Source organism: Taudactylus pleione, unplaced genomic scaffold (genome assembly GCF_031769625.1).
Source record: "Taudactylus pleione unplaced genomic scaffold, aTauple2 ptg000609l, whole genome shotgun sequence".
Taxonomy (NCBI): Eukaryota; Metazoa; Chordata; class Amphibia; order Anura; family Myobatrachidae; genus Taudactylus; species Taudactylus pleione.
In genome coordinates this window covers 10,539,558-10,683,736 of record NW_028285011.1, presented here as the reverse complement: position 1 = coordinate 10,683,736, position 144,179 = coordinate 10,539,558, and positions in this window count along the sequence as shown.

Here is a 144,179-nt window from a genome sequence, read left to right as displayed (position 1 = left end):
TGTGAGCAAAACATGGGACTGGAATTTGCCCAGATGTAATGCCCGCACAATATTGGTGGCGTTGTCAGATATCACAAATCCCCAGGAGAGTCTAAGTGGGGTAAGCCACTGGGCGATGATTTCCCCAAGTTTCTCTAAGAGGTTGTCGGTGGTGTGCCTCTTACTGAAACCTGTGATACACAGCATAGCCTGCCTTGGAACGAGCTGGCGTTTCTGAAATGCTGCTACTGGTGACGCTGCTGTTGTTGCTGCGTAAGGTGATACATCTACCCAGTGGGCTGTCACAGTCATATAGTCCTTAGTCTGCCCTGTTCCACTTGTCCACATGTTCGTGGTTAAGTGGACATTGGGTACAAACGCATTTTTCAGGACACTGAGGACACTTTTTCTGATGTTTCTGTACAGTCTCGTGATCGCCTGCCTAGTGAAGTGGAATCTAGATGGGATTTGGAACCGGGGACACACTACCTCCATCAATTGTCTAAATCCCACTGTACTAATGGCGGATACCGGACGCACGTCTAACACCAACATAGCAGTCAAGGCCTCAGTTATACGTTTTGCTTCAGGATGACTGCTGTCGTACTTCATCCTCCTCGCTAAGGACTGCTGGAGGGTCAATTGTTTAGTAAAAGTACTGGAGTTCCTACTTCCTTTCTGGGATGATGAACGACTCCCAGCAGCAGCAACAGCAGCAGTAGGCGTAGCAATGCAGGATCCTCCGGAGGAATCCCGGATAGAAGAGTCAGTCATGCCAGAGACATGGCCTGCAGGACTACTTCCGATCCTGACTAAGGAGGAAATTGATGAGGAGGGAGTTGACGGTGTGGTTTGCAGGCACTTGGATACAACAGGACAACGGGATTTAGGTGTCCCTGTACTGCTTACAATCTTAGCCAAAGTTTGTGAACTTGACAGTAACTTTTTATGAACGCGCTGCAGGTGCCGTATAAGGGAGGATGTTCCTAGGTGGTTAACGTCCCTACCCCTACTTAATTCACCTTTACATATGTTACATATGGCAAGACAGTTGTCCGGATTTGGATAGAAATATTGCCAGACCAAAGAGGTGGAATGTTTGGTCTTCTGCCCAGGCATGACCGTGATGGGCTTTTTCATCCCACGGACAACAACTGTCTCCCCCGGAGCCTGATTTAAACAAACCACATCACCATCAGAATCCTCCTCGCCAACTTCCTCCTCAGTGCCAGCTACACCAGTATCCTCATCCTGTTGTACTTCAACAGTTACATCTTCAATTTGCATATCAGCAAGTGGACTGTGGGTGCTCCTTTCAGCACTTGCAGGGGGCGTGCAAATGGTGGAAAGAGCCACCTCTTCCCGTCCAGTGCTGGGAAGGTCAGGCATCACAACCGCCACCACACTTGGACTCTCCTTGGGGATTTGTGATATCTTCTTAGAATGCACAGTTCTTCGCTGTGCTTTTGCCAGCTTAACTCGTTTAATTTTTTTAGCGGGAGGAGGGCTTCCATCGTCATGTGAAGCTGAACCAGCAGTCATGAACAGAGGGAAAGACCTTAGCCGTTCCTTGCCACTCCGTGTCATAAATGGCATATTGGCAAGTTTACGTTTCTCTTCAGATGATTTAAATGTTTTTTTAAGGTCATTTTCCTGAACTTTGTCATTTGGGATTGTATGTGCCCTCTACTGTGACATTGGGCATCGGCCTTCGCAGACGACGTTGATGGCATGTTATCGTCTATGTCATGACTAGTGGCAGCAGCTTCAGCACTAGGAGGAAGTGGTTCTTGATCTTTCCCTATTTTATTTTTATCGGAGAAATTTTGGTACTCCATTTATGTTATATTGATTTGATATATACGTGCGGCTAAGGCGCACACAAACACAGAAAATATTTTTTTTATTTTTGCTGGAGACTAGTGCACTTTGTGGGTTACACCACCCTTTAAGAAATGAGCCAGCCAGCTCTTTACTTATGGGACACAGGCGCACGCTTGGCGCTGCTCCTTTGTTGATGCACATGCAGCCACAGTGCACACAATTCACAAACACAGAAAATATTTTTTATTTTGTTTGGAGTGCACTTTGGGGGTTACAGCACCCATTAACGGTCAAGCCAGGCGGCCCTTTACTTATGACACAGGCACACGCTTGGCACTACTTTGTTGATGCACGTGCGGCTACTGTGCACACAATTCACAAACACAGAAAAAAAATTTTTTTTTGCACTTGGGGGGAGCACCCCTGATGGACAGAGCACCCCCTAGACAACACTACAGCACCCCTTTAGGACTGGGACACCGCACAGGACTTTGGACTGGACACAGTCCCTATGGACTTTGGAGGAGTGGACACAGCCCCTATGGACAACAGCAGAACAGCGCAGCACAGCACAGTACAACACTACACTACACTGCACTACACTACACTACACTACACTACACAGCCCAGCCAACCATAACTCCCACCCTTCCTCTTCACTGTCCACAGCCGAGTGAGAAAATGGCGCCGACGCTGGTACTTTATATAGGATCCAAAACCCGCGAGACCCGGAAGGCGGGATGATGACGTTTTGCCTCGATTTCAGATCAGAGTCAGGCGGGAAAAGTCGAGCCTGACTCGGATCGGCCTCGGATTGGGAGGGCTTGGGGGGGTTCGAATTTCAAAAATCCGAACCCGCTCACCCCTAATATATATATATATATAAATATATATATATACACACAAACACTTACATGTATCTATATTACAATATAGTGTGTGCTTGTGCTGAGGTTTGAGGAAAAGTAAGTACTTTTCTTTAGAAAGAAACATTTGTCAAAGTCTGAGAGATAAAACAAAATACCATGGTTTCTATTGCCCTTAATACATCCCCTTCACCCGTGCACCTACTGTGCGTAGTCACTAGTCACTGACCCTAGCCATGTTCTATTTTCTCTTACCCTTTGAGACTTCATATGTACAACAATGCTGAGCGACAATATAACTGTACAACATTGTCTAGCACAAACCATGCAGAAACTCGATGGCTTCTGTGCAGAGCCAAGGCTGTCAAGAAAGGATTTTTCTTTCTAGGTGGTCAGCACAAAAGATAAGTTTTAGCAAACATCATTGTGTACTGTACATATCTGACCTGACAATCAATGTAGTAGAAATCTAAGCTGTTATACTGTAGCTAGGATGTGAGAGACAATTGATAAAATACATTTTCTTAAGTTTTTTCTATTTAACAAAAGCTAATATTTGTAGATTGTGCCATTGTAAAAACTTTTTTTTAATCAACACCATTCAAAATGATTAAATACATAGATAAATGGACACTGTTTTCAATACTCAAGATACATGTACAGCATATATATATATATATATATATATATATATGTGTGTGTGTGTGTGTGTGTATATATGTATATGCTTCAATACTAAGGGCCAAATGTAATAGGGTGAGAGTTTAGAACATGGAAGAGTTTAGCGGTAAACTTTCATATTGGTCGAGTTTTATCTTCTAAATGGAAAAACATCTGAATGAGATTTTAAATCCGGAGAGTTTTTTTGGGTCTGCAAAACAAGATTGCTCTGTTGCTTTGTTCTCAGACTCTATTACATTGGTTGAGTTTAAAAAGTGTGAGAAAACTCTCATATTTTCTAAACTGTCACCCTATTACATTTGACCCTAAGGGCCATATTCAATTAGAGGCAAAAAGTCAGAGCTCAGACTTTTCGCCATCATCGGAGGTTTCTGCAGGGATAAAGTATAAAGGTTCCGGCGAAAACAAGACCTGATGGAAAGGAAAGTATGGAAAAGTCCTGTCAATTTTCGGGAAATCACCCTGGCACCCCACTAAAGATGGTCTGACATTGGGGATCACTATGGGTTCCCTCGATTTGGCCTGCTGAAGGTAATTGGGGTTTTAAAATAGCCGCAGCAGGTGCATAAATGCGCCTGTGAAGAAGGAGTGAAGAATAGCACTTAGTTATATTTCCCCCCAAAAAAGCTATGTCCATCAAATTTCGGGTACATGAAAATGGGTGCAAGCATATTTTTAAATCCCTAAAGTGATTTTTGAAAAGTCTTCAAAAATGCACCTGCCACTACCAGCTGTAGTCTAAAAAACACCTGCCGCATACTTGGGAACCCCCCTGGGTTCGAGTTTAGAAGTTTGCCCGCCAATTTTTTTTTTAAACCCAAAACGAAAGTACCTTTTGTGGGGAGTCCTAAGGAACTTTTTAAAAAAATGTTTACACAGCTTACTTTAAGGGGACATTACAAAAGGCTGCAGGCTATTTTTTTTATTCTGCACCAAAAACCACAATTCTGCACTTTTTTTTGCCACCTAAACAGTGGTGAAAACTTATCTCCATTTTTTTTACTGCGAAAAGTCTTTGCAATTGAATATGGGGATAAGTGAAACAGGCGAAAATGATGTCATCTGGGATAAATTAACCCATTTTTTGCAGGCTAATTGTCCCTGAATGTAAATTTAACAAGCACTTATTAAGTTATTGTATATGAAAAAAACAGTTGAACATACAATTCACCCATGCACTCAAGGAAATGCATACACACATACATAGATATACAGTACACACAAATATGTATATATGATACACACATACTGTATATTATACACACACACTCAAGACCTGCTTTATTAGATTATAATTGTCAGCTGAGAGCAATTCTTCCCCTATACTCATAAGACCATCTTTCCCATGTATGTTTTGGGAAAGTTCACTTCTGCTAATCACAGAGGTGGCATTACTTGGTGGTACCATCTATAATTGTTAGATACTAAGGGGGAGTAACTTCCCACCCAACTTAAATGGGAAGATGATTTCTCACTGACATCATCTGAGGATACATGGCCAATCATATTCCACACTTGATTTAAGGTGTCCTGATGTATAAAATCATGTAGAAATGTTCTATAAATTGATGAATAGACTGTACCTTACCCCAGAACAGGCAGTTTAAAATGTGGCCCTCCATATCTAAATGTTGTTGGATAAATAGTAGACAGGTGGTGGGGAGGGGAAATATCATTTATTTTGGGAGTGTCTGCTCCTTCGACCTATATGGGTGGTAGTATTCGCCTTGATTGAAAAAGTCACCGGTAATGACGGTCCCTCCTGAACCATTGGAGGACCTGTTTCATTACCATCCTGGGGATATGCCATCTGCTGATAGTTATATAATAGGACATATACTTGTGGCTATCAAAGCTGCTATTGCGCAGCTTTGGAAAACTGCTTCTGTGCCTTTCTTATCTACTATACAGAAGATGATTTATTCAATTGAGATCAGGTCACTGTTGAGGTTATTGGAATACACTGAACTTATTTTCATGTACATGGAACCAGCTTGAGATGACGTGCTTTGTGATATGATATGTTTTCCTGCTTGAGGAAAACATTAGAAGGTGGGTAGACTGTGGCCATAAAGAGATGCACATGGTCAGCAACAATACTCAGGCTATTGCATTTTAAATGATGTCCAGTTGGTATTAATGGGTGTACTGTGTGTCAAGAGAGCAAGACAAGACCCTTGACCCTACCATTTTTAAGTTGCAGTAGAAATCAAGATTTGTCAAGCCATCTGATGTTTTGCCAGTATTCAACTATGGAGTTTTGTGGCGCCTGCACTCACCTGAGTTCACTGTTTTAGCTGACAGGAAAAAAAAGATGACTGTACCCATAAAATTTGTCTTAAAGGTAAACATGTAAATGAAAGGTAGTGGAGTAGATGTACTAAGCTCTGGAAAGTGATAAATTGGAGAGTGATAAACTACCAACCAATCAGCTCTTAACTGTCATTTTTCTAACACAGTACGTAATATATTTATTACTAGTAATTTATATAATGCACACATTTTCCACAGTCCCTGTCTCAGTGGAGCTTACAATCTATATTCCCTATTACATGCACACACACATACACACTGCTTAATTTTGTTGGGAGCCAATTAACCTACCAGTATATTTTGGGAGTGTGGGATGAAACCAGAGTACCTGGAAAAAACAGTAAGCGCAGGTAGAATATACAAACTCCACACAGTTAGGGCTATAGTGGGAATCGAACCCACAGCCTCAGTGCTCTGAGGCAGTAATGCTAACCATTACACCATCTGTGCTGCTTTACATGACAGTTAGGGGCTGAGTAGCTAGTAGTTTATCACTTTCTGAGTAGCTAGTAGTTTATCACTTTCAAATTAATCGCTTTCCAGAGCTTCCAGTACATTCCCCCCAGGGTGTCAAAGAAAATGGCAGAAAACTTTACCAAATGAATCAGTTGGCTATGATTTTAGAATGCATAATAGCATTTAATAACATAAACACTATACCAATCAACAAATGATAAATAAATAAATGACACACAAAAAATCAGATATTTAAAATACACTTTTGTGATAGATAGAAGGTAGAGATAGATAGATAGATAGATAGATAGATAGATAGATAGATAGATAAATAGATAGAATATAGTCAGCATCCTAGCGGATTGAATACTGGCACTCAGAATACCTGCGTCGGAGTTCCAAGAGCTGTCGGATTCCCGGCTCCAGAATCCCGACCGCTGGCATCCTGATGGTAAGTATTAGGGTTAGGAGGAAGATTAGCTTTAGGGTTAGGGGTTAGGGTTAGGTACTAGGGGTGGAGGTTTTAAGGATAAACTGCTGGGGAAGGTTAGGGCTAGGCTGTGGGAGGGGAGAGTTAGGGTTAGGCTACAGGAGAGGTGTGTTAAGGTTAGGGGGATAATTAGGGTTAGGTTACATACCTTCAAGCATCAGGATTCTGACTGTTGGGATGCTGCTGTTGGTATTCTAACCAGCGGCATCCTGACTACTGTGATCCCATACCCAACCCAGATAGATAGATAGATAGATAGATAGATAGATAGATAAAGATAGCTCTCCACAGAATTTTTAGTAGTGCTTCCTGTAATCACAACTACTGTACATGAAAATTAATCCCAAAATGAATCACTGTCAGCTAGTATGGGTTAATTATTAATAACTGATCTCCTCATACAAAAAAAAATATTTGTACCCATTGCAGTGCAACATGGTTTGTGGTGTATTCAAGGAATTCATGAATCAAATTGTGGTGGAATCATTCACCTTAGTGTATGTGCTTCTATTTTGGAATTCATTTGAATGAAAAAATACTAACTGTGATTATAAAATTCAACTCATTTAACCCATGAATAACAACAGAAAAGATTTCAACACGAATAATAAAAATAAAGTGGAGCAATGAACAGAGAGGAAGGGGCTCTTTTTTTGGCATACTACTGTATAGTTGTTAGAAAATATCATAAACAAGACAATTTTAATTACTGCACTTTATGGGGCTTAACTGTAAGCGTTTATTAATACAAAATAAATGTTCATTACAAATTTCCGTAAAAATGATAAAATATCATGTAAGAAATGAATAATTTGCATGGATCATTAATTCCTCTATTTTCATGTAATTGAATTTGTCAGTAGTACCCTGTCTAACTGAAAACCAGTCATAACTACTAAATTAAATAATAATTAAAGAAACAAGTATTCAAAGAGTGGCTTAGAAGCTAAGGTACCATTTAACTAACACATAGCAATTTAATGCAAATTGGAATCCTTATACATGCAGTTCTGAAAATTGTGCATCCTGTGGTTCATATATGTTTTATTTAACAAACATGTTAAGTATTTCACAGTAGGCTCGCTCATTGTGCACAGTAAACCTAAATAAGCTTCAAATGAAACAGGTGAAAGTAATATTCTGACTAACATTACAAAGGATAGTATTATATATTAGCTGAACAATTGATTTGTTAAATATTTACATCAATTTAAATAATATATGTTTAGTACAAAGCTTTATGAAAGGTGAATATAATAAAATATATTTTATGCTTTTTTTAGATGCTTTATAGAAGTACAGTATATTTTGTATTTGAAGGTTAAATCCATCTTTCATAAACATTTACTAACAGATTCTTCAAGGTTTATCTTTTACCAAAGTCCACTACCGACCTCATTCAGTGTCCAAGTGTCAGTTGCAGAGAAATACTTGTAACACTGTCTTTGGGTGGTAATTGGTGGATAGGTATTGCTCTGCGCTGCCTATACCACCACCGCATGTATAGTGGAGCACAGCGCCACACACCACTAGGGTGTATGCTCCAATTCTACCTGTCGCACTACAACGCCCAGTATACCCAATCGCTCCAGACTGCATCTAATAATCAGTTATATTGTACATGCTTCATCCCTTTGTCTAAAGTGACCTGTATGCATGCCTGGTTAATAAACCTAGGAATTGGTTAAGCTGTTTCAAGTGTGTACTAGTCACCACCAGCTGCTTTGCAAGGGCACTTCACCTGTCCAGCACACACCACCAGTACCTCCAGAGCCCCAACTCTGCTAAGTTATGGACCCACTGTTCTAGTCCTGGTCCAATCAGCAATTAATAATCAGATGCTCTTTGCTTTGATGTACAGGAGGCTTGTCACCTAGCAACAGCTGGTGGGACATGCATGTATCCCAGAGAACTGAACTGCAGCACTTTTTTTGCCCAATGGGTATACGTGGACATATACTTCAGATTTCTCCTCAGCATGGATAATGGAGGAAAGAGTTTTAGTCCTGCAACTGATTCACTGATGTCCATCTTGAGTGCAGTAGAAAGAGTTAAGATTAAAGAGGAAAAATACTCAAATTAATATTTCTTTATCATTAATAAAGGACAGAAGATATGCTGTCTGTAATGCCTCTGACAGTGCATCATACTCATCTCATGTCTCCTCCCTGGGGAGATGTACTAAGTCTAAGAGGGATAAAGTGGAGAGAGATAAAGTACCAACTAATCAGCTCCTGTCACTTTGCAGGCTGTGTTTGAAAAATTACATTTATGAGCTGATTGTTTGGTACTTTGGTGTCTATTTACTAAGCCTTGGATGGAAATAAAGTGAACAGAGATAAAGTACTAGCCAATCAGCTCCTAACTGCCATGACACAGACTGTATTTGAAAAATGACAGTTAGGAGCTGGTTGGTTGGTACTTTATCTCAGTTCACTTTATCTCCATCCAAGGCTTAGTAAATAGTCCCCTGTTATATCTTTCTCCACTTTATCTCTCTTGAAGGCTTAGGATGGTGTTTTAAGGAAAAGTATCATACCTCCAATAAACTTTGTTTGAGGGTCAATAATTCCCATTTGTAAATACATTTCAGAAAATATAGTGCAGCATAGCTCCCATTCCAGACATAGGTCACACAGACTTTTGTGTCCTTCTTTGAGGAAGAACCTTTGTCTTGTACCTTGGCTAACACCCAGACAGTAGATTAGGAGTCTGATGCCATCCCTATCTTTAGCCTCTTGTGAACATTGTAAAACGACACATATAAATTAAACAGAGTGATCTTAAAACACAAACAACCATCTTCCAGGTTAAAATCAGACTTGAAGGACTATGGACCATGAGTCTAAATTATTTTACTTGCCTTAAAATCAGGTCTCCTCTAATAAAAGAGGATCAGGTAATGTTGCACTATTATTTGACATGCCTGAATATGGCTCCAGCAACTAACATAACCCTAGTAATATTAATGTGCAAAAATGTAAATACAAAAACTGATTAGCTTCTCTACATATTCAGTTTAAATCAGTAGATCTTTTTTACCCTGGAGAAAGCAAAGAGAGTATGTAAATTGGGTTGCTGAATTTCCAGAGCATCCCTTATGACCTCCAAGATGGCACACATAATATGGCAAGAACCATTCTTAATCTGACATGCCCTGAAAATGGTGCTATATTTTTAATAGCATCTGATTGATTTTCCATCCTCATACAATATTATGTCGAAAGATAAGTCATTAAATGTTTGCAGATAATGTAGAAAAAAGTTAATTTATCTACTGTATGTTGTCTGCATTGTCCTAGAAATGCACCAAAACAGCCACTTTGTAAGCACAGAAAAGATTATTAGGAATGTTTGCTTTCTTAGGTTTGTGCTTTTTTAATGTAGAGATCAGTTAGTGTCAACAGATTTCTGATAGTTGTACATTACTATGGTTCTTTCCTGTTTTCTATCGTAACATACAGGAAACTAGTGGATATTCTTTATATATGTATATGAAAGTAAGCTTAAAAATGTAAAAATTTAAGTTCAAAACAAAAAGCATGTGCAACACATGTACTGCCATCCCAAATAAACTTTTCTTCTATATAGCAGTCATATAGCACCAAGATTACTACTGTACAAAGTCACTATCCCACACAAGTAGGGATTAAAATTATCCATATATAAATTTGCATGATTCAGGGCAAACTGGGTGCCCATAACTGCACCCATTCATCTTTAAAATGTTATCAAAAAGAAAACAAACAATTATATGTCAATATAAAATGAATTCAATACACAACAAATTTTGGTACTTCTTTGTAAGGTTCCTATCTCATGTCAGATGATCTGTGATTGCTCTGATTCTATTAGTACAGTTTGAGTATACAGTATTTGTGTACAATGCTTGCCCATCCATAGTTATTAAAGCATACCTTTCTTAGTACTTAAAGTCTTTAAGCAAATTGAGTAAATGTGTAGAATTATGATATAGAACTTCAGAGAGGTCACACAAAGTTGTAATTAATAATCATCTAAATATGCAATTAAATCTGATCCAGAGATAATAGGTCACCCTGATGGAGGAATAACTTTAGGTAAGTGGTAATATATTGGAGAGACAAGAAAGAGATTGTAAAGGAATCTTCCCTGACTCGTTAATTATCTGCATAATCTAGTAGTCTTTTACACTGTTGTAAGCAAATTTGTCTTGAACTTGCAATCAGTTCAGTATAGAAAATAACATCAGCGAGTTGTCTTAAAGTATCTTGCTGTAGTTATTGATATCTTGAATTACTGAAATTTTCCTTATCTTCTGTCTTGATGATGATGGAAATAGTGGGTCTTAATTTTCATATGTTGCTATATATAGATATTTTTTTGAGTAAATGTGTAGAATTATGATATAGAACTTCAGAGAGGTCACACAAAGTTGTAATTAATAATCATCTAAATATGCAATTAAATCTGATCCAGAGATAATAGGTCACCCTGATGGAGGAATAACTTTAGGTAAGTGGTAATATATTGGAGAGACAAGAAAGAGATTGTAAAGGAATCTTCCCTGACTCATTAATTATCTGCATAATCTAGTAGTCTTTTACACTGTTGTAAGCAAATTTGTCTTGAACTTGCAATCAGTTCAGTATAGAAAATAACATCAGCGAGTTGTCTTAAAGTATCTTGCTGTAGTTATTGATATCTTGAATTACTGAAATTTTCCTTATCTTCTGTCTTGATGATGATGGAAATAGTGGGTCTTAATTTTCATATGTTGCTATATATAGATATTTTTTTGACTGCACAATTGTGATACATTGTGACTTTGTAAAAGCTTTCCCTGTTTGATTATTTGTACTTTAATGGGAAAACTGTGACATAATCCTATAATGGGAAAAACTGTGAGTTAATATTTTTGTTGATATCACAATTCGATATTAGGTCATAATTGGCTCAATATGACTACAGATACTTGGTCATGATCATCTAATGCAGTTTGGAGGATCATCCCAATATTCAATAAACTGTCCCTTTATAAAAGCACACTACCTCCCAGTTGAGTTGATCATGGAGGGGAGTGCACTGCGCATTAAGCAGGAGCCCAACAAACACACTCTGGGCACTTTGGCATAATTTGAATTGGGGCATTGTCGCATTATGTTAACTGGGGACTCTGCAATGTGACATAATGTTAACAGGAGGCATTTTAATTTACCATAATGTGAACTGGGGTACTGAAATATTGCATATTGTGTACTGGAAGTACATTATTTAAAAATGTTTAAGTTATATTAGTTCTTTTCTGTAGTAGCTAATAATGTATTTTCATTGTTTACAGAATGGGAATGTGTCTCTGTTAGTTTTGACACATGAATGTAGATCGTATTCGCAACCTATTTGAAGTTGAACATGACTGATCTACAGAAGTGTCCTCATACACCTAAAATCTATACGCCACATGGTGCAACTAAGATGGTCCGAGAGGTGTAGTATACCTTATTTTTCTTTAAATATTGCATCTTATTTGCATTACAGATGTTGCAAAATAACACTCATGGGGGGAGATGTATTAACCGCTGAAGCGGCATCAGCGCACGTTATGTGTGCTGATACCGCTTCTCCCCCATGTATGATTGGGGGTCTGGGTGGTAAATGACAGGGGCACTATGCACCCCTGTCATTATCGACACTGCTATCTACAAGATAGCAGCGCCGATAGCCTGGGCTATGTATGAACGGTCAGTTCGCCTGACCTTTCTGCCTGCTGTAGCTGTCACTATCGACAGCTACAGCCTTAGCGATGCCCTATCCCAACAGCAGGGACAGCGCTGTCCCTGCTGCGAGGGCTTCCAGCTCCAGGGCAATACTTGCGAGATCAGTGGTGCGGGCCAGGACTGAGACACAGTGCATCAGGGGCAGTACAGACGGTGTAATGGTTAGCATTACAGCCTCACAGCACTGAGGTCATGGGTTCAATACCCACCACGGCCCTACCTGTGTGGAGTTTGTATATTCTCCCTGTGCTCGCGTGGGTTTCCTCCGGGTGCTCCGGTTTCCTCCCACACTCCAAAAATATACTGGTAGGTTAATTGGCTCCCAACAAAAATTACCCCTAGTGTGTATGTGTGTGTGCGCGCATGTGATAGGGAACATACTGTAGATTGTAAGCTCCACTGGAGCAGGGACAGATGTGAATGGCCAAATATTCTCTGTAAAGTGCTGCGGAATATGTGTGCACTATATAAATAACTGGTATTAATAGCATTAATACATGCAATAGACACATGCACGACAGGCACATTTAGTAAAAAACTAGAAGAACAGTGATTCCATTAATATAAAGTAATTAGTGACATATCACTATTATATAGAAGGAAACTGGTGAAATCTATATCATACTTTTAAAGAAGGGGTTCTTTTGTGACAAGAAAATTGAATCACAGATTTCTATGATTCTGTATAGATGTACACTGTATTATTGTTTTATGACCAGGAAAAGTTACCTCTATCGCTAGGTGAAATCAAATCCCCTTACTAGCATATGTAGGAAAAGTTAAATACATTTTGCTATAGGACCTCACTTCTACAGCCTTCCACATCACATGACATTTTTTTTAGTTTGTTTCTTCTACCGTCCTGCACTCAGTGATACTAGACTCAATTTGTTTAAGCGTCACTGTGTTAGCCTATCTATATATTTTGATATAAACTTTTACACATTTATACCATCCCACCACTGATACATTTCAGATTAGGGGTCTATGTACTAAGCAGTGATAAGAGCCAGAGTGAAAAGTGATAAGTCTGTGATAAGGTGCTAGCCAGTCAGCTATCAACTGTCATTTTTCAAACACAGCCTGTGAGATGGCAGTTGGGAGCTGATTGGCTGGCACCTTATCACTTTCACTCTGTCTCTTATCACTGCTTAGTACATAGACCCGTAAGTAGATGTTCTATATTTTTACATTTTCTGTCGAAATCATTTAGTTGAGGTTCTGAACTGATGGTAATGTGATGTTTGTTTAAAGAATTTAAACCACTTATTTTAGCATCTTGGACAACAAATGCAAAAAGGAACAGAGAGCTCACAATTGCAAGTAATAATCCCCTAGTGTTGATTGAGCCTTGTATATATATATATATATATATATATATATATATATTCTAGGGAGACGATGAAAGGAGCGCACATTGTAGAATCAAATCAATCTTTATATAAATAAATGCATAAAATCACATACATCTCAGTTAAAACAACAGCGTGTAACATCACCGGATGACCACAGAATCTCGTCACTTGTGGAACTGTTATGCGTCAATACCGAGTCCTTAAACGGAGAATCATCTGCTTATAGCTGACTCTCTCATGGATATCCAGACACACCACATTTCAAAGCTCCTGCCTTGGTGATAGCTCACTTAGAGTGAGTGATGAATACAGCAAGTGTCCAACTGGTGCTGCCCCAAACAAGTTTCATCACTCAGGACTTCGTCTGGATGTGGACTTAGTGTGCAGCACACAACTTATCATATATATATATATATATATATATATTACTGTATATTTACTAAAGTTCCGCACTCACGTCACAATGTAATTGGAACTGTTTGGGTGCTCCTAAATGGAAAAGTTCAAGAATACATAAATCAAGTAGATACATCAATGATGATATCACAGGATGGCATTCGCCAGACTTGACGCAGTAAAGCTTCATATATCTTTAATATCTTGTCTTGTCATACATGGTCGCAGATACAATGTGTCAATGTTTCGGACCTCTAATTGGTCCTTTCTCAAGAATTGCGATCCAGACACGTACACAAAATCACAGCATCAGCAGTAGAGCAACAACAGCAACAGTATACTGTATACACCCCACCAGGCCCCAGTATATATGCTCACCCATTGCACATAATCTCTTGCATTAATAGAATCAGCTGCAAAAACTGGTGAAACAATCCACCTATGTACTGATATGGTATCAATAATAAAGATCCACTTCAATGGGCCAAAAAGCCCCACTTACCTACATTATGTCCACTTGTTAGCTGCGTGTGTGCCAGAGCCACGGCACCACCGGCGCCTCTTGATGACATCACGCGTCTTAGCTTGTGTGACTATTCCCCTCATCGTTGCCTGTAACGCAAGCCTGGGGGCGATGGGAAGAGACCATATACAGTTTATATGATAATTAAATTGGTAAGACTAGCAGATGTAAAATGGGGCCACCAAAAAAACTATCACAGAAACAAAAAATGAACTACAAGTGCTCTGTTAACTGATTAAATAAAAATAAGTAGATATCTAAAGGATAGAAAGATACATATATAAAAAATTTGAATAAATACATTGTGAATCGCTATACACAAGAACACTTTAAAAATTTAATCTCACTTTATCAAGAAAATAAAATCCATGATATACAACTTGAATTTTTAGATCGCTATTATCACTGAAAAGTCAAAATAATCATTATTATTCGCTTAAATAACATTTACTCATTATTTGAAGTGATACAATTTTTTATGTATTAATATTGATATGCAGAGTCATAATTTATATTTTGTTCTTTTTTGTTTTAATAAACTGATACTGAAATTGTAATATGTATTTGTGTATAGCAATTCACAGGGTGTTTATTCACATTTTTATCCTTGTAGTAATATATCGAATTATTTAATTGTTTGACAGAACACTGTATAGTTTATTTTTTTTCTATAAGGACTAGAAATGGGTGAATACATTGCAACAACCCATTGCTTTGACTACTGTACACTTGAGTACTCCCTGCATTTTTTTTATAAAGCTGTGTATACAATACTAAAGCATTACCTGCCTCTTTTGTACACATTATGCACACCATCTACAGCACACTGACTTCCATAAAACACAATTGTTTACTTCCATTGTTTAATTCCCTTGTTATTAGTGCCATTTCCTGTCTAGGAGTTCAATTTAATTAAGAATGAGCGAGGCAAATTGATGTTGCAATGGCGTGGAAACACCAGCCTCATATTACCCCAAACTCACCTTGGAGTTGCAGATTTTAGTACACAACCTTAAGAGACAGCAAACAAAATTTCAGTGAGTTCAGAAATACGTAAGTAACATATACAGCTGAACTTTATCATGCTGCACACCTGCTCCTGGCTAATTGAATTGACCCTTAAGTGGAAAATTGTCATATTTGCTGCCTCTAATAGGGAGTCAAACCTTAAGCTTACACAAATTATTCAGCAGTACATGCAGCAAGAAAATGAATTATGTCCAAAAAAATGGGTTAGTAAGAGATGTAGTCATAATGTTGACATTTACAATGTTGACAATAATAATGTCGATACCACAGTGTCAACAGTTATGATGCTGACATTGTTAAAATGTCGATATTGGACATGTCCCCAACTAAAGAATGTCGACATGTGAAGTGTCAACATTCTGCACAGACCAACAGAGAGTTAGGCTGCAGGAGGTGGAGGTTAGGCACTAGGGGGAGGTTAGGGTTAGGCATGGGAGGAGAGTTAGGATTAGTAATATGTGTGAAGTCACTGCCAGACCCAGAAGACACAGCTGGTGCTGCCAGACCCACTGTACCAGGTAAGTCACCACTAGACCACTAGCAATGTGTTGTCGACATTCCAATCGTGCCAAGCATGTTGACTTTTCCCAGTGGGCCTTTGGACTCTCAACAGGCTATGCTTGTTCTATATTAGTAACTAATAATAATAATGACACCCAGAGGATGTATGGTGTCGTATTAATTGATATTTATATAATAATAAAAATATCTATAATATTCAGTGGCTTGTGGCGGACATTCCGTGACACCCAGATGAAGTTCCTGCCTTTACTCCTTCTCCCTGGTGTCCATTCATCCCACAGCCATGATCAAACCTCTTTATTAGAGGGCAATCACTAGTATGGTCTTTGTATTGTATGGGGGTCTGTTTTATATGGGGGTCACTGTGATGGTCTCTAAATTAAAGGATGGTCACTGAAATGCTTTCTGTATTTTATGGTAACCCCTCAGATGCACTGTATTCTATTGTAGCCACTAGGATGGTTCTGTATTGTATATCTGTCAACAATATGCTTTCTGGATTTTATATATGTCTGTCATGCTCTCTGTATTGTCTATCAGTCTAAGGGATTGGTAATTAGAATGCTCTCATTGCTGTATGTCAGACACTTGGATGTTCTGTTTATTGCAAACTATGGAATGCTCATATAATAATCTGGAATGCTCTCTGTATTCTATATCATTCTTTGGTATTCTCCCTGTAAAGTATATAGGTCTCTAAAATGCCTACCATTGTTGTGACTCTGTCTAGCATTGTGTATTGCATCTACCTTGTCTACCACCAATGGGGTTAAAGATAATGGTGTGTAACCCTACCTAATAATTTGTGTTGGTCCCCACCACAGTTGATTTGATCTCACTTGCATCATGCCACTTTACATTTTTTTTACAGGGCCACTTTAAGTTCCCAATCCGCCCCTGCTGTAGTGAATGTTATCCCAAAATGTAAGTGTATTGAGCTGCACTCTATAATGATGCAGCCAACAGCATGTCAAAAATAAATACTCTGGGGTTATCATGCTACAGTATAAATCAATTTCATGAAGCAGTTTAACAAATCATTTCAGAATTAATGATCTGGTATAGCACTGCATTCTCCTGTATTTATATATGGTAACAAACTCATTGGAATAGCTACAGTACACCTTTTACACTGAAAAAAAATATGGATAATATTAACTAGCTGTCCTTTCAAAAAGCAAACTACTTCCTTCAAGATGTAACTGATTCATTAGATGGTAGTAATAAAGGAGGTTGATGATTAATCGTATGGTTAACAATATAGGTTAATCAGAATTTATCCAGAGACTGTTCATTGTACCCTCTTTTACCTATTTATGTATTACATGTTTTTAAGAAAGTAGATAATTCTATTTTTTTTCAACTATTATGCAATTTTCATCACTGTCAACCCAGCACAGTACTGCCTACTATAAGAGAAATCTCCTACATTCTGTTCCTTTAGCAGCACCCAGTCTAAGATTTATGTCAGTGTAAAACACTCATTTATCACTTTCACACATATGAATAGACATTTCATACATGCAGTTTAAAATAAGTGCTTTCATTTTTAGAGTTTAATTATTTCATAAAATAAAGTTCCCAGTTCTCAGAGTTGCAGCGTATGGACTGAATAAATAGGAAATTGATTAGGATCAGACAGACATTCATTATAAAGTGAAACAATGCCTGGGACAATATTTTTGCATGCAGTTCATGCTATTTGCTTATTAAAAGAAAACCAGTGAAAACATTAAATGTAGGTAGAAAGTTGTGATAGTCTTATGCAAAAAAAATAAAAAAATCCAAAAATGAAAATAAATCTATGGATTTAGGTTCATTAAAGGAGAGAAAGGGTTATTGGCAATTATCCATTTCACAACATGGAAATCTAAATTGACTGTGTAAATACAGAATGCAGTGTTGGGTTGTAAGGTTTTGATTGGAATGTTGCCAAAGATGTAATGTATTTAGCTGGGAAAAATGCCTAAAAGTTAATTGAGAGGAAAACACTAATATAAAGATCCTTCCTCCATCACTTCCTCTAATAAAATCTTGCAATAGCTTTACATATGTCACCGACAATGAGAAAAGTACATGCATGCACATCTGCATACTGTATGCCTTCAGAAATCAATATTGCTAGACGTTATTTTTATCTTTATGCTGAAAATGTGACCATTGTTATATTCAGCATGACTATTGGTGCTGTTTTAGCCACTTAAAAACATTGTTGTTGGGAACTGAATAGCAATTTAAAAGTCAGCAAGATGACAGGTCAAGCTCGCTGAGAGAAAAATTGCATTTCATAATAAGATATTGAAGTTATTTGAATGGCAATTATCACCTATTGTAATTTATATATAATATATTGCGCACTTTCATGGACACATAAAGGCATAATGTTCCAGTGATAATTGTTAGCATCATAAAACATGTAAATATTTAACAAGTATTCTAAAATTATTGTATAAGTACTGTACATGAAAAAAAACAATTGGACAAACAAATTCATGAGGAAACGATATGTAAATGGTCACACACACACATTATATATATATATATATATATATATATATATATACACACAATTATTTATACTCAGACATACAGGCACACACACATATCTAATTTATTTTATTTTATTTACAACATCTGTTTGGGACATATGAATGAAATGTTATAATTTTACTGAACCCACCAAGAAAACCAGTATCTTAAATTCCTGCGACTTACCCTTTTTAATGAATTGAGTTAATGAATCTTATTAAGTGGTAGGAATTGGTGAACAGCTGCACCAAAGCAGGTAATACAGCTCAGAATTAATTGGTAGCAGGTATTGGAGGGCTGTATTACTTTAATTGGTGAGGGTTTTTCTAAATGGAATGGGTAAAGTATAATGGACAAATTGTGCTATACAATAGCACTTAGGCTGGGATTGTATGCATTTGTTAATCTGTTGAGGAATGAGGCAATTCTGAACAATTTTCTCAGTGAAATCAACTCCAGAAAGCTTGTCCCTTTTGTTCTCCCTTGGGAAAATGCAAGATTGAAACAGAAAATACCTTTACCAAGGCAATCATATGCCACGTGTGGAAAGCGGATACAGCTGTAAAGTATGAAAGGGGGATCTTTGTAGGATAATAAGGACTGGAGAAAAGAGATAAAGCTTGGGATAAGAGCCGGCTTGTCACCGCATCCAAAAGCGAAATAAAGTGATGACATTTACAGAGACAGATGAGACCGTAAATAGAACTCAGGACAATTTGATGTGGGATACTTGATATTTAAAAGAAAGGGCTTTGATAATTAAAAGTAGAGTTGCATTAAACTGTTATGCATGTCATTAAGTGACAGAAGGGAACTGGGGCCTTTAAAAAAGTTAATGATGCAAGTGGATTAGTTCTGAAGTTTTTCCCCAAAAAAGTTTTATGTAATGTCCAGAATAATTAATATAATAATACATAGTCCTTTTTTAGACTTAATACTCAATGTTTAGAATATATGGTAGTTCTACTGCATTTAGTTATACAGAACTTATTTTAAATATTTTATATTTTATATTTTATATTCCTCTTTGCAATAACCCATTTTTATATAATGATGTTTTTTTCCCCACTGAACTTTTCTTAGTATTAAAATCATACATAATGCAATATGCTTCTTTTTGTTTTGCTGACTATTCACAAGTCACAGTTGTTCATATAACTGTTCCGTAAACGGATAGATGTTGTTAAATGTCACTGGGGTTAATAGTGTTATTGCAGCTGATCTTTTACTGGTATATTTTACTCTTGTATATTTCGTTACAAGTGGGAAAACTGGAAGGATTGTGTGTCCTCCAGGGTCCATGTAGGCCCTGTGGTAGGAGGAGACAAACAAAACGAAGTATAAAGACAGTCTTGAGCAGGCTTTCCCATGATCCCCAGGTGGTTTCATTTATTACTTAATGTTGAAAATGAGACCGATTCAGCTTTATTCTCTTGCTGTAAGAGCTGAATTATCTTACTTTTTGTATTGTCTGCTGCTAAAGCTAAGAGGACAAAACTGTAACCTATTTCAGGAATTCTTTGTTAGAAAAGTGATTTGTTCCTTCAGCTTTTTCTACTTTCTAGAGGAAAGGGAGAATATTGTACTTTAAAATCATCAAAATGACTTTCAAAATGATGCTATATCCATAATGTTGAAAATAAAATGTAATTAAAAAACTTTTTGTGAGGAAAAAAACCTAATTATAGCATATTAACTAATACACTCAAACACAGCAAACTACTTTTCACTGGTAACAATGGCGTGAATTGGGATGATATAATAAGGCTATCAATAAACATACAGTATATGTTCTCAACATACTTACTGTATAAACTTTTTCCTATTTAACCATAATCCATCATGGTTCTCCAGAAAACAAAGAGGAACATGTATTAAAGCTTGGGGCAAGATAAACTAGAAAGAGATAAAGTACCAACCAATTGGCTTCTAATACCTCTTTTCCACCAAAAACCTGGGTCCGACTTGGGTTTTCAGACATGGTTCCAACCTAGGGCAGACACCATTTACACAGCACCATCAATCTGGGTTATTCTCAGGTCAGCCCAATGAACCTGCTAAACTTGTGAGGTCATAAAAAGTGGAAGATGACTGCTACACAACCACCAATCAGCTAACTTTAGGCATGACCCAGGTCGGATAACCCGGGTTGCGCCGTTTACACTGCACCATTACCCAGGTCCATCCTGGGTCCAACCCTGGTAGCTACCTGGGTTGGATTGCCGGGTAATTTGACCCGGGCTATTTTTCAGGGACCCTTTTACGCTGAGCTGCGACCTGGGTAGACCCAGCAATAACCCAGGTTTTTGCTCTGGTGTAAAAGGGGTATTATGGCACTTTACAGGCTTCTTTTGAATAATGACAGAAGCTGATTGGTTGGTACTTAATTTCTCTCCAAGGTTTGATACATCTCCCCCACAATCTGTAAAATGACAGGAGCTGATTGGTAAGTACTTTATATCTATCCAGTTTATTTTCTCCCCAAGCTTTAATAAATCTCCATCTAAGTACCACCAACCTTGTACAGCTCTGAGTTATAATACTGCTTTCAAGATATGTTACTGTATTTCTAATAATAAATGAAAATATAATTTATACCATGAATTAAATGTAATCCAGCTATGTAAAAGTTTAATACTTTGCAACAGAATTAATAAACTTGAATTAAACCTCCAACAATTTATCTGTGTGTATTAAAGGATTGTTCATACTGTTCATTTGCTTTGTATTTGCTTAAGGTGATTAAAATTCAATTAAAATCAATAGATTTTTCATTTGAAATGTTTAAATGTCTGCACCAGCACTGAATTTTTAGTTTGTAGCTAATTGTTGAATGAACCCTATATAAGAAGGAAACTTATTTTTATTTTGCTTCACTTATAGTAAAAGCGAATGTGCTATTGTTGTTGAGATATTTCTTTAAAATATTATTCACAAAGTAAAGTATTATTAGAGTTGTGTCACCATTTTTGGTGTTATTATAGCTTAGTTAATGCTGTTGGTTTTATTTAGAAACTACCAGTGTTTACTTGTATTGTTCACATTCAGATTATAATTGAAGCAAACACATAGAGGTTCGGTTGTTCCATGCTACAGTACCTCAATCTGACACACTGTAGCACTGCAAATATAGCAAATTAACTTATTGAGATGTTTACTTACCCCAGTAAACAGTACAGAGACATATAAATATTATGGTGATATATACACCAGTGATAGAGTGGATTAGGTTCCTGACCTCCCACCATAATTTTATCAACTTGTGACAATGGCCACATGCAGGGCCGTTTCTATGGGCTAGAGCTCCCAGTGCGAACAGTCAAAATGTGCTCCCCCCTCAAACAAGCTTAGGATAGTAACTTTGTCTATGCCCTGGAAAGGGGGCATGGTCTTACAATAAGGGGTGTGGTCTCAAATGAAAAAACTACCTTATGAATAAATTACGTTAACATAGGCATAGGATTAGGGACTGCAAAACATATTAAAATTTCCAAGGCACACCATCAGTTCCCCCCCCCCACAGGAAATAAAAACACATTGCTCCCCACAGAAGAAATGACATTGCTCCCTACAGAAAAAAAAGCACATTGCTTCCCCCCAGTGGAAATAACATTGCTTCCCCACATAGATAAATAACATTGCTCCCACAGATATAAATAACATTGCTTCTCACAGAGATAAATAACATTGTTCCCCACAGAGATAAATAACATTGCTTCTCACAGAGATAAATAACATTGCTCCCCACAGAGATAAATAACATTGCTCACCACAGAGATAAATAACTTTGTTCCCCACAGAAAAAAGCACATTGCTACTTCTATGTCCCCAGCCAGCCCCTCTTCTGTGTCCCCAGACAGCCAGACAGCCCCCTTTTTTGTGTCCCCAGACCAGCGGGCTTGCAGGCAGCCACCCTGTCCTGGTCCACTCAGTATGGCTCCAGCACTGTACAGTGGGTTTGTAAGCCTCGCAATCGCAAGTTTGCATCCCCTGTGTGATTGCACGGCTTGCCCGCCACTAGAAACAGCCCTGGCTACATGTATGGGCAAAGGTACCAGTGTAGGTAAACTGCCGCCAACATAGCTTTGAGAAAGCTAGCGAGAAACATGTATACTGGATGTGCTCCCAAGCCACCTGTGGAGTGGCATCTTCATTATTTGATATATAAATTATGCATTTTCATACTGTTACCAACTGTATATACAATTCTTTATGCAGGTTTTTGCACATCTCCCAGTGCTCAGTGCTGGCTCCTTATACTGTATCTAGAGAAGAAAAAGGAAAGGGAAGAGATGACCAAACATAGGTCAAGAATATTAAAGATGTGTTTAAATAATTGCCACTTAAGATAAGTTGTGCAGCTATTACTGGAGTACTGGTGCAATGAACCACATTAACTGGCCATATCTTATTGGCTGATTGTAGTTTGACGTACCTAGTTGATAACACTTATAACATTGGCATTACAGCTATATTATTTGTTATCTGGTATACCCAGCAGTGCCCGGATTGAAGACTGGACCCTGAAGTACACCTGCAACCTTTATTTATTTACATTGTACTCACCTATAAACCCATTCCATTGATCCTAAAAAGGACCCCACTGTTTGCTAACATGCATGCAAACAGTGGTGTAATTACCTTGTGTGCAAGAGGTTCTGCTATTTTGGTGCCCGAGCTGCTTCTGGCCTGCCACTCCACCTTCGCTCAGTCAGATGCACAAGATGTGCTAGTCCAGTCAGGGCTTCAGAGGAGGGCCCAGGTGTCAGCCTTGTTGATTTGGTGCCATCCCAATAGCTGATTACTGCTGGCGCACCAGCAGGCAGACATGGAGAGACAATATTGCTTGTCACAAGGCAATCAGAGCTCTTGGAACGGCAGCCAATTAGCAGTGGCGGCCTGTCTGTGTGCTCCATTTGGCTCTTGACTGGTGCCAGATTCGCTAGCTCTGTCTGTCCATGTCTGACACTGCCTGCTGGTGTGCCAGCTGTAGTGAGCTGGTGGTCCAGCACCAAATCCACACCTGCTGGCTGCTGATGGCACACAGGGAGAGGTAAGAGGCTGCTGGAGGGACACGGATAGGTGAGTTGCTGGGGGAGCATATAGTGTAAGAGGAATTACTGTGTGGCATAATGTTATAAGGGGCATTACTGTGTGGCATAATGTGTAAGGTGCACTATTATTGTGTGGAATAATGTGTTATATGGGGCACTACTACTATGTGACATAATCTGTAAAGGCATTACTGTGTGATATAATGTGTAAGGGGGCATTACTGTGTAGTGTAAGGGGCCATACTGTGTGGCATAATGTATAAGGGGCACTACTACAGCATGGCATAATGTGTATAAGGGGTTAGTACCTGAATGGCATAACCTGAATGGGCTCTGAGTGGCATAACATGAATGGGTTCTGTGTGGGGGCAAATGTATGTTCTTTTTACCTCTGAGGGACCCTTTTAAGATCTTGCTATGTGGCCCACAAAGTTCATGTTACACTCTTGCATGCAAACACAGAGGGCTGACTAATATATATGGTCACTTTTAAAAGGACTATCTCTGGATTTAATATGTTCTTGCATGAGTCATAAAGTTTGACACTTGCTAATGCATTGAGGTTAAAAGGATATTCTTGTCACTTTCACACAGGTTTTTGGCAGACTGCTTATTTCCACTAGAGCCAGCCCGGGAACATGTGTAACTTAAGAATGTCCCCATTTTTTGGAATTGTGTGACAGTGTATGGCCCTGACAGAGTTCAAACCTAGGCAAAAACGTAATCCTGGTCAAACTACATGCTTTCTCGCTTATTATATAGATATCAGTTGTGATTTTTTTTTTATTATTATTATTTCATTTTATATTGATTATTCTTGAGGTTTTGACATCTCTATTATAATGCTAATGTACAGCTAGACTATTCAGCTATATATTCTTTTATAGAGGATAATATTTTGGTTGCTAAAATGTTTATCATATTGTTAATATGATTCAATGAGTATGGCTATTTTAAAAAAATGACAGGAATAAGGAAAGTTTTGCAAATCAATTTTTTAAAGAAATGATTGTGAAAATGTCATTCTTCAGTGCTGTGTTACTTTGCTGATGGAGGCTCACCAGTGTTCACCATATAAACTCCCTCTACCTGTTAAGCCAAAAGAAAAAAGTAGCATAAACTCAAATCCATTAAAATAGATCAATTTCAGCCTCAGTATCAGAAGTCTACATAAAGAGGAACTGGCCTCACAGCCACATCATACACATACACATGAAGCTTTGACACATACATTGACAAAAGCTAATTCTGTAGAAAATGAATACTACAAAATATGTTTTTTTATCACAGCCCTATAAAAACACAATATAAACTGACCACATTAAAGCCACAATACAAAAATAGTGTCCTCATACACTGTAGTCACACAAAATGTCCCTTCTTGGCATACCAGGTCCAGTGCACTTTGCTGGAATGTCTGTCTTAGTTGCAATAATATGCATCAAAGCTGCTTCTTTAGACTTAATAGCACACAGGTTTTACCTCATTACGGAGACTGAAAAATATCTAAATTTTCTGAGAATTAGATTTCTAAGCTTTTAAGCTCTCACAGGCAGGGCCCTCCTTTCTCATGTTTCTCACAAGCACTATCCTTGCTTTCATTGCTCCATGTCTCTTGTCTCATAGTTATTTTCATGGACTCTGACTATGGGTGCTTGCCCTTCATTGGACACAGTCTCATTAAAAGTTTAGGCACCATGGGGGAGGAGTTAGGGTTAGGCACTAAGGGGGGAGGGTTAGCTTTAGGAACTAACAGGGAGAATTAGGGTGCAGGGGGGAGGGTTAGGGTTAGGATACAGGAAAAGAGGGTTAGGGTTAGGTGGTGATAGGGGGAGGGTTAGTATACTTTGTGACTGCTGTCTGTTTTTTGACAGCCGGCATCCCGACTGCCAGTCTCCCATACCCAACCCATGTATATATCAATTGTTTTATTTTATTGTTACACTATTTTATTTTAATGTACTGACCCATGTGTCTGTTAATAAATTATGCAAAGTGTTTGATTGCTTTTTTTGTTTAGTAAATTATTTAGTACTAATTTTGCTTTCTTCTTCTTCTTCTTCTTCTTCTTCTTCTTCTTATTATTATTATTATTATTATTATTATTATTATTATTATCAACACAAAACAAATGCCCACATTTTTGTTCTCATTCTCAACCAATATGAATATCGGTACATTATAAGAAAATAACAAATCTCCACTTTTTACTTTCTTATAAAAATACATACAGTAGATCATCAATCCATCTGGAGGACCCATTCTATCAGGTATAGAACTATATATCCCATCACACAAATAGATCATACTATATTGACACCTTCCTAATAACATATCTCTAGAAATTAACATAATACCTCAGAGATACAACTCATGAACTGAACATCCTAAAAGATCACACAATACACATGTATACAGTACCCTCAGTATAATGGATGTAAGTTCACTGTACACAAGCATCTTAGACCACGAGGGGAAACTAATGATAAGGAAACCATTAGAACAAGACATAAACATTGACAGAGTTCAAATAGACTTTATTTTAACAATTATGAAATACATTCTCATACATAGCAAATCATCCAGGACAAATTCTACCTACAAATACATAATACTACAGTGGGAACTAATATGAACCCACCTATGCCAATTACTATTTGAAGATATGCAAAGAAAATCTCACATATAGAGACAACTCATACATGCAACTCTTAATACCCTGGAAGAGATACATTGATGATATATTGTTTACTTGAGAGTAATACAAACTTAACAAATTCATGAAACACATAACTAAAACATCCTACACCTAAACTTCACAGATTAAACTTTTTTAGGCCTAAAGCTATACATTGAAAACTCAAACATACATTCTAAAACTTGCTACATATCTGTGGACAGCAACAATAACATCATCTAGAGCCATTGCATCAAAAACACATTCGCTAAGCAACAGACCTTTTAACCCATACAGACTCATATGAACATAAATATGAACTGCACTGACAAAACCAAACCCAAATATAACAAATAAAATAAAACAAATAGGACACAATTTTTCTGCATCACCTAGACAAAATTGATGGATCTACACTCAGCATAAAAGCAAAACCCACACATACCACCAAACCACCCAAAGATGAAAACATACAGTATGCTTTATCACACAATATAACAAGACATCCTCAAATTAAATAAAATACTAGAAAAATTCTGGAACATTGAAAATGTTGAATACTTAGACCATTTACTCCTGGCAGCCCACAATTTGTACTCAAATTGACAAAAATAAAAGAATTATTAGTTATTAATAAAAGTATCACCTTCAAATTCACCAAGGTAATTTAATTAGTCCCCTGCCCTTACAACCTCCAAGATATGAACTGTACAGCCCATATTTTAGATTTTTCATAGAACATATGAAACATATACAAAAGAACAAATGAAGACAGATACTGGTAAATCACTTTAAAAACCACACAAAACAGCAAAATAGAAAAATTCAACTTAGTAGGAAAACACAGACTCACCACCCCTTAAAGTAAAGGAGAAATAAAGTACAATAAGTGATCTCCAGGCTAGAAACTAAATAGATTTGAAAACTTGAAACACTGAACTCAAATGGCTTTAACCAACTAAAACATATCTTGCACAAAGTTTCTTAATATACCCAAGAATAACACATTCACCTAGTCAACATGAATCTTAGCACACAGACATATAGTATACAATAACACATCTGCAGTATAGAATATGGTATATGTTAAACCCCAACTATGTATTATCCCCCTTTCTACATTAATCTCCACCTATATTGCCTTTCTAACTTTGTACATATACCTTTTATGTATTTATATAGATCGGCGACCATTTTCCATCCAACCATCAATTCTAGCTCATTTCCACAAAGTACCAACTATCCACAAATTGATTCTCACATCTCCCTCAATACACTCACCCAAGCCCACTTTATTTCCATTTATCACAATCCTTTCAATCTAGTATTAATTTCAGCAATAAGCTTGTCTCTACTCACATTCATTAAACACTACAATGGCCTAGTAGTTTCATCCCAGATTAACCATCCAATTATTCCATATTCCTAGTTATCATTACCTTTTTTCCATATTTTGCTTTTGTTTAATTTCCTCATTTCCTCTCCAATAACATTTCATTTTCTAACTCATATGAATGCACAAATACATGCATACCCCTAACAAATACAACAGACAGTCTCACATTGTGCTCAGGATTGTCCCAACAGTAAAAGAGTCCTGATGTTGTGCTATGGTCACTGTTCCTCTTGGTTCCAATGATGTAATTCATAGAAATAAATACAAAAAGAAAAAACACAATACTATAATAACTTTTACAATAAAGTTTCACATGTGAGTCTTTTTAGAAGAGGGGTGGGTGACTAGATCGTATTCTGAGGTAGAATTATTCCACGGTCCTGTTGAAGGCACCCCACATGTGATGAATTGGTAACACAGTAGTGTTTTCTCACATGAATGCTTACGTGTAAATAAGTGCTGGTAAACTCATAAAGGTATCTTTGATATTGGTCCCTCTGTCAGAAATGGTTTCCAATAAGTGAGTATTTTTCTATCTGAGTGTATATGTGAAGAATCAAAACATGTACCAGAGTGTAGTTAAATGTAACTCAACATTTATTATTAAAAGACAGGGCTATAAACAACTGTACTGTATGTCATAGATGGTATAAAATTCACTGGAGAAGATGGAACCCGGGCATCATTAAACAGTGAATATGGTAGAGTGGGTAAACATCCACTTATGAGAATAAGACACTCCAATCAACGCGTTTAGATGCTGTACAGTGTCTTTATCAAGATGAATGTCACAAAATCAAAATTCTCTACAGCATGTTTTGACCAAATTGTATGCAAACAATAAACATTTTTTATATCTTTTATTATTTCACATTATTGTTATTCACTTTTTTATTTATTAATTATAAATATTATTTCTTCCTCTACCATTTTTTGCCATTTATATATTTTTGTTATTATTCACTTCATTTTATTGTATTTATTTTTCTGTTATTCTTCTTTTCTTCATTCCATATTATATTTCACTCTGGCTCTTGCTTTCCAGAATTAATTTCTATTATCTGCCATTTATTATTCACTACTGCATTATACAGAACATACTCTAGCTATCCATCACTACTTACCCAACACCTCTTAACTCTAATTTGTAACCACTAACTGGCTTGTAAACCCACTATAAGCTATTTTCAAACTCCACTATTCCTTTCAATCTTACTCTTACCCATTGGTCACATGATCACATCTAATTTTAAATTGGGGACATGTTATATTTACCCTTGCACAGAATGTCCACTTCAAAAGGAGTCTCACACTGGGATTTTCACACCTATACAATAGGAATGGCTTCTAACACATTTCCACAAGCCTGCTTTGCCCTGGAATAATTTGTGTGACTACATCATCAAATGAAAAGTTAGCTTATTTAGATACTCCTTATTCAAAATCTACATTTTGTACAAGAGAGAAGCAACTGGACATAGCAATAGCCAAATTAAATTAGACTGCTCATGAATCCCATTATAACTTCTGGATCACACACAGAGTTGAGAAAACAGAAAAATAAAAACTGCTTGATCTTCTCTCATCATCATATGCAATTCATGCTCTCTCATCGATGACCCAATGTATTTTTACACCTCCAGTTTTATGCTTTCTCCTCCTCCTGAGCGCTTAACGTTCTATCCAGGAGCGTGGAGGGCAGGCAGGACCTTTCGCAGGCATTCTTGGTGTGCTGTGCACCACTGCAGGAGGTCTCCACCTGCAGACCTCTGGAGCCAGGAAGTGTGTGGCCAGTGACCCTGGAGGCTTCCACCCTGTGCGGAGGCACCAGCTGCACCACCCTCCCTATGGCCATGGTATCCCCCCAGGCTCTTGCAGCAAACCTGGATCTTTCTGCAGTAATGGGGGCCTGTGAAGATCCTTGTTCTCTTGTCCATTACTATAACAGAGATGTGTCAGCCACAATGTTTCAACAGCAATGGATGTTATCGCCCCTGTGCATATATGACCCCACATACCACACCATCAAGCCCCTTGGTTTGACAATAGTGTTAGTGAACTCAAGAAAAGGGGACATAGACTTGAAAGATGTTGGAGGAAGACTAAGACTAAACATATTGGAGAATATCAATCAACAATCACCCGTAAGAAAATAGAGTTCCTTTCAATTGAGATCAAGGCAGCAAACAATAGGCCAGCTCAGCTTTTCTGTACAGTGGAAATGCTTTGCAAACCAGCATGCCTGCAGCTTGATTAAACCCTCTCCCAGTCAAGAGGCAATGAGTTTGCAAAATTATTTGCAGATAAAGTATCCTCCATCTGGGCTGGAATCTCCACAGTGCCATCAAAGGATTGCCAAACTACCAAGCCTGACAAGGTAAGCCACCTGTCTCCCTGGAACAGCTTTGACATAATGGATGTAAAAGACATTGCCAAAATTATCAGAATGTTGCGACCCACCACCTGTGATCTGGAACCTGCCTCAACCAAGTTTCTCATAGGGTGTATGGACATGACTGGCTCTATAATTGCAAATATAGTTCAATGCTCTTTGCAAACAGGCATTTTTCCAGAACCACTAAAGGGAGCAATTGTTAGACCACTTATTAAAAAAACCTAATTTAGACCCTGACTGCATGACCAACTATAGACCAGTATCAAACCTTCCTTTTCTAGGAAAGGTCATTGAGAAAGTAGTGGCAATGCAACTGGAAACTCGCCTGTCTACCCATGATATTTATGATCTGTTCCAGTCAGGATTCAGGAGAAGACATAGCACTGAAACAGCTCTAGTACGTGTGCTTAATGATTTTCTGATGGCAAGATACAGAGGTGATTGTTCAGTCTTAATCCTTCTGGATCTCTCAGCAGCATTTGATACTGTGGACCACGGGATTCTAATTGAGCACCTGAAAAATTTCTGTTGACTGGTTCATCTCATTTCTGACCGGCAGGTCACAAAGAGTTTCTTCTGGAGTAAACTTTTCATCACCAGTGCCACTTCCATGTGGTGTCCCAGAGGGTTCTATACTATCTCCCATAATTTTTGCAGTGTACATGCTACCATTGGGTGAAATAATCAGACATCATGGCCTGGTCTACCACTGCTATGCAGATGATACACAACTGTACCTGTCCTTTGCTCCAGGTACAAAGGACCCCATAACAACCCTAAATGGCTGCCTAGCTGAGCTTCAGGAGTGGATGAGTGCCAGTTGGCTGCAACTGAACCCTGATAAAATAGAGGTCCTTATTATAGGTCACAAGTAAGGGCTACAGCATAGCCAACCAACAGGACTTATGCTTGGGGGATCAGCATTACAAAACACTGAACATGTGTGGAATCTTGGTGTTGTCCTGGATAGTGGCTTGACTCATAAACATCAGCCACAATCAAATCCTCATTCTTTCATCTGAGGAACATTGCCAGAATCAAGCACTTAATTCCCTCAGAAGATCTGCCTAAAGTCATACATGCATTTATATCATCATGCCTAGACTACTGCAATGCCCTCTACCTTGGACTCCCAGGAAAAGAATTCCACTGCTTGCAGATGGTACAAAACACAGCTGCCAGGCTATTAACCAACCAGCCCCATTCCAACCACATAACACCCATTCTCTACTCCCGTCACTGGCTGCCTATCTGATGGCAAATTGTTTTCAAGTTTGGCTTACTAACTTACAAAGCCCTACATGACCATGGTCCCAGGTATCTAAAGCAGCTTCTGATTCCTTATCATCCCACTCAATTATCCGTTGACAAAGGATTATTAACAGTTCCTAGAATCTCCCAGAATTCATCTGGGGGTCGAGCTTTCATTTTTTTTTGGCTCCAACCTTAAGGAACTCACTTCCCCACACAGTTTGAGAGGCCTCCACTCTAGAATCCTTCAAAAATAGACTCAAGACTTACCTCTTCACCCAAGCATTTCACTAATGTCCCTTGTTTAAGCTTATTTTGTATTTTGTACTGAAAAGGCAAATGTAAAGCACTTTGAGTCCTTTAGGAGAAGAGCGCTATATAAGTAAAATTACTATATATATATATATATATATATATATATATATATATATGTACATCACATATTATACCACTACCATTCATATCAAATTATATTCCCACTTTTGCATCTCTATTATATCCTTTGTAGTGACCAAATTTCCATTCCACATAATTTCACTATTATAAATACTGTATGCACTGTTTTCTAATCCTTCTAAATCTCTACATTTATCCTTCCTGTCCTTATCTCTAAATATATGCACACATCAGCACCTTTTACAAATAAGCACATTAATTAAATATAATACTTCTCTGAATAGTTTGATGACTAGGGTCCCACACTTCCTATTAGAACAGAGTTTCCCAAACTACTCCATTACAGCACAGGTTTTAAGGATAACCATGGTTGGTTAAATATAATTGACTCAGGTGCTAATTAGGTCACCTTTTCTCAAGTATGAATATCAAAACCTGAACTGTAATGGTGGAGTTTGGGAACCTCTGCCTTAGAATGATGAATTGATCTTTGATCAAGTGCCTTTTCAAACTGATCTTCACCTTGATCTCAATAACCAATCTTATGGCATTGCACGCCAAAGCATCAACGACCAAATCAGCAAAGTCACCAACTCGCAAACAGACAATACGAAGCAAACGATAGGTCACAAATGCACTAAAGATTATCCCAACATATATTACATATGTTGTTCACATACATATCATCTGTACACACCCACCAATGCACTACAGATATATCACCCATTCAGTGGAATGGGCAATATATCTATCAGTGTTGGGAAAATAATAACTAAACAATAATTTATTATGGCAAATTCTGGTGCAAACTAGTGTCAGCCCAATCATGTAGGAAAATGGATACCTTTATATGCATTTCCCATATAGCTCTCAACTGAGTCTTTGGTATGCTGACCCATATTATTAGTGGTGGTGAGGATCTATTCTTCAAATAGGCTATCATCCCCACCTTTCTATTTATGTACACAAAGGGAGAAATTTACATTGGAATAATTTACAGTACTTCACATTGGTCCCTGGTCTCTATTTTTTTTCTTTCATGCATTGAATGTCATGCGGGAATAACTGTGATCGAGTGGACGAGAAGTAACAAAAACTTTGTATGAAGACATCTGAAATAAGTATCAAGATCAGGACTATATATATTTTTTTTTGGGTGTTGTTTTATTTCATTGAGTGTATCTATCGTAATGTTTTATCGCCTTTGATCCTTTTCTTCATTTTATTGCATACAGTTGTTCTACTCCTGATAGGGCAGGTTTCACAGAACATGATTGGGCTGACACTAGTTTGTGCCAGAATTTGCCATAATTAATTATTGTTTTAGTTATTATTTTTCAAAATATTGAGCTGATTTCAGGCTGCATAATGTTTAAACATCTACAAAATGAGACAAGAATTTGTTAAGGAGGCATTTAAATTAGATTGCTGTGTAGGAATCGAAAGAAACATCAGACAATTATCTGAAGCAGCTACAGGTATGAACAAATTATGTTCACTCCTATTGAAAGAAAATTCTCTATTGTGGGAGATAGCCACCCTAGAGAAATATTTAGCAGATGAATTCATACCAAAAGGGTTAAAAATTGAAAAATCAGCAACATTCCAAGATTCAAGCAATCTTTTAAAAAAGAATGGAGCAAGATTCTAGATACTTGCTCATTCTCCCTCATCCATTTAATATTAAGAAAGGGGAGATAAGATGAGGGACATAAATGGAAAGATTGAGGTGATGCAGACATTAGTGCAACCCTTTGGACAACTACCCAAATTCATTATTCTTGATAAGAAATTAGAATTAAGAATTAATAAATTTACAAAAGTTTTAATTAAGGAAAAACAAAAAAAATTATAGAGAGACCATGAGTTCTATAAAAATGGTGAGAAAACCCATACTAAAGAGAGGAAAAATAAAAAAAGAGACAAGGAGAGTAAAATTTTGAATCAGTCACCAAGAGAAAAGAAGACTACAAAGACTAAGAAAAGAGTAAACTTCAGCAAAGATGACATAGAAGATTTTCTAGAGGGTAAACGATAAGACAAGAATGCGCAGATTAACAAAAATGTAGATATTCAGAATCTCAAAAATCACCATTCCACTTGCTCATTAGAAAAGAAGATCAAAGATGTACATACCCTAGAAGATCTTTTAGAAATGACTAAAAGAATCAATAGATGGAATAGATGACCACCAGTCAACACATACAATAGCTATCAACCTTTCAATGACTATAGTTTTAATCAAAGACCTTTTTAGGACAAATGAATTATTACAGAAACACATGCTACTAAATACTAACAAAAGGGGGAAAAGAGGTGTATGTAAGAAAAAGAAGCCTAAGAAAAAGAATAACACATTGGACACTACATCAAGTAACATTGAAAGAAGAAGTGAGGTAAATATGTTTAATCTACATTCTAGTACTCATTCGAAAGATGAAGAAACAGTCCTCCAAAAAGGTTTGAATTTTGCTCCTACTTCACAAATTGAATCATTCAAAACCCATATAGATGAACATAAATTCTCAAGAAAGTTAACTTTAAAAAATATTTTTCCCAGAATAAAAGTGATATACCTATAACGGATAATGAGGATAACAATACAGCATGATTTAGAAAAAAAAATCAAAAATTTTTCCAGCTCACATGAGGGGTTGTATGATCAAAAATTTTACCAAAGCAGAAATAGAGGATATAGGTAAAATAAACTCCAAAAACAAGGAATACATGAAAGGAAAAAACAGATTTAATATCACCAAGAATGAAAAGGGAGCAATTAAATCCTTCAAAAATTATAATAAGATAATCATCATACCCTGTGATAAGGGGGTGGTGGTATCATGATTCAAGATAAAACCAATTATATTAAGGAAATATCTTCCCAATTGAACAAGGATGGTATGTACCAAAAACAAAGATGTCATACAGCACGAATTAAAGGTAACTATTTTCAATTTCTCAATAAATACCTTGATAAAGGTATTATAACCAAAAAGAGTTTGAATTTTAAATGTTCAAAATCCCAAAAACCCTCTATTTACACACTGCCAAAAATACATAAGAACCCTACAGCCCCCACAGGATGGCCCATCATTTTGGGTTCAGGTGGCCTGACCACTAATCTTAGAATTTTTTTTTCTTCAGCCACTGGTAGTTAAAGGCAAATCCTATTTAAAGAATACAACAGACACAATCAATAAATTGGAGTATATACAATGGAAAAAAAACACATTTTTGGTCACAGCGTATGTCCCCTCCTTATATACTATCATAAACCATCAGGATGGACTGGATGCAGTAATGTAGCACCATGAGAAAACAGATATGTCAGCAGAGAAGATTGATTTCATCTTGGAAGGCATCCAACTTATTCTTGATAATAACTACTTCTTCTTTGAAGGTGACTACTACATCCAAAAGATAGGAACTGCCTTGAGCACCACGTTTGCACTTAGCTATGCCAACTTATTCATGTCCTGTTGGGAACACGATTCAGTGTGGGACATCAGGCAAGCGAGTGCGAATTTGGTGTCATGGCGTAGATTTATAGACAACATTATTTTTATCTGGAGTGGCTCTTGACAAGATTTAGATCGATTCTTTGACAGTCTCAATTCTACTCATTTAAATATACACCTCACCTTTATTATCAACCAGAACGAAGTCAACTTTTTGGACCTTACCTTATATATAAACGAGAATACCATTCACACAAGGGGTTATACAAAACCCATGGATTCCAATAGTTTTATCCCTTTTGATAGCCAACACCACCCTAATTGGTTAAGGGGAATTCCCAAAGGACAATTCCTCAGGTTAAAAAAGAACTGTAATGAAGAGGCACATTATAAAGAACAAATGCAAGCCATGTGGAAGAAATTTTTAAATAAAAGATATACTAAAGAAATCAGAAAAGGCAGAACAAGAAGTGAATTAAATCGATAGAACAGAGGTTCTCAAAGTAAATTGTAAAAAAAAGCAATACAAACATATTTGATTGGGCCTTATATCAGGCTTTGGGTCCAACTATAAAGACCAGGAAAAAATTATTAGAAACCACTGGCACCTTCTCCTTAGGGATTTGGTTTTGAGAGATATTATACCTAATAAACCATGGTTCATATATAGAAGGGGCACCAAGTTAAAAAATAATCTAGTGTGAAGCTCTTTACTTTATGAATCTTTTAACCAAGTGAGGACCAAGGAGTTTCATCGCTGTGGGACTTGCACAGTATGTAGAACAATTACGACCAAAGAATCAAAATTTATGGGATTCACAGTATGACATTAAGGATTTTATTACGTGTCATACAACAAACGTAATATATCGGAAGAGCCCTCAAGACACGTATAGCAGAGCATATATGTAACATCAAAAAGGGCCTTCCAACACATACACTTTCTGATCACTTTCGGAACATACATAATTGTTCTACTGCAAGCATTGTAAAAAATTGTTTAGGTATCCAGCAGATTAAATCCAACTGGAGAGACCGTGATGTCGAAGCAAATTTGGCGAGATGTGAAATGCAATGGATTTTTAAACTAAGAAACCTGATCCTGGAAGGTTTAAATTCAGAATGTGAATTAAAATGGTTTTTAAATTAATATCCTCTTCAGTTTTTTACCGATATTAGTTTTATATTTATATTCTTCTTTTTAACAAAAGAGTGTGTTTTAAATCCATTTTCATACATATAATTTAATTATTGTACATATATATCCATATACAGTGCATCCGGAAAGTATTCACAACGTGTCACTTTTTCCACATTTTGTTATGTTACAGCTTTATTCCAAAATGGAATAAATTAATTTTTGTCCTCAAAATTCTACATACAACACCCCATAATGACAACGTGTAAAAAGTTTTTTTGCAATTTTTGCAAATTTTATTAAAAAAACACTAAGAAATCACATGTACATAAGTATTCATGGCCTTTGCCATGAAGCTCAAAATTGAGCTCAGGTGCACCCTGTTTCCACTGATCATCCTTGAGATGTTCCTAAAGCTTAACTGGAGTCCACCTGTGGTAAATTCAGTTGATTGGACAAGATTTTGAAAGGCATACACCTGTTTATATAAGGTCCCACACTTGACAGTGCATGTCAGAGCACAAACCGAGCATGAAGTCCAAGTAATTTGTCTGTAGACATCCGGGACAGGATTGTCCAGAGGCACAAATGTTGGGAAAAATACAGAAAAATATCTGCTGCTTTGAATGTCCCAATGAGCACAGTGGCCTCCATCATCCATAAATGGAAGAAGTACGGAATCACCAGGACTCTTCCTAGAGTTGGCCGGCCATCTAAACTGTGCAATCAGGGGAGAAAGGCCCTAGTCAGGGAGGTGATCAAGGACCCTATAGTCACTCTGTCAGAGATACACCATTCCTCTGTGGAGAGAGGAGAACCTTCCAGAAGGACAACCATCTCTGCTGCAATCCACCAATCAGGCCTGTATGGTAGAGTGGCCAGATGGAAGCCACTCCTTAGTAAAAAGCACATAGCAGCCCGCCTGAAGTTTGCCAAAATGCACCTGAAGGACTCTCAGACCATGATGAGACAAAGATTGAACTCTTTGGAGTGAATGCCAGGCATTATGTTTGGAGGAAACCAGGCACTGCTCATCACCAGGCCAATACCTTCCCTACAGTGAAGCATGGTAGTGGCAGCATCATGCTGTGGGGATTTTTTTCAGTTGCAGGAACTTGGAGACTAGTCAGGATAGAGGGAAAGATGAATGTAGCAATGCACAGAGACATCCTGGATGAAAACCTGCTCCACAGTGCTCTCGACCTCAGACTGGGGTGACGGTTCATCTTTCAGCAGGACAATGACCCTAATCACACAGCCAAGATATCAAAGGAGTGGCTTCAGGACAACTCTGTGAATGTCCATGAGTGACCCAGCCAGAGCCCAGACTTGAATCCAATTGAACATCTCTGGAGAGATCTGAAAATGGCTGTGCACCGACTCTACCCATCCAACCTGATGGAGCTTGAGTGGTGCTGCAAAGAGGAATGGGCGAAACTGCCCAAAGATAGGTGTGCCAAGCTTGTGGCATCATATTCAAAAAGACTTGAGGCTGTAATTGCTTCCAAAGGTGCATCAACATAGTGTTGAGTAAAGATTGTTAATACTTATGTACATGTGATTTCTTAGTTTGTTTTTTATTAAATTTGCAAAAATCGCAAAAAAAACTTTTTACACCTTGTCATTATGGGGTATTGTGTATAGAATTTTGAGGCCAAAAATGAATTAATTCCATTTTGGAATAAGGCTGTAACATAACAAAATGTGGAAAAAGTGACACGTTGTGAATACTTTGTCTTTGGTATATGAGTAACCTAATTATTTTTATTTTTACTGATCAATTATTTTATTATTGTTTTAAAAGTCTGCATCATTACCAACTGAATATTTCCTGTTGCTGGAACACAAATATAAGGCTAAAAACTTCCGGTCCGCGGCATATAATGTCTCTCCCCAGTACTTATTTATCCCCTACCTGGGTGTATCAGTTGGAATGCCCACTTCCAGTCTGCAATATTCAATGTCCTCCCCCACCATTTAGTGCCAGAATAGTGGCCCCTGGCACATTTAGCATTCCCTGACCCTTTCATTTGTCCGCCCACTGCTTTTTTCATCTCTGACAGACCGGGGAGTTCTGTGGAACCCAGAACTGCAAGCCCTCGGGACCACCATGAGGCTTGGAACGTGTTTTGTGTTTTGGTTTTGGATCTGGATCTTTCTTCATGTTTTGGATCTGGATTGGTTTGCCAAAACCACCCTTCCGTGTTTTGGGTTCTGGGTTTTGTGTTTTGGATCTGTATTTTTTTGAAAAAAAGCAAAAAAACAGCTTAAATCACAGAATTTGTGGGTTTTTCTGCTCCTATGCAATTATTAACCTCAATAACCTTCATTTCCACTCATTTCCAGTCTATTCTGAACACCTCACACCTCACAATATTGTTTTTATGGCCAAAAGATTGCACCAAGGTAGCTGGATGACTATGCTAAGTGACATGAGTGGGCGGCACAAACACGTGGCCCATCTAGGAGTGACACTGCAGTGGCAGACAGGATGGCAGTTTGAAAAACTAGGCCCCAAACAGTACATACTGCAAAGAAAAAAAAAAGGTGCAAGATGGAATTGTCCCTCCCACCCACCCTAATGTTGTATAAATAGGACATGCACACTTTAACAAACCAATCATTTCAGCGCCAGGGTCTGCCAGATGACTGTGGCTGAAATGATTGGTTCATTTGGGCCCCCACAAAACAAGCTGGCAATTAATTTGTCCCTGCACAAACTGGCTCTGCGGAGGCAAGATGTCGTCCTCATCCTCCTCATCCACCGATTCCTTGGATAAAACAGGAAAAAGGGATTTAGGTGTCCTTGGACTGCTTACGGTCTTAGCCAAAGTTTCTGAACTTGACAGTAACTTTTTATGAACACGCTGCAGGTGCCGTATAAGGGAGGATGTTCCTAGGTGGTTAACATCCCTACCCCTACTTATTTCACCTTTACACATGGTACATATGGCAAGACAGTTGTTGTCCGGATTTGGATAGAAATATTGCCAGACCAAAGAGGTGGAATGTTTGGTCTTCTGCCCAGGCATGACCGTGATGGGCTTTTTCATCCCACGGACAACAACTGTCTCCCCCGGAGCCTGATTTAAACAAACCACATCACCATCAGAATCCTCCTCGCCAACTTCCTCCTCAGTGCCAGCTACACTAGTATCCTCATCCTGTTGTACTTCAACAGTGACATCTTCAATTTGCATATCAGCAAGTGGACTGTGGGTGCTCCTTTCAGCACTTGCAGGGGGCGTGCAAATGGTGGAAAGAGCCACCTCTTCCCGTCCAGTGCTGGGAAGGTCAGGCATCACAACCGCCACCACACTTGGACTCTCCTTGGGGATTTGTGATATCTTCTTAGAACGCACAGTTCTTCGCTGTGTTTTTGCCAGCTTAACTCATTTGATTTTTTTAGCGGGAGGAGGGCTTCCATCGTCATGTGAAGCTGAACCACTAGTCATGAACATAGGGAAAGACCTTAGCTGTTCCTTGCCACTCCGTGTCGTAAATGGCATATTGGCAAGTTTACGTTTCTCTTCAGATGATTTAAATGTTTTTTTCAAGGTCATTTTCCTGAACTTTGTCATTTGGGATTGTATGTGCCCTCTACTATGACATTGGGCATCGGCCATGGCAGACGACGTTGATGGCATGTTATCGTCTATGTCATGACTAGTGGCAGCAGCTTCAGCACTAGGAGGAAGTGGTTCTTGATCTTTCCCTATTTTATTTTTATCGGAGAAAGTTTGGTCCTCCATTTATGTTATATTGATATATACGTGTGGCAAAGGCGCACACAAACACAGAAAATATTTTTTTTATTTTTGCTGGAGAGTAGTGCACTTTGTGGGTTACACCACCCTTTAAGAAATGAGCCAGCCAGCTCTTTACTTATGGGACACAGGCGCACGCTTGGCGCTGCTCCTTTGTTGATGCACATGCAGCCACAGTGCACACAATTCACAAACACAGAAAATATTTTTTTATTTTGTTTGGAGTGCCCTTTGCGGGTTACAGCACCCTTTAACGGACAAGCCAGCCAGCCTTCTACTTATGGGACACAGGCGCACGCTTGGCGCTGCTCCTTCGTTGATGCACGTGCAGCCACAGTGCACACAATTCACAAACAGAGAAAAAATTATTTTATTTTGTTTGGAGTGCCCTTTGGGGGTTACAGCACCCTGTAGCGGTCAATCCAGCTGGCCCTTTATTTATGGGACACAGGCGCACGCTTGGCACTACTTTGTTGATGCACGTGCGGCTACTGCGCACACAATTCACAAACACAGAAAATATTTTTTATTTTGTTTGGAGTGTACTTTGGGGGTTACAGCACCCTTTAATGGACAAGCCAGCCAGCCCTTTACTTATGACACAGGCGCACGCTTGGCACTACTTTGTTGATGCACGTGCGGCTACAGCGCACACAATTCACAAACACAAAAAAATATATTTTTTTATTTTGTTTGGAGTGCCCTTTGGGGGTTACAGCACCCTTTAACGGACAAGCCAGCCGGCCTTCTACTTATGGGACACAGGCGCACGCTTGGCGCTGCTCCTTCGTTGATGCACGTGCAGCCACAGTGCACACAATTCACAAACACAGAAAATATTTTTTTATTTTGTTTGGAGTGCCCTTTGCGGGTTACAGCACCCTTTAACGGACAAGCCAGCCAGCCTTCTACTTATGGGACACAGGCGCACGCTTGGCGCTGCTCCTTCGTTGATGCACGTGCAGCCACAGTGCACACAATTCACAAACAGAGAAAAAATTATTTTATTTTGTTTGGAGTGCCCTTTGGGGGTTACAGCACCCTGTAGCGGTCAATCCAGCTGGCCCTTTATTTATGGGACACAGGCGCACGCTTGGCACTACTTTGTTGATGCACGTGCGGCTACTGCGCACACAATTCACAAACACAGAAAATATTTTTTATTTTGTTTGGAGTGTACTTTGGGGGTTACAGCACCCTTTAATGGACAAGCCAGCCAGCCCTTTACTTATGACACAGGCGCACGCTTGGCACTACTTTGTTGATGCACGTGCGGCTACAGCGCACACAATTCACAAACACAAAAAAATATATTTTTTTATTTTGTTTGGAGTGCCCTTTGGGGGTTACAGCACCCTTTAACGGACAAGCCAGCCGGCCTTCTACTTATGGGACACAGGCGCACGCTTGGCGCTGCTCCTTCGTTGATGCACGTGCAGCCACAGTGCACACAATTCACAAACACAGAAAAATAAATTTTATTTTGTTTAGAGTGCCCTTTGGGGGTTACAGCACCCTTTAGCGGTCAATCCAGCCGGCCCTTTATTTATGGGACACAGGCGCATGCTTGGCACTACTTTGTTGATGCATGTACGGCTACAGCGCACACAATTCACAAACACAAAAAAATATATTTTTTTATTTTGTTTGGAGTGCACTTTGGGGGTTACAGCACCCTTTAACGGACAAGCCAGCCGGCCTTTTACTTATGGGACACAGGCGCACGCTTGGCGCTGCTCCTTTGTTGATGCATGTGCAGCCACAGTGCACACAATTCACAAACACAGAAAAAAAAATTTTTTTAGCACTTGGGGGGAGCACCCCTGATGGACAGAGCACCCCCTTGACAACATTACAGCACCCCTTTAGGACTGGGACACTGCACAGGACTTTGGAGTGGACACAGCCCCTATGGACAACTGACTGCGCAACACAGTCCAGCCAGCCCCTATGGACTTTGAAGTAGTGGACACAGCCCCTATGGACAACAGCAGCACAGCACTGCACAGCACAGCACAACACTGCACTACACTACACTACAACACTACACTACACTACACAGCCCAGCCAGCCCTAACTCCCACCCTCCCTCTTCACTGTCCACAACAGAGTGAGAAAATGGTGCCGACGTGGGTACCTTATATAGGACCCAAAACCCGCGAGACCCGGAAGGCGGGATGATGACGTTTTGCCTCGATTTCAGATCCGAATCAGGAGGGAAAAGTCGAGCCTGACTCGGATCGGCCTCAGATCGGGGGAGCTCGGGGGGGTTCGGATTTCAGAAATCCGAACCCACTCTCCTCTAGTTGTTTAGTGTTTGGAGTTGGACTTGGATTTGGATTTGGAGTCGTGGTCTTGGGCGTCGAGTTCCGAGTGTTTACAGCAAAAAAAATTTTTGGCTTTCGTTAGGTATGCAAGAATTTATGAATTTTTTAAAAAAATATTATGTTATATATTGGAAATGTTTCGGATTATTAATATACTTTCTTTCAATTTTACATGTTAAATTTTTTTAAATTAAAAAATGTTAATACGTGTTTACTTTTTTTTCATTTAGTTGTTTGAAAATTGTCTTTGGTTTTTTTGGATATGGAAACTTTGGGTGTCTACATCTGTGTGGTAAGTGTTTTTTGATATCCTTATAAACTTGTATTTATCTACATTTGTGAAGGTTATTTTAGTGGTCACGCTGTGCAGTGTTGTGCTTAAAAACCTGTCTTATTTGCCAAGTTTTTAATTTTTTAGTTTTTAAACATAAATTTTGGCGTACTATTTTGCGATCTTATGTTTGTGGTTTTGCCATTAAGGTTAAATGTGGCGTACTATTTTGCGATCTTATGTTTGTGGTATTGGTGTTAAGGTTAAATGTGGTGTACTATTTTGCAATCTTATGTTTGTGGTTTTGGCGTTAAGGTTAAATGTGGCGTACTATTTTGTGATCTTATGTTTGTGGTTTTGGCATTAAGGTTAAATGTGGCGTACAGTTTGCCAAGGTCAATGTTAAGCAAACAGTAAATTTTTTGGAAAATTTTTGGTTTTAAAAAACATCATCTGGGTAGTGCATGCATTCTGGTTCATTTTGCCTTAGTCTGTAATTTTTTGTCAGCTTTTGAGTGTTTTTTTCTTCTCACTAACAAATTCGTAGGTTTACTACAAGACGTCACTGCCAAACCCTGTAAGATTCACCTTTTTATGCTGAAAAGATAAGTATTTTTTAACGTTCGCAACAATCTAAATCTTAACTTCATTGCTTAACATTTCAGAATGATGTTGGCCGAATTATTTTGGCGATGGTCACTGACCCCGACCAACCGGGTCATCCTCCTAGGCATAGGCCTCGTAGGCGTGCAAGGCTCCAGATATTTCGAACACGTGTCACCCTTTTTGGAATGCCTGATGATGAGGTGTTAAGGCTTTACCGCCTACCACCAAAAATTATCCTAGATAGTCTTTCATTAATAGAGAGTGATCTTGAAAGGCAAATTACCAATCCAACAGCAATACCATCACTAACACAGTTTATGTCGGTGTTACATTTTTGTGCCTCAGGATCCTTCCAGACCACAGTTGGAATAGTGGCAGGAATTTCACAGTCCTCCTTTTCCCGGATCCTGAGGGGCGTTATGGATGCATTATTTAAGCACCTCCATCATTTTATTAATATGCCATTGGATATGGGTTCCCTTAATGTAGTGAAGCAAAATCTTTTCGAAATTGCAGGCTTCCCACACATCATAGGGGTTGTGGATGGCACTCACATACCACTTCAGCCTCCAGCAGTGCAGGAGGTTATATTTAGGAACCAAAAACATTTTCATTCAATGAATGTAATGGTGGAATGTGATGCCTCCCTCCAGATCCTGTCCCTGAATGCCAAGTTCCCAGGAAGTGCACATGATTCTTTTGTCATCCGACAATGAGGGCGTTGGCAGAAATTAAACAACCTACAAGCTGGTGATGCGTTGCTTCTGGGTATGTGGGACCCTTAATGTCTTGACTTTCCCTTTTTTTTATATGTTTTTTTTAACATTTTATGTTTTTACATTTGCAGGAGACAGTGGTTACCCTTGCATGCCCTGGCTGCTCACTCCTTATTTGGTCCCTACACCAGGGCCACAAAGTCAATTTAATTCCGCACTTACTGCCACCAGGCAGGTGGTGGAGCACTGTATCGGCCTTTTAAAAGGCCAATTTAGATGCCTCCACTGCTCTGGTGGCGACCTAATGTATTTGCCGGCTATGGTTTCCAAAATTGTTGTACCTGGACAAATGTGTTTTTAACCTGATTTTGGACATGTTGGCATGCACCATCTTTAACCAGTTCTTGATTTTGTGTTTTTAAAATTTGAGTGTATATTTTTTGTTTTTGGTGATAATGTGTATTAAAAATTTTTGAGTTTAGTTTGTTTTTTTATTTAAAAAGAAAAAACACCAAAAGCCTTTAACAAATGGACAGTACCTTTGAAATTTTTAACCCGGTGTTTAGTTTTTTTTTAGTTTTGTATTTTTGACTTTTTCACCTAACATTTAACAACATGTTTGCATAGTTTGGCCAACCTTTTTTTCTCTTTATTTTCCTATTTTGGGAGTTGCATTTTTAAAATTTGGAAAAAACAATAACTACATAAGGGTATTCTAGCGAACCATTATGGAGTCAATTTTTGGGAAACCACTCAGATTGTATGCAATGTAATTTTTTTTATTTTAAATTCAAATTTTAGTTTGGAACATTGGGCCTGATTCAGGGCCGGATTCAGAGCCGCTTGTAAGCGGCCACTCATTCATTCTGAGCGATGTTTGCCCAACTGCGCATGCGTACGGATCATAATACGCATGCGCAAACCAGACAGTGCGGCCGAAAATCGTTTGTTCGCTAAATAGCGAATGCCTGCTATTTTGAGTGACAGGAGGAGGCGTATGTGGGTGGTAACAGGGGAAGGTGCTTGAAAACGGGGAGTGGAGATCCGAACGCAGGCGTGCTTACGGTCAAAACGGGCATTTTATGGGTGTGCATAATTAATACAACAGCGTCATTGACCACGTCACTGGGTTATTTTATAGTCAGAACTGCTCGCAAGATTGTGGTAGGAAAAACCAACCACAAGAATAGCGTGCAGTTCATACGCTGGTCGATGTACTCGATTAATCTAATAAATATTGGACATGACGTAGGATGCGAGCGGCCAGGGGGCGTAGTTATCCAAAAAATTACCGCAAGTTTTGTTCGCTCGTTCAGACATAGAGGCGTGAACAGACCGCAAAGAGCGAATGGTTCATTTGAATAGCCACCCCTTTTTTCTGAACGAACGACCGCAAATAGCGTCCGGCTCTGAATGAGGTCCATTGCTTGCATTTTCATAAGCAAAATCCTAAAAAAAAAAAACATTTTATAAAAATAACACATGCAAACACATTGATTGACCTTGGTAGCTAATGTTTGAGTCAATAAATTAGAATTTTTGCATATAACACATTTTAATTACAAAAACAAACATAAAAAACATATTAATGGTGCAATAAAACAACAAGATGGTCCATGGCCACAAGCAGCTACACCAAATGGCCCCTCATATTTAATATTTGGGCCAAAATCTACTTATCCCGCATCCTTGGGTCTGTTGAAAGAGAAATCTATGTATTAATATCTATTTTTTTATTTAAAAAAAAAAAAAACGACAGTATGATTTACCATGAAAATTATTTAACATACCATGCTAATTTTTTGGCAAAAATATAGTGATTACATGAACTTGCTTAAATTACCAATTGGCCCAAAAAAACAACTATAAAATACAAGACCATGAGAATAATGGGTTGAACAATCACTTTGGCATCTGAAATAATCCTTACACACTTTGTATTTTAATTTTATACAACAATTTAAAAAAAAAAAACATGAAACTTGTATTTGACTCTGGCATATGTGGTAATGCAAAAATTTATTTGGTAAAGAAGAATGTAGAAAATCGCCAAATATTTATTTTTCCAAAAAAAAAAAAAATGTACAACCCAAAAACAAACAAAACAAAAAATGGAAGACATTGTAAGGTAAAAAATTGCCCCTAAACTTTAAATTAAATAAAAAATGTAAAAAAAGGATGATTTAACATAAAATAATTATTAAAAATGTACAAATTTGGAATGGCCTTAGATTGTATTCAGGGATACCACAGTATATGCATATACGGCACTTTTTCTCAAATTATTTGCACACATGTAAAACAAATTACCTGCAGCTTCAAGGCCAGGTTGGCCCAGATCCTCATCCTCCGATGAAGTGGGCCAGTGGACGGCAGAATAAGGTTGGGTAATTTCAGGTGGGGATAAAGGGGAGAGAGTAGAATAAAGAGTGGGTGGATCAGGGGAGGGTGTGGGAATGTGGATGGGTAGGACAGGGGAGGGAGGGGTTATTTGGAATTGGGGAGCAGGAGAGGGAGGAGAAATAGGGATGTCCAGGTCAGGGGAGGGTGGAGAAATTTGGGAGGAGTGGGCAGGGGAGGAGATGGTGGGAGTTGGGGAGAGGGGTCGGGCAGGCCTCCGACTCCATCTCTGTATCTGCTCCTGACCTAAATGATGTATAGTTTGGAATATTAGCAAATATGTATTCCCAAAAACATTTCAAATGTAAAACATTAACCCAAAAGACAATCAAAAAATAAACAACATTAACAAGGTCTCATTTAGCCAAATAAAAATGCATACTGCACACATGCACACGCATTAATGCAAATTTACATTAGCAAAAACAAAAATTAAAAACAGATTGACATAGATATATAAACATTCAAAAATCCACTTACGCCGATGGATCCACATCCGAAGATGCGCAAGCAGGTGTGGGGACTGGCGCCATAAATCCGACCACCGGCGCTCCAATTGGCCGATGGTCCTCCGATAGCCCATTGTCCGCAGCCTGCGCCGCACCTCCGCGTACGCCCGACGCTTGACCATGTTAGTGACGGGGGGCGGCCTGTCTGTTATACGGTGATCAATTATGTCTGTGAGCACTAGCAGTTCACGCCATGTAAAAGCACTGGCTCTCATGATGGCAATGTTTTTTTTTTACACAAATCAGTTTTATTACAGGGACCCCTAAATTTTTGATTGGCTAATGTACTGTACTTTCATAAATAACATGAACAATTCTATTGGTTAATGTGTGAGTCATGTGAACAACCCATAAAAATATATTGTGACTTAGGATTGGCTTGCTGCATTTTGATGCATTAGCAACAATCCTGAAAAAACAAATAAAACATTTTCTATATTATAAATCTAAATAAAACCAACAAAAAAACGCACAAACAGTGTTTGGATTTAAAATAAACAACAAGTTTGCCGTTAAAAGCGGACGAAAACTACGGACCAAAATGAACACAAAACAAACAATAAAGTTTATTGACATTCAAAAAAGAAACAAGATTGAAAACATTAGACCAACAATTAAGTAAATGAAGGTAATGATTGGCACCAATCGATTCACGGATGTTTGCCGAACGAGAAACAAGGCAATCGACAAATGACAGGATTACTTCCGGTAGTACTTGTGCAAGTGAACGCTTCAACAAAAAACAAGTAGAGCGCTCGCTATTTCGGACGCTCGTTAGCTAGAGGAGGGGTTGGGGAAAAATGGGGCAGAAAACTCGCTACGAGCGACCACACGTGCGAGCGTTTGGTTTGACATTTGGACGGACGTACCTACAGCGGGCGAACACTTTTTTGCATCCGGCTCTGAATCAGGCCCTGAGCTTCACAAACACCTTAGACTTCATTGAACTCCTCTAGTCTTGGCTTTTGCTTTGATTGACCTTGCTTTACACTGCTGAATTAATGATGTTGCTTTCTTATCTTGCTTCATTTGACTTTATTAACTGTTATTTAAAAAGTGCTGTCACTATTCAACAGTCACCTAAGCTTGTGTGATAGGGGCAAGAAAAATAATCAGTTAAAAACAACCTCTTTGGGGTAAATTATATTATACACTTATGTTGAATTTAAAGTTGTAATAATATTAAAGATTAAACACCCATTTGGTTTTAAAATGAATGCCTATTTAAATCCAGCATCAGAAACTGACCTCTGGTCTGTGTAAAAACCATTAAAATCTGCATCAAAGAAAATGGTAAATGCGGAGGGCTATAATCAGCAGTATGGAGTCAGTATTGAATAACACTAGTTTAATAAAATTCAAAACACAACTACTGTATTGGAAATAAAAAATACATTGGGCCTGATTCAGACCCACTCGCGAGCGGCTGTCCGATAGCCCTTATAGCTATCTAATACCCTCACTGTCCCTTGCCCACTATGTACATTATATGCCCCCATAGCTATCTAATACCCTCACTGTCCCTGACCACTATGTACATAATATGCCCTTATAGCTATCTAATACCCTCACTGTCCCTGCCCACTATGTACATTATATGCCCCCATAGTTATCTAATACCCTCACTGTCCCTGCCCACTATGTACATAATATGCCCTTATAGCTATCTAATACCCTCACTGTCCCTGCCCACTATGTACATTATATGCCCCCATAGCTATCTAATACCCTCACTGTCCCTGCCCACTATGTACATAATATGCCCTTATAGCTATCTAATACCCTCACTGTCCCCTGCCCACTATGTACATTATATGTCCCCATAGCTATCTAATACCCTCACTGTCCCTGCCCACTACGTACATAATATGCCCTCTTAGCTATCTAATACCCTCACTGTCCCCTGCCCACTATGTACATTATATGTCATCATAGCTATCTAATACCCTCACTGTCCCCTGCCCACTATGTACATAATATGCCCTCATAGCTATATAATACCCTCACTGTCCCCTGCCCAATATTTACATTATATGCCCTCATAGCTATCTGATACCCTCACTGTCCCCTGCCCAATATTTACATTTTATGCCCTCATAGCTATCTGATACCCTCACTATCCCCTGCCCAATATTTGCATTATATGCCCTCATAGTGAACTAATACCCTAAATGTCCACTGCCCACTATCTACATTATATGTCCTCATTGCTATCTGATACCCTCACTGTCCCCGGCCCACTATTTACATTATATGCCCTCATAGCGATCATCGGGAATCTGCAATCAGCAGTACACTTTCATGCACTGCTAAATCAGGCCCTATGTGCAGTGTGACAACAAACAAAATACGCTATGCAGGCTGTTGTCATACACACTCTGCAACAGCACTAGAGGAGCTGATTCTATATAGCATGCAAAAGTGCATGCAGCAGCGTCTATTGGCAATCGCCAATCTGCGAGTTCATGCAAGTGTTAACTTCTTCCCTTGTGTACATTCATTCGGAGACATCCACTTTTAGGGATATATATATATAAAGTGCAGGTTTTTAGAAGTGGAGATGTTGCCAATAGCAACCAATCAGATTCTCCTTACCATTTATCTAGGACCTTATAGAAGATAAAAGCTAGACTCTGATTGATAGTTATAGCAACATTTCCATTTCTAAAAACACACATTTTAGTAAATATACCCCTTAGTATCCATGCATGCTGTAATAGCAATTGGTGCATCCTTAGATGCCACTATTCGCACTCAATCAATCAAATTAGCACAAGCACTATGGCAGCTGCAGTTTGTCCATCTGACCATGGCCTCCTATGCTTGTGGGTGTGCGGTGTGGAATACAGCCACTTGCACTGACATACTGGTGACGCTCTTATAACATGCCCACACAATGGACCATTTTTGCGTGCACTACTAGCTAGGAATGGCCATCACTTTTCTGAGACATTTCTGATACAGTCTGTCTTAATCGCAGTAGCAGCTTTGTGGGTACACTCTTTGTAATGAATACATCGTATTGGTTTTCAATAATTTTTATGTATGTGCAATTGCAAATAATCGCTTAACTATATGAATATCGGCATCGCAAGTGGATTGCTTGCAGCTGTGAGTCAGACCCAAAATGTCTATGTGGACATGAGCAATGGTTATAATTTTATTTCGTACAGAAAGAAGTTAGAGTAGATAACATTTACACCTTTATGAAGCTTTACTCCCCCTGAATATGAAACACATTTTAGATCTATATGTTTGAAATGCTCTAAAATGTTCTATAAATAATATTCAAAACATACTACTACTTAAATATTTTCTTCCATAAATTCCAATATAGTAAGCAGATATTTCCCACATATTCTGATGATTGACAAGCTTGACATATGGAATAGTTCACATATCCCCTGGTGAATGACAGATGGAGAATGGAAGCTGAATAAAGTTACCTAGAGAGTTGTGGGTGATTACATATGCAGTGGGTTTTATCAAAAGGATTCTAGATCTAATACTGTATTAACCATCTCTGACAATTAGTGACTGTATTTTTTTCTATTTTTTATCTGCTGATTGGTGCACACAAACCCTCCAATTTATATAATGGTTAATTTTACTACAGATGTCATTCTGGTTGGCTATTCTGAGAATTCTTCAAAACAATTTTAGAATGAATTGTGACAAAGGAAGTGACAAATAATCAGTTCTAAGCTTTTGAAACAGTTGTTCCAATAAAAAAATCTAATAATGCTTTTCTTGACAACATCAAAAGTGGATAATCAATTCATATATATTTATTGAATTTTATTTATGTTCAATATTCTAATACTTTTTGTAAAACTTGTCTTTATAAAACTGATTTTGCTACTATTGTTAATTTGACATTTATATACTGTATTGCATAGTTAATTTTAAGTTCTGTTGAAGCCAAAGTATTGCATTGGTTATTACTGTATGTCGTATAATGAACTGTAATTATTAATTTTACTTTCACTCTTAATAAACTCTGTTTTGTAGATTTTATATACTGAAGTTCAGTAGGAAAACGTGTCAACACATACTTGAAATATAAGAAGAATACAGGCGTTAGTTTATTCATCCCAATCATCACAAAGTATAACACTCAAATCATCATAAAGAATAACATTTGAAAATTCTGTTTGGCCTGATGAACATTTTCCCATCTCACTCTCTAAAATCTATACATATCCTGTATATAGATCTTTACATATATATATAAAAACTATGCATAAACTGTATATAGATCATTATATATAAGTCCCAAGCAAGAAGCACTCCACAAAATAGTAAGCAGTAAATTAGTGCTGGTGCCCTCCCAACATGACCCCAACAACAGCGGATCTGTACCAATATTACCCTCCAAAGGAGGCACTCAGAGCTTAAATAAATCTACTTCAAACAAGTGAGGTGACAAATGTTTCAATATTCTGTAAACATTTTCATCAGGGTCAGTGGATTTTTTATGCTCTGAGTGCTGCCTTTGGAGGGTAATATATTAGAGATGTGCGCCGACCCCTGTGTTTCAGTTTTGGTTGTAATTCGTTGTAGGGTTTTGGCTTTAGATCTGTATATTTTTAAAAAAATTTATAAAAACATTGATTCATTGATTAATTAATTATAATTGATTGATTAAAAAAATTAAATGTAAGGCCATAAAAGATTAAATTGTGAGTTGCCAAAGATTCCTCACAAGGGTTGAAAGAGAAGCCAAGAAAATTACTAGCTGCACTGAAGAGCAGCAAACTCCAAATCAATCTATCTTATACTAACAAATATTAGGTGGCTGATCTGCTGGCCATATTCCCCCCTAATTGGGAAATGCACCCCTGTACTGTAGTATATTTATGGTGTGCACCAGAGAGTCTAAGTTTGAGGTATAATGCAAATAAAAAAAAATGATTTTGATAAAAGTAAAACAAATAAAACAAAAAACTGCAACACACTGTGCATATATTAAGGTGGTTGCCCTTGATATACTGACCATTACTGACTGTTATATGTCACAGACACAGTGTCACGGGCTGAAGTTTTTATCACAAAAAAAATATACAATTTTCACTCGTGGACACACTTAGGCCAGGTATGCACTAGACAATATGTTGTCCAATCCTACAATATGTCATCCATATCGGGCACATCATCTAGTGTGTACCCTCAATGTCACAGACGATACACCCACCCGCGCGTCATCAGTGACATCTGCGTGCAGGTCCAATGGGCGACATCGTTAGTGAGGGCCATGCTGCTGAATGTAGCATGGCCCCCACCATCGCTACTGGCATTGGCAAGTGAGTATGCACTTGATGATGCCGGCACCCCGCCATGCCCCTTATATTATGAGGTCGGGGCATGTGTACCAGCCTTTAGACTCTCCCCAAGAATTTGTGATGCTTCTGAACACAAAGTTTGTTCTACTGCCTTAGTGTTTTTTTAAACACTGATTTTCCGGTTTTCATTTTTTTGATACCTCGTCTACATTCTGAGTGAGAAGGGCTTGCATCGTCATGAGAGGCAGAACAACATGCCTCACTGACTGCAGTTGCAGAACCACCACTCATAAATAAATTCCAAAGCATGAGCCTTTCCTTGCCATGGCATGTGGTGAATGGCATGTTGAGAATTTTATTTTTTCTGCACCAAACTTTCTCTTTATTAGAGGTGTTTTTTTCTTTACCACCGTAAAATATAGATTTTTTTATTTCAGATACCCTGACGCTTTAGTAGATGATGTTGAAGGACTAGTTTTGGATTCATCATGATTGGTGGCAGCAGCTGCAGCGCTAGTATTTGGTTGCTGTTCCTGCTCTTCTCTCAACTGATCGTTATCAATATCGACGAATACACAGACATAGTTCAAACAATAGGACATATTTTTTTCTACTTTGTTTTACATTGCAGCTCAGCTCACACTGCGTGTAGACATAAAGTTTTTATAGGTATGTGAACAAAGGCAGTGAAGGGACAGCGTACAGATGTTGTACAAACAATAGAAAATAATATATATTTTTAATTTATCCTACTAAGTTTTAATTTGCAGCTCAGCTTACATTGCATACAGTCACAGTGCTTTTATGTACGTGACCAAACACAAATATAGTGTGGGAGACGTGAGGAAACAAATGCGACAGACAAATATAATGGCATAGGATATCGCACGAAAATGACTGAAAAATAGGAGAGAGGGTACATTGGACACAGGGACTGGAGTGGACACAGCACAGCAGCAGCCACTGGAGGTGGAGACGATGGACACTGCACAGAAGCAACTGGACACATTAGTACAACACAGACTGGATTCAGTGTGAAATGGCACCCGAATAACTGCAGGAGGGACTTATATAGAATCCAAAACCTGCAAGAATCCGATGCCAGGATAATGACATTTTGCATCGATTTGGAATCCGAGCAAGGATCATTTACAGGCAAATAAGCACTCATTTATTATTAATAATAGTTATTTATTTAGTGCGCACATATTATGCAGTGCTTTACAGAGAATATTTGGCCAATCACACCTGTCTCTGCCACAGTGGATCTTACAATCTATGGGCCTTATTTAGCATGGATTGTTATTGTGATTGCAGCTGCGATTAAGCACACAGTTCTGCTGCAAAAATATGCTAATGTTTGCAACTGCACAGCCAGCACAGAGACATCCACTACCACTTTCTCACATCCGTAATACCTTGCAGTCCTGTGTATACATCGGTAACATCGAGTAACATCGAACCCTCATGCAGAGTTACAGCAAGTCTGACCTGTCTCAGAAATTGCAAGTCTCATCGCACGCAGTGTGTACTCAAGCTGCGTATGATGTCGCAGTGACTAATTTGTGCACACCAATGTAACTGCATTCAAACGGACAGGCACGCCTGTGTTTCTCCAACCACTCCGACGTCACCACTCACAAACGTGAATTTCTATGTGCGTGCGTGATCCCAGTGCAATCACAACGCTAACCTGTGCACGCACACTGCAGTGAATACACATGAGCAGTATGCACCATCGGACAATCTGCGTACGTGGTTCCAATTGCTATCAATGATGAATCAGGCCCTATATTTCCTATCACATATACACACACTAGGGTTATTTTTTTTTTCAAAATCCATCTAACCTACTGTAACAGAATGTTTTTGGATTGTGGGAGGAAACCAGAGCACCCAGAGGAAATCCAAAAAAACATGGGGAGAACATTCAAACTCTAAACAGTTAGGGCCTTGGTGGGGATCAAACGCAAGACTCTAGTGCTGTGAGGCAGTAATGCTAACCACTAAGCCAACCATGCTGCTCATATAAGTCTTGGTATTATGAAACAGTGCTAACATCGAGAATTGTAATTTTGAAGGAAGCTGACAGATGTTGTTCTAGAATAACTTTCTTTGAAAGGCTACTAATTCAGTGTTCACTATGTACAGAAATAAAATGAGCTTTACAATATTGTGTTATTATTATTCTAAATTCCCTCTTAAACATTAATTTTCTGTTAGACCTTGGATCAAAGAAAACTGCAGCTTTGTTTTCATATCAGGAGGTAGCCTTTCAGTAGCGCTGCTATGTATTTATTGTGTGGATTAATATGTATTAATCTGATACCACCCTCTTCATAATGTCTCTGTTGGAAAACTGATCAGTAGAAACATTGGAGCCACTTAAAGTCCATCAAGGAATATTTAATGTTCCGAGACACAGTGCATCAAGGGTAGAGTAACTCCTGATGATTGAGTCACCCACAGCATAGAGCCATAATGAGCAGATACAAATGACTATGGACCTCATTCAGACCCGCTCGCAAGTGCTGAGCGCTCACAAGCGGGTCGATGTTTAGGCCCTGCGCACGCGCAGCGGCCACACTGTGCGTGCGCAAGCCCCAGAGCGAGAGAGAAATTCTCTCACTCCGGAGCTCACTACAAAAGGAGTGGCTGTTGATGTTGATCGACAGCTTGCCCCATTTTGTAGGCGTGGTGGGGGGTGGTTTCACAAATGGAGGCGTTCCTTAAGTGAATGCCTGCCGTTTTGTGGGCGGCCACAGTGACATCAGCAGTGATGTCAGTGGGGAGCTTCCTGCTCGATCAGATCCCTGGGGCTTGCGGTTGCCGAGACCCAACCTCAGGGTCTCGTCACAAGCCCCAATGGTCGTGATGGTATTGACCATCAAGACCATCAACCTGGTCGGTCGCTAAAGCTGTGGGTGGTAACCCACAGTTCAGCTAGCGACCAGGAGGCCGCACTTCAAAGTACAAGCGGCCGCCCACATTCAGAATGAGCACTCGCATTTTGCGAGTGCCTCTGAATGAGGGCCTATATTCTTAGCATAGTACGATACATATTGTATTGTTTTTACAATGTGCACGTCTTTAAAAAATTTCGAGAAAATTGGAAAAAAACATTGATAATGCATATACTGCTATAATCTGCAGCAGTGGATCATCTTGGTGGCAGGTCCCGGCCGTATTAGGTGACTGGGACACTGCATCATGCCTTGATCCCAGTTCCAGCTCTTGCAGGTAGCTGGAACTCTGTCTGTGTCTGCATGCAGCTTATTGCTGCATTCCTGCCTGTCAGTTGTGTGCAGAGATCAGCTGCATACTATCCTGTGATTATGGAGGCTCTCTGCAGAGATTGCGCTAATTGGTTCCTGCTACTGATAAATTTCAGCGAGCCCTACACTTCCTGCCAGTGATATTGTCTGACCAGAGTTTGTGTTGATCCTGTGCTGAGAAGCTTGAGTTTTAGCCAGTCTTACCCCATTCTGCAGTTCTTTCATGCTGAGATTATCTCTCCTGTGTCCTGTGCCTGTCTGTGTATTCAGAAGTCCCCTGTGATTCATCTGCTGTGAGTCCATCTGCTCACGTCCTAGCTGTTGGGACTTCCCAGAGCTGTGACTTCTGCAGCCATGGCCTACCTCTCCACTGCCCACAGCATTTCCAAACTGCAGTCCATTCTAGCCATGTAAGCCTGTGTCCAGCCAATTCAAGCCTGCATTCAGCAGCGAGGTTCTCTACCTTGCTGCCTCCAGTCTGTGTTCCAGCAACTCCTATGTTCACTTGTCTTCTCGGTCAGTGGCTTGTCATACCTCGGCCCTCAAAGCTGCACCATATTGTTCCTATCGCACTTCAGCCCTCAAGGCCGCACCTCGACCCTCAAGGCCGCTCCTTGTTGTTTCTGCCGCACCTCGGTCCTCAAGGTCACTCCTTGTTGTTCCTGTTGCACCTTGGCCCTCAAAGCGCAATGTGTTGTTCCCATTGCCCCTCGGCCGTCAATGCCTCACCACATTGTTCCTATTGCACCTTGGCCCACAAGGCCGCACCTTGAACCTAGTCTATTACTTCAACCAGTGGCCCAGACACATTATAGTGCATTTCCTGTATGTCCTGTTGTAGCCTGTATCGCAGCCCTGCTGCATCGGTTGTCTTGCTTGTCTAGTCCTTGTTTGTAAATCCTGCAGTATCACAGTCCAGGTCCCTCCTGCTACGCAGCTTGTATTCATTGTCTAGCTGCTTCTTGCCTGACAACCTAGCTGCACCATAGTCCCAAGATGTACCTGAGACCTTCATCGGAATGGGATTGAAATGCCGACAGCGTGAGCCCGACAGCAGGAAATCCCGACAGCGGCAGGTAAGTGATCTAACCCTCCCCTCTCCACCCTAACCCTCCCTTAGGGGTGCCTAACCCTAAACTCCTGGGGTGGTGCCTAACCCTAACACCATTTATTATTGCTCCCTAAAGCTAACCCTCCCGGGGGGTGCCTAACCCTAACCTCTCCCTGGCGGTGCCTAAACCTTACCCTCCACCCTAGGGGTGCCTGACCCTAACCTCCCCCAAAACCTAATGCTACTCCTGCTAACTGCCCTAAACCTAACCTTCCTCCCCCTGCAGATAACAGGACGGGCACCCCGGACATACCTCGTTTGGGCACGTGTCATCCTGGAATCCGGCATTGGGATTATGATAGGCATCTGTATTTCGATGCCTATTATAAATCCTTTGCTAGCATTCTGCAGTCGGGATTGTGACTGGCGGTCTTGCGGCCGCCGGTCACATAACTACATCCCCCTTCATCATCTGCCGCTGCTAGTCAACCTTGTCCTTTACATCTGTACAAGTAACCATCTGCCTGCAGCCTCACTCCAGCTAGTTCCATTAGTGGAAGGACTGCCACTCCTCAGCTCTGCCTTGTTTCCAGTCAGTAGTCCTGCGGTCTCTCTTCAGTTGTGTAAGCTTCTATTGCTGGAGGCTTAAATCCAGGCGGCCACCTAAGTACCGCTGTGAGTATAAATCACTAAGGGAACAATGGGTGGCTGTTATTGGTGGTAGATCCTCTCTTTGGCTCTAGAGGTCTTACACAACCATGCGAGAACCATAACATATACAGTACATATACAGGGTAGGCCATAAGGGTGGTAATACACTTATAAATAGGAAATTAATAAGGACATATTAATCCAGTGTCTACACATATGATATGGGAGTGGGGGAAAACTTTTTGGGGTATGTCACCAGTATGCCGGCCATCTTGAAGTTGGCCATCTTGGATGCAACTTTAATTTTTAAATTAAGAGGGTAGTCATGTGACATATGAAAAAGATGCAGAATTTCACAAGAAAAACAATTATGTTCTTCATTTTAATGTATCTTTATTCATTCTCTCATTTTAACTGAATTTGCTTTTGCAGGTAGTAATATAAATGACAATGGTACTAACACAAACAGAATGTGTTGAGATTGTCTTTATATCTGGGGAAGGAAGCACAAATTATTTCAACCATCAGCACCCAAATAGGCCACCCATTACTCACAGTGCAGTTGTCAAACTCATTTCCAAATGTAAAGAAACCAGAACAGTTGCAGATAAACCCTATATATCTAGTGACCTGGCCCTTAAGCTATATAACACCTTATTATTAGTCTTAAAGAGTATTGAGAGAGGAAAACTTTTAAGATGTGCAATAGTGCAAATGTTACTCATTGAAATCTGATCTTCTACCCCTTTATCATAATTTCTTTCAATGAAATAAACTGTTCTGTTTCCTAAAATACTGATATTAATTATCCAACCCTATTAGTTCAGGAGGTTCAGGAGGAGCCCCAGCTCTTTCCAATATGTAGATGATATGTAGGGTGGGACTAAGGTTTGTAGAAAACCCAGGGCTCATAAACTAGCCTCTTGGTACAGCATTCTATAGTATGATAACAATCTGGATAGTGAATACCATTTAATCACATATAGAGGTCAAATAAATTAGCCTTGATGGAGGCAAGCTGTCTCTGTAACCTGCCTGTCTTACAGCCCGATCTTGCCACGGATTTGCAGATTTTTGTACGCAGCCCTATTGGGGTATATAATTGAATTGACCCCATAGAATTCTATACAATTACGAATGATAAATCCAACAGTATACTATGTGGCTTCAGATGCGCCAAACAGTTCTCTCAGTGCCCCTGGTAGCTTGAACGCTCCATGGAATTGGCCGCATCAAGCTTCTTTTTCGCTCAAAATGTGGATCTTATAACCACAAATAAAACTACTGGAATCGACAAAACTACATAGCTAAGCTGCACTGGTCAATTTGATGTTTGACATTTATACATCTGTGTGCGAATGTGTCTGAATCTGTATACAATGCAGCACTGCAGCTTTTTCTCATGTCGAGTTCCATTGTGCTTCTTCTGCAACTTTGTACATGTTAAAAACTAATACCTGTGTGGTTCATGTAGGAGCCTGGCATCTGTAGTACACTTTGTGTGGTGTATGCTGCATCTGTGATGTGAATAAGATGCAAAATGTTAGAAAAAGTCACTATGCTACGCTGCTTGGTGTGGGTGTGTCGTGCTAAGTGTCTCGCACTGTATTGCATACTGAGACTAATTGTATAAGAAACCATCTCAGCCAGGGGCTGGCTGGCAACTTTCTGCCTGGGGGGCAAACAAGAGCAAGTAGCCCAGGTTTTCTAACAGCAAATGCAATTTTAAAAATGGGCGTGACAATGTTGGGGTTGTGGTTTGCATAATGTGGGTATGGGTACACATGGGAAGGTACTGTGTGCCTCTATTACTGTGTAAGCAGTTATAAGAGGAGAATAAAGGAGAAGAGTCAGGTAGCAGCGCTATGGTCCCTAATAAAGGGGCCAGACAAACAAGATCCACTCCTCTTATGATGACAATCATAAGAGAGACTCCCCCTTCAGTGTGTTGGATGCACTGGCTCAGAGTTTTGCAGCACCTGTTATGTGAAAATGCAGGGCCACAGCAGGGGGAACAGAGATTGTGAGGGTGCCCACACATATATGCATTATTGTGTCGCCGTCTTAGGTTTAGGCCTCCCCCGAGAAGGGAGGTTAGGGTTAGGCACTAAAGGGGATGGTTAGATTTAGGCACTTAGGGTTAGAATGTGGGGTAGGGAGGGTTAGAGTGCGGGGTAGGGAGGGTTAGGGTAAAGAAAAGGATGGTTATGGTTAGGGGGTGAAAGGGGCAGGGATAGCATACTTATACCCCTGTTGGGAACCTGAGCATCATGATGCCGCTGTCGGTCTTTTGACAGTCGGCATTCCCAACTGCCGGGATTCCATACCCAACCCTATATACAGTAATATATATATATATATATATCAGCATATCCAGAACAGGAAAGCCAGCACACCTTAGTTTGAAAAAAATTTAATTGTATTGTGCATATAAACAACGGCTTCCAGAGAGTTTCAATACCTTCAGTCACATATTAAAGTGCTTTAAGTGCATGAGAGCAATACATTACAGACTGCATGGAGACACATGGAGCCATGATAGTGTGGGTGAATTTTCATTGTTTATATATATATTATACTGTACATACATGCATACACACACACAACATACAGACGCATTTAGTCAGCGCACACATATTTTAAATAATAAAGCAACTTCCCCCTGCAAAGTTTATGCAACTGTGACATATATAAGCCCCAATCTACCCTCCACTTACCTGGTATGGGTGGAGAGGACAGGAAGCAGGATCTCCCCCAGTCTGTGGTACTCCTCATCTCTGCCCTCTCTGACTCTCTCCTCCATGTGTGCAGTGCCATAACATTTATTATTTCAGCTCCTCTTCCAACTCCCCCGATAAGCCATGCCCCTTTTCTCTTCTCCAGCCTCTTGGGTTTCTGGGTAGGGAAACCTGGCTCCCCATTGGTTGACAGCGGCCATCTTTTTGTAGCCTGAAATGGGGGCAGCCATTTTCTTATAGCCTCTGCTATAGCTACTCGGATCTCTCTCTTGCAGCTTTACAACCACAAAGTTTATTTAGGTATGTGGAAAATTGCATACTTTTTTGCAAGATGTCCAACCTACTACAGCTTTAATTAAAAAAAAAAATCTATTTTCACCCAAATACTGCACAGTTAAGCCTCTTTTGTTGGCTTACATGATTATGAGGGGACACTGGAACTATGTGGCAATTGTTTTGATTTTGATTCATTGTTTTATTATATTGCTTAGACTGTCCCTAGAAATGTCAAAATGGCTACACCTACTTCGTACTCCACGAAGAACATCACCCCACCAAATGCCTCCCCGCTGTGCTGTCAGTTGCTTCTCTACAAACATGCCCATTTTGCTCTGTAAACCTATGGAACAGCAAATCTAAGTACACTTGGGCAAATCAATGCACACAGTGGGTCAAATATGATTTTGCACTGCAGTGGGGCCGTTTTTCGCTCAGTAAATTATCTCCTATGATTTATGTTTAAATCCATCATAGAATAATTGTTCTTTAAATACTATTATTACCTTGTCAATTCCATTTCTCAATAAGGCAGTATTTTCTACACATGGCCATCAAATTGTATAATGTAGAGACATAGATAATCATATGCTGTGTCTGAAAGCTAGCAGATCATTATACACACTTAAGTAGCATGCAGAGTAAATGAAAGGGATATGACTTGTGTTATTGTACTTTCACTAAGATGATTATTAATATAGAATATAATAAAAAATATTGATTTCATTTAATATATTGCAAAGTAACTGACTTTACATCAGCAATGATAAGTTAAATACTTTTATTTTGAAAAACAATATATCTAAAGACTGTTGGATACTTCTCTGATTTTCCAACTTGGATACTATTTTAATAGTAATATTTAGAATGTATTATTAACTACAGTTTGCAAACAAACCATTTTATGTGTAAGTATTTACTATAATTTGAAATATTTGGGCCATGATTAATATAAGGAATCAAGATAAAAAAAATGTTCAGGTAGATTAAGAACACAACAACAAACAAAAATTAAGAATTATATTGCATTTTAATTAGAGATGGGTGTAGACCTCCCTATTTTGGTTTTGGTTCTAAATCATCATCGAGTTCTGGTTTTGAGATTGGCCCTGTTTTATTAACAACAATAACATTAATTTCTAGTAATTTCCAATCAATTGCGACCACCTCACAGATCACAATATTATTTTTACCAATATATGCCAAAGGCTGCAGCAAGTTGGCTGGTAAAACTAAGCAACAGAGCAGCAGCACAAACATGTGGCAGTTTAAAAGAATATACAGTCAGGTCCATAAATATTGGGACATTGACAGAATTTTCAGATTTTGGCCTCTATTCACCACCACAATGATTTTGAAATGAAACAAACAAGATGTGATTTAACTGCAGACTTTCAGATTTAATTTGAGGGTAATTACATCCAAATCAGGTGAACGGTGTAGGAATTACAACGGTTTCTATATGTGCCTCCCACTTTTTAAGAGGCCAAAAGTAATGGGACAAACTAAACAATCCTAAATCTAACTTTCACTTTTTAATACTTTGTTGCAAATCCTTTGCAGGCATTTACAGCCTGAAGTCTGGAATGCATAGACATCACCAGACGCTGGGTTTCATCCCTGGTGATGCTCTGCCAGGCCTCTACTGCAATGTCTTCAGTTCCTGCTTGTTCTTGGGGCATTTTCCCTTCAGTTTTGTCTTCATCAAGTGAAATGCATGCTCAATCGGATTCAGGTCCGGGGATTGACTTGGCCATTGCATAACATTCCACTTTTTAGCCTTAATAAACTCTTTGGTTGCTTTTGCAGTATGCTTCGGGTCATTGTCCATCTGCACTGTGAAGCGCCGTCCAATGAGTTCTGAAGCATTTGACTGAATATGAGCATATAATATTGCCCGAAACACTTCAGAATTAATTCTGCTGCTTTTGTCAGCAGTCACATCATCAATAAATGCAAGGGAACCAGTTCCATTGGCAGCCATACATGCCCACGCCACGACACTACCACCACCATGCTTTACTGATGAGGTGGTATGTTTTGGATTATGAGCAGTTCCTTTCTTTCTCTTCCCATCACTCTGGTACAAGTTGATCTTTGTCTCATATGTCCATAGGATGTTGTTCCAGAACGGTAATGGCTTTTTTAGATGTTGTTTGGCAAACTCTAATCTGGTCTTCCTGTTTTTGTGGCTCACCAATGGTTTGCATCTTGTGGTGAACCCTCTATATTCACTCTTGTGAAGTCTTCTCTTGATTGTTGACTTTGACACATATATATCCACCTCCTGGAGAGTGTTCTTGATTTGGCCAACTGTTGTGAAGGGGTTTTTCTTTACCAGGGAAATAATTCTTCTGTCATCCACCACAGTTATTTTCCGTGGTCTTCTGGGTCTTTTATTGTTGCTGAGCTCTCCGGTGCGTTCTTTCTTTTTAAGAATGTTCCAAACAGTTGATTTGGCCACACCTAATGTTTTTGCTATCTCTCTGATGGGTTTGTTTTGATTTTTCAGCCTAATGATAACTTGCTTCACTGATAGTGACAGCTCTTTGGATCTCATATTGAGAGTTGACAGCAACTGATTCCAAATGCAAATGTCACACCTAGAATCAACTCCAGATCTTTTACCTGCTTAATTGATAATGAAATAACGAGGGAATAGCCCACACCTGTCCATGAAATAGCTTTTGAGTTGATAGTCCCATTACTTTTGGCCCCTTAAAAAGTGGGAGGCACATATTAAAACTGTTGTAATTCCTACACCGTTCACCCGATTTGGATGTAATTACCCTCAAATTAAATCTGAAAGTCTGCAAGTTAACGCACATCTTGTTTGTTTCATTTCAAAACCATTGTGGTGGTGAATAGAGGCCAAAATCTGAAAATTCTGTCAATGTCCCAATATTTATGGACCTGACTGTAGCATATCTAAGAAACATAGTCGCACAGTAGTGGCAGACAGGTTGGCATTTATGACTTAATAGAATGTTTTCATTAATCAAGAATAGCCTAAAAGTAAAAGCCTAGTAGAAAATATAATATATTACCAACACACTTTTCCAAACAGCAAATCAAAGACCCCAGGCCAGTAAAAGTGATTGCTGCTAGCGTAAAGTTAGTAAAAAACTAGATCACCATCAAACTTACTCCAAATAGCAAATCACAGGCCCAAGGCCAATACAGGTAAATGGAGATGGAGTAATAGGCTAGTAGCCATTACACCAAAATAGTAAGGCAGACAAAGCCCGTAATGAAAAGTGTGGTGCATGATAGAATTGTCCTTCGGCCCTCCCATGCACCATGTAATGTATATTAAAAAGGACATGCACAGTTTAACAAACCAAGCACTTCAGTCACAGTGACTGCCACTTTTGTGGCTAAAGCGCTTGGTTCGTTTGGGCCCCCACAAAAGAAAACATTTTGGTGGTTTGGTTAAGCCAAGCTAGCAGTGACCTTAAGGTTAACAGTGTTATTCATCCGGATGTCATCATCCTCATCACTGTTGTTAATATAATCATTACACAATACTAACTCATCCCCACTGGAGCCAACTGTTATAGTCTGTGTTTGTAATTGGTGGCAATGGTATTCCTCTTTGAATTTTTAGTTCATTTTGATGAACATCAGTTTTTCAACATTTTTTTTTAAGTAGATTTCTAAACTAATTTGTACATTATCATTAAAGAAATCCTCCATCATTCTATTTATGCTTACTGTATCAGATTGAGTCATGGTAGAGGTGTCAATATTTGTGGGCATCTTTTAAGACTGACCAGATGTCTTTGGTGCACTTAGTTGACATATCATCCACAGTGTGTCTCTTGGAAAAGGTCAGTTTTTTTCTTGGCAGTAGCATTTGCAGGAGAAATTGAAGCAAGACACATTGTGCCATGTGCCACTTAAACTTTCAACTTGCTAGCAAGGAGCTCTTAAGATCTGTGTCTGACTCAAACCTAGGCTCAAGCATGGTTGCCAAAATGTAGTGATCCAATTTCAAGATGTTGCAAACTTTTTGGTCCTTGCAAAGCAAATAAAGAACTTGGTCTACATGTCCAACATACTTAACGGAAATGCTTAGTTTCATCTTCTCTAGTTGCTTTTCCAGTAGTTTAATTAAGTATATGACCTTACTCAGGTAGGCAGTGTCTGCACTCTCTTCACAGGTTATAATTTTAAATGGTTTCAATAGCTTGTATTAAACCAAGATTCTCCAGTGTGCTACAGTAAGGTGGTAACATATTCCTACTCTCCCTATATCATGGCTTGATGTGTAAGTCATGATGGCTTGTTGCTGTTCCTCCATTTGCTAAAGCATATAAAGGGTTGAACTCCACCTAGTTATTACATCTTGCTTCAGATAGTGGTATGGTAAATATAGCATCTTTAGTTTTTGGTATATGATGCCAGGACAAGACAAATATTTATATTTTACTGTAAATGATAATTCCATCCAAAATGTCCCTGAACCATTAAGACATCTGTGGAGCTTAACTTAATGAAGTTTACTCAAAGGAGTTATCTGTTTAAAGAATGACACATGGGCCAAAGGGGATGTAGTCGGCATCCTGGCATGCAGGATTCCGACGGTCTTAATACCGGCACTGAAATCTCGACAGGTTGGGATCCCGGCACCAGTATCCTGACTGTCGGCATACCGAAGTTAGGTATAGGGGTGCAGGAGGAGGGTAGCGTTAGGTAGCAGGGTTAGGGTTAGGCACTATGGGGAGAGTTAAGGTTAGGCACCGGGGAGGAAGGGTTAGGATTAGGGTGCAGGGAGGGGAAGGTTAGGTTTAGGAACTAGGGGGGAGGTTAGGTGTAGGCACAGGGGAGGGAGTGTTAGGTTTAGGGTGCAGGGGAGGGAGAGGTTAGGTTTAGGCACAAGGGGGGGAGGGTTAGGTTTAGGCACCGAGAAAGTTGGGTTAGGGGAGGGGATAGCAAAATACTTACCGTCGACTTCAGTAGCTGTTGCGATTCTGGCTGTCAGGATACCATTGTCGGTATTCTGACTAGCGGCATCCCTACAGCCGGGATATCATACCCAACCCGAGCCAAAGAATATGTGGATTAGAACAACAGTTATGCAATTGGAGCTGTCCAACCCACAACTTTTATATTGTATCACAATGGTTTTATTGTGTACAAGACATTATTAATATGAATATCATAACATAGAAAAATATCATAAAACTCATTAAATTACAAGAAGCTCAATTTGGTCTCCTTAAAGGAGACAGACACTCAGCCAAATTATAATAGTTAGCAACATTTTTAAAGTGACAATCATTTTAAAGGCTAAACCAAGCTGCATATTTAAAAATACAGGGAGACTTGCATAAATCCCGGCAGCATCAGAAGATCACAACCTATTACATTTAGCCCGATATGTCTGGATGTACGTTTACCATTCAATGCTAACATCTAATCATGTCTTGCTCTGTTTGGCTGTATACTCCATGCTACTATCAATTCTCCAGGCTAATGGTGAGTATTCATCAATTTAATGCAGATTTGTTTCTATAGATGCATACTGTAGGAAGTTAATAGAAGTTGCACTGGTTTTTGCTTGCAATCAAATCTATATAATAATCTGAGGTGGTCTCTCCCAATATGTGCAGTGGACCTACCTCCCTGCAGCTACCACTGCAGCAATTGGACAAAACCCCCTGAACACAGGGTTATTATAGCAAGAAGGGAGGCAAAAAATATCTTGTTCCTTTAATTGATAAAAGTGTTTCTTAAGTACTGATGACAGCCATACTTATGGGACTTCTTTAAGGTATATCAAATATATTATACAACCAGTGTATTAGGCTAAAAGGACAAGCAATGATTACAGCAGTTATTACTTACTGTATATCAGTGCTATGCTCATTTGTGAAAAGATTTCCAAAGCAGGATTGCAGACTGTTACTATAAAGGTGCCAATACACCTGCACGATTTCGGGCCGATTGCACGATTTTCAATGAGTCATAAGATGGATCTTGTGAAAATCGTGTATTGTTTTAATAAGATACGATCCGATGCGCGCTCCCGCAGCTCCTATAATCGGATCGTATGATGAGATGTGCAGCACATATGTTCCATCCTATCGTGTGCAGATCGTGACGTTTATTTTGTTCATGCGATCCATCGTGCGGCAATTCAAGTAATTTCAATGACTGTTTTTTTATGAGCCTGTGAGACACAGGATGGATCTTATGACAGATCCTAAGCTAAAGAAAAACAACAAACATGCTGCCGGGACTGCCAGGGAGCTCCGGGGAATCGTAGGGAAATCGTATATGAATCGGATCTTATGCTGGTCGGGTAGGTATATGGACAGCATAACTCTCACAGGTAGTCACAGACCAAGGTTTATGAAATGCTCAGACCACCTCAGAAGTCAAAATTTCTGATCCGTTGATAAATGTATGAATATTATATTTATTTATGCATTTGTTAAGTTTCATTGAAAGCATTCTAAACAAATATATATGATAATATTCACATAAATTTATATTATTAATGTAAATACGATCATTTGCACATGAATCACAAATTATATTACACATACTATTACAGTTTCATGTTTTATTTCTCCTCATCATTTTCACTTCAGTTATTTTAATTATTTCAATACTTCTTTTAACTTTAGTAACTGTAAGAAGAACTTTGCCAGTGCTTTCTTTTTCTTTTTTTTGTATTACAGAATATCTCTGATGTGAAACCATTTTCAGTTGTTCTCTCAAAATGTTACATTTTCTAGGCAATCCAGAATGTGTATGCTTTGTCTGTGAAATCCCTCAGTAGTTAACATGGAAAAATGTGAAATATGCAATTAACAAATGAAACATCTGTTCTGCAACAATTATTTTACATTTCAACATTAATAAGCAGATGTCTTTAGATAACAATTTATTACATATTTGGAATTTGTTATTCCCCATGAATCCCCTGAATCACAAAAGCATTTACGTTTCAATGTAGCATAAAATATATTTAACAAATAGTTTTCTTTGTATATAGCAAGTGCCTACAGTACATGTTTTAGATGTTGCTTTAAATATATCTTTAGATCATCATTATTAGTGTTTCAATACATCAGCATAAGATTTTTTTGTACTGTTTTAGGGGAATGGTGGTAGTAGTGGAGATACATTGAATTGTTTATATGTAATTATCCTCATGTACTGGTCTGTTTTGTTTTCAATGGTCATGCATTCAACAGTACAATAAATATTTTTAAATAAATGATTGAATATACACCTACACATGTACAGTACATACTGTAGACACTAAAATGCCAAAAGTAATGGAATAGCAGTATGTAAAGGTAATGGTAGGTGGCAGCACCGTACTGTGACATCTTGGAAATGCCCAGACCTGCATCAGTTATAATCTGACAAAGAGAAGTTGCTTAAAGCAACCAATCAGCTTCTCTCACTTCATAGATTGTGCTAGATAAATGACAGTTGGAAGCTAATTGGTTGCTTTCGCAACATCTTCACTTTATCTACTGTATATCCAAGGCTTGTTACATCTGCCCTGAAAAGACATAAATGTTGCGTACCTTTGTGATAGACTTACCTCTAATAGGTTGATGTACATGAGGATTTGATCCAGGCTCCTTTGGATGTTTTGCACATCTGTGCAGGACCCTCTGAGGAAGCCCTTTTTCCAATGTCACCAAACCGAGTTGACAGCTTCCAAAACTTGAAGAATCAAATACTACATATTAGTGACATTATTATGTGACGGAAGGCAAGTTGGTTACTCAACATGGATTTTTTTGCCACTTTCTTATAGGCTCTTACAGAATTCCACAGAAGGCCATTTTAATTACTGCAACCACAGTTTGTGGGGAGATGGTATTGTGTATCAAAATGGACAAAACGCAAGAATACAGTGCAGTTAATGCAAACACCTACACACTGCATGAAGTGACTGACATTGGACATCATGAACTGACATGAGGATTACACTATAACAGACAATAATAAAAAAAATACATACAGCTATGTATTTACCTTTGACAGCATCCACAGGAGACTTCTGTGTCAGCAGCCTCTCCTTGTATGGACCTTCCTCCTCTGATGGGACCAACTTCTTCTCTTCCAAAGCCCCTCCTCCTACTGTGTACCCACATTCAAACAAAATGTCTGTTAATTGAAAATTCCAAAAAAGTATAAACAAAAGTCAAAATAAATGATTTCTGCGTCATACTGAGTAAATTTATACTAAAATATGGTATATAAATATACCAGCATATACCCACTACGATAGGCCCAATAGACACTGAATTGTTCCACGATTTCCACAAAGAAAATAAAGACAATGGAGTGTAAACCAATGAAAATCTATTAGCTAACCTGTCAGAGCACTTTACTCCATGGTATGAAGTGACATCTGCTAAGGGTGTGCTTACTGATGGCACTGGTGACAGGTGTGATGGTGATTTAGCAATCATCTAATTAGAATCAATGGAGTTAAGTTGCCATCTTTCATCATCATCATCTTTAATTTGCACCATTTACTTTCTGGATTAGGACAATGCAAAAACACAATAGATATGCAACCTTTCCCTGGCATAGTACGTACTCTTCATCAGCCCTTCAATATTTAACCTGTATGTTGATTGTATTATTTCAGCATTGATTTACTCATTTACATCTGTGTGCCTTACACTCCATACAGAGATATAGGGGAATATGTATTATTAATTGCGGCCAGACTCCGAAATAAATTATTATTATCACCGCAATTTGCAGCAATAAGGAATTTTTATTCACCAGAAAGCATGATATTTGAGAGCCCAACCCGGCAATCAGTAAGAAGTAAAGTGATCACATTTGCGCTTATTCTACTTCCTGCTTGGCCCCCTGCTGCGTTACTGTGCATACACAAATGGGAAAAATATCCCTGATATCTGCTGCAGTCATCCGTACATATCTTTAGGGGATCCTTAATATTTGCAGATAACCCCCCAAAAAGTCTGCAAATATGCTTTCATAAATTGGTCTCTTAATAACACAGTGACTGCTGTACAACTAATGTTACTACTATTGGACCTAAGAAAACATCTCCAAAACAAATGCCCTGATTTATGTATTGTGTAGCTTCCCAAGGGATATATGTCATTGTACCACCTTTCAGATTAGATGGTGATCTGGTGTCCAAAGTTTGTTGAGATCTGGGCTAGAGGGTATTTAAAATGAAGACAGATACCAAACAAACCAATTTCACCTAATGGTGAAGTCATGAATGGCTTTAAAATACTTTATTTTTTTAATTGTTATATAGCACCAGCAGATTCCATTGCACTTTATGGATTCGAATGGGAATTTTCAATTACCCAAATGTAAATATAATCTACAATTGACAGAACCTAATCACAAAAAAAAAGCCAGCAGAACTTGTGAAATAGTCTGCAGATGTAGAGCAAAACTATACCCCCAAAATATTTGAGCACGTCTACACCAGCCACATTCAAACACATATATTGTGTGCTGTGATTCACTCAAACAGGAGTCTTGATCACAATATTTTTTTTTAAAAGACTGGAGGCAGGGCATGATCAGCTCATTACTGTCCATGGTCTGTCCTGTGCCTTGCGTCTGACTTACAACGCTTCTGCTTTAGGTATTAATGACCAGATAATTTAAATATTGTGCTTAGAATTCTGACAAATATCACATAATAAAATATTGATTTTCACTTTCAATTTGAACACATCTGAAATTAAACTGTAAAAACAAGTCTAATATAACCATACTGTAGATAACACATTAAGAAATGTTTTTTGTTTTTTTTGCTTGAAAGTCAAAATACTAGTAGTTATACAATAGATGGTTAGCAAACATTGAAGTGCATATTTGTTTATATTATAATAGTGCAAATACTATGCCCGTGTAGGCTTTATTCTAGCAATAGTCTTTTCTTAATTTATTTCTGTAAACACTAAATAAAAATGTTTAAATATCCCTGACGAAAAATGTAATGTATTGCAAAAAGACATGTTTAACACTAAATTGTACCTTCTATTAGATATTTAATACTATAAATTCAAGATTTTTCTGTACGAGTTAGGTTTTTAAATAGGCCAATATAAATTAAAATAATCCTTGCTATTACTTATGCATTTAAGAAAACAAACAAACATTCTAATGTCAAAGCCCCAAAATCTTAATACAATAGTGTATACTTCTAAAACTAAATACAGTATGCAGATTCCCATTTGCTGTGAACTTTCATATATATATATATATATATATATATATATATATATATCAACTAATAGTTAGAATAATAGAACCCCATACATAAATGATATCAATAAAAAATAAAAGACATGTTTTTAACTTTTATATATACGACATGTTTATATGGGTTGGGTATGGAATCCCGGCACTCAAGTTGCCAGCTGTCAAAACACCGACATCGGCATCCCGATGCTGAGGACCCTGACAGGGGATAAGTAAGTATGCTATCCCTCCTCCCTTCACCCCCTAACCCCCCTTTTCTCTACCCTAACCCTCCCTACCCCGCACCCTAACCCTCCCGGTTAATGCCTATACCTAACCCTCCCCCCTTAGTTCCTAACCATAACCCCAACCGATGGTGCCTAACCCTGACCCCCCTTTCCAGCAGCCTAACCCTGACCTCCCCCCTCCCGCAGCCTATCCCTAACCCCCAGGGGTGCCTAAACCTAACCCCCTTCTGCGGCTAACAGCTAAGGGCACCGGCTGTACTTACGATCTGGATGCCGGCTGTCAGGATCTCAGCGTCAGAATCTCCACTCATGTCAGGTCTTTTGTCTGTTAGACATCCTGGGTGCAGACACCTCCCATACTGATTGTCAGTGAGGTTCAGTCTTAATACATAGAGGTCAATTTATCTAAATAAAAATTGCAAATCATCTCAATAAAATAGATTTTTAATCTATTTCACAACTTCCACTGTTTCACTTTAAATTTGTAATGGCGAAAATATTCTCTGATTTGATTAAATATTTTTTCTTCCTTTAAGTAAGAAGCACACCTATGGCCATAATTTGTGTCCCAGCAAATACTAACCTATACTTAATTAGTGGGAGAGAGAGAATGTTTTAATGAGGATAACAAGTATTTCATGGTACAATTTGTGTTATGATTTCGCCACATATCAACAGTTTGCATCTCCAGCTTACTATATAGATAAGCTATGCACTGTATAGATGAGCCTTTTATTAGATCTGACTATTAGCATCTTCTACTATGGTAAACAAGAGACTAATATGTACCATAAACAGAAGCAACAAACAGCCCATTACTTTTCAGAAGCTCTAATTTTTCCACCACTGTGCGAGGAAAGCATAATATCTACATACAAAACTAAAATGTTCCAAATACATTATCTTTTAACAAAAGGTGGATAAACTTAAAAAAATATTAACAGAAAATGCATACAAAGGCTCCATAGACAAATGAGTCACTTTTGTATCCAATGAAAAAGCCAACTGAAGCAATAGAAAAAAACTCAATTAGGTCCATTTGAACCTTCTGCAATAACTGGTAAAATGTAAAGTATTCTACAAAGACACTGGCATGTTTTTTGCAATCAGACAATGATTTTGTAGAAAAACTTGTGCATAGTGATTTTGAAAAAAGGCAACTCAGCACTAAGGGCTCTATTTATTAACATTATTTTTACTAAAATAAAGTGAAAGAGGGTGTTTTCACACCCTTTTCACATTATTTTAGTATCACCTACAGTTACTAAAGAGCAATTGGAGTAGAATTCATAAAATTCTACTCCAAGCCCTAATTATCAGTTATTTTTAATAAGCAGAGTGCACTGTAATAATTGTAATGGGAATTGTGATCTAGCCAAAGTTACTAAAAATAAATTGTAAAAAAATACCTGGAAAAGCCCTGTGATAATAACACCACCTGGAGGTGGCGTTATCCAGGGTTTTCCCCGGTTACTGCTCCTGCTCTGCAGAGCAGAGCCTGGAGCTGGCCCCAATGATCAGCTGTGTGGTCTACACAGACCACAGACTGATACACTGTAAAAAGAAATAAAGAAATAATTAGTAAAAAAAAACAACTTACCTCTCTCCAAGGGCCGGTGATCGGGGCTCCGGTGATGTCTCCCCCTCCGGTCAGCTGGTCTCCCAGCCTGCACTGGGGCCCGGTCAACTGACCGGAGCCACGGAGGACATCAGCGGAGCTCCAATCACTGCAGGTAAGTGTAATTTAGGGAGGGGGGGTCGTGGGGGGGTCTGTGATCGCAGGGGCTGGGCTTAGCAGTGGAGGGACGGGCTTAGCAATGGTCGGTCGGCGCATGTGTCGGCACTTGTCACTGTATTTTTTGCAAAAATACCGTGATAAGGGTATGGAGGGGATTCGCAGGGACAGAGCTTTATCGCAAGCTCTGTCCCTGCAAGGGATTTTTAGTAAATCCCTGTGATATTGCCTGAATTCACAACGCAAATTCAGTCGGTAATATAGCACTACAATCTGCATTCAAAATGCAGATTGTAGTAAATAGAGCCCAATATCACTATAATGATCATATAAATGAGGCCAATGTAAAGGGTGTCAGTTTGTGCCACTAATTAAAAAAAGTATAATGAAAGATAAGACAACATAACACATTCATGATTTCATAAACTGTAACACAGTGGTACAGTATATACAGCAGGTGACAAGTACTGTAGCTCATTGAGGCAGAGAGTCCTGGAACACATTGGCAAAGAACATAAAGAACAGTCAGGTCATAAAAAATTTAAGCCATTCAGAAGCATTGTAAGATATTTGTTTAGAAATTATCAAAGTAATCCCAAAGAACTGATCAGGAAATAGATCAAGAAACCTTAATGAGGAAGGAAGCAAGAATGATCTGGAAAGAACATTAATGAGGTCTTAATGGGACATATGGAATATATGGCCACATGCATATACTGTAGTACATATGATTGGTTGAGTATCCTTTAACAGGATTCATTAAATCCTGTCACCCTTTATACAGTTCTAATATAGGAATTTGCCACTAAAAACATACCCTGAAGTGACTTATACAGTACATATGATTTTAGGTAGATTTTTTTATAAATATTTTTTTAATCCTGTATCTATTGGATTGCACATTTTTCACATTTACATTCCAAATTTACATATTAATGTAATTCTTGCAATTATTTTACATCATTATTGATTTTTTTCTTGATTAACAGTTTATTTGCTCAATGGTCTTCATATGTTACACACTAGAAGTCATATACACACAGAAAGTTACCAATTTAATAATTCTGTTAAATACATACAACACAGCTCCTAGCAATATTTGATAAATCCTATTCAATAAGAGAAACATTCAGATTCAGTGTATGGTATACAATCATGATCATGTTATAGGGAGAAAGATTGTAATAAGTTTATGGATAGTACAATTAAAATACCAATCTAGTATTATAACATGATTAATTGATATTACATATAACTTTTCAATATGATGGAATGTTTCACCTTTACTTTATATTATTAAATTGTTTTGATCCCTTGTTTGGAAGGTATCAATTTCTTTCCATCTAGGGATCATTAGCCTTTTTTGACATCTCTTCTCTTTTTTGTAACAATCGTGGATAAACTCTAATGCTTTTCTCTGATATCACCTTTTCCAATCAAGATCTCTGAAAATATAATATATAACTTTCCAATCGTCAAATGGATTCGAAGGTTACTAATTTGTTTCTTAACACTGATGCATTTCTTCTCTTAATGGTGAGTAGGAGGATCTAACAGTATCAATGAGCAAATGTTCTCTCAAATTGCTTACAAATAATGTAGATTCCAGACAACATCTCTACCACAGCCAAGCCCTACCATCATCCCAAAACAACATGACCTGTGACTCATCAGACCACACCACATGTTGCCAGTCCTCCAGGGTCCAGTTAGCGATGTGAAGAGCCCAAGGGAGGCCTGTGTTTGGTGTCGTAGTGTTAACAGGGGCACACTACGTCCAAATACCATTAAAGCTAAACAATGCTGCACTGACCTGCTGGATATTTGTCTGATACATCCTGCATTGAATGTGGATGTGATTTGAGCCAGTGTTGCTTGTCTGTTACCATGGACAATTCTGGGCAGGCACCATTGGTCATGATCATTAAGCATGCCACTGCCCTGTCCACGGTGGGTGGAAATGCCTTAAATGAGGTATTCCCGGTACACACATGACAATGTAGATCAAGGAATGTTGAATGTCTGCACAACTTCAGAAATGGAATTTCCCATCCATTGGGCACCCACTAGTAAGCCCCGTTCGAACTGCGATAATTCATTTCACTTTGCTGATGTTCAAACTGACTCACAAGATGTCAGATTATAACTGATACAGGTCTGTGCATTTCCAAGACATCACAGTATGGTGACGGCACCTACCATTACCTTTACATGCAGCTATCCTATGACTATTGGCACTTCAGTGTATGATCATACTGAATGTTTTGTACTCTACTGCATATGTATGTACATAATGTAGTGAAGGGAATGGTTATCCTGGATAGCTGATCCTCTCATTAATTTAGACATTTATTATATGGCAACAGATATAAACAATAATACAGACATGGGCAATAATCTTAATTTATTTTTAACTATTATTCATGACACTAAGATTTCTAGTGGACTCTTCTAGTGGTCCCAAACTATCCTAAATTTCACTATTAGTCCGATTTTACACTGCTAGTCTACCCTGATTTTGCATTGCTAGAGGCACAGATTCTAACAGGCACCGTGATGTTCACCAAGAACCACTGCAAGATAGGATGGGCATTTTGGCTGAGAGATCGCAGGTCATGCTCCCCCCCCCCACTCCATCCCTCAGGCTAGCACAGAATGTGATTTGTGAAGGAAGTATGAACACTTGCAAACTTCAGAGAGTAATTGAAGGTACACTCATATAGGAGAAGCACTATAAAGCAGAGTGAGGGTTAGAGCAGGTGGTGTAGCTGCTGGTCTGCTGGAGCAGTGAAAGTGACTGTGCACTGGAGATTCTGCAGATCTGCTGGAGAAAGAGTTAAAACACAGGATAAGAAGCAGAAACGCTGGATCCACGTTAGACAATGCAAAGGAAACATCCACAAGGAGATTCCAGGAGGAAACACAAATGGACAAAGATTCAGAGAGTATTCCTGGAGGATTCCAGGAGTTACATCACTGACACAAAAAGATATCCAGGAACCATAGATCTGCTGACCATTAAAGTTAGATAAATTCCAGTCAGAAAGGGAGTGTACAAGAGCCATTTAAATAGGCAGCCTCTATTGAACTTAGCCAGTATTAGATGGTACCTCTCAACTGATCTCATGTCCAGTAATGGGACTGGACCACTGCAAAGGGTAAGTGAATCCAAGATTGCGGTGTACATGAATTGAGGAGCTGAGGCAGTAGCCGCTGATAGGCACTGATAGATAGCAGTCACAGCTCGGCATACCCTGCTGTGAGAGAAGGGACCAGTGACTGACCGCACTAGGTAAGTGGTCCAGTGGTTTGTGACAACTGTATAGCATATTACTCTTTGAAGTGTTATCTATGCAAATGCAGTACAAAAACAACTAAACAAGATTAGGATTACATAGATAAATGAGGCAATTAGGAATGGCAGTCAAATGGAAATTTTATTAACAATTAATTGATACAACACACAGTATGTAATGTATACAGTACATGTAAACATTGTCATTAGCAATATTACTAATATCACTATAATAATTAATTGATAGTTAGGTGAGGATATGGATCGTTAACTGGACAGGTACTCCCATTCGGAATAATCCACTGCACATTGCCTTGGTGGGGTTTAAATAATGTAAATTCAATGAGACTCTAAAATTCCTTGACAAAGATATCACAGTGAAACACATTCTTTAAAACAAATTGACACTTGTACTGCAGGTAAATTAAGTACCTGTTTCCGTGTACAGTACATGGTACATTAGATTTAAACATAGTCTCTTAGTAATAAATTTCCGCCCCTAACACGTTAGGGTATCATAACCATTGAAACCAATCAAGAAATAAGTCACATAGGAGTGTGATATTTATAGTATCATTGTTGGCGCTAATTGCTGCAATGTACCACTTTCAAGATCTGCATCTGCGCCAGTTTATTAAACTGGCCAAATGTTATGGCTCCCAGGTTTCTTCAGTTCTTGTCTACAGGCTGAGACAGCCATCCAATCCCGGCATTGCTGGAATACTACTGCACATGTGCAATCTACCGTGGTGCTTTCTCTTTTCAGGTCAGCAGCCCCTGATGGTTAAAAAGGAAATCTCCCTTTCTACTGACTGATTGCTCTCTGATCCTTTGCAGCTGTGCTTATCCAGTGTATTTGGACAGTGTATTTTGATATCTGACTTTGGCTTACTGGCTGCTCCCTTGCTGATTACCCTGTCTACTGACTCAGGGCCTGATTTAGTGGACTGTGGGCATGATTCAGTTAGGATCGTTATTGCAATCGCAGCTGCAAATTTGCACGAAACGCAGTGGTGAAAGTATGCTAATGTTTTCCAAAGCTCAGCTGGCATAAAGACGCCCACTGCTGCATTCTCACATCCGTCCAATGTCTCTCTTCTGCGTAAACATCGGTACTATCGACGCACATCGTATAGGTATGCAGCATTTACACCAAGTCTGACCAGCTGCAGACACTGCAAGTCTCTTCACAGGTAGTGGGCCCTCATGCTGCGTATGCAATCGCCGTGGCTAATTTATGCACGCCCAAGCAACAGGGTTCAAACGCACAGGCAACCCTGCATTTTTCCACCCACTTCCCCGTCACCACCCCCAAATGCTCACAGCCTGTCACTCACACTGCGATCGATTCCTCTGTGCATCCGTAATCACAGTGCGATCGCAGCACACGTGCACTGCGGCTTATACGCATACACAATAGCTAACAATTGCTCTATCTGCGTACGTACTTGCATTTGCGATTGCTGCTGAATCAGGCCCCATGTTTGTACATCAACTCTGTTATTAGCCTGATTTCTGTGTACTGGACCTAAGGATTGTCTGCCTTTGCTGTGCATGGAACCCTTGGACTGTCTGACTTTGAGTTACTTCAGCCTCAACACTTATACACAGGTGAGCATCACTTCTATAATATTACATTATTGTAAATGCTCACCTTCCATTGCCATAAATTTGTGTGCCTCTGCTACTGGAGTCAACTTTGTTTAAGCAGAACTGTATTATAGTCTTTCTATGACATATGCGGCCTGATTCAGAGGTGCACGCAGTGTCACTGTTAGATGCAAGCGGGCAATTCCATCTGTGCATGCGTCCGAGTCGCACTGCACATGCAGCTGGCTAGCCACTGCCATGTCAACTTGCAGGAACACCAATGAGATCTCCAGCTCTTGCCTCCAAATTACTTTTCAGGGCATAATTAATTTATGTTCAAAATGAGTGGGTAGTAAAATAATTTAGAGTCAACACTTTAAGTGATTATCCCTACACCTCACTCTGAAGAGTCTATATTTATATATTTAGGTGAAAGCAATAGATGCCAGTATTTCACATGTTATATAAGCCTTATTATATGCTGTAAGAAGAGAGGGCCTGATTCAGAGATGGACAATAATGCAATTGCAGCTGCGTTTCCATTTGCAATACAGCTGCGAAAAGACTTGGTAGCTCTAGTTGCAACGCAGAGATCAATCACACTGCATATGCAATCGCAGTGGCTAATTTACGAATAACCATAAAACGGCATTCAAACATAAAGACACGCCTGCGTTTTCTGACTACCCCGTTACATCGCCAAAACACTGACAACCTGTCACTCACTCTGCGATGTATTCCTTTGTGCGTCTGTAATTGCAATGAGTTCGCAGCGCACGTACAGTGCTGCTTATATGCATGCACAATGGCAAACAATCGCTCGATCTGCGTACGTAATCACCATAGTGTTCAGCTTTGAATCAGGCCCAGAAAGCATACAGTTTTCTTTTTAAATGCTTTATTTTGTTTCTTTACTATACTCTTTATTTTATTTCACTGTTTTTAATACAGTAATAGCTACAATAATCAATTTAAAAATGGTACAAATAAAGGTAATGTTTTACAAGTAAATATGAATCACCAATGCATAAGAAATCTTTTTCGCTTTTATTGTTTTTGATTTCTATCCTGTTCTATACACCAAATGACAGCAACCCACATATATATTCTAATAACATGAAGTTTACTTCACATCATTAGGCAATGAGTGTGGCACAGAAATAGAGAATGCAGACAACCTGGCACATGTGAAGGGAGAATAGAATAACACAGAAACAGTGAGTCAAGGAAAAAGAAGAGGAAGACATATTTACTTTACCTTCAAGTTCTACTTCCATGTGCAGAGGCAGGAGGACAGCATCTTCACAGGTGCAGTAGCCCTATGGGGGAGGAGTAGTGGAGAGAGAGGGCCTGATTCAGAGCCGGACGCTATTTGCGGACGGTCGTTCAGGAAAAGGGGATGGCTATTCAAATGAACCGTTCGCTCTTTGCGGTCTGTTGACGCCTCCATGTCTGAACGAGCGAACAAAACTTGCAGTCGTTTTTTGGATAACTACGCCCCCTGGCCGCTCGCATCCTACGTCATGTCCGCTATTTATTAGATTAATCGAGTACATCGACCAGCATATGAACTGCTCGCTATTCTTGTGGTTGGTTTTTCCTACCACAATCTTGCGAGCAGTTCTGACTATAAAATAACCCATTGACGTGGTCAATGACGCATACCCATACAACGCCCGTTTTGACCTTTAAGCACGCCTGCGTTCGGATCCCCACTCCCCTGTTTTCAAGCACCTTCCCCTGTTACCACCAACATACGCCTCCTCCTGTCACTCAAAATAGCAGGCATTCGCTATTTAGCGAACAAACAATTTTCGGCCGCACTGACTGGTTCGCGCATGCGCATTAAAATCTGTACGCATGCGCAGTTGTTCAAACATCGCTCTCTCGTAAGCGGCCGCTTACGAGCGTCTCTGAATCAGGCCCAGAGTCAGGGGGCAGAAAGCAAATGATGTGTAACTCATTGACCCCTGATTCCCTACATTAGGAATATGGTTCCGACACTGAGCTTAGCAAAGTCACACCGGCACCTCGTTATTTTATTTTAAACTTACAAAAGAATAGAAGACATGCCAACAACGTCTAAGCCTAAGGTCTTCACTGGGCAGGGGAGAAGCCCTTAGGAAATGGGCACCACCAAGGATTTCTCCAGCTCCCAAGTGGGCCAGTCCAACACTGATACCAACACACTGAGCTACATCACAAAAAATCTACTGAGCCAGCAGGAAATTAGAAGTGATGTATTTTAACTTTAATTGGACAACACTTAGAAGTGACCACAGTTTCTTAATACAATTTATTACTTTAATTAATAGAAATGGGTAGATTTTATGTGCCCATGCTCTACTGCATGGTAAGCACAGTTTGGAAATACAGAGTTTGTCAGTTTATTGGGTCTGATTTTTAGTTGGGAATAGCAAAAAAGAGCAAATAACGGGGTGCCTATACAAACCATGTAGTAATGCAAGGGGTGCAAATACATTTATATTTTTGCATGCAGGGTAAATACTGGCTGCTGTAGCTTATAGCCCACAGATGCTGGACAGCTTTATTTTTACACTGCAATTTAGATTTCAGTATGGACACTCCCCCCCTTAAATCTAAATCTCTCTGCACATTTTACATCTGCTCCATGTGCAGTCAACATTATTTTACCCAGGTGTACGGTAACTTGCATTTTCTTTCTTTATTCCCAACTCAGAATCAGGCCCATTGTTCTCTGTTGTTCCTAAGATAGGTCAACTTACTTTTACTGTACCTAAGATATGTCAAGTTTCATGTTATTTTGTATATTTCCTGTACAGCGCAGCGGAAACTAAGTGACACATTAAAAATAAAAAGCAACAGCATTACCGTTTAAATATTGTTGAAAAACATTTAAATATTGTTTAACATTTTTAAGAGTTTTAGAAAATTTGGTGCATTTTCTATAAATTTGTGCACCCATAAAATTATGGAAAACAAAGCCTTTCGATGGATTCTAGACCTGCAGTAATTACACCAGGACTTATCAATCTTGTGTTTCACCACAGTATTATTATCCCATAAAACCAGGGGGAGGGGGAGTTACTAAGATTCGTGTTGGTGCGATTTGGTCATTTTCAGTAATAAAGCCATGATTTTGCAAATCAAGAGTTTACTAAAGGACAACAGGCATGGTTATCACATGTGAAACACGACTTCGCACTCCAATCATGGCATCATTGGATCAAACATCATATGATTAACATTGTCATGTGCTCACAGGCAATTCTTTCATGTCGATTGCACCAGCTGTTTCAAAGGACCCAAGAGCAAGAAATATAACAGAGGAACCAAGTAGAGGTGCTGCAAAGCTACATAGGCCTGTGTTCTTCCATGGGCGTTTAAATATCAATGCAGTGTCTAATGACGGGGTCATTTAACTGTTCAGATTGTTATGTCATGAGCATTATCAGTCGTGCACAAACTGCTGGCTGTTCTGCACTTGTTGGCTGCTGGGAACTTTCAGTAAGTGATGGGGAGGGTGGTTGGAATATCACAGTTTGCACAGAAAGTTGGAGGCAGGATAGGGCTCAGTATATGCCAGCAATTTCACTTATTATAGGGCATGCAGTATACAAGAATACATTGAAGTTTTGATAACATGAGCAATAATGAGCACAATATGGGTAGACTAATGGTTCTAATACCTGTGTTTTAAAAGCATACTGAATAAAAGTTTGTTTGGTACTTGTGTACTTTACAGACTCATTGCAGAGAGAACCCAAAGTTGTCCACACCTAATGAAGAAAGTTGTCCCCACCTAAAGAAGAAATTTGTCCCCTCGAGGGGTCGGTGGATCACTGCGCTCACCACAAAGTTATATTCCCCCTCTATGCCCCATTGGAAGGTAGGGAATGATACTGGACACTGGGAATGACGCTGGACACTGGCTGATGACGTCAGGGTCCACTCCATGAAGGGGATTTAGACTTTACCATGATTGATAATAATAATAAGTGTAGGACACTTGGGTTCTTTCTGCAATGAGTCCGTAAAGTGCACAAGTACCGTTTGTTTTAACATAATTTAGATTAAGAAGGGATTGAGTGCACCGCTGTGTACACTGATTCATTTTCTTTTGTAAGTTTAGAGCTATTTCACCTGTAAATATATTACACAACCTTGGTACTTCAACCTTGACTAAAAATGTGGTTTGTTATGTTTTAAAAGTTACATAGTGTCTGCAAAACAAAACACCTCCAAACCTGACCCGTTCCAATATAGACCAAATGATCTGTTTTTGACTTTTAACTGTTCAATAATGTATTGCCTCACCTGATGTGAACCACTTAACCAATGTGTTTCACCACAGGTGCCAGCGACTTTTTAATACATTTAAATTGCTTCTTACCCCTCCCTCACCCGACCCACCTGCTACTTTCTGTTCACAAGATCTTGCTTTCTATTTCAAGGACAAGATTGATAAGAGGAATGCTCTTCCTCAGCCAGTGACCTGCTCAATTCCCTACCTGAAACCTCTGACACATTCGCTTCATTTGACCCAGCAAACGAAGATGAAGTATCTGCACTCTTCTCATCCTCCTACTCTACTACCTCTCCTCTTGATCCTATACCCTCACAAATTAGTAAAGCCCTGTATCCTGTGCTCATCCCAACCCTAACTAAAATCTGAAATCTCTCTCTCTCTACCAGTATCTTTCCATCACTGTTCAAGCATGCAATGATTACTCCCATTCTAAAAAACTAAATTCTAACCCTAACACTCTCTCAAATTACTGTCCCATCTCCCAGCTCCCATGCCACTCCAAGCTACTTGAGAGACTTGTCTACATCCGCCTCACACACTTTCTTAACTCGCACAACTTATTCGATCCACTTCAGTCCGGCTTTCATTACCAACATTCCACAGAGACAGCACTGATTAAGGTAGTGAATGACCTGGTCACTGCCAAGGCTAAAGGCCATTACTCACTTCTAATTCTTCTAGATCTCTCTGCGGTTTTTGACACTGTTGACCACTGTCTTCTCATACATACATACATACATACATACATACAATCCCTAGGTCTAAGGGACACAGCCCTTTCTTGGTTCTCATAATATCTATCTAATTGCTTTTTCACTGTTTGTTTTTCTGATTCTGCCTCCTCTTTGCTACCTCTATCAGTTGGAGTACCACATTGCTCAGTCTTAAGTCCTCTGTTTTTCTCAATCTATAGCACTTCTCTTGGCAAACTAATTAGCTTTTTTGGATTTCAGTACCATCTGTGCACAAATGATATGAAAATATACCTATCCTCCCGAGATCTGTCACCATCTGTATTGGTCCGTGTCACTGAATGTCTTTCTGCCATTACATTTTGGATGTCATCTCACCACCTCAAACTTAATATTTCTAAAACATAATTAATTATATTTCCACTGGCCAATAAATGTTACCAACCTGATCTCTCTAAAACTGTTGATAACGCTACAATCTTCCCTACCCCACAAGCTCATTGCCTAGGTGTCATCCTTGACTCTGAATTGTCCTCTGTTCCCCACAATCAATCAGTTTTAAAAACATGTTACATACATTTAAAGAACGTATCCAAAATTTGACCATATCTTACACAAGACACTGCAAAAACTGTAATCCATGCACTCATTATTTCCTGCAGTGACTATTGCAATAGTCTCCATACTGATCTTCCCAAGAACAGGTTCTCCCTACTACAATCCATTATGAATGTAGCTGTGATTCTTATCTTTCTCGCCAAACATTCTTCGTCTACTGCTCCACTCTGTCAGTCCCTCCATCGGTTACTGCATTTCTATCGTATTCAATACAAACTACTTTTACTTACGCATAAGGCAATTAACAAAACCACACCAACAAACATCTCTTCACTCATCTCAAAATATCTTCCAAACCTGACCTTTCCACTCAGCACAAGATCTGCATCTCTCATCTCCGGGCATTACTTGCTCCCATTCATGGTTACAGGAGTTTTTTTCAGGCTGCACTCACTCTGTGGAATGTCCTCCCATGCACAATAAGACCCTCAAGCGTTCCCTGAAAACTCACCTCTTCAGACATGCTTATCAAATTCCAGAACCACCCACATAACCTTCATAGCTTCCATATCTAATGACATCCCCTTTCACAGTCCAAACATAATCTCACACATTGTTTTTCTTTCACATATCCCTAACCTTTGGCCAACATTCTTGTGTGACTGGATCATACAGCGTACCAAGAACCTCTGCAATCTAGTTGGACCAAAATGCATTATATAGCACCTATCCTTGTGTATCAATGCCTATTTCTCTATAGATTGTAAGCTTGCGAGCAGGGCCTTCCTACCTATATATCTGTCTGTTATTACCCAGTTTTGTTCTAATAATGTTTCCAATTGTGAAGCGCAACAGAATATGTTGCACTATATAAGAAACTGTTAATAAATAAATAATAAAGGTGATGTCCTGCAACAAATTAAGATGGATGTCAAGGTACAGAGAATTTGCCCTTCCTGGAATGTCTCCTGTTGTGAGGTGTGAAAACGTGTTTCAAAGCAAATTAAAGTATACTGCTAAACACCATACATTTCTCAAGTAACTACAATTTAACTTTTTCTCAGCTAAACCCATCAATAGAATGTTTGTGTCTAAACGTGGTAAACTAACTTTTAGGTTGGCTCTCTTTGTGCTGTATATTATGTATTTTGCCATTCCAGCAAACCTTCAACATGTGTGGACAGTGTTATATACCTTGTAACTGTATTTTTGACACACATTATTTGACCAAAATATCAGTGTTGTAACTAACTTTCTGCATATTAATGAATTTACCTTAATAAACCCTTAATTTAATGTTCATTATATAATCAATTAAGTAATTGCATGCAAACATAATAAAATCAAACATGGTTCTAATTGATTTTATTGGTTCCACAACATTTGGGAATGTTTGAGGATGAACAATTTCAATAGTGCTCATCCAATCATCCAGAAATGCCTTCAACAGGCCATGAACAATAATACAAGTATTTATATTTGTGAACAAACTACTATCAATTTATGTAACAATCATGACTCTAACATTTAAAGATTTCCTTTAGGAGGCTGTGTAGAGGAGGGTGTAGAGTGGCTTGAACCTGCAGCACCACCTCTGGTGCGGGGCCTATGAGGGATGCAGTCAATAAGCCAGCAATCGAAATGCCGACTGCCGGATTCCTGACTCTCAAATCCCAGCAGGGAACTAATGACAGGTGTCGAAATCCAGACACCTGTCATTATATCTACGCTGGGAGCCCAACGCCCGGCTTACCGAACGTAGGTAAGCCGGGCACCGAGTGTGGACAGCTGCGGGGTTGGAGGGTTAGGTTAGGGGCTGCTGGGGGGGAACTGGAGCCTTAAGGTTAGGCCAGGGGAAGGGGGAGTTAGGGTTTGGCACCCCCCTGGGAGACTTAGGTTTAGGCAACTTAGAGGGGGGGTTAGGGTTAGGCACTAGGTGGGGAGGTTAGGGTTAGGCACCACTAAGGGAGGGTTAGGGTTAGGTGGGGAAAGGGTTAGCGACAGGAAGAAAAACTTACCTTTTCAGGATCTTCATATTCTAGCTTCCGACATTGGTATTTAATACCGATTCCCCCTATGCCTGGCTGGTGTTGGTGCAGGTTAGGGATTTAAACTGATGCTGCTGCTAGTTTATGACTCTGATAATTGGTTAATTATTACTCCAGCTAATGAGGTAATCTTAATATTTCCTAATTGTATTTGATTTTGGAACATTCTATATAAAAATCCCTCTTGAAATATGTTTGCATTGGTTTGTGCCTCAAGCACACGATGGTTGGATTCCATTATTCAGATATAATTTTCAAGAATAGCATTAATATTAGAATTAATGTTTCCAACCGTGTCAGTTAGCTTCATTATGCTGACATTAATGACTGTGAGGCTGCTATTGCGTTTACGCAAATGGTGATTTATTTGTAACAACTGTCTCATTTGTGTGTCCATTAGTTCCACATGATGGTCATTGAAAGCAGCCATGGAGGTGAGGAAGGTAGAGGCAGCATCAGCATTTGGATTACTAGGCGATCTTATAAGTGTGGGCTGGGTAGGCATGTTGTTTATGACCTTACTGGTGTTGCTGGAAACATGACTAAGGTGATGAAGTCTTCTTGTATTTCCACAAGTAGAGCAAGCTGGTCTAATGTTGGGGAATGTGGCTTGTCACTCTGTGGAAAAAAAGCAGGACATGAGGTGAGTATGTGTGAAAGTATGATATGCAACAGTACACACAGAAGAATGGCCCATTGTGGAGTGTGTTGCAAAATTTAGATTTCTAAAATGATGTCACTATCTCCAAACAACACAAAACAGTTATGCAGGCCAATATGCAGGTGTTTGGATTTCTGTTGTAAATGTTAAGAGGTTAATATATGAAGCTTTGAAAATAGTGTTAAAGTGGCCCATTTCTTATGTTTCCCACACCAACTATATAGATTGACATAAGCACTTGGCAAGGACACTTTAATAACTAGTACAGTAGGTCCAGTAGATGCAGACTATTTGCTATGTATGCATTCTCTATTCTCAGTAGCACACAAAGGGGGGGGTTGCTGAGTACCCAGAAACCCCCCTGACAGAGGGGTTAGCAAGCACCACCATGTTATTAAGCCCCAGCCCCTTGACCCGCGAATTGCAGCATTTTGCCACAAGGGGGTGAGACTTAATGACATGGTGGTGCTTGCTCTCCCCTCTGTCAGGGGGGTTTCTGGGTACTCAGATACACCTCCTGCGTGTGCTACTGACATTCTTCTCAAAGGAGAACCATCATCATCCTCAGCCTCTGACTCCTCCAAAGGCTTCTGAACAGAGACCTCATTCTCATCCACCTCAGACTCTAAGACCTCCAAATCCACTGGCCTCATCCTACCACTGTCCTCCATCACCACAAAAAATACTAAACTAAGAGAAATAAAGAAAATAACAAACCACCTCCAACACATATTTCTCCCTCTCTCTCTCTCTCTCTCTGTCTCTCTCTCTCTCTCTCTCACAAATAATGACAAGACAAAAATGAAATGACACAGGACAACAATGAAGACAGACTTTTAAACAAAACAAGACATCAGAATAAGACAAGACAACATACAAAACCAATCCGTAATAGCAAATATATAGACAAACACTCCTGTCCAACCACAGTGCAAACTCCTCTCAATACACACACCACTAATGCACGTGGTTAGACTGTTTGTGGGTGTATTTTTTAGGGCATGGTGATGACACAGGAGCATGTGTGAATTTGAACCAATCAGAAGAGCTTTGCGAATGTGTTGCGACTTGCCTTTTGAGAATCGATGAGCGAGTTTCAGCAAAACCGGGATTTGCAAATACATGTGCGATTTTTGGCCAATATGAGTGAACTTGCACACACAACATCACGGTGAGTATCACCATCGAATGCCAATAGTCAAGCAAATACACTTCTTAGTAAATGTGTGAATAGCGGCAGTAAATGATGCGGCGAAGGGCTGTATTTAGTGATCGCTCATCTACATGATTCTTAGTAAATTTCCCCCCCAGCACTTTATCATAGTTGATATACTAAGTGTTGTGGATTATTTTGCATGAGTTAATTACGCATTTTACTTTGATGTAATATGTTCATGTGAAGACTCTTTATGTAATCTGTAAGCATATAATTTTTGAAAAACATTGCAGGTGAAACAACATATTTCATACCTATATACTTTTTACATTAAGTACCATTGTTGTTCTAGTTTATGACTTGTCATTTGATGGTAAATGTAAAATGTAGTCATGAATAAACAAATGATGTACCTTAAACTTTCTGTGCTAATTTAATGAGTTGAATAGATTACGTTTCAATTGATAGCTATACTACTATATTAATCAGTTTATAAGATTTGTCTTTCAATAGAATAGTGCATTTATATGTTAATTTCAACATTGTACCATTTTACCTGCAGCTTTTCTAGGAATGCATACCCCCTACCCCCCAGCTTCTGAAATGTTATCACATTTAATTGCCTGATCTTATTTGGGTTGCAATCATAGTCATTAATTAGCAAGAAGGTGAGGGACAGCATCATATCTAACTATCTGTTATGGCTGCTTTAATGAGGAAAATACCTGCCATCGTTTTAAAGGCATCTTGTATATTTCACAAATACAGCTTGCTGCTGCATTCTCATTTAGACTGTGAACATCAAAGGAAATTGGTGTCAGGTGTGAATGGAAGCTGTTGAATACATTATACACTGAAGAAATGGAATATTGCGTCTACATTAGCAGGATGTTGGGCAGATTATAACATTATCAAAACTATAGGCAATTAGTTAAAACTTTTAAGGGGATGATGTGCAAAATTGGCTATAATTATTTTCAGTATAATATGAAATGAAGAGACTACTATTTGTACTCAATGAAAGCTTTCATTATGTTTAGAGAGAGGCTATTTTTGTGAAGTGGCAGAAGTACACTTTATGTTGTAGAGTAATATTAATATTACAATTGCGCACAATATGTAGTGTGTTCTAATAAATACAGCTAGAACGATGAGTCTATTAAGCCATAAAAATATATAAGCCATGTACAGTAATGTACACCTACTGTTTTACAGACTATTTTACTTTTAAATTGTGATGTACTGTTTTTGTTTACAATAAGGCCCTTAGACTCAATGTTGTATCTAATTCGCCCATCCATTAAAACCATATGCTCAGAAAATTGAAAAGTGTAATCAGCCTATGCCATATTAACTATTTTACAGTGTGGCTAGGTGCTTTGGGAATAGACTGTCTAGCCAAACTTATTATTTTTTTCATAAAGAATCTTGTGTTTCTTTTGACCGGCTGCAGTGTAAAATTCAAATCGAACTGATGAATAATACAATGTAACTGTGGGAAACATTCACTTTTAAAAGCTGTAAGATGGTTAAGACAGTGGAAGGTGACCACCGTATTACTACTACTCTATGCGCTATTGCTACATTTGTACATTTGTTCCTATTTTCTACAGGTTTGCACAATACTAAGTGCACAAACCTTAGCACATAACTACTTTGGTGTTTTTCAAAGAGTTATAAATATTGGATAATATACTGTGCACATATACAGTATATGTTGAAATTTGTGATCTGGAGATTGTGGCTGTGTATTACTTTGGTCACACATAGGCAGGGATTAACAACAAAGGTATTTACAGCACCTATAACATAAAATTACATGTTGTAGACTACACATTGCCATAATTCTGTCCATGTCAGTTCCACATCCATAGTCACAACTTTTAAATCATTAATAGCCCTGACAGCAATGCATCCTATAGTATATTTTTGTACCCCTTTCACCTATTTATAAATCAAATATTAAAAAATGCATCAAAGCATTTCTCTTATTACACAATGTTCTTTGCTTTCTCTATATCAACACACTATTGTGCACTATTATTGTATCATTCCCCCTCTCTCTGACAAGCAAAGATTGGTATTCTAGAACTGCAGTAATAGGCACAGGAAGGCACGTCATGACCGCAGCAGGGAGCTTGGTCACTGTCCTTGTTCGTACTCTGTGGACTGTCAAAGCTGGATTATTGGCTGAGACAAGATCAGTTAAAAATTGAATCACAGCAACACCATTTTGCGACTGGCCGCAAGACGCCATTTTGCAAAATGGCCGCCTAAGCGCCTTTTTAAATAAACTCACACTTTAGTACATGTGGCGATAATACAATTAGCATCAAGCGAATGCATCTGTGACCATCGCCATAAGTTACGGCGATTCACCAAAAGCCCATTTCATGACTTTAAGTATTATAAAGGATATATTTCAGAAATGGCTTTACAGTATGTCAAAATTGGATTGCATTAGCTGAACAGAGCAAATGGCCACGTGACAACTAGCTTGTGTAGATAAGCTTCCTGGATAATGTCTGCTCTCACTCCAGGTGGCCCGGCTAGAATACACACCTTACATTAGCAAGCTTCCTGCAATGAAATAACTTCAAAGCCTAGAGTGTTATCTTAGGTTTGGGTCTTGTAGCTGGGTTCATTTGCATCCACACAAGAGTCTGGAAGAACAAAGGACTTTTTCTTTTGAGCCTGGGAAAGGTGGGGGCTGCTGAGAGAGGGGGCATGTGGAACTATAATGCTCAGCAATCCACACTGCTAGGTGTTCACTTAGTAAGTGAGATTTAAGTGCACCATTTCTCATACACACATTAATATGCACAATTGCGCTGGTAACTAATCGCATATTAGCGAATGCATAAAATCCTGTATGAAAATGCTGGTTGTTAGCTTCATGCGCACGTATCTGCCCCAAGTTAACTAGCATCTTTACATCACACCCCGCATACTCACACATTACATATTCACACATAAGATTTAATAAGCTTTAAAGTATAAGATTTAAGTTGGTTCAGTTAGTATAAATGCTGTGAAATAAAGATATTTGATAACTAAGGTTTTATACATGCTAAGAAAGCCGTGTTTGGGTTCGTACTGATGCGTACTCTTTTGACAGAATTCCGGTATTATTGGTGTGGAGATCGCATCACGCATTCTCAACTTATGGACCGCAGAGACTTCAAGCAACAAAATGTATATTATGAACAACTGTTAGGATATTGCATGGGGGCGGGAGGGCAGACACCCCCAGTTGTTAGAGGCTGGGATGAGTCTATTTGAACCAGCCTTTTAAACGCTCTGTAACAGATGCTCCCCCACTGGGAACCAATAGCATCAGCAACAAACTTCTCTATTGTCCTGTCTATTCTGGGGGGGTATAAATATGTGTGCTCCAACACTGGGTTCTTAGTCTTCTTGCTGAATGCTGAATGATGACAGGGTTTCTTGCTGATGCCTATTATCTGGTCCGGAAGCACTGCATATGTATACTGTACTTGGGTCTGTATAATTCCTTTGCGCCGAATTGTGTATGGATCAATAGCGTGTAACTGACTGTACTTTTACCTGAATAATACTTGTGCTTTGGAACCACAGATTCCCGGTCTTAAGTCTTTATTTACTGTATGACTGTGTACACAAATTAGCATCATCCTTAGAGGTTTATAGGTAGGATTTTAGAAGGTACAGGCAGGGGTAAATAGAGGTTCAATTTCAATATCGTCAGGACAGAGACAGGCTTGTTACATTTTGGAGCATAACGAGGTTACCCCTTTAGATGGCACAAGTGTGAGTGAGATGCCAAAGCATTCACATTCAGTGTCAAAGGCATGAAGAGAATGCTTATCTCCCACTCTTTCCAGGAAAACATGTGGGTTAACTCTAGCCTTCGGGGAATTTGAGGAATGGCATAGGAGGTCTGGGAAAAAAATGGCTATGAACGCTGGAGTCAGCAGGGAGGCAGGTTTGGAGGCCTTCAGATCAGAGATACAGTTAAAGAATCCTCAGTAGTTCCTATAATAACTGTTTCCTGGAGGTTTACAGGAGCTTGGTGAAATAGACCTTGGTATTGCCTTAGCACCTGAGAGGAGTATTTGCAGGCAAGAGGAAGCTCAGATGTACAGTATTAAACATTCCATTGTTTTCTCTGACGTCAGTATCCTGGAGTCATTTAGGTGATTAGACTTGAGCTGGGGGTAGCAGTGCATAAAAGCAATGGGTGGTACTGGATTTCAGAGTACTTGGAGGTCAATTCTGCCCAGTAAGGGCCAGGATACAGTGACTTGGTAGAGAGGATGAAGAAAAAATAAGACAGTCCTATTAGCTTTAGATTCATTATAATCTGATTACAATCAGACCTCTTATTCACCAGCATATAGGATGGATGTAAGTGTCATTTACTAACAGTGAGACATTTGAGTATGTATTGTATTGCCATGCATAACAAAACAATTGTACTTGATCAATTGCCAGAACCAGTTTTGAGGAGACATTACCCTACAGCAACCCCTCTTCAAAGGGAACAATGTGTTCATCCATACTTGGGTTTCCATGGGAATTTAAGTAGTTGTAGTTTATCAAATGCAGTTTCTAAATATATCCAGGAGACTAGATAATAACAGATGGCTAATCTGATGGTACCACACCAAGGCATCAGATGATCTAGGTAACAGAGTGGCACTGCAGTGGCAGAGAGGATGGCAGTTTAATATACACTATGCAATGATATAGAAAGTTTTCATTAATCAATAACTATATCAGAGGCCAAAGGGCAGTACAGGGAATTGGAGGTGGAGTATGTAGTGGAAGAGAGATTGATTGATTGAGCATTATTTTATTACTGCTATAAAAAAAACAAATTAGAGAAGTGGAAAATGCTACTAAAAGCAAGCACCCAAAATGGGTGAAAATGGTGCATTAATTAATTTATTGATTGATATATTAATTAATTATGATTAATTGAGAAAATTTAATTTAAGGAAATAAAAGATGATATTGTCAATAGCCAAGGATCCCTCACTAGGGTTGAAAAAGAGGTCAAGAAAATTAAAAAGTCCAAATCACCTTATACTAACAAGTTTTAGGAGGCTGAACTGCTGCCCATATTACCCCCTAATTAAGTAACAAACCCCTGTAGTACATTTATTAGATGCGCCAGAGAGTTTGAGTATGAGGGATAATATACACACAAAAAAATGATTTTGATAAAGGTAAGACAAATAAAAGAATCTGGCCACCAACTGCAACAAACTATGTAGATATTAAGGTGGTGGCCCTTGACCTACTGCCCATTAGTGTTCTTAAGCACTTCTGTATTTTGTATATTTTAGTTTTTTAATTTTGATAAGTAAAACAAATACAACAAAAAACTGGTCACCAACTTGAGCACACTCAGGGCTCGATTCAGACCTGCTCGCTTGATTCATTTGCACGCAGCTAGCATATGCAAAACCGGCCAACTCACAGCAAGGCAGGCAATCGCACGCCAAGGCAATAGCACGCCTACTATGTCTTGGCGTGCGATCGCAGTGTGTATTAAGACGCCCACCAGCCTGTCTTAAGACGCCCACTTATGCACGTCATCTCTAGGAAGTGTATGCAACCATCGGTAACATCGAATACCATCAGTTGAGAACACAGTGCTTGTGGTTGACCATACCCTACCGCAAGCATTGTATGTGCTTCAGTGTAAAATTCAACCATGTGACGTGTACTATGATGCTCAATTTTTCAACTTTTTAAATTCGCAGCTCAGCTCACACTGCGTGCAGTCACAGCGCTTATATGTACATGAACAAATGCACTGGGGAACAGTGCACAGATGTACACTATGTAGACAAAAGTGATTGGACACTGACAGCAAATAGATCAATGAAATTTTATTGATGTCAGTACTTTGTAGGTCCAACATGTGCAGTGATTACTGCAGACAACCTTCTTGGCAAACTGGACAAATGCACTGGGGGACAACGCACAGATGTAGTACAAACAATAGAAAATGTATATTTTTTCTACTCTTTTTTAATTTGCAGCTCAGTGCACACTGCGTAGAGACACAGCGCTTTTATGTGTACGTGAACAAATACACTGGGGGACAGCTCACAGACTTAGAACCTGATTCAGATGTGCTCAAAAGCTCGGGGCTCGCAGCAAAACGGGGCAGCTGTCGATGTTGATCAACATCTCGCCCCATTTTGTAGGCGTGTCGGGGGGGTGGCTGGTTAAATGGAGGCATTCCTGAAGGAACGCCTGCCATTTGGGGGCGGCCCTACTGACATCACACGTGATGTCAGTAGTGAACTTCCTGCTCTATTAGAGCAGGAAGTTCACTGGGGCTTGCTGTGGATGAGACCCTACCACAAGGGTCTCAACGCAAGCCCGATGGTCACGATGGTCGTGACCATCGCCAGGCCACCCACTAAAGCTGTGGGTGGTCACCCATAGCTTAGCGAGTGGCCTGGAGGCCGGTAAAAAAAAACGTCCCGCCCTAATTCAGAGCGAGCGCTCGCAAATAGCGAGTGCCTCTGAATCAGGGCCTTAGTACAAACAATAGAAGAAAATATTTTTCTACTTTTTTAAATTCGCAGCTCAGCTCACACTTTGTGCAGATACAGCGGGTAAAATAAGTATTGAACACATCAACATTTTTCTCAGTAAATATATTTGTAATGGGGCTATTGTAAATAATTTTTCACCAAATGTCAGCAACAACCCATGCAATCCACACATGCAAAGAAGTCAAACCATAGATGTCCATAAATTAAGTTATGTGTAATAATGTGAAATGACACAGGGAAAAGACAGCTTTAAGACGCCTCCTTTATGGAGAAACTAGTCACATGCATTGCTCAGGTGTGATTTTGGCCCATTCTTCCACACAAACAGTATTCAAAACTTGAGGGTTCCGTGGGCCTCTTCTATGATCTCTGATCTTTAGTTCTTTCCATAGATTTTCAACTGGATTCAAGTCAGGTGATTGGCTGGGCCATTCTAGCAGCTTTATTTTCTTGCTCTGAAACCAATTGAGAGTGTCATTGGCTATGTGTTTGGGATCATTGTTTTGCTGAAATGTCCACACTTGTTTCATCTTCAGCATCCTGGTAGATGGCAGCATATTTTTATCAAGAATGTCTTGGTACATTTTTCCATCCATCCATCCATCCTTCCTTCAGTTATATGAAGTATGCCAGTACCGTATGCTGAAAAACAGCCCCACACCATGATGTTCCCACCTCCGAACTTCACTGTTGGTATGGGGTTTTTGGGGTGATATGCAGTGCCTTTTCTCCTCCAAACATGGTGTATATTATGGCATCCAAAGAGTTAAATTTTGGTCTCATCTTCAACATGCTCATTTGGTCTCAGCTTCAACATGCTTTTTCTACAGCAATGGAGTCTTACGTGGTAAGCATGCATACAGGCCATAGCAGTTGAGTGTATTATTTATTGTTTTCTTTGAAACAATTGTACCTGCTAATTCCAGGTCTTTCTGAAGTTCTCCACAAGTGGTCCTTGCCTATTGGACAACTCTTCTAATAATTCTTTTCATTCCTCTGTCAGAAATCTTTTGAGGAGCACCTGGTTGTGGCCGGTTTATTGTGAAATGATGTTCTTTCCACTTCCGGATTATGGCCCCAACAGTGCTCTCTGGAACATTCAGAAGTTAAGAAATCCTTCTGTAGCCAATGCCATCAGTATGTTTTGCAACAATAAGGTTGCGAAAGTCTTGAGAGAGATCTTTGCTTTTACCCATCATGAGATGTTTCTTGTGTGACACCTTGGTAATGAGACACCTTTTTATATGCCATCAGTTGGGACTGAACCAGCTTATATTAATTTGCACTGACAAGGGGCAGGATTGCTTTCTAATAACTGATAGATTTCAGCTGGTGTCTTGGCTTTCCATGCCTTTTTGCCCCTCCCTTTCTTCATGTGTTCAATATTTTTTCCCTTTGTCATTTCAAATTATTACTCATAACTTAATTTATGGACAACTATGGTTTGATTTCTTTGCATATGTGGATTGCATGGGTTGTTGCTGACATTTGGTAAAAATTTAATTACAATAGCCGCATTACAAATATATTTACTAAGAGAAATGTTGATGTGTTCAATACTTATTTTACCCGCTGTATGTACGTGAACAAATGCACTGGGGGACAGCGCACAGATCTACACTATGTAGAAAAAAAGTGATTGGACACTGACAGCAAATAGATCAATGAGATTTTATTGATGCCAGTACTTTGTAGGTCCGCCATGTGCAGTGATTACTGCAGACACCCTTTTTGGCAAACTGTCAACAAGTTCCTGGACAACAGAAGGTGGAATGTTTTGCCTTTCCTCCTTAAGTACAGAGACCAACTGTGACACTGAAGAAGGTTGAGTTGGCCTAGAACGCACCCATCATTTTAATTCGTCCCAGAGGTTTAAGATCTGGACTCTGAGCTGGCCAGTCCTTCTGGGTTACCAAATTTTCAGTATAACAGTCCAGTGTCGCCCTGGAAACATGACAGTTGGCTTTGTCATCCTGATAAAAATATTCATTGTTTCTATAGAACTGCAAGTGTATGGGCCTCCCTACGAAGTGTTCTTGTCAAAACCGCCACATTACTGGCCATTTGGAACTCGTGTGCAATAGTATGCATGATATGCATTTCGCTTGTGCAGGTGTCGATCACTTTTGGCTACATAGTGTAGTACAAACAATAGAAGAAAATATATTTTTTCTACTTTTTTAAATTTGCAGCTCAGCTCACACTGAGTGCAGTCACAGCACTTATATGTATGTGAACAAACATACTGGGGGACAGCACACAGACGTAGTACAAACAAGAGAAGAAAGTATTTTTATTCTACTATTTTTAATTTGCAGCTCAGCTCACACTGAGTGCAGTCACAGAGCTTATATGTATGTGAACAAACGTACTGGGGATCAGTGCACACAGGTTGTATAAACAATTTTTTTTTAAAAACTTTTTATAAAATTTTCTTTTTTCTTTTTTCGCAAATGACAACTGCGGAGTCACACTGCTTATATCGCAGTGAAGTCTGTGGAGTCACAGTGCAGCACCACTGTGTGACAATTAGACTAAGAAGGGAGAGGACGGACACAGCAGCAGTGCCCACTGGAAGTGGAGAGGATGGGCACAGCCAGAGCCAGATGTAGACCTCATGGGGCCCTAAGCAAGATCCACGTTTGGGGCCCCCCTCCCTCAAACAATCCTGTGCATATATTACAGTAGGTGTCGCTGGAGCAAGATACACACATCATATTATATACATGCATCATTATATATATATATTATGACACATGTACATTATATAACATGATGGGTATCTTGCTCCAGTGACACCTACTGTAATATATGCACAGCTATTACAGTGTTACTAGATCATATATATATATATATATATATATATATATATATACTGCAAAAGTTCAGCAATCAGGAAAAGCTACGAAGGACGGGGTGCCTTCCTAAATAATGCATACCAACACAATGTTTCTCCTATATGAGGTATAGCAACCTACAAGGAAAAAAAAAGATACAGGAGGCACTCCCTTTGGAAAATAGAAAAATATATTATATACTTATATCATGTTGAAATAACAGTACAGCAGCATGTCGACGTTTCAAAGTCCGTAGACCTTTTCATCAGGACTGTACAACTGGTATCAAATCTTGGTTAGGCTGGGGGGAGCTAGCTACAGTGCGGGTGAGTCGGGAGGGGGGCTGGCTACAGTGCGGGTGAGTCAGGAGGGGGGCTGGCTACAGTGCGGGTGAGTCAGGAGGGGGGCTGGCTACAGTGCGGGTGAGTTGGGAGGGGGGCTGGCTACAGTGTGGCTGAGTCGGGAGGGGGGCTGGCTACAATGCGGGTGAGTCGGGAGGGGGGCTGGCTACAGTGCTGGTGAGTCGGGATGGGGGCTGCCTACTGTGCGGGTGAGTTGGGAGGGGGTAAGTCGGGATGGGAGGTTTGGGCAGGGGAGACTGGCTGATCTCATTGTGCACATCACCGGGGTGGAGTTGATTAGAGCTACTGCGCTGCAGTGGTTCCCAGGGCTCCCAGCTGAAGGACTGCAGTGCATGCAGCTCCGCATCCAAGTCCTCCTCCCCCAGCAATGTAGAGGCAGGAAATGGCCCCAACAATACTGTGTGTGTGTGTGACCTCTCCTTGGCTGGTGCCAGCAGCAGCACTTGAAATACAGAGCAGCAGGGCCAGATTTCAGGGATGCCTGGCCACGGGCCCCTTAGGACCTGGCAGGCCCTAAGTGGATGCCTAGGTTGCCTAATGGTAAATCCGGCCTGGGGCACAGCAGCCACTGAATACAGGCAGTGGATGTACACAGAGACAATTGGAAGTCTGAGTGTTGGAGATATTATGATGATCAACTTGGAAAGATGAAAGTCTGAAGGCTATATGAATTTGATATTTGTCCAGATACAGGTCATACTCATATGCTCCAAAGTTTTAGGTCCATTCCTTTCTCACAAAGATCGAATTTGGAAGACATAGGGGTATATTTACTAAAGTGAGGGTTTTTAGAAGTGGAGATGTTGCCCATAGCAACCAATCAGATTTGACTTAACATTTATCTAGCACCTTCTAGAAGATAAGAATCTGATTGGTTGCTATGGGCAACATCCCCACTTCTAAAAACACGCACTTTAATAAACATACCTTATAATATCAGTTTGCAAGTATACTAAGAGCTAGCTTGCAGAACGGTTGAAGTTGCTGAGGTGGTGTACGTGAACCTGGATAGCATGGCAATTTAAAAGCAACATTAGGAGAATAAAGTCGATGTATACATAAGGTCAGTATACTGGGTGTAATGTTATGTGTTCAAAACTTTTTGCCATATATTTAGTTTAAAAAAGGCAGAAGGGGTAACAAAGCAATTTAAACTTTATGCACATTCGTGGGGTATGATGGGTCAAATTTAAATGTAGTGCGATTTTTAGATGTATGGATCCTGACTGCCAATATTATATGTTCATTGTTACATGTTGGGTTTGTCCTCCTAACAGCTGAATGTGTATGGATTTATACTTACATAGCACAAGAATAAAGGCAGCATACTGTAGCTTGGGAACTTCTTATGAGCAAGTGGAGCTACACGACGGAACCGGCTCCGTCGTGCGCATGCGCGATACTCGGATGGCGACGGGCAATCCGTCGCTCTGGGTCTCGCACCAAAGTGGGCGTGCTGTCGATGTTGAGTGACAGCTCGCCTCCTTTGGTGGGCGGGCCGGGGGAGTGGATGCCCAAACGGAGGCATTCCCATGAGAACGCCTACCGTTTGGTGCCGGCCCCACTGCCATCACAAGTGATGTCAATGGAGAGATTCCGGCTCTGTTAGAGCCGAAATCTCTCTGGGGCTTGCGGCCGCGAGACCCTACCACAAGGGTCTCGTCGCAAGCCCGATGGTCACGTTGGTCTTGACCATTGTGGCCATCATCATGGCCGCTCACTATAGCTGTGGGTGGTCACCCACAGCTATGCGAGCGTCCAGGAGGCCGTTTTAAAAAAAAAACCTCGGCCCTGATTCAGAGTGAGCGCTCTGTCAGAGCGACCGGGTCTGAATCAGGCCCCGAGTTTAGGAACCACTGACATAGGCAATGAATAGAAGGCAGAAAAAAGTTTTTAAAAACTATCTTTGCAGATGGCATATGGAGCTATTGATCAATCAGGCACTGGGAGTTGTAAGACCCGGGCTCTGCAGGCTGGATGAGGTACATCTGTTAGATGTGGACATTTATATCTGAATAATGCATTTATGTGAATCATATGGTTGGAAGCAGAGCGAAGTTCTTGTTGCAAAAGTGTCTCCCAGACCAAGCCCTGTTTTCTGTACTGTGAATATGGGCTGTTTTGCAGGGATTTGTAGAATAATAAGTCACTCTTGAAGGTGGAGAAAGCGCCGCGGGTTTCAGAAAACCTGCCATAGGCTTCTTAAGGAAGGATGGTAAAGTTAAGTAAGTGAGAATGGTCATATTCAGGGTCTTAGTAATTTATAAAGCTATATCAGTGAGCACATCTCTCTCTTTCCAGCAGGATAATTACTGACCTGGGTAGTTGAGTTATGTTTGCTTTATTTGTACCATGCTTTGTGATTCCTGTTATTGTTTTGATAGTTATTTATTCTGACTTGTCACAACATGGGGATGATTCTGTTTTGGACTTAAAGTGGCTGTGACATACAGATTTATTACATTATACTAATGCGAGTTTCCGGAGGTTTAATGTAATCCATGTGGCTTTAAGTGGGAAGCCTTTCGAGCCTCTGTCCATATATGCAAACGTCATCATTAGTATCAACAATTGTACCAACTCATTTCACGCAAAGCAAGATCCGTCAAATATTAGTATAACTCAGAATCAGATGGAGATGTGCAAAAATATGTAAATTCGCTTCTTTGCATAAGCTGTATGCTAATACTCACTATTTGCCTCATTTAAAAGAAAGGCATTTGACTCAGAGACAGACCTTATGGGGTATATTTACTAAAGTGCGGGTTTATCGAAGTGGAGATGTTGCCCATAGCAACCAGTTAGATTCTAGTTATTATACTCTAGAAGATGCTAGATGAATGATAAGTATCTCATTGGTTGCTATGGGCAAACCTGCACTTTAGTAAATATACCCTATGTGTGCAGTTTAGGAGAGGGAGTTCATTGGTTGTAAGGTACAACTGGATAGATATTTTGGGAGAAACTCACAACTGGAGGGTGGTTCAAAACAAGTTTTTTTTTCCCTGCGTTGTTAGGTTATTACAAAGGACTCAAGGGCAGGTGGCCATTTTTGTTGTGTTCTTTGAATGTGACCTTTGTTTTTTAATTGGGATATGGTTTAATCTTGTTCTTTGATGGCACTAGCTGGACTGGTTCTTCCTTCTTAGGGGAAATATAGTTTTCCTATTTAAGGGCACCAATCATATCTATTATATAATTGTGCATGCTGTCCATCTAGTGCAAGTGTAATGGACACCATACACAGGGATGCACCCCGGAGGTGCACAGATGGTTAATGAGAGTTAAAGGGAGGCACATGTCCACATTTATGCCCCCTACAAAACCAAAAATTTCTGTAAGACACAACACATACCACCAAGCGCTCGCCTCATTCATCCACCCATCATATACACATACCATGTGATGATCTTCTTCCTGTCCTCCAAAACAGTTTTACCTCTACATAATGCATGATACACATGGTATGTTTATGATATGTTACTGGATGAGTGATGGTGACCACTCTGCGAAAATGTGTTGTGGCTCGGTGCTGCAGGGTAGGGATGTAGATCGGAAGCCATTGTACAATAGCTGGGCTTCCAAAACCCAAACTTTTTTTAATGCGATGGTAACTCACTGTGTGATTTGATGAAAAACATTGCAATGCTTCAGGCATATGGAAAAAAAACATGTTTTTTTTAATGTTAAACAGCTAAATTCAGCTGTATTTTAACATTGGATTGTCATTACTTTCACACCATTTTATTCCATCAAAAAGCCACCATTGAATGGTGAAACCACTACATCACAAAAAAACATAAATTTTGTGAAACCATTGAACATTGAAGTGTATCCCTACTGCAGTGGGTGCGTGTTCAGTGACAGTGAGCCTTGGGAGAACCTGGCCAGCATTTCCCCTTCCATCACTTCCAGTGCAGGCTACAGCTACCCTGCCTGGTCATGCCGCTGAATGGGGGAAGGGAGTCCTTACTAAACTAGGAAAGGGTTCAAAAGCTTTGGATAAAGGATGCCCGATGGTCAGGATGCCGACTGTCAGAATACCGACAGAGGCATCCCGACAGTCAAAATCCAGACAGATTTAGGTAAGTATTCTAACCCTCCCCCTTACCCTACTGCGCATGCACCATAGGAAGAAATCAGCGACTGTGCGTGCACCAGGGCAGGCATACACACATGAATGGACATCACTAGTGTCTGTGGATTGATCCATCTGTTGACTGACATTACTTTCAGTGAAATGGGCATTTCTAAATGGTACTGGGTGGTGACCATGTGATTGCAACACAACTGTTCCATCTCGTGGGAGTATCATGTGTCATGGGCATGTACTGTAGGCCAACTACTTTGCTCGATTGTAGTGTGCAGACTGAGGTAGGACATCTGTTTCAGATGGATCGTTTGCACACAGTAATTCCAGATACTAATGATGAGAGCTGTGTACATAAAACAGTGGGTGGAATAGACTTCTGCATGCACTTGCATGGATTTTCAGTATACATTGGCAGAATTAAAAGATGTAAGCAGGCTGCCACAGCCAAATGGCAAGGTGGCCACAGATACTTCCAACTGAGAATCAGGCCCACACTTGCCTCACTTGTACCTGACTATCAGAACATTATTATTTATTTTGCTCAGGAAATAGTGCACAGAATACTGACTTATAATGACTCAATGAAACAATATGTTGCCATTTATCTTTGCATCAAATGTATTGCTTTTTCTCATATCATAGTCATGCTTGTTGCAGAAAGCATAATGTTCAGCAGGCATTTGTTTTATTAATATATTTTTGTGTAGTTCTACAATGTGTTTCTATTGCACTTTGTTATTTACCTATATGTGTAACGTAACCTACTGACCTATATAAATATAACATTTATCGTGACTTGTTTGTGCTAAGTCTGCAAATATGATCTTAGGTGAATAGAGATTTTATCTATTGAAAGCTTCTCATGAAAAATTCATACGTACTACTAGGCGACTGCATGCTGGCTTGAGTACTGTTGACCTACATTTTTATTTACAACAATTACCAATAAACTATTAGCGTAGCGATGTTGTCATAGACCTGTCCTGACGATTTCTTATCTATGTGACAGGTGACTGTCACAGCATTTGAACATGGCCAACAAAATCCTGGATTACAAAAAAAAAAGAGAAAGGGGATATTTTCCCAAAAGTGCAACTTTCTAGAATAGGAATGACGATTTTTAAAAGTCTACTTCTAAATATTCTCAATTAGAGGGTCATTTATATCATGCTATATACAGTAAACCGTGGGCGCAAGGTTTTTTCTGTTCAGTTGCCCACAAGAAAAGCAGGTGCGATAATTTCTAGAGAAATTAACACAGCTTTTTTCTTGCAGCTTCAGAGCAAGACTAATTTTTCCTAAAATTATTATTTTAAGGAGAAATTGTCGGGATTTGTTTCAGAACCTCTAAAGCTAGGTACAAACTATAAGATTAGCTGTCCAATCTGGCTTGTTGGAACAAATATCTGGTAATGAATGGGAGCAACTGACAATCAACCATTTGCTCCCAAACACTGGAAAATGTACAAAAATGGTCATTCAAATTGGTTAAATCTGTTTGTTTTAACCAATTTGTCCGAACAACCATTTTTGTCCATTTTTTGTAGTTTGGGAGCAAATGGTCAATTCACCTTTGCTCCCATACATTACCAGGTTTTTGTTCCAGCCAGATTGGACAGATAATCTTAAAGTGTGTACCTAGCTTTAGACACCCCCCTTAATGACTAATTAAGCAATGGGAAATTTACAATTGGCTTAGTTAGTACAATAATTATATGTTATTTTTGGCTGTTAAAATCAATAATGCTACACAAACAAAACACTCGACAGACGTTAGTGCACAAATGCTACAATATCAATAAAGCTGCTAAATAAATGATGAGCTTGTGTGAGCTCAAAATTGAGACCACGAATTGGTCACTGCAAAATACAGAAGAGAAATAGTTTTGCGCTAATGAAAAAATTGGTATATGTGTATTGGATATGGTAGAAAAATTAAAAGGATCAAGACACCAATTTAATTAGCATATATCTTTATATATTAAATAAAAATAGCAATGCTGCATTACCAATAAAACAACATTTCATAAAACTCCATTATACCCTGATAATCACATAATACTAGCAGCAATCCACTTGAATGAAAAGTCTAATACACTATAATGCATGACATAAAAGTCCACATCTAAACCATCGGTGGTTGTTAGATACGAATGTATGTACTGTCTGTCTTAGGGCCTGATTCAGACCCACTCGCGAGCGGCTGTACGCTCGCAAGTGGGTCGATGGTCTGCACTGAGCATGCGCACGACGGAGGGAGCTCCGTCGTGCGCATGCGCCAGACACGACGAGCGAAGGACTTTCCTTCGCTCGTTGTGTCCGATCAAAGGGGGCGTGCTGTCAATGTTGATTGACAGCACGCCCCCTTTGGTGGGCGTGCCGGGGGCGTGCCTCCCTGACGGGGGCGTTCCCACGGGAACGCCTCCCATCAGTAGCCGGCCCACTGACATCACTAGTGATGTCAGTGGGAGTGATTTTGGCTCTGATAGAGCCAAAATCACTCCGGAGCTTGCGGTTGAAAACCTCAACCGCAGGCTCCGGCTCGCAATTTCGATGGTCGCGATGGTCACGACCATCGCGGCCATCAAAATGCACGCTCGTATAGCCTGTGGGTGGTGACCCACAGCTATACGAGCGTCCAGGAGGACGCTCCATGAAAAAGGAGCCCGGCCCTCATGCAGAGCGTGCGCTCTGCTCAGAGCGTACGGCTCTGAATGAGGGCCTTAGATAGGAATCTCACCACATCCAGGTAAGTGACAAATGACAGGGTCCGCTCTTACATTCACAGGTCTCCAGACCTGCAGCAGTGTGCACCATCCTCGGCTGCAATAATGCTACGTGTGTAATGATAGCTTAGTGTCCAGTGTTCTGAGCGGCTCCACGGGCAGAAGTAAAGTCAGCTTGTGACAGCCCCACAGGATGGTATATAGGTGAGAAATCTCTTTACTGGCAGACCTCCGGTTTGTCCTAAATGGATTTCACAGAAGGAAATATGGCCACAGCTTAACGGTCACTCCACAATTTGGAATATCAAGTGGTAATAATTAACCTCTGATGCGTTTCGCTTCCTTGTTGGAGGCTTTTTCAAAGAGCATATCCTACTACCACAGTTAGCAGTTTTTATACCTGCACATCTTATTACTTAATTGACATCTGTTCCAGCAGGTGCAATCCATCAATATGGTTAAATTAGTGCTGCTTACAGTTTTCCCACACAAACATAATCTAAATACATACATAAATAATCTTTCATTGCATCTTGATCCCAATAGTATAGTTACAAAGATAATATATAAAACATCAGTATAGTAATCAATTTAGATGTACAGTATAAAAGATATATAAAAAAGAAAGAAAACACCAATATCATAAAATTCACCACCAGAATTCGAACTCTGGTACTTGACCATCATGTGCAGTTTGCCTACCACTGTACTACCAGCTCTTCTATACAATATCTAATTACTTAAAAAGTTCAATGATCAGACACCTGAGATACTTGACTTAATCTAGGAACATCATTTGCTTCAGCTAATGCATATATCAAATTCTGGACCTTCTAATCCATACATTGTTACTACTATTCTAATACATGTAACATAGAATATCCAGTTTCAACTCCTTCATTATCATACCCCCTATTATTAGAAGACCCTATTAAACAGATCATATGAAGACTCACACTAATATGTACCATATAGCACATGATGTTCCAAGCTCAGTGGTTCTCAAACTCGGTCCTCAGGACCCCGCACAGGTCACATTTTGCAGGTCACCTAGGAGGTGCACAGGTGGAGTCATTACTCACTGACACATTTAAAAGATCCACAGGTGGAGATAATTATTTTACCTGTGATTCTGTGAGGAGACCTGGAAAACATGCACTGATTGGGGTCCTGAGGACCGAGTTTGAAAACCTGTGTCCTAGCTTAAGTCAAGTATCTCAGGTGTCTGATCATTGAACTGTTTAAGTCATTAGGTCTTGTATAGATGAGCTGGTAGTACAGTGGTAGACAAACTGCACATGATGGTCAAGTACCGGGGTTTTTTAAATCCTGGTGGTGAATTTTATTATATTGGAGTTTTCTTTCTTTTTTATCTATTTTTTATACTGTACATCTAAATTGATTACTATACTGATGTTTTATTTATTATCTCTGTAACTATGCTATTAGGATCAAGATGCAATTAAAGATTATTTATGTATGTATTTAGCTTATGTTTGTATGGGAAAACTCTATAGCGCACTAATTTAACAATATTGATGGATTGCACCTGCTGAAACAGGTGTCAATTAAGTAATAAGATGTGCAGGTTTAAAAACTGCTACCTGTGCTCAGTAGGATATGCTCTTTGGAAAAGCCGCCAACAAGGAAGCGCAACACGTCAGAGGTTAATTATAACCACTGGATGTTCCAAATTGTGGAGAGACTGTTAAGCTGTGGCCATATTTCCTTCCATGAGATCCATTTAAGGACAAACTGGAGGTCTGCCAAGTAAAGAGATTTCTCACCTATATCCCTGTGGGGCTGTCACAAGCTGACTTTACTTCTGCCCATGGAGCCACTCGGAAAATTGAACACTAAGCTATCATTACACACGTAGCGTTATTGCAGCCGAGGGCGGTGCACAGTGCTGTAAGTTTGGAGACCTGTGAATGGAAGAGCGGACTCTGCAATTTGTCACTTACCTGGATGTGGTGAGATTCCTATCTTGAACAGACTGTGCAAACATATATATTTAACAATATTTACCATCGATGGTTCAGACATGGACTTCTAGGTCCCTCAGTACAGTGTATTAGACTTTTCATTCAAGTGGAATGCTCCTAGTATTATGAGATTATCAGGGTATAATCAAGTTTTATGAAAAGTTGATTTATTGGTAATGTAGCATTGCTATTTTTATTTAATATATAAAGATATATGCTAATTAAATTGGTGTCTTGATCCTTTTCATTTTTCTACCATATCCAATATATATACAGTACTGTATACCAATTTTTTTATTAGCACAAAACTATGTTCTGTAAAAGCCTTATTTAAATGAATAATTGCTGTATTATGTTTTTCATGATCTAAAATTATACCCAAAACACCATTTTTCTCCTTTTTTTGCATTTTTCTTTTAATTAATTTGTAATAAAATAAGTTTGCTTTTTATAATTTTTTTACATGAGAACAAAATGCACAAATCAGCTACTGTATTTACAGTATTTTTTAAAAAACAATATATTTAAAAATTGATACTGTTACCAACATTTTTTTAAATATTTTTGTAGGATACAGGCTGTTCTCCATTTTTTTTTTATTTCCCATTGGGTTGTCCCTGAAATATTCTGCATCCATTTTTTTTCTATTGGATACAGCAGGTATCGGCAGCATGGAACATCTTGTGCCCCATATGTGCATACATTGTGTGATCTATAAATTACATTAATACACAATATTTATCATTTCTACAATAACTTTTCTCTTGCTCAAAAAAGAAAATCTATGTTACAGATAATGATGGTGTGCATTGTGGCAGGGAAATTGACACAATAAATGAGCAAAAAATATATTACCATTTTATAATTCATTAGTAACTTAAAAATAAGTACATTTTTCTTTTCAGATGGAATGTAACAACTGAATTACTCTATACAAAGATCTCTGGAAAAGAGAAAATTACTGGTGTGATTCAGTAGAGCTGCGGTGGTCATTTGTAGGCTGGAAAACTAGTCTGGAGAATTAGTGGTTTAATGGTTTTACTAATATCTGTGGGTTGCTTTCCCATGCTGTGTGTTGTTGGGTAAGTGATTACAATATGTGTAAGCCTGTGGGAAAATGACCTAGTTTCCAATCCAAGTTTCTTTCACCATTTGCAGATTGTAGGTTGCCGTTTGTGTTTCATGGTCAGCACATAGAGGTCAGAAAGCATTCTGTTCCATATTAAAACTATAGTGAATTCTGGACAAAAAGACTTATTCAGCTGCATAAGGGCAAGGATACAAACTGACAAGCAGGAAGGCTATTTGTATAGTGGAATTAAGGTCCAAGGTGGTGAACACACCTCCCATTTCTTATTTCACAGCTGGGCTGACACATAACAATAGGAATTAATGGATGGCTTGCCTCCATTCACTTTTGTCACAATAGCACTCTGCTTGGAAAAAACGCTTGTCTTATAATAGTTCTTCTAACTTTCCTTTTCACACACACAGGGCAATACACCTTAATTGATAGGTGTCAAGATCTAAGAACTTTTATTCATGGTCACAAAGGGAATAGTTTATAGATTGAGGAACCAGCATACTACTAGGTAGGACGTGTTGGAACCTTACTTTAAAGTATTTCATTATAGCAATATTTCTGGGAATGATATTGTACATTACTAATTCTGCGAAACGTTGATATTTCCAAAATGCAACTTAAAAGAGGGATATACATGTAATTAGTGTATACATATGTTAATTAAAACTTAACAAAACTACTGTAAGAATTTTTTTTTTAAATTGTCTATACAAATCCTATTCCTAAGTATAGATGGGCAAATCTATACACAGGTTCTGTAAATTAACAAATGTTATATTTATTTTATTTTATAACACACACTGGAGGTGATTCAGACTTGTACACTGATCGCAGCAGAAATGTGACAATGTTAATGTCGCAGTCGGCATCTGAATAAAAAAGAAGCCTCCTGCAAAATCGCACATCCGAGTGCTGCATCCAATGACGCTGTCAATCAGGCTGCGACTAAGGGGACACTGCGTGCGATAAAAAGCAGGACACGTTCTGCACATACACACAACAGCCAGGTCCTCCACATGCACAGTCCTCCCACTATCAGGCCCAATATTCCCAGAGTATACTGGGGAAAAAGGTTTGTGGATTTGTTCTGTGGCTATTAATAATATGTGTAAGAACTTCAGTCATTCATACAACAAGAAACAGAAAAATATCAGAAGAAAAGTCTACTGGTTTTCTTTTAACAACCTCATGTTAGTGGTAATGAATGTAATCATGAAATTCAATCTGCATTCACATATCCTTCCCAGCAAAAGAGAAAATGTATTTACTAAACCAAAACAAAGATGGACATGATGTGGCTTTGGAAAATACCTGCCAATTTCTACAATGTGTAGATGCCTAAGTTGCTTTAACGTTCACAGGAAAATTGGTAGAAGAAACTAGAATTATGAAAAGTTGCCATTACAATGCCTTCCTGCCCAAGATGTAATTTGTTGGCTGATTGTGTAAATTGATCTCTTCATAAACAACACGCAAAACAATGGTGCCAAACGTATAGGCAAGTCATGTGCATCTCCACTTGTACCTGAAGGTGTGTCATTGGGTTGTACAGTGAGGGCATGCAGACAGAACTGCAGGCTACAGTATGTATAATACACCTGTTTGCAGAGTTATCTTTTGCACCTAGTATAGGGCTGGTCAAGAGCTGGCTGGCAAATTTCAATCTGTGGAACAGGTACACCCCACTGGCCCATGAGCTGTGGGCCATCTCATTAGGGAAGCCTTTATCATGCATTGAGGTGATACACCCTGTTTTGGTAATGCCATCTTCGGATGGTGTTACTAGAACAACATTATTAAAAAAAGGTTTGGTGCCATTGTAGGCAGTGGGGAGGATATGATGGTGTGGGAAGAAAAAGCACATGAGGGAAAAGGGCCCAGCTTGTGAGAGGTAACAATCTATCTTTGCGATTGAATTTGGTCAAATTGGTGCAACTGCAGTAGAATCACTTAGAAAAAGCTGTAACATTGTAGAAACTTCATAAGAGAATGTGATGTTACTATTTAATTGTCTGAATGAGACCATGAGCTATAATTACTATGCAGTGAGTATTTTTTGCAATAATTTAAATTTTACTGGCATTTAAATCCTGCATGCAAAACCACCCAACATAATCTACAGTTTTGAAAACCTACCACTTAGTGAATACAGCCTAATTTGAAGTTTTTTTTTCTCCATTTTATTGCTGAAAAAAAAACTCAGCTACTGTAAATAATGCTTGAACAATTGGTTGTACAGTATTTTTCATTATTTTAGTTTTACAGTCTATAGAAGACAATCTATTTTCAAACTTATAACATTTGATATGTATAATTTAGTAAACTTTTCAATTACCAGTTTATTAAGCATAGCATATGGTATTGTTTAAATGGTAAATACTGTAAGTCATTCTGCTAGAAAAAAACTATTAAAGCTTTATTGTTTTATCATAAAAAATTAATGTACTGTAAATTGATTCTTAATGAATTGTAGTAAAATATGGCCGTGCTGTATGTCTTTTTCAATTCTGTTAACATATATTTACAAACTGGCAATTCTTATTTACATGTATAAGTGAATTAGATATTGAGTTATAAATATTTAAAATCCATCAATATAAAGATGCAAACAATAGAATTACAGTTTGACTACCTTTTAACTGTTTATTTTCAAACTATATTACAATTGTATTTCCTGAGTGCATTTGATACTGTTAATATTATTATGGCTACGCCATCCATCTGATTATTTACCATAGTGCTATTGTTCACTTCACAGCCAATGGCCAAAGCAATCGACTACAGATGTGTCCTCATACACTGTTGCTCAAATCGTGGCAAATAGCCCCTCTCGGCTTGCCAGGTCTTGGGCAACTCGGCCACACTGAGCATCTTTCTCACTCAAAATGTTCATCTTATTCACATAAATAAAACAAATGGAAGAGAACAAAACTACTTTGCTAGATTGCAGTGATCAATTTGATGTGCGACATTTGTGTATCTGTGTGTGAATGAGTCTGAATCTGTGTATGAAGTGCCACAATGCAGCTTTTTCTAATACCATCAGATAGGAGGTCTCCTATGCACTAACTATGAGATACAGTAGGGGGTCTGCTTTATATACCAGTTATCAGAGTCAGATCTGCTTTGTACATTTGCAACTACTAATGTTAATATATTACTAAGATTATTATATTACAGTATACTATTAAACAGCCTGCTGAACGTGGTAGAAGTTTGAATAGTTACCATCGGTATAGGATGTACATCTTGAACTAGCAATGAAAGAATACTGTGCTTAATGGTTGTATTTAGTGAAAAAACAATGTGATAGTCTATAGATATTTACTAGCATTTTTCACCATACTTCGCAGTGTAGATATCTCCATATTTATATAAAAAGACCTGCCAGGACAGCGCACTTTTCTCAGCAGAGAGACAAAAGACTTGCTGTATGCTTTTTCATCGTCTTTCACAAATGCGGTAGATGGCAACATATAGCTGAAGTCCAGTGCACAAGCACCTACAAGCACATACACAGAACGGGTGCCAAGGGAGCGTTGCATGGTGGGAGAACACTGGTAGAGAACTGTTTCTTCCCTGCATTTCCCCCAGTATGAGTAGATAAAAGCAAAATTAAATGGCAGAGATGTGTGTAATTTCTCTGCACATTTCTGTTTACTTCACATAGAGAAACAAAATCAAAATATGTTCTAGTATGACAGGTATAACACTTAACATGTACTATAACAGAAATAACCTTTAGACACTTAAAAACAAAATCAATTATTAAACGAAAAATTAAAATCTCACAAGAGGACTGCTGGTGAATGGGAGAGGCTACTCTCAAAATGATGAACAACAAAGAAAAAGTAAAACACAGCACCTGTAAATCTGGAGTGTGTAAATAAAACTGCATTCAGGTGGATCAATTATTACATAAAATACATTTATTTAAAAATGATGTAAAAATAAAACATAACCTTAACATTTGCACAACTGCATATATTGATGGATTAAAAACAAATTGGTAAATTCAATAAAGCACCAAGAAACACCAACAGTTTATTTTTAAAACAACAACAAATTTTGTTTCTAAATGCCGCCTTATTTATCTTAAGGTGCGTATCCACTACCCGATTACACAGAGCAATTTGAAAGATAATGACATCGTTATCGCTCAATCGCTCGTTAATCAGGCATAAATCGGTCAGCAAAATGTCGGCAACAACCAGCGATGCGTATTCACGCTGGTCATTGCCAGCCTCACTCATCACCCGAACATGCTGGTCAACCTGATGAAATCGTCAGGTTGACCATGTTCGGGGATGAGGGAGGGTGCCTACACTGAACAATATATCGTTCAGTATATGGGAAAGATTTCTGGACTGCACAACCTGACTATATATATGATGGGAGGTTCTACCTGATGAGACTAATTGCAGGCACAGAAACAGACAAATCTCAGGTGCACAACTCCAAATTATTACTGTCTGGTAGTGGATACCCGCCTTAAGTGCTAGAGTCAACAGCTGGTCAGTAACAAGAGCACACAGCTGACTCATTTATATTATTTCTAGATCTAAAAGTACCTATTATACAGCACTGAGATTTGTAGGATCCTGATCCAGACTACCCAGTTTTGACACCACTAAAAACTACGAGACTAATGGACTCCGGGTTTACAACAAGAACCTCTAAAAGGTGGGATGGACTTCTCTGACAGGAGCCCACATGTTGTGGCCATCCAAGTTAGCACAGGTAGAGACTGGTGTGGGATGAGGTGGTAATATAAAGACTTCCAGAAGCTGAATGGACCAGTGAAACATGAGGCAAGAGCCACTATGGATATAAGCCAAAACAGGAATCATAGGAATACCAGGAGATTTAACTTTAATGCTGAAGAGTCACAAGGAGAGCTATAGAAATTACCAAAAGCTGAATGAAACAGCAAGACATGAGGTACAAGGCAGGAGGCATTACAGTTAGGAACAGAAACAGCAGTCACAGGTACACCATGATATGAAACTGGAATGCTGAAGAATCACATTGAGAACTGGAGACACAATGACACCCCAGGAGTCAGGGAACTACATCAATATAGGAAGAGAAGTGCCAGAACTAGGATATTTACTTATCCCCTTAGTTTACAAAGTAGAGAATCCAGAGCGGTAGCCCCAATCACTTCCAAGATAGAGGCTCACATGCACTGATTCCTTCATAAGACGGAAGTGTTGCCAAACAAAAGAAGAAGACCTAGTAACAAACCCAGCCAGAGAAGAAATCCATGTGCCAAGCCAGACCATAGGGGAAGTACATGTAAAACGCAGGACCAAGTAAACAGCACCGCAGCCAGGCGTGTAACAGTCCCACAATGGGTTTAGAGTCATAATAGAGAATTTCCATTGTATTTTCTCACAATTATTTTAGGAACAATTGACTTTGATCATCACATGAAAACAATCTCCAAACCACTATAAGTATTCATAATGCAAATGGAACTATTCCTCATATACCAGTAGCTCTGTTACTCGCATCCAAAGGATGAAAGACAGATCCTTTGTTTAGGCAATCAGCAAGTGGTAACAATGTTGTAATTTGTACATTAAGGGAAATAAAATCCAATGCTTGCAGCCAGAATATCAAGTTTCATCCCACAGTCATGTGCATATACTGACAGCAGATAAAACTACTAATATGATTCTGTAACTTATTACCTAATGCATTTCAATATAAAACATAATTTCATCATAGATTCCATCAATACTATTATGAAGTAGCCAATGTGCTATTGTTACTGTCTAACTATAGACTCTGGTACTAAGAATATAATTACAGTGACATTTTAAAAAACAACATTGTGGTTATGTATACTTATAATAAAGTTGTAATGGTGTGCCCCAGGCATTTGTGAAGTGTGCCATGGCGCAAGAGCCGCTGGTCACATTAAAGAACTGCCGACTGGGCAGCGATGCCACTGAGCTCCGCTGGGAGGCTAAGGTGTGCCCAGGCACTTGACCTGCCTAAATGCGGTGGCATGACATCACCAGTAAAGGATGCCGCATTGCTTGCCTGGCCTACTCGCCCCCAACCAAACTCAGCCAGTCCTTCCCTCCCTCCCGCGACCTGCCAGCCACCCAGCCAGCCTTTAATTGGCCAGCCAGCCCTTCCCTCCTGCCTGCCCGTGGCCAGCTAGCCAGCCCTTAAGCCAGCCAGCCAGCCCTTAAACCAGCCATCCCTTAAGCCAGCCAGCCTTTAAGCCAGCCAGCCAGCCCTTAAAATAGCAAGCCCTTAAGCTAGCCAGCCAGCTCTTAATGGACACTGCTTAATGGACACTGCAAGCAGCTGACAGATAGCTTTGCCCTGCGGGAACCGGCAGCCGATGAGGGACAGGTAGGTCTAGAAAAATGTACATTTATTTTTTATGTAGTAGCCAGTGTGATTTGTTTTTTGAGGGGGCAATGTAGGTTTTTTTTCCTTTGGGGGCCAGTCAATGGTTTCATTTTTTGTGGGGAGCAATATGGTTTATATTTTTTTCTGTGTGGTCTGCAATGTGTTTTTTTGTTTCTGTGGGGGCCAGCCAAAGTAAAAAAAATTCTGTGGGGGCCAATGTATGTGTGTTTTATTTTTTTGGGGCCAATGTATGTGCATTTTATTCCTGTGGGGGCCAATGTATGTGTGTTTTATTTCTCTGTGGCCAATGTATGTGTGTTTAATATCTCTGTGGCCAATGTATGTGCTTTTTTATTCCTGTGGAGGCCAGTGTAGTGTGTTTTATTCCTGTGGAGGCCAATGGGTGTGGTTTTTTATGTGGGAGCCAATATGTATGTTTTTCTTAGGTCGTGCATGCCGTATCGCAGTATGGCGTGCCTTAGCAATTTTAAAATCTTGCGTAGCGTGCCTCGAGTTGACAAAGGTTGAAAATCGCTGGTCTACAATACAAAATATGCATCACAATATTAGATGCCACTACTGTCTTTGTAAAATTAGTTGTGCTGAGCAATAACAGACATCTATGCGAGCGAAGCTGTGGGCAATCACTAGTATACAAATGGAAAACGGTGTTTGCGTAATTTGGATCATTTTAAATGTCAGTCAAGTATATGATCAGTTGATGTTTTAACAAGGTGTCTATGAGCTTTACCAGAGCTCTAGCATTAAAAATAATTAACCTGAAGAATTAAATTGATAAATGTTTTTATTTGACCTATATTCTCTTTTAATATCAAATGCCCTTTTCCATGTGATGTATGTAAATATTTTATTAAAATATGGAAATCAATAAATAGTAATATTTATGTTATTCATTCAGAAAAGTGAAATCAGTCACATCTGAGTGTAAAGTCTTACAGTGGCAAAAGAAAATATTATGAAACCGATAACCACACACTTGTTTTGCAACACCTGGCTAACACCATTTCTATGGAACTAATCTCAAACTAATATGTTTTAACCCCATATTGTATGCAATGTAAAGCTGCTTTTCAGGGTTTATTTGGCAATATTAATAATAGTGTATAAATGTCAATGTGAGCTATCAAGGTGTTACTTCTTTTGAAAACAAGAAGCTATTTCAAATTTGCTAGTATGTGCAATATTAACCTTTTTTATGGACCAAAAGCTTCATTTACACAAGCCAAGTATTTTTTCTAGTCATTTGTCATTTACATAACACTGAGTAACCCGTCTTGGGAATGTCCTAAACTACAGAAAAGCTTCTATAATAATTTTTGACACTCGGGACTTCATGGAGAAAAACTTATATTCATCAGCACTATATTCATTGCACTTTTTGTTTGACTTCCCATATCCTAGTGGAACACTGTTGTTTTCTTTGGCACAACCCACCAGCTAAAACAGGAGAACAGTTGTTTTTCTGAAACTAGCTATAGGAAAAAAAAAGATTCTAGCGTATTTATCCTGTTATGTATACTTTACATTTCAAATACGTCTTTAAAGGTAATGTACATAAGCAAATCCTAGAATGTGTGCCGGGCTGTACCTGTTTGGGTAGCATGTATTTTTTTTTTAGTTTAATTGCATTCTTTTAGCTTTATGGCCTTGTTGAAATTGTGAAGACACTTGTTTCAACTTGTTACTAAACATGTCATAATTTTGTGATAAACTTGAAGGAACAAAATAGCCACAACATTGAAGTAATACAATAAAATGGTTATATAAACAGTAGGCAAGAAATACATTTAGATCATTTGTTCCATGACTTTGAGCAAGAGGCCTGTTATTTAACGGTATCACTTAAGGCTATTAAGTGTTTATTGTTGTTGAATTAAATAAGTGTTTTATATGGTAAATACTTTTTTAAATTTACATTTTTAAATATCCTAAATATACTATATATTTTACTTCATTAATGGACATGCAAACAACAGAGGGCAGTTGGAATAAATAGAAAGAAGGGAGAGCAACAATGTAACTTAAAATAAATTAAACACGAAAAGAGAATTTTATGACATAACTTCTCTCATATTTTACGTAGTAGCGCACTGTACCAACTATATATTGTTTCTGTGAATACTAATCATCAGTATTGAACTGTGTGGAAATCAAATTATGGAGATATCCCAAAGCTATTCATTTATACATTTGAGTTTTATATGACATTTTAATTATAGTATTTTAGACACATAAAAGTAACACATACAATCCCTTCATACAAAGAGCTAGATAATAGTTATAGTTGAGAAGTTGTGAATAGAAGCAGTCTAATGTTGAAGTCAGTTTAATTTGTTTTAGAATCAATGAAGCTAAAATAATACATAGTGTTACCATGAGGTGGGGGGTAATCATATGTATTAGCCCCGGCCTTACTCACGGTGGCTGCAATACTGCCACAATAGTGAAACCAGTGCTACTGCTAGTAACCAGCAGATGAGCTGTGTATAGCTACAGGATACTACTAGCCAACTCTCCTACTAAGACTATCTCTTGATTATTCCTATTAATTCCTACTGTTAGTGGCAAACTATTTGTAAATAACATAAATACTTTGTTTTTACAGAAAACAATAAACAAAATAATAAAAATTCAAGACTTCAGACAATAATTTATTTTGATTCAGAGCTATGACTGGCTGGATATATTTAATAACTTACAAACATACAGTAGGTATTACTTCAATAGTGTTTCTGTGGTTTTCACTGGTTTTTAAAGCACAAAGTTTGTGTACATACTGTACATGAAATTCATTATGTTTCATTTACACCTTATAAACAAAGCCTGAAGGTAATTTTATACAATGCGTTTCATAATTTTGTGCTTTAAACAAAGTTTGTGTACATTGAACCACCAAAAAACAAAGGTTTTACTATCTCAGTCATGTTCCAAAAATTCCGTATTTCAGAATATTTGGATATGGGAGACTAACATTTCAAATAGGAACACGCATGGAAAAATCTTCTAAATGTTCCCAATCTGCCCATCAGTAGGTTGGCATGTGAACTGTAAAGTTCATTGGCTTACAGTGTTTTGCATTTTTTTTATCTGTAGATTGGTTATCTACAGCAGCTTAATGTTCATTTAAAAACAAAAAATATGTTTAAAAATGTTTATAAACAATATGACATATTTAAAAAGTTCAGGTTTAAATAAGCCTCTCAAACTGATTGGTTGTCATTTAGGGACTGATTCTGAGTGGGACACAAGTGTGGCGCTGTCTTTTACTGCAGTTGTGTCTGCTTCTTTATGTTAATGCTTCTACAAAGCTCTTCCCTAGTATAAATCCCTGTGTCCAAATGTGCAGTGATTGAGGTACTGACTGTCAGTGTCCATAGATGCTGATATGTTGCTTGGTACACCATTAGAAGCAGGTGCAGTTTTCTGTCTGCGTATGGCCTCCTATGTGAGCTGTGTATGGCCTCCTATGTGAGCGGTGTATGGCCTCCTATGTGAGCTGTGTATGGCCTCCTATGTGAGCTGTGTATGGCCTCCTATGTGAACTGTGTATTGCCTCTTATGTGAGCTGTGTATGGCCTCCAATGTTAGCTGTGTATGGCCTCCTATGTGAACTGTTCAGCGTCTTTGCATACATACACTTTCACTGGCACACCTGCAACACTCACATAAGATGCAACATCTCTGTGCATCTTTCTAGCCACCCCAATGTTACCTCCTAGTCACTGGCCAGGAACACCCCTTTTTAATACTGAGCATCCAATTCTGTTCTGTGGAAAACCTGATGTCTGTCTGTGTTTATAGTAAGGGAATCGAATGTCTATAATGGACTTGGTGTTCAATCATCCAATAACAATGGATACAATGTACAAAAAATAATTTATTAATATAAAATTATGAATAACTATACAAAATGATAATAAAAAAGTAAAAATAAAATATAAATGAAATTAAATATAAAGAAATGAGTGGGTAAAAGATACCAGCTGGTGGCTGCACCAATGCGTTTTGCAAAACCTACTTCTGCTTCCTCAGGCTGGTTACTGAAATAATTAACAACCCAGCCTTTAAAAATGGGAACTGGGAGGTTAAAAAATGATTGACAGGGCATGTGTCCTTAAGGTGAAATAAAAAAGAAAAGGAAAAACTGAACCAAAATAATCCAATAATGATGTATTACTTGTTGGTTAACATGTTGTGCAATTATATGTAGTAATAAAAGATTAATTGTTATGAAAATGGTGAGGGGGAGGAAGCAGGAACCCACATTAATTAGAATACAATACGTTCCAAGTAAAAGTGATGATAAATTGCCATGAAGAGTGATGTGTATCACAAACGTGAGTGCTTTTGGTAGAACAAAGAGAGTAGTGTTATAACACACCAATGAACGCTGTGAATAAATATACACCCAGCCCATCGAGTTGTCTGGGTGACCGGTAAACAATGACGCCTACTGACATCACATGTAAACATGGAAGCTCCCAGGCTTCATGCAGTAGCTGGCAAGTGAATTGAAATAGTCAACAGTTACAGTATGTGTCACAGTGATCTGTTAACACAGAAACATTCTGTGAAGTGTGTGTAAACGAAGAGGCACAGTGCTTGGTGATGGTGCAAATTGGCAAATATGAATATCATTAGGTAATGTGTAAAACATGTACAGCACATATGACATAAAAATTATGTATAAAAGGGGGTAAAAAAAGAGTATCATAGCACTAAAAAATGCAATAAGTGTATTAAAAAAAAAGGTGGCAGGGTCTATATCAATGTTCAGTCCAACCAGAGAAAGAGTCTTCATATGATAAATCTACTACTTTTCCTTCTACAATAATCTCCAGGATATGTCACTTATTTTGGGTTCATGGTTGATTGTTTAAATGCTGATGATTCTCAGTCCTTCTGGGTTACTGGAATATACCTCTATAAAGTGGTTAGAGTTTCTATGGGTGATAATGCCATTTTTGTTGTTCAGAATATGTTATCTAGTCCTGTTTTTCATCGGTTTTCTAATTTTTCCTTCATAGTGTAACTTGCGTGGACATTCCAGTAGATAGATCACAAAGTCACAATTGCTGTTAATGGTCTGTTTTATAGAATACTCTTTCTGATTGACGTTGGATAAAAATAGACTGTTTTTTGTCCATATTTGCATGCCGTGTATGATGTACAGGGAAGAAAACTTTGTTTTGATTATTCAGCCAATTTTCTTTTTCTTTATAAAGTGACTTGGAAACTATAGGTACTAAAATAGTTGATGATAGGTGTTTTTCTGAAAAAGATTTGCTGTGTAATTGGAAGGTGGGTATTAACAAAAGGGTGATATAGATGTATGATCAGATCCAGTTGGTCTTGTTTGTCTTTCTTTCATTCTTCTAGATGCAATTCAGGATACCCTCTTTCTTTAAACCTTTCAGTTCGAAACATATCATGTTATTTGCAGATGGTGAGATCAGTGCAGTTTTTTCTAATGCCCCTGAACTGTCCTTTTGGAAAATTATTGTACCCACTGGGGGTTATGACAGCTAGTCAGTTTTAGATAATTTTTTTAATCAATTTTTTTAATCAACAGGTTTAAAATGTGTTTTTGGTTTTAATTCTCCTTGTTCACAGTAAATTTCTAAAAATTAAGATCATTATTGTTTTGAGATAGGATAAAAACAAAAATAATTTCACCATAGGACCAGGTTCACCCCAAAAGAGATTATTGTTCCATATTTTCATATGTTCCCAGTGACCCATGAATAAATTGGCATAACTGTGCCCATGGTGGTGACTTGGATCAGGAGATAAAATTGGTAAAGAAGTGACTACTGACAATGGGGGATTTCTAAAGATACCTTTATAAGAAAATGCCACACGTGTTCCATGTAAGCACAAATGTGAGCACCCCTGCCTAATCACCTACACCTTATTTTGGAGCTGCACTTTGTTCATTGCTAGAGATCTCTGATTATTATTCTGTTTTTTTTATATATATAACTATATATTTTTTTTTTTTGCATACATTTCTCTGAAGATTATTTGAGGAGTTTTTCGGTTTTCATCTCTATGAATTTGGGATTAAAGAAACCTTGATGTGCCTGCAAAATGCTTTTTCATGTAAGCTGAAGTGTAAGCATCACATGCTTATATAATACACTGAGGTGCTGCCACTGACAACGGGGGATTTCTAAAGATACCTTTATAAGAAAATACTACACCTGTTCCATGTAAGCACACATGTGAGCACCCCTATCTTATTAATGACCCCTTATTTGGTAGCTGCACTTTATTTACTACTATAGATTTATGATCATAATTCTGCTTATTTATATATATTATTTTTTCTTTTTTCATTTGCATATAACATTTCTCTGAGGACTATATGCGGATTGATTTCTCCGCTAAAGAAGGTCCTATGAAACAAGCAAACATAAAACTTCACACTTGAAACAGGATTGGTGCAAGACTTTTTGACCTTTTTATTGTATTGTTTATATTAAAGTGGGTGAATACAAAATATAAATTACAAAGTTGAAGAAACAAGAATACCACACAATCATCAGTTCTGCGGTTTGCTCATTGCACCCATGATAGTACAATGGCATCCTGGGTGAACTGCATAGGTTACAATGGGCGTGATAAGTAGTTTCTGTAAAGCTTTGGGATTTTCCTTCTATGAGGGAACACAACAAAATATGTGTAGTTGTAATACTCCGAGAGGTGGTAGTCACGTAATAGCCTGAGATATATAACAGGGTAAGCACAAATGCCAAAGGTACAGCTGAGTACACAAAGTGTGGGATTTTGATTGTGTGTCACAAGGCACATGGATGCATTGGCATTGTTTATACAGCATGTAGCTTGCAATAGGGTATAAAGAGTTTTTGGCACTGTGTGGACAATGCGTAGTGTGTAACGAGATACAGTACACGTATTTGCTAGTATTGTAGGAACAGCACATAGCATGCAATGAGAGGCATGGATGTGTTGGCACAGTGGGAACAGTGCGTAGCATGCAATGAGAGGCAAAGATGTATTGGCACAGTGGGAACAGCACATAGTGTGCAATGAGTTACACAGAGTATATTGCAATAACCCTGAAGCTCAAAACAGACAGCATTTGTAAGAAAGTACACACACAGCAGATAGGTACAGTAGAATTGGCACAACCAAATATCCTGATGCAGAAACTAAGACCCCACTGGACTTCACCGGGAATCCCCACAAGAGGATATGAACTTTACTCAGTGAAGGTTCAAATCAGGGCTCAGTGCAGTTGGTTCCCACCATGATAGCAGCAGAGTACTTAGCTGGTATAACACACAGAATTATCAGTTCCACAATCATCAGTTGATCATTTCTACATGTGATGAATAGGCAAGAAGTAGAATCCATGGGAGTTGGGCATCAGCAAAAATTAGTGGTATGCATGGGACACATTAACAGCTAAAGACATGGTAAGGGAGTTTGAGAGCTGGACCCATGAATCTCTGAGTGCAGGTCACTGAAAGGCCATGTGGCAAAGAACAGGTTATATTGGCAGGATTATAGATTAATATGCAGAGAGCCCACTTTGGCTCATGGAGGAAAGCCTGGGATGGATTCCAGGTGCATCAATGTCAATGAAAAGGTGAGACAGGAGAATACAGTTTGATGAAGCAGTAAGTCTTGCACAACAGTAATGAGACATTGCAGGTAGATGGATGGGTACATGGTGCTATGTAGTGACAAATTTAGCTTATGGCTTCTGCTGTGGCATAGAACATAAGCTGAGGGACAGGTTTGGAAGTAGCTGGAGGTAAAGAGCAGCACAATACCAGCATCAAAATGAGCAGCAACAAGATGGGCCGCACTGCAGATGGGGAATTCTGATAGGCAGGGACATTGTTGCTAAATTGAGCAAAGGAAAGCAGCACATCTGTAGGTCAGAGGTGAGTCACCAACTGAAGTATAGAAGAAAGCCACAGGTGTCTGGTCAGTCAGGCTCATGCAGCCCTACATCACACTCAGCACAGATATGCATAAACCGTGGTCACCAGTAGATAAAATCCAGTGAAGCTGAATTTGAGGCAGATGTACTGTATAAAACCTAGGAGAGAGATAAGTGGAGAAGTTGCCCATAGCAACCAATCAGCTTCTAACTGTCATTTTATAGACTGTGCTAGGCAAATGCTAGCTAAAAGTGTTTTGGTTGCTACAGTATGGGCAACTTCTTCACTTTATTTCTCTCCAAGGTTTGATACATCTCCCCCTATGTGACTATTCTTGGTGCCCCACCAGAAGAATAATCATCTTTATGATATAGTAAACCAATTTTGGTTCATATGATTATTTTTTAGGATGCAATATTCATTGATTATTGAACTGCAATTACGAATAGGATAAATGTATAGACTCTATAAGGAACACACATCTTTAAGAATACGCTTTAGAAAGTCAGATAACAGAGTATTTATTTTGTACAAAAAGTATTATGACATTGCAAAACCTCAATGGACTTTAGAGGTCACCTTTCTTTCCTAGCTAGTTGTATATTGTAAACTTTAATGTTATCAATATAGAACACATGAATCGAAAAACTACAAATTTTTATCTAGTTCAAGTTTGTGGAAAGTCTTAAAGACCCCTTACAATATAAATGGTGCTTAGATTAAATGAGGGCCTCACGCAGAGTTGATAGCTAGTCATCCAAAATTGCGCCCGCATTGTAAGCACAGAAAAAAATCAATACAGTATATTCGCCCGTAAACATTTCTGCGGTCAGACCACCCCTCTGTTTATTTGGTTTGATACCCATTATCATTATCAGTGCACTTTGCACCAGCCGTTTCCCTGTTGCACCAGCCTACCCCTGGTATATGATAAATACTGTTTTAAGACAGTAGTGAACTGTATTTTCATTTTGTGATTATATTATTAAAAACAATGATACATTCTACTTAGTCAGAGCATTCAAAAGTGACTCCTTACACAGTGCCATGCTTTATCCCAATCAATCTAACAAATACATAAACTACCCTGTTTGTATAATGTGAAGGATTTCATCCCTGCTATCACCTAATGAAAATGTGCATGAGTGCACACTACTGAGGCCAAAACTACCAGCCAAAATTAAATACATTTTTATAAAAAAAATGTTCAACCCTTATTTTTAGGTAGGTCTACAGCAACTAGAGAAGAACAAAATGTCTTCTGTTTGGTCTGCAGAACAATTTAGATTTTGAGACAATTCAGTAGTTCTAGTTTTAGAGAATCAAATCTCTTTGATTTGTTCAAATGTAATGTAAAAAAAGTGTCTAAAAGCCGTTGTTTTGTTCACATCTGGTCAATGTACAAGGACACACACACACACACACACACACACACACACACACACACACACACACACACTTGTGTATACATTTGACACACTGCAGGCAGTATCTAACATTTTAAGTTCATAATACTGATTCAACTGAGACATGTACTGTATGCACCACATACGGTATGTGCCATCATAGTAAATGTATAACCTTAATGTAATGATTAGTACAAAGGTAACACAAAGTCATAAGTGGAGAGATTACACTAGTGAATAATAGAACAGATCAGATGCTTATCTGCAGTGTGGATTTCCACCAGTGCCTAAGAAGAATGATTATTTGCCTGCAACAGTGTTCAAAGTAATGAAGTCAAAGTGTGGAATGGGAAAAAATGTAGTTCAGTGACCCTTTCTGGCCTTAACTGTGGGAGTTGGTAAGCTCATCATTCCCAGTTTATTCATCTTCTACTGGGCTGCCAGATAGCAAAGAGATTGGTTGTTCTCCATGTTTTACAGATCCAGTTTGTAGAATTATAGTATAGATAGACAGATAGATAGAAGGATAGATAGATAGATTGATAGATAGATAGATAGATAGATAGATAGATAGATAGATAGATAGATAGATAGATACAGCCTTTATTTGTATAGCATGCACATGAACAGTAAAGGGGGATGGAATAGGCAAGGTAAATTGTAGTGACTAGTAATAACACTGAGAGTTCATTTTACAATTTCTGTTTTAAAATATTTTTATTTTAAACACTATTTAAATAATATATAAAAAATATATATATATATTTATTTTTTGTTATTTGAACTGGAAACCCTACTGTTTATATTTGATGTTTCGCATGTGTCATTCACAGTTAAAGCCACTAACACTTTTAATAATAACTCAATTATATTAAAAGGCTAGAGCTTGGGCAAACATGATTGAACTAGTTTAATTCAATTAGATTTTTTTTATTGACCAAAAATTCTAGAAATTAAGGTACATTTTCAACTTTTTGTAATGATTCAACAAACCAGTTTGAGAAACAATAAACAGCTTTTTGGACTAATTGTTATAGACTTAAGGGCCCCATACATCTGCTGACCATTTCCTCGATCGGGCCGAAACTGCCAATCCTCCGGTCGGAAAGCGGATCATTGTCAATTAATGATTGCCGATCCGGAATCTGTGAAAATGTTCATACTAAAAATCCCTGATTTGCTGGTCTTCCCTATATTTTGGTCAGAATTGGCAAATCAGGGAAATCCAACATGTTGCATTTCACCGATGCCCTGACCCAACGTGTGGGGGTTGGGGAATTGCCCAATCTGTCGCAGATGAATGGGGGCCTTTACATGTACAATATTACACAGTACTTACTTTCTCTGAGGTTGATGCTGACTTGAACATATGCCTTTTGGCAGAGTGTATCTTGCGTGTTATTGCACTGCACATGCGCCATAACTGAGCACATGCAAGCACAGGTGATGCAGAGTTGTACATATAAAAAATCACATCTACCACTGCATTACACACCATTCAGTTCTGCTGTTTTACTATAGAAGAAGATGCTGCTTACACACTCACAGACTGAAGCAGAGTCGCACACAAGTCCTTTTTGTGGACAGATCTTTTGATTTCTCACAATGTGCATACGTCCAAGGCTGAGCATACTCAACTTTAAGAAACTACAGGAGACATACAAATTGGATACACATTTCAGTCACATCTCCACTTGCAGCTTAATGTTCTGAGGATGTGTTGTGGGCATGTTTGTCCTCCCTGCCTGCGGCTGACAGCACCACCTCTCTCCCTCAGTGATCAGTATGATTTAAATCTGACGCCAGAAGACCGGCGCTAGTGAAGATCCCGACTGCGCTAAAGGCAAATACAAACTAACCTAACCCCCCCTAACCCTCCCTTAGGGGTGCCTAACCCTAACCTCCCCTCCAAGTGCCTAACCCTAACCCACCTCCAAGTGCCTAAACCTAACCTCCTTTTCCCTACTGCCTAAACCTAACCCTCCCAGGGGGGGTGCCTAACCCTAATCTCCACCCGGGGGTGCCTAACCCTAATCCTCCCTTCCCTTAGCCTAACCCTAACCCTCCCAGGGGGGTGCCTAACCCTAAGTCCCCCCCGGCAGCCCCACTACACCCTCCACTGCAGCCAGCATGATGAGTGCTTATTGTGAGGGTCTTACTTCTCTCTGTCATCATGGCTCCAAGGTCTCATGGCTAGATGTCTGCAAGGCTACATGGAGGCATTTGTACAGCAGTAAGTGGGCTAGAGTAAAATGTATATTCCATTTTTTATATAAAATTAAAGTCTCAATGTTATTCCATTTTACACATTATAAAATATATACCACACACTGCACATGCTCAAAATGTAAAAGGTGCAAGCACTGTTTCCGGGCATCATGAGAATTGTATCGGGACAGCACAGAATTTGCTGTCGAAGAAAAGTTATCCTTTTGTACAGTATATTAACCATGAGACACAGCAGTCAGTCACACACCACTCTATAGTTTCTAATATAGCCTACCAAAATAGGTAACTATATCGGCCCCTTTAACTTAGCAGCAGCCCTCACTGTACTGACCCATCCAATATCTGACACCTCTCAATAATTGTACTTACAAATATCTCTACATTGGATAACTGCAATTTACAGACACTCTTAATTGTGTATGTAAAATACAGTTTTAACAAATTATACGATAACGTTTATTAAAGATGCATTGTAAAAAAACACAACTGAATTATAATCATGGTCAGTGGCCACCTAGGCATGTGCTGTGACTAGACATTGTCTGACAGTAGTGTCAGCTACCAGTACAGAGTGGCTGCTACTGGTCTGCAGGAATACAGCAGGTCTTTGTCAGACATCATGCTCAGGGGGAAAGTTTCAAGCTGACTGCACTGAAAGAGCAGCTTTACAAAGGTGATACTTAAGTTAATGAGGCATGATGAATGGCTCCGAAATGTTCATTGAACTCGCTGCAAATTCAATACCTATTTATCACTGGCCATATTTTTCATGATGAATAAGCCCCATAAAGATATCAGTTTTGAGAGAACATTTAAATATTTAAAGGCTGTAGAGAGTAATATCATATGTGGGTTGGAATTTCATATGTGGTTAGCGGCATGAGCAAAGGCTTGAAGGCAGGGGTCAGAGGAGGTTACCAAAGATTAGGCAAGTGGTAGGTCAAAGATACAGTATGATTGTGTTAGCTTTGTAGCAGGAATCATGAAGTGTGTGGACAGTTAAATGACAGTCTTTATTAATATCACAAATAGATCAAAACAGATGTATCTCAGAATGTAGAAATGCAGAATAGCTTAAGCAGAACATTATGTACAGAACATCTTATGCAGAACATTATGTGCAGAATGTCAGGTTCAATAAGGAATAAAATACACTTCTGAATAGGCAGGCATTGTGATGGTAATACGTCACAGTATGGATTCATCAATATAACAGTCTAGTATAATCCAATAACTCAGATGTGCCCAGAGTCCCTCAGAATATACATCAAGAGACCCCAACCCCAAGTATAACACAAGTACTTATAGGTGCATTGCGTTAAACTGTGATGAGTGCAGATGGTGGTGAAGATGCAGGACAAATTGGATGCAGACTAGCTGAATTTCAGAGTGAGGTGCCATCGGATGTACCTCCATGAGTCGGCCAATCGCAGGAGTAGAATTGGTTGGTAAATGCACTGCAGACATGCCTCCAACTCAGCAAGGAATGCAGTGTTGAGTACTTGGCAGCCAGACAGGTGACAGGAACACATATGGTCAGCCAGAAATTGGATCAGATTCCCAGATAGGCCCTTGCAAGTAACAGAATCAGGCAACGTAGTCAGCTGTAGCCAGGGGATAGAGCCAGGAATTGTAGTCAGCTGTAGCCAGGGGATAGAGCCAGGAATTGTAGTCAGCTGTAGCCAGGAAACAGAACCAGGAATCATAGTTAGCTGTAACAAGGAAACAGAATCACAGATCTAAAACACGGGATCCAAGACATTACTGCTGTAAGCAAATGCTATAACTGGCAAAGGCGCAATGTCAAGGCAGGTCTTACATATGTACAGGGAACAGCCAATCCGGAAATTTGTAGGTAACCATACATGTATCACAGCTCAACTAATTCAATGCAAGATTTCATATGCAGGATAATACACATGCAGGTAGCACATCTGCATTGCAGATCAGGGTAATTGAAAGCACACACAGGGAATCATTAACCCTTTTGTAGTGGAACCCTGGGTCCAGCCCAGGTATTTCAAACCATGTCACTGTGGCTTGAAACCCATTCACATCACATGCTTGACCCAGAATATTGCTATGGCTTCCCTCAGCCGGAGCTTGGAATGTGGCACTCTGTATGCAGTTAACAGGACCCTGGTCACATGACCCAAGACACCCATTTACACTGCCTTGCAACCCGGATCCAACCCTTCTCAGCACCCGGGTTGGAATCTCGGGTCACTGGAGCCGGGTTAACCCCATTAAACCAAGCAGCAACCTGGGTTAACCTGGAAATATCCTGGGTTTTAGCTGCGGTGTAAAAGGGGTATAATAGATACTGATGGAATCAGAACAGAGACAGAATCCTGACAGTCTATAAGGGAGAGTAATTTGAGATGTACTGTACATTATGAAGGAATGGTGTTGTTGTGAGCTTTGTAGGTAAAAGTAAGTCATATTAATTGGATTCTGGAGTATGTGGGAAACAAAGCCATGTAGCAAATGTATAGCAGTGAGAGAAGGACATAAGCTTTGTTTCTAGATTTACGATAGATTGAAGCTGGAATAGATGGGTGAGTCATGACTAGATAGGACGAGGTTGTGGCTGTCAGGGCAAGAATTGATAGAGTGAATAGGAGTTTATGGCTTAAGAAAAGGGTGAATTCTAGCAACATATTGAGGAAGGTTTTAAAGGAAGGTGGTGACTTTGGGAGGAAGGGAAATGATCAGCTCTGTTTTGGACATGTTGAGCTCTAACTAGTATTTGGATATTAATGCAGGGATAGCAAAGAGACAGTTGGTTAAACAACATAGTACAAAATGGAAGAGGTCAGGGTAGGAGATGTAAATATAGAGATCGCCAACATAGAAGTTGTAATGGAGATCAAATGACTGAATTAGAAACCCAAGAGAAAACAAATACTGGCCCTGATTCAGAGCCGGACGCTCTGACAGAGCGCTCGCTCTGAATCAGGGTCGGCCTTCTTGTTTTTTAGAACGGCCTCCTGGGCGAGCGGCCAGGAAGATGGTCGCGATGGTCAAGACCATCATGAGCATCGGGCTTGCGACGAGACCCTTGTGGCAGGGTCTTGTTGCCGCAAGCCCCAGAGAGATTTCGGCTCTAACAGAGCCAAAATCTCTCCCACTGACATCACTTGTGATGTCAGTGGGGTCGCCCCCAAACGGAGGAGTTCACATGGGAACGCCTCCATTTGGGCAGCCACTCCCCTGGCCCACCCACCAAATGGGGCGTGCTGTCACTCAACATTGACAGCACGCCCCCTTTGGTGCGAGACCCGGAGCGACGGTTTGCTCATCGCTATCCGGGTCTCGCGCATGCATACGACAGACCCGGCTCCATCGTGCGCATGCGCACTGGCCCACCATCAACCCAGTTGTGAGCGCATAGCGCTTGCGATCAGGTCTGAATCAGACCCACAGTGAGAAAAGTAGAGTGCCAAGAACAGTCTTGTGGTTTGATAGGTAGGAAATGAGCCAGAAAGAACTGTGGGGTCTATGTACTAAGCCGTGGAGCAATAAAGTGAACATAGATAAAGTCCCAACCAATCAACTCCTGTCACTTTACAGGCTGTGTTTGAAAAATTACAGTTAGGAGCTGATTGGTTGGGACTTTATCTGTTCACTTTATCCCCATCCAAATCTTAGTACATAGACCCCCTATGTCACTAAGGTAAATGTCATGTATCTGTGCATTAGTGGAGGATGATTAGCAGCGTTGAGTGTAGCAAGCCCGTAAGGTTACCTTTAGAGTTTGCTGCAAGTAGAACAGTTTTGTGAGTGCAGCCTCAGTGGAAAGTTGGGGCAGAAGCATGTACAGTAGATATAAGCAGAGAACCAAGAACACTACCTGATCCCATACTGGGCCCCTCCCTCTAAATAAAGACACAATTGGCATCTGAGACAAGTCTACTAAAGCATCAGTCATGTATGATTTGAATGTACTGAATTAATGGGGGAGATGTATCAAACCATCTAAAGAGGACAAGTGAAGAAGTTGCCCATAAATGCACTTTGCACCAAACTGTAGTAGTTACACAATATTATTATTTTTCAACTGCACAATAAAATTCCTTTTTTTCAGCCATTGGTTCTATTTTTTAAAAAGATGGTAACTACTGAAATGAAATATAAAATAAATAGGCTGTGATAATGAAACTAAGGAATCATGACATCGATGGAGATTGTAATGCTCCAAGTTCCCCTGGGACAGTGTAATGTTGTGTATGCATGAACTCATCAGCAACATGTCCTTGGATACTTTACTTAAAAACGTGGCAACTACTTCTGTATGTAACTTCTGGGACCAAACCTATTAATTTTGCTCTGTAATATTTCTAGAATCTGTCTTGTTCTTCATCAAACACACGTTATTGAAGGGCAAAATCTAAAAATAGATAATTAATCCAACTGCAGTGTTTTGAGTCTTGTCCCGTGCTAACCTAAGAAAACTAAATATTGCTCTAAAATCAGAAATAAACTTTTGTCCTGTTTGATTAAAGTTAGCATTCTGCTTTTGGCTTCATGTCCTTTTGGGCAAAGCTGAAAGGGGCAATTCACATTGGCACATTACAGAGAAAATACAGGATTAAGAGGCTATCACATGCTTTCATAGTAAAACAGTTTCCCAGCCACACATAAATGCTGCAGATCATATCTGCTGTGAAAATACATGAAGGTAATCTCACCTCACAAACTTAAATCTCACATTCTCACAAACGTACAAATTATAGAATGCAAACTAAAGGGATTTTTCACTGCCAGTTGTGTTTTTTTTTTATCTAAGTACATTGGGAGAAATGCCTCCAGTTTGCTCAGGAACATAGGAATTGGACAGTAAATGATTGGAAACGGATCATGTGGTCTGGCGAATCACGTTTTCAATTATACCTTGCAGATGGTAGAGTGAAGCTATGGACACAACAGCATGAAAATATATATCCTTCCTGCATTGTCAGGATTCTTTCAGGTGGCGGAGGCAAAATTATGGTATGGGGCATGTTTTCATTGGAATGTCTGGGTGGGCAAAAATGTAACTGTATTAAGGGAAAAATGTGATCCAAAGTTTAACTGTACTAACAACTGGGGCATAATAATTTGGCTAATCAGTGTGTATTGAAGGAAAGGAGTAAAGAGTGACACATTTCAATTTGTTCCCCCATATTTCCTTCTATAAATGGAAAGGCTAGATCAGGAGTTGGGACAGATTGAGGATGTGCAAGCTTACTATGAGATGGGTGCTGCACTGCTCCCTCTACCATCATTTATTTTGAGCAGAACTGTGTTATAATTAATAACTGAATACTACATATGTCAGTATCTCACAAAAGAGTAGTGTTGTGTCCAGGAAAAGCAAAAACAAATCTGTCCTGTGTCAATAATAAATAACTAATAAATCCATATTGAAACTAATAAATTGCTGTATTGCATGTAGAGAAGGGGCACCACAACATCTTTTAGGTTTTGGGGGCCAAGATAAAATTTAATTTTGGTGCCACTAAATCACTGAATGTCGCTGCCTCATTTGGAGTAACAGGGGGCAGCTGGAGTACCCCTCTAAACCACCTACCTGATGATCAGCCAATAACACGTCCCTGTACAGACAATTTATCCTACCAGCATCTGGAGGAGAGGAGGAGGGCGGTTACCCGCATGCTGCCAGTAGCTGTAGTTTGGTGTAGGCTTAGGAGCTTATCACTACAGAGTACCGAATTCCGCTCTAGGACTACAGAAACCATCATGCAACTCAAGTTTGCCATGAAAACATTTCGCAGGACCTTACTCGCACCTTATAGGATAGAGGTCAGTGTATGCACCCTGCTATTCCCTGTACTATACACACACCACTGCAAATATCCTGGAGGTATAAAAAAAGAAAAAAATTCAAGAAAGAAAAACAAATATACATATCAAATGACGCAAACTTTGCTCCATCTGGTCACGCACATGAACACGCACATATAGTGACTAGATCAGACTCCACCCAAATACAAACATAGGGACTCCCAATCCCTCCAATCCAGCAATTCATGCAACAACAAATAATGCATTAAGTTTAGCACAATAGGTGCAGTACACATTGCATTTATGCCACACATGGGAATTATTATCAGACACCACTACACACACTATGCTGGGCTGTTTACACCCAAGAGAGGAAAATATGCTCAGACTTTAACCTTTTAATGACAAAAACCAACAGCAACAACATTTTTCTTATTAAAAATAATAAATAGCTGCACATTTCAGTTGGTTTTGTTTACTATAGGATGTGCCCATAGTATGTATTGTGAGTCGCCAATATGGTCAAAAATGTAACAATTATGCAATTTCCTTAAACTTTATCCTTGAATATTTCAGCCAAGTTACATACAGCTGTATATGTGCATCCAACATAGTAATTACCTCATTGCTTCTGCTCATTACAGGGAGATCCAGGTGCTGCCTGGCTCTGATGCATCCCTCCCATGAGGCTGCTGCTGATCTCCTCCATGGGTCAGAGAAGCATGCATTGAGTTTCATCAATCAGAGCTCAGCACATGCTTGAGTACACTCAGTGTGCCCATAGTGCCTTTCTCAAATGTTGGAGGGGGGCAAGTTACCTCCTACATTCCAGCGCCTATGATGTAGAGGACAATAAATAAAAGGTATCTTAATGTGAAAACACTCTAAGTAGAGATCATTCTAGTATATAAATATATACAACTTGCTATCTTAGTTGCTGATGCAAAGTTGAATGCAAGCCGGCCGTAACTGTACCGTATTTAAACATGCATTGTGGATACAAAACTAATGCGCACAGTCCATCCATAATGCTGATTTGCACACATCTCTGCAGCTGAACCGGCCATAGCCATACACTTGGTTTCGTAGCCTCATTAATATTAGTGTGCATATGCACCAGTCCTATCCTTGATGCAAGAGATCTATTTGAAAATAGGCATAATTATGTGTGTTCACAACTCTGCATGGTCTGCAATATTATTGTCACGTCCTCAGAGTATACTGTGCATGAGCAGGACTCCGGGAAAATGGTGCAATGGACGTTTTCCCAGCAAAGTTTCTACTGCGCATGTGCAAATTCCGGGTAGAATTGGCGCCACAAATGGGCTTATTGGACAATTTACCCACAGATCACCCGCTATGATGTTCCTACAGAGTTACTTGAGGTCTCAGTAAGTCTTAGTGAAGCCAGATGTGAGAAAAGAGTTACAAGGTAAACAGTTCTGTCAAATCTATCAACTACACATTCGAGATTTTGTGGTGATTAAGATGTGGTAATTCGTTTTTCTCAGAGCAGGCAATGGCAAGCAGGCAAGGTGATCTCCAAATTTCGACCCTTAATGTACAAAGTTCAGGTGGGAGGAGAATTGCGGCTACATAATGTAAATGTGATCATTGAGTATAGAGGGCTCGGTTGAGTTGAAAATGACCACTAATCTTCCTACCATGAAGGTCATTACCTTAAAGTTAATTTATCCAGACAGAGTATGTAAGGTTCCATATAGTACTGTTATTTTTTAATTGATGCTATGCTGAACACTTATTTATGATGGAAGGAGTATGAAAGTTATAGCACTATTTGTTCTACACTATCCATCATAAGTAAGTTTACACCAGAACTTGTTACTTGTTATTTTCTGGATAGTGGGCCTGATTCAGAAATCGCAGCTGCGGTTTCACATGGAACACAGCTGCAAAAATATGCTAATGCCTTCCAGAGCTCAGCCAGCATAAAGACGCCGACTGCTGCATTCTCATATCCATCCAATGTCGCTTTTCTACATAAACACTGGTACTATCAATGCACATCGGTCATTCACACAGCATTTACAATGTCTGGCCATTTGCAAACACTACAAGTCTCCCGAACGCAGAGAGCTCTCGTGCTGTGTCGGCAATCGTAGTGGCTAATTTATGCAGACCCATAAAACGGCGTTTAAACGGACAGACATGCCTGTGTTCTTCCGACCACCCCTCTTCACCACCACTAAACGCTGACAACCCTCACTCACTTTGCAATGAATTCCTCTGCGTGTCCGTAATCGCAATGCAATCACTGTGCACGTGCAGTGCGGCTTATACGCATGCACAATGGCAAACAATAAATCTGCAACTATAGTCACCATTCACTAATGTCCCTTGTTAAGCTTATTTTGTGTTTTGTGCTGTAAAGGCAAATATAAAATACTGAGGGCCTGATTCATTACGGATCGCAACTGCGAATGCAGTAGCGATTAAGCATGCAGTTCACTGCAATAGTATGCTAATCCATTGCAATCGCTATGTCACCGCAGCACTACACAGGGACGCCCACCTTACACACATCCGTAATGTTTAGCAAGACTGTGAAACCATCGGTGCAATCGAGTACCATCGCAGCCTCATGCACACTTGCACAAGCTCTGACCTTATTCAGGATTTGCTACTTCATCACACGCTATGAGTCCTCCATCTGTGTACAGCATCGCAGTGGATAATTTATGCACGCCCATGCAACGGTGTTCAAACGCACTGGCATGTCTGCGTTTCCCTGACAACCCCTCCATCACCACCGCCAAAAGGTATTTCTTGTCAATCACTCTGCGATGGGTCTGCATAGTGGCGGCGATCACAGTCCTGCTCGCAGTGGCTAGCTCGCGAACGCACATTGTGATGCATATGCATACGCAGATCGCAACAATCGGCAGATTGCATGCATATTAGCAACTGTAATCCTTGCTGAATCAGGCCCTGAGTCATGTAGGAGAAAAGTGATATATACTGTAAATAACATTATACCCATGTTTTGTGTTCTGTTCATAAAGTTACATTGTTGCTATGCAATGCTCTCCAGCACACTCAGGCAGCTTTGCAATTGCGATCCTTGCAGATATGGTAATGCACAGGAAGCATCACGCCCCTTGTGCATTACTTAACCGCCCCCTCCCCACCCCCAAATGGCAGCATACTGTCAATCACTGACAGTCTGCTGCCAGTTTTGCAAGCATACTCGCAGACCTGTTCTGCACATGCGCAGAATGGGTCTGGCGCCTGCGCAGATTCCCAAACATCAGGAATCTGCGTTTAGCAGTGCACTAGCATGTACTGCTGAATCAGGCCCAACGTTTGCTCCATGTGGTGTCATATATACAAAAATCCTCTCACAGATGTAATAGAAAGATAGGGGAAGCGATGGCAAGTTGGTGGGTTGACTTTTATTACTGGACAATGGAGGAAACTGGAGAAGATGGAAGTAGAACTGAGGGTGGGGCAGGAATGCACATGCTGAAGCAGGCATCTCACACCAGGGGACCCTTTTAGAGAGGAGTGCCCTCATGTGACTCTGCTGGCACTAAGGACCCCTGCTGCAAAGTTCTTTTGGTTCACCGTATGTCTCTGAGCACCTTGCACCTGGATCATTAGTGCCGACGAGGTATCCTGTCTGCCTGGGCCTCCCATATGTGTACCTTCTCTTCCTGACTGTTGGTTGCTTTGGGTGCAAGTAAATGCTAGTTATGATGACTTGTAGTAAAGCAGGTGAATATTCTACTGATGCAGAGGCATTTACATTTCAAAATATACAGAGCTCTCCCTACTGTATGTGCAATAATGCGCTGTTTACCAAACACATTGTTATTTCCTACTCTGCAATTGCCCTTTAATGAGCAGGAAAGCTCTGCATGAAAAGTGCTGTTTGGTATATAAAAGGTAGTAGATAAAACAAATAAATAACATTTCATTCTTTTTTATTGTTTAAATGTTTTTTTTTTTCTAAAATTACTTTTGCTAGCTCTTGCCAGGTAATATTATTTTATTGTAATGAATAACAACATTTTAAATCCCAGATGAACTTTTCAATTTACAAAACAAACTATATAAATGATGTGCTAGAGGCATGATGATATTGTATGTAAAAAGTTAATATAAGGACAAGATAAGACAGAGATTGCATTTATCTTCATATAAATACAGTAGAAGGAATATTTCTCATTAAATGCTTGTAATGACTTTTACGGTATTTAATAAAAAAAAAACCTTTTACAAATGTTGTTCCATAAAGGGCATAGAGGAACTTTATAGTTGTTTTATCCACTTAACTGGCAAGATCCCATAGGATGCAACCGCAGCCAGATGGGCCTTCTCTGTCCCATGTGACCATGCTCACCTTCTCCATTCCCTGGGGTTTAGGAGAGGAAATCCCTCCTGCTCGTACTGCTTCTCATCTAGAGCTGAATTTCAGCACTATTATGCAACCTAACCAATGGCCTTATTCAGATCCACATACAAATGTCATTGCAGCTGCGATTTCTTAAGGAACACTTTAAAAAAAATATGCTAATGACCCTCTCGCTGTCCAGGGCATAACAAACACCCACTGAAAGCATCTCACATCCACTTCTCACGCACAAAACCGGAAACACCAAAAATATTGGACGCAAATCTGGCAGCCATCAGCCTTCTCAGTAAGTCTGAGATGCCGCAGACATAGCCGTTCTCCAGACATGTAGAGGCTTCTGATGGTCGTTTGCGGTGCACTCTTGAGAAAAATATAATTAAACAATATATCTTTATTTAATCCAGTTTAAAAGTGCTGTGTGCCTTGCACATATAAGACAGGGTAAATACAAATATAGTATCCAATAGCTACATTACAGAGATCCATCCATAATTTCCAAAAAATGTGGTGAGTCTCAGGATCGGATAAGTTCATCAATGTGGTGATATATCACCAACCCAGATACAGTTTTCCCTATATAAGGTCTCAAAAGACAACATATACATATACTAGGGGTGTGCACCGGCCACTTTTCGTGTTTTGTGTTTTGGTTTTGGATCTGGATCTTTCTTCGTGTTTTGGATCTGGATTGGTTTTGCCAAAACCACCCTTCCGTGTTTTGGGTTCTGGGTTTTGTGTTTTGGATCTGTATTTTTTTAAAAAAAAGCATAAAAACAGCTAAAATCAGAGAATTTGTTGGTTTCTCTGCTCCTATGCTATTATTAACCTCAATAACCTTAATTTCCACTCATTTCCAGTCTATTCTGAACACCTCACACCTCACAATAGTGTTTTTATGTCCAAAAGGTTGCACCGAGGTAGCTGGATGACTATGCTAAGCGACACGAGTGGGCGGCACAAACACGTGACCCATCTAGGAGTGACACTGCAGTGGCAGACAGGATGGCAGTTAGAAAAACTAGGCCCCAAACTGTACATAATGCAAAGAAAAAAAAGAAATGCAAGATGGAATTGTCCTTGGGCCCTCCCACCCACCCTTATGTTGTATAAACAGGACATGCACACTTTAACAAATCAATCATTTCAGCGCCAGGGTCTGCCACACAACTGTGGCTGAAATGATTGGTTCGTTTGGGCCCCCACAAAACAAGCTGGCAATTAATGTGTCCCTGCACAAACTGGCTCTACGGAGGCAAGATGTCATCCTCATCCTCCTCATCCACCGATTCCTCACCCTCTTCAGTGTGTACATCCTCATCCTCACAAAGTATTAACTCGTCCCCACTTGAATCCACCACCACAGGTCCCTCTGTACCTTCTGGAGGCTGGTCTCCCTGGAAGAGCTGATAATTCATTTTGATGAACATCATCTTCTCCACATTCTGTGGAAGCAACCTCCTACGCCTTTCGCTGACAAGGTTCCCGGCTGCACTAAACACTCTTTCGGAGTACACACTGGAGGGGGGGCAACTCAGGTAAAATAGAGCCAGCTTGTACAGGGGCCTCCAAATTGCCTCTTTTTCCTGCCAGTACAGGTATGGACTGTCTGACATGCCTACTTGGATGCTGTCACCGATGTAATCCTCCACCATTCTGTCAATGGTGACAGTATCATATGCAGTGACAGTAGACATATCAGAAATTGTTGCCAGGTCCTTCAGTCTGGACCAGATGTCCAAACTTGGTCCTGCCTGCCCTGCATCACCGCCAGTGGGTTGCTTAGGATACCTAAGTTTTTTCCTGGCAGCCCCAGTTGCGGGAGAAAATGAAGAAGGAGCCGTTGACGTGTCACGTTCTGCTTCAGCTGACAGTGTGTTCACCAACAGGTCTTTGCACCTCTGCAGGCTTGTGTCGGCCGGAAAGAGAGACACCACATAGGCTTTAAACCTAGGATCAAGCACGGTGGCCAAAATGTAGTGGTCTGATTTCAACAGATTGACCACCCTGGAATCCTGGCAAAGCGAATGAAGGGCTTCATCCACAAGTCCCACATGCCGAGCGGAATCGCTCCGTATTAGCTCCTCCTTCACTTTCTCCAGCTGCTTCTGCAAAAGCCTGATGAGGGGAATGACCTGACTCAAGCTGGCTGTGTCTGAACTGACTTCACGTGTGGCAAGTTCGAAGGGCTGGAGAACCTTGCACAACACGGAAATCATTCTCCACTGCGCTTGAGTCAGGTGCATACCCCCTCCTTTGCCTATGTCATAGGTGGATGTATAGGCTTGTATGGCCTTTTGCTGCTCCTCCATCCTCTGAAGCATATAGAGGGTTGAGTTCCACCGCGTCACAACCTCTTGCTTCAGGTGAAGGCGGGGCAGGTTCAAGAGTGTTTGCTGGCGCTCCAGTCTTCGGCACACAGTCGCTGAATGGCAAAAGTGGCCAGAAATTTTTCGGGCCACCCAAAGCGTCTCCTGCACGCCCCTGTCGCTTTTCAGAAAATTCTGCACCACCAAGTTTATTGTGTGAGCAAAACATGGGACGTGCTGGAATTTGCCCAGATGTAATGCCCGCACAATATTGGTGGCGTTGTCAGATATCACAAATCCCCAGGAGAGTCTAAGTGGGGTAAGCCACTGGGCGATGATTTCCCTCAGTTTCTCTAAGAGGTTGTCGGCGGTGTGCCTCTTACTGAAACCGGTGATACACAGCGTAGCCTGCCTTGTAACGAGCTGGCGTTTCTGAGATGCTGCTACTGGTGACGCTGCTACTGTTGCTGCGTAAGGTGATACATCTACCCAGTGGGCTGTCACAGTCATATAGTCCTTAGTCTGCCCTGTTCCACTTGTCCACATGTCCGTGGTTAAGTGGACATTGTGTACAACGGCATTTTTCAGGACACTGAGGACACTTTTTCTGACGTTTCTGTACAGTCTCGGTATCGCCTGCCTAGTGAAGTGGAATCTAGACGGGATTTGGAACCGGGGACACACTACCTCCATCAATTGTCTAAATCCCACTGCACTAATGGCGGATACCGGACGCACGTCTAACACCAACATAGCAGTCAAGGCCTCAGTTATACGTTTTGCTTCAGGATGACTGCTGTCGTACTTCATCCTCCTCGCTAAGGACTGTTGGAGGGTCAATTGTTTAGTAAAAGTAGTGGTGTTCCTACTTCCTCTCTGGGATGATGAACGACTCCCAGCAGCAGCAACAGCAGCAGCGGCAGCAGTAGGCGTAGCAATGCAGGATCCTCCAGAGGAATCCCAGATAAGAGAGTCAGTCATGCCAGTGACATGGCCTGCAGGACTACTTCCGATCCTGACTAAGGAGGAAATTGACGAGGAGGGAGTTGACGGTGTGGTTTGCAGGCGCTTGGATACAACAGGACAATGGGATTTAGGTGTCCCTGGACTGCTTACGGTCTTAGCCAAAGTTTCTGAACTTGACAGTAACTTTTTATGAACGCGCTGCAGGTGCCGTATAAGGGAGGATGTTCCTAGGTGGTTGACATCCCTACCCCTACTTATTTCACCTTTACATATGGTACATATGGCAAGACAGTTGTTGTCCGGATTTGGATAGAAATATTGCCAGACCAAAGAGGTGGAATGTTTGGTCTTCTGCCCAGGCATGACCATGATGGGCTTTTTCATCCCACGGACAACAACTGTCTCCCCCGGAGCCTGATTTAAACAAACCACATCACCATCAGAATCCTCCTCGCCAACTTCCTCCTCAGCGCCAGCTACACCAGTATCCTCATCCTGTTGTACTTCAACAGTGACATCTTCAATTTGCATATCAGCAAGTGGACTGTGGGTGCTCCTTTCAGCACTTGCAGGGGGCGTGCAAATGGTGGAAAGAGCCACCTCTTCCCGTCCAGTGCTGGGAAGGTCAGGCATCGCAACCACCACCACACTTGGACTCTCCTTGGGGATTTGTGATATCTTCCTAGAAAGCACAGTTCTTCGCTGTGCTTTTGCCAGCTTAACTCTTTTGATTTTTTTAGTGGGAGGAGGGCTTCCATCGTCATGTGAAGCTGAACCACTAGTCATGAACATACTAGGGATCGACCTTAGCCGTTCCTTGCCACTCCGTGTCGTAAATGGCATATTGGCAAGTTTACGTTTCTCTTCAGCTGATTTAAATGTCTTTTTCAAGGTCATTTTCCTGAACTTTGCCATTTGGGATTGTATGTGCCCTCTACTATGACATTGGGCATCGGCCTTGGCAGACGACGTTGATGGCATGTTATCGTCTATGTCATGACTAGTGGCAGCAGCTTCAGCACTAGGAGGAAGTGGTTCTTGATCTTTCTCTATTTTATTTTTATCGGAGAAAGTTTGGTCCTCCATTTATGTTATATCGATTTGATATATACGTGCGGCTAAACACAGAAAATAATTTTTTTTTTGGTTGGGACTGGAGTGTACTTTCGGGGGTTACAGCACCCTTTAACGGTCAAGCCAGCCGGCCCTTTACTTATGACACAGGCGCACGCTTGGCACTACTTTGTTGATGCACGTGCGGCTACTGCGCACACAATTCACAAACACAGAAAATAATTTTTTTTTTGGTTTGGACTGGAGTGTACTTTGGGGTTACAGCACCCTTTAACGGTCAAGCCAGCCGGCCCTTTACTTATGACACAGACGCACGCTTGGCACTACTTTGTTGATGCACGTGCGGCTACTGCGCACACAATTCACAAACACAGAAAATAATTTTTTTTTGGTTTGGACTGGAGTGTACTTTGGGGGTTACAGCACCCTTTAACGGTCAAGCCAGCCGGCCCTTTACTTATGACACAGGTGCACGCTTGGCACTACTTTGTTGATGCACGTGCGGCTACTGCGCACACAATTCACAAACACAGAAAATAATTTTTTTTTTGGTTTGGACTGGAGTGTACTTTCGGGGGTTACAGCACCCTTAACGGTCAAGCCAGCCGGCCCTTTACTTATGACACAGGCGCACGCTTGGCACTACTTTGTTGATGCACGTGTGGCTACTGCGCACACAATTCACAAACACAGAAAATATTTTTTTTTTTGGTTTGGACTGGAGTGTACTTTCGAGGGTTACAGCACCCTTAACGGTCAAGCCAGCCTGCCCTTTACTTATGACACAGGCGCACGCTTGGCACTACTTTGTTGATGCACGTGCGGCTACTGCGCACACAATTCACAAACACAGAAAATAATTTTTTTTTTGGTTTGGACTGGAGTGTACTTTGGGGGTTACAGCACCCTTTAACGGTCAAGCCAGCCGGCCCTTTACTTATGACACAGGCGCACGCTTGGCACTACTTTGTTGATGCACGTGCGGCTACTGCGCACACAATTCACAAACACAGAAAATAATTTTTTTTTTGGTTTGGACTGGAGTGTACTTTCGGGGGTTACAGCACCCTTTAACGGTCAAGCCAGCCGGCCCTTTACTTATGACACAGGCGCACGCTTGGCACTACTTTGTTGATGCACGTGCGGCTACTGCGCACACAATTCACAAACACAGAAAATAATTTTTTTTTGGTTTGGACTGGAGTGTACTTTCGGGCGTTACAGCACCCTTTAACGGTCAAGCCAGCCGGCCCTTTACTTATGACACAGGCGCACGCTTGGCACTACTTTGTTGATGCACGTGCGGCTACTGCGCACACAATTCACAAACACAGAAAATATATTATTTTTTTAGCACTTGGGGGGAGCACCCCTGATGGACAGAGCACCCCCTGGACAACACTACAGCACTCCTTTAGGACTGGGACACTGCACAGGACTTTGGAGTGGACACAGCCCCTATGGAGAACTGACTGCACAACACAGTCCAGCCAGCCCCTATGGACTTTGAAGTAGTGGACACAGCCTCTATTAACAACAGCAGCACAGCACAACACAGCCAGCCCCTATGGACTTTGAAGTAGTGGACAACAGCAGCACTACACTACACTACACTACACAGCCCTAACTCCCACCCTCCCTCTTCACTGTCCACAGCCGAGTGAGAAAATGGCGCCGACGCGGGTACCTTATATAGGATCCAAAACCCGCGAGACTCGGAAGGCGGGATGATGACGTTTTGCCTCGATTTCAGATCCGAGTCAGGCGGGAAAAGTCGAGCCTGACTCGGATCGGACTCGGTTCGGGGGGGCTCGGGGGGGTTCGGATTTCAGAAATCCGAACCCGCTCACCCCTAACATATACAGGGATATTGTACTCCATACCAGGTCACTATTGATTGGGTTTAGGTGAAAATATATAAATAGGTATCTTCAATGATAACCCTCTGATCGAGGTAATGTCAGTGATCAGTGGAGTTCATTAGGGATTTCCCATGTTTTATTGATATCACACAATTTCATATATCATCCATTCACAGGGGAAGAATGTGTACACACATATATGGGTTAGTATTGCAGATCTTGGCATAAATATGTCCCAATAAACACAATCAGATGCACATATAAAATTCTCTTGATGTCGCACACTTAGCTACAAGTACATACAGTGGGCCTGATTCAGACCCGGTCGCAAGCGCTGAGCGCTCACAACCGGGTCGATGGTGGCCCACAGTGCATGCGCACGATGGAGCCAGCTCTGTCGTGCGCATACGCGAGACCTGGCTAGCGATGGGCAATACGTCGCTCTTGGTCTCACCCCAAAGGGGGAGAGCTGTCGATGTTGAGTGACAGCTCGCCACCTTTGGTGGGCAGGCCGGGGGGGTGGCTGCCCAAATGGAGGCATTCCCATGAGAACGCCTGCCATTTGGGGGCGGCCCCACTGACATCACAAGTGATGTCAGTGGAGAGCTTCTGGCTCTGTTAGAGCCGAAAGCTCTCTGGGGCTTGTGGCCACGAGACCGTACCACAAGGGTCTCATCGCAAGCCCGATGGTCGCGATGGTCTTGACCATCGAGACCATCATCATGGCCACTTGCAATAGCTGTGGCCAAGAGGCCACACCACAAAAAAAATAGCCCGGCCCTGATTCAGAGCGAGCGCACTGTCCAAGCGAGCGGCTCTGAATCAGGCCCAGAGTTCCTACTGTCTTTCTGCAGATACTGTAAGTGGTATGGGAATTTCCGTTCATTAATACATGAATACAGGATCTAATTCAATTCCTCTTATATTTAATGATCATTAGCACATCCCTCTGCAGCAGGAAGAGATTCATATAATCTCTACGTGAGAGGGGATCACATTACTCTCACTCTAATGGCGTTAGGTAGTATGCTTGCAACAAAGTGTTTCTTATAGCACATTGAACCATTTACAACCATAAACATAAATTTGCAACAGTAATTATGTACATTGGGCCTGATTCAGAGCCACTCGTAAGCGGCAGCTCGTTCGCTCCGAGCGATGTTTGCCCAACTGCGCATGCGTACGGATCATTATACGCATGCGCGAACCAGTCAGTGCGGCCGAAATTCATGTGCTCGCAAAATAGCGAATGCCTGATAATTTGAGTGACAGAATGAGGCGTATGAGGGTGGTAACACGGGAAGGTGCTTGAAAACGGGGAGTGGAGATCCGATCACAGGCGTGCTTAAAGGTCAAAACGGGCGTTTTATGGGTGTGCATATTTAAAACAGCAGCGTCATTGACCACTGGGGTTTTTTTAAGCCAGAACTGCTCGCAAAATTGTGGTAGCAAAAACCAACCACAAGAATAGCGAGCAGTTCATACCCTGTTCGATGTACTCGATTAATCTAATAAATAGCGGACATGACGTAGGATGCGAGCGGCCAGGGGGCATAGTTTCCCAAAAAATGACCGCAAGTTTTGTACGCTCGTTCAGACCTAGAGGCGTGACCAGACCGCAAACAGCGAACGGTTCATTTGAATAGCCACCCCTATTTTCAGGACGAGCGAGCGCTAATTGCGTCCGGCTCTGAATCAGGCCCATTGTTTATGGAAGGTTTATATTAGTGTATCCAATATGTGTATAATTAATCAAGGAGTATATCATCCCTTCACATGGAGAGAGTAATGTGTACACATATGTATTAGTTCCTATTGTAGGTCTTAGCATAAATATCTTCACAAAAAGTGCAATAAAGTGCACACAAACAAATGTTGTTGATGTCCCACAATCAGCTATAAGTATATTCAGAGTACCCATTTGTATTTTTACTGGTGAGAGGTATAATAACTCCCAGTCTCAGAATGCTTTACTGTTGGCATGACACAGGACTGATGGTGGCGCTCACCTTTCCTTATCCGGACAAATGTTTTCCAGATACCCCAAACAATCTGAAAGGGGATTTATCAGAGAAAATAACTTCACCCCAGTCCTCAGCAGTTTAATCCCTTTACCTTTTGCAGAATATCAGTCTGTCCCTGATGTTTTTCCTGGAGAATAGTGGCTTCTTTGCTGCCCTTCTTGACACCAGGCCATCCTACAAAAGTCTTAGTCCTGTGTCATGCCAACAGTAAAGCATCCTGAGACCATTCATATGTGGGGTTGCTTCTCAGCCATGAGAGTGGGATCACTCACAATTTTGCCTAAGGACACAGGTATGAATAGAGAATGGTACCAAAACATCCTCCAAGAGCAACTTCTCCCAACCATCCAAGAACAGTTTGATGATGAACAATGCCTTTTCCAGTATAATGGAGCACCTTGCCATAAGGTAAATGTGATACCTAAGTGGCTGGGGGAACAAAACATCAAAATTTTGAGTCCATGGCCAGGAAACTCCCCAGACCATTGAGAACTTGTGGTCAATCCTCAAGAGATGGGTGGACAAACAAAAACCCACAAATTCTGACACACTCCAAGCATTGATTAGGCAGGAATGGGCAGCCATCAGTCAGTATGGCCCAGAAGTTGATTGACAGCATGCCAGGGCGAATTGCAGAGGTCTTGAAAAAGAAGGGTCAACACTGCAAATATTGAATCTTTGCATAAACTTAATGTAATTGGCAAAAAAGCCTTTGACACTTATGAAATGCTTGTAATTTTACTTCAGTATACAATAGTAACATCTGACAAAAAGGTCTAAAAACACTGAAGCAGCAAACTTTGTGAAAACCAATACTTGTGTCATTCTCAAAACTTTTGGCCATGGCTATTCTAATGTATGGTGAAAGGTTTTGCTGTTCTGCCCTTTACATGTTTCTGGCTATCCACATCTATATTCCACCAGTTACTGTCAGTTACTTTTAGGTATGTTATCCCTAATTACATTCTATCCCTTTGCCATATTACTTCTCAACAGGGCCGGAGGCATGTTTGACCAGTGTGGTTGAACAGGGGCGCCAGCCCCAGTGGTGTAACTATGGCCCCCACAGTGGCTTGGGGGTGCCGGGGGCTGTTGCTTCACCACTGCACGACTGAGCACGCTGGCCTTTGAAGTGATCGGAGGAAAGAAGCTCTGTTCCCAGTCATGCAGTGGGCGGGTGATGTCATGACGTCACCCACGCACTGAGGACCCTGCGTGGCCATGCCTGCTGGATCATGTTAGAATGTTAGATCCAGTCAATGCGGCAGTGTGAGGGACATCCCAGACGGCAGCGAGTCAGGTAAGTACTGTTGGCTGGGAGATCAATTACAGGGTGGTCTGCATAAGGG